Source organism: Bufo bufo, chromosome 4 (assembly GCF_905171765.1).
Source record: "Bufo bufo chromosome 4, aBufBuf1.1, whole genome shotgun sequence".
In the NCBI taxonomy this organism is placed as follows: Eukaryota; Metazoa; Chordata; class Amphibia; order Anura; family Bufonidae; genus Bufo; species Bufo bufo.
In genome coordinates, this window is record NC_053392.1 from 365,545,369 (window position 1) to 365,689,547 (window position 144,179).

Consider the following 144,179-nt stretch of genomic DNA (forward strand, 5'->3'; position numbering starts at 1 on the left):
AAGCCTGCCATCCATGGATTCTGTCAGTGTTTTGATCTGTTCACCATGAACATTGCGTGCAGCAGCAACCACAGCCTCCCAGACACTGTTCAGAGAGGTGTACTGTTTTCCCTCCTTGTAAATCTCACATTTGATGATGGACCACAGGTTCTCAATGGGGTTCAGATCAGGTGAACAAGGAGGCCATGTCATTAGATTTTCTTCTTTTATACCCTTTCTTGCCAGCCACGCTGTGGAGTACTTGGACGCGTGTGATGGAGCATTGTCCTGCATGAAAATCATGTTTTTCTTGAAGGATGCAGACTTCTTCCTGTACCACTGCTTGAAGAAGGTGTCTTCCAGAAACTGGCAGTAGGACTGGGAGTTGAGCTTGACTCCATCCTCAACCCGAAAAGGCCCCACAAGCTTATCTTTGATGATACCAGCCCAAACCAGTACTCCACCTCCACCTTGCTGGCGTCTGAGTCGGACTGGAGCTCTCTGCCCTTTACCAATCCAGCCACGGGCCCATCCATCTGGCCCATCAAGACTCACTCTCATTTCATCAGTCCATAAAACCTTAGAAAAATCAGTCTTGAGATATTTCTTGGCCCAGTCTTGACGTTTCAGCTTGTGTGTCTTGTTCAGTGGTGGTCGTCTTTCAGCCTTTCTTACCTTGGCTATGTCTCTGAGTATTGCACACCTTGTGCTTTTGGGCACTCAGTGATGTTGCAGCTCTGAAATATGGCCAAACTGGTGGCAAGTGGCATCTTGGCAGCTGCACGCTTGACTTTTCTCAGTTCATGGGCAGTTATTTTGCGCCTTGGTTTTTCCACATGCTTCTTGCGACCCTGTTGACTATTTTGAATGAAACGCTTGATTGTTCGATGATCACGCTTCAGGGTGCTGCATCCCTCTGCAAGATATCTCACTATTTTTGACTTTTCTGAGCCTGTCAAGTCCTTCTTTTGACCCATTTTGCCAAAGGAAAGGAAGTTGCCTAATAATTATGCACACCTAATATAGGGTGTTGATGTCATTAGACCACACCCCTTCTCATTACAGAGATGCACATCACCTAATATGCTTAATTGGTAGTAGGCTTTCGAGCCTATACAGCTTGGAGTAAGACAACATGCATAAAGAGGATGATGTGGTCAAAATACTCATTTGCCTAATAATTCTGCACTCCCTGTAAAAAGATAATATAGTGTAAAACATTAATAAATAAAAAAAGTTGACATATTAGGTATCGCCGCGTCTGTAAGAATCTGCTCTATAAAAATACCCCATGACCTAACCCCTCAGATTAACACGGTAAAAAAAAAAATATAAAAAACTTTGCCAAAACAGCAATTTTTGGGTTAATTTTCCATTTTAATCTGTTTTTATCCAGTAACAAATCAAGGGTTAACAGCCAACCAAAACTTCATATTTACTACCCTGATTCTGCAGTTTACAGAAACACCCCATATGTGGTCGTAAACTGCTGTATGACCAAACGGCAGGGCGCATAAGGAAAGGAACGCTGTATGGTTTCTGGAAGGCAGATTTTGATGGCCTTTTTATTTGGCACCATGTCCCATCTGAAGCCCCCCTGATGTACCCCTAGAGTAGAAAATCCATAAAAGCGACCCCATCTAAAAAACTACACCCCTCAAGGTATTCAAAACTGTTTTTACAAACTTTATTAACCCTTTAGGTGTACTCAACAGCTTATGGCAAATGGATACCAGTGGGGTACCTCAGGGATCTGTTCTGGGACCCATATTGTTTAATATCTTTATCAGCGAAATTGCAGAAGGCCTCGATGGTAAGGTGTGTCTTTTTGCTGATGACACAAAGATTTGTAACAGGGTTGATGTTCCTGGAGGAATACACCAAATGGAAAAGGACTTAGAAAAACTAGAGGAATGGTCAAAAATCTGGCAACTAAAATTTAATGTTGATAAGTGCAAGATAATGCACCTGGGACGTAAAAACCCAAGAGCAGAATATAAAATCAGTGATACAGTCCTAACCTCAGTATCTGAGGAAAGGGATTTAGGGGTCATTATTTCAGAAGACTTAAAGGTAGGCAGACAATGTCATAGAGCAGCAGGAAATGCTAGCAGAATGCTTGGGTGTATAGGGAGAGGAATTACCAGTAGAAAGAGGGAGGTGCTCATGCCGCTCTACAGAGCACTAGTGAGACCTCATTTGGAGTATTGTGCTCAGTACTGGAGACCATATCTCCAGAAGGATATTGATACTTTGGAGAGAGTTCAGAGAAGAGCTACTAAACTGGTACATGGATTGCAGGATAAAACTTACCAGGAAAGATTAAAGGACCTTAACATGTATAGCTTGGAAGAAAGACGAGACAGAGGGGATATGATAGAAACTTTTAAATACATAAAGGGAATCAACAAGGTAAAAGAGGAAAGAATATTTAAAAGAAGAAAAACTGCTACAAGAGGACATAGTTTTAAATTAGAGGGGCAAAGGTTTAAAAGTAATATCAGGAAGTATTACTTTACTGAGAGAGTAGTGGATGCATGGAATAGCCTTCCTGCAGAAGTTATCCATAGTATTCAGTATATTGGGCAGACTAGATGGGCCAAATGGTTCTTATCTGCCGACACATTCTATGTTTCTATGTTTCTATGTTTCTATATGACATTTCAGAATTTCTATTTTTGATAACCTTGCATCAGAAAAATGTAAGATAGATAAACCAAAAATTATATGTGGGGTCACTTACAATTATCAAATTTCATCTCCATTTGCCAATAACTCCTGTGCAACACCTAAAGGGTTAATCAGTTTTGAATACCTTGAGGGGTGTAGTTTCTTATATGGGGGTCACTTTTATGGAGTTTCTACTCTAGGGGTGCATCAGGGGGGCTTCAAATGGGGCATGGTGTAAATAAACCAGTCCAGCAAAATCTGCCTTCCAAAAACCACATGGCGCACCTTTCCCCCTACGCCCTTCCGTGTGCCCGTACAGTAGTTTATGGCCACATATGGGGTGTTTCTGCAAACTACAGAATCAGGGCAATAAATATAGCGTTTTGTTTGGCTGTTAACCCTTGCTTTGCAACTGGAAAAAATGGATTAAAATTGAAAATTTGGCCAAAAATCTAAATTCTGAAATTTTATCTCCATATGCCATTAACTCTTGTGGAATACCTAAAGGGTTAACGACCTTTGTTAAATCAGTTTTGAATACCTTGAGTGGTGTAGTTTCTAGAATGGGGTCATTTTTGGGTGGTGTCTATAATGTAAGCTTTACAAAATGACTTCAGACCTGAACTGGTACCTAAAAATTGGGTTTTTGCTTCTAAACTTCTAAGCCTTGTAACGTCCCCAAAACTAAAATGACATTCACAAAATGAACCAAACATGAAGTAGACATGTGGGGAATGTAAAGTAATAATCATTTTTGTATGTATTACTATGTATTATAGAAGTAGAGAAATTGAAACTTAGAAATTTGCTAATTTTTCCAAAATTTTGGTAAATTTGATATTTTTATATAAATAAAAAAGTTTTTTTTTTTTTACTTCATTTTGCCAGTGTCATGAAGTACAATATGTGACGAAAAAACAATCTCAGAATGGCCTGGATAAGTCAAAGCGTTTTAAAGAAATCACCACATAATGTGACACTGGTCAGATTTGCAAAAAATGGCCTGGTCCTTAAGGTGAAATATGGCCGTGTCCTTAAGGAGTTAATCAGGGGCCATTTTTATGCGTCTTGAAGGGAAACTCTCAAAAAAGTGCCCTGCTGGAGCCTAGAAAAATGTTATTTCCTATCGGTTTGATGTATACAAATGTATACAGGATAGGATTAAGGGTCACATACTGAACGGACCATGCTGTTAGTCTGTTCATTTACATGGTGCAGCCAGGAAGGAGGTTAGGTAAGAGCAACCTGGTGTCGGCACCTGGACCAGTGGCTGTCAGTTACAGAACAAACCTGCTCCTCGGAAGCAGGAAATGCTGGTTATCCAAACTGGAGTATATTGACAAAGTGCAGTCAGGAAGGGGTTAAAGGCCTCTGCATCCAAATATATACAGATGCATACTCCACGTTTTTGTATCCTGCAGAGTCCATAAAAAAATGCATACGTTAACGTATTTTTTTTTTCTACCATAGAACTGTATGGTGAACGGACGCCACTGTACGGCATCAGTCTGAGGCATCTGTTAACGCATATATTTTTGGTCTACACTAAATGGATGGCAAAAATAGGATGTGAACCCAGCCCTAGTGTCAGAATTTGCACCAGTACACAGCGGAGCAGAGAGGAGAGGCCGCCATGTACTGACAGATCGCTACATGGTCCTGGTGGTCAGGGATGAGGACTGTGCTTCCCAAGGATCATTTTCTACTGGGAAATACAGGGCACAGTATAATACACTAAAATCTATATAATATAAAGATAATAGCCCACTCCTGAATAATATTACAATTAGGTGATCATTTATTATATAGAAATAAGTCAATGTTAGACATATTTCTGACACAGATTGTGGCGCAAAGGTCCTTAGCACCGCAATCTGCATATTTTTCCTGCTCATGCCAGATCTAAAAAAGAATGGTGTGGGCAGGGAAAGGGATACAGTTATGGCCCTCCAGTTATTAGATACCACCGCCATACATTGACCGGATTACACCTCTGTACAGTGACCAGATAACACCGCCATACCATGACCGGATAAAAGGGTATAAGAGGGCACAGTACAGGGAATGACTAGGGGCACTGCACAGGGTGTGGTAAGAGGGCACAATGCAGGGTATAAGGGGGCACAGTACGGGGTGCGGTGCACAGTCACATGATCCTGTGACATTAGAAGGTCCTTATGGTGAATGCGGTTCATACACCACCATAATGAGAGGCAGGTGAGTGAGACAGGGGTGTGATTATGTGGCTAGAGATAAAAAAATTAACTGTTGGCCACATTAGGCGATCACAGGATAAAAATGTAACTGTCAGCCACTACAGGCCCCAAAAATTAGCCAATAGGCATTCACCTGACAGCAAAGAACTTTGGATTCTTTGGCTGGAGGTACATTAGGCGATCACAGGATAAAAATGTAACTGTCGACCAGTACAGGCCCCAAAAATTAGGGAATAGGCATTTACCTGACAGCAAAGAACTTTGGATTCTGTGGCTGGAGGTACATTAGGCGGTCACAGGATAAAGAATTGTGTCGGCCAGTACAGGCCCCAAAAATTAGCCAATAGGCATTCACCTGACAGCACAGAACTTTGGATTCTGTGGCTGGAGGTATATTAGGCGGTCACAGGATAAAAATGTAACTGTCGGCCAGTACAGGGCACAAAAATTAGGCAATAGGCATTCACCCGACAGCAAAGAACTTTGGATTCTGTGGCTGGAGGTACATTAGGCGATCACAGGATAAAAATTTAACTGTCGGCCAGTACAGCCCCCAAAAATTAGGCAATAGGCATTCACCTGACAGAAATGAACTTTGTATTCTGTGGCTGGAGGTACATTAGGCGGTCACAGGATAAATATGTAACTGTCGGTACCTCCTCCTCCCCCCAGCCACCATCCTCGTCTGACTCCTCTTCAGACTCCTGCTGACTTGTCTTAGATGGAGAAGCCCCCCTGGGAATTCATTCAGCATTGCGACTTCCTCATCTTCCAGCTCCTGCTCCTTGACGGCTTGATCAATGACACGACGCAATGCACGCTCGACTGACCAGTTGTGTACGTCTGATCTGCAACTACAGGAAACATTTGGTTGATGTTATTGCTGCCAAAGGAGGTTCAACCAGTTATTAAATCCAAGGGTTCACATACTTTTTCCACCTGCACTGTGAATGTTTACATGGTGTGTTCAATAAAAACATGGTAACATTTAATTATTTGTGTGTTATTAGTTTAAGCAGCCTGTTATTGTCTATTGTTGTGACTTAGATGAAGATCAGATCACATTTTATGACCAATTTGTGCAGAAATCCATATCATTCCAAAGGGTTCACATACTTTTTCTTGCAACTGTATCTTGGCACCGACACTGTCTGCCAGAGATATATTAACTTGCCGCTGAACGTGGCCATATAGTTCAGGGATGCCTTTCTGGGAGAAATATTTCCTTCCGGGGACCTTCCATTGCGGTGTGCCAATAACCACAAATTTTCTAAAGGCCTCCCAGTCCACCAATTTATATGGCAGTAGTTGGGGGGCTGGCAGTTCCGACAAGCCAGTGGTCATCATAGTTTTACGCTCAAACATTTGGGCCATGGAAGCCTGCCTTGTGCCAGATGAACGTGATGACGGCGCGGTGGAAGGTAGAGAGAAGGACAAATGGGAGGAGAGAAGAGAAGGAGAAGAGGCAGGACGTGGAGCGCAGGGAGTATGGCTTTGTGGGTTCTGATGGCGTTGCTCCCACTGGGCTCGGTGATGGGAGGCCAGGGGCCTTCTTAAGGCAGTCTTCCCTAGGTAAGTGTTGGGCTTAGCGCGACTTATGCGTTGACAGCACAGGCTGCAGATGGCAACACTATTGTCAGCAGCTGACACGTTAAAAAAAGCCCACACTGCGGAGCATTGTGCCGGCATCCTGGGAGTGCAAGATGTGACCGTGCATGGTGGATGGCTCGCTCCAGATACATTAGCAGTCTGCTTTTTGCCTCCTGTGCACTGCAATTTCTGCCTGCTTCTCCTCCCTATGTGCTGCTCCATCTCTCCCTCTGAAATCCCCTCCTCTTCTTCTCTTGTGTCTCCACGTGATGTCCATCGACACGTCATCATCGTCACCTTCACCACCACTGACATTAGAGATCTCAGAGTAGGCAGCAACAGCGGGGACCACCCTCCTTGGGCTGATCTGGGTACTGCTGGGTGGCAGCCATTGCTACCTCCTCTTCTTCATCCGTTGCCAAGAATAGCTGCGCATCGGTAAGATCTGGGAATGGATGGGAAAATAATTCCTCTGACTCGAGTAGAGGGGCTATGGTGGTGGTGTCTTTGGGGGTGCACACAGCAGAGAGTGAGGAGGGTGCAGATACAGAGGATGAGGAGGGTGCAGAAGAGGAAGGGTGAGTGAGCCACTCAACCAACTCTGGTGCGTCCTTTGACATAATCGCACGCACCTTCTCCAACTTCCCACTTAGGCTCCGGCCTGGTGCACCTGCCCGATCCCTACCACCCCTGCGGAACGGCATGCCTCTTCCTCTGCCTGTCATTTTCAAAATGACCCTGTGACAATGTCCCTAGAGAAGAGCAGTATTTGTGGAAGCTGATATATGGCAGGCCTCAATCAGTTGTTAGTTGAAGCTGGTATATCACCCTCAAGCAGTAATTTTGTGGACGCAGGTATATGGAAAGCCTCTATCACTATTTTGTGGTAGCTGATATATGGCAGGCCTCAATCAGTTGTTAGTTGAAGCTGGTATATCACCCTCAAGTAGTAATTTTGTGGACTCAGGTATATGGGAAACCTCTATCGCTATTTTGTGGAAGCTGATATATGGCATGTCTCAATCAGTTGTTAGTTGAAGCAGGTATATCAAAACCCGCAACCTGTATTTTGTGGACGCAGGTATATGGAAAGCGTTGATCACTGTTTTGTGGAAGCTGATATATGGCAGGCCTCAATCAGTTGCTAGTTGAAGCTGATATATCACCCTCAAGCAGTAATTTTGTAGACGCGGGTATATAGAAAACCTCTATCACTATTTTGTGGAAGCTGATATATGGCAGGCCTCAATCAGTTGCTAGTTGAAGCTGATATATCACCCTCAAGCAGTAATTTTGTAGATGCAGGTATATGGAAAACCTCTATCACTATTTTGTGGAAGCTGATATATGGAAGGCCTCAATAAGTTGCTAGTTGAAGCTGGTATATCACCCTCAAAGTATATCACACCCTTCTGTGTATCACACCTATCGATAGCACAACATTACCAGTCCTTAAAAGGACTTTTTTGGCCCTATTAAATAGTGTTTGGTGTCCCTAAGTTCCTAACAGCCTGTCCCTGCTCCAAAATGCAACCTCTCCCTATACTGGCAAAACACAACGTGCGGATATCGCCATCAATTCGCATGTTCGGTGGATCGTGAACGCGCAAAATTTGACGCAAACCGCCTGCGGGGCGAACCGTAAAGGCCTTTACCATAAGTGCCAGACTGAGCACTCAAACATTTACTCAAGTGTCTGGGATTGCCAACCATAGTTAGTTCCAGCCACACCACTACTACAGATCTTACAATTGTGGGCCCCTTGTGATATCCACAGTGTCCCCATTAGAGATAGTGAGCGACAATGCCAACCAATACCCTCATAAATGTAATCTGCTGTCTGCGTAACTTGCAGCCATGGTTCCCCAAGAATTCCCAGCAATACTGACCCCCACAGGTGTTATCCACAGTGATGCCAGGGGTGATATCCCCAGAGCCCCCATAACTGCTAGCCAATGTGCCCCTATAACTGCCAGCCACTGTACCTCCATAACTGAAAGCCACTGTGCCCCCAAACTGCCTGCCTCTGAGTCTCTATAAGTGAAATCCACACTGCCCTACCACTCTAAGCAATACTGCTAACGTAGGAGCTATCCACACTGATGTCAAAGGTGACAACCATGGTGCCCCTACAAATGCCATCCACAGTGCCCCCATAAGTGCTAGCCACTATGGCCATCTAACAGAGCAACCACAGTGCTACCATAATAGACAGCCATTGACAGTGCCATATTAGTGCCAGTCAAAGCCCCAAAACATTTCACCCACTGCTTCCATAACTGCTTGCCATAGTTTTGTAGTTCCTCCACAAGTCCCAGCCACCCCTCACTACAAATGCCAGTCACAGTTCCTGCATAACAGATGGTGTATGTCAGGGACGGGTGCCACCGGAGCCTCACTGGACCTTTCAAATGGTGCACCCTACACACCCTCCAAAATTAGTCCACCACGTTGGCAAGCTAGAAAAATTGTATAATTGTTCCCCTAAGCCTCCCTTGACTTCAGTGACAACTGACTTCGCCGGAGCACACTCACTTTGATGCCATACGGAGACGGATCCGCACACTCACTTTGATGCCGTACGGAGACGGATCCGCACACACACTTTGATGCCGTACGGAGACGGATCCGCACACTCACTTTGATGCCATACGGAGACGGATCCGTACAGCATTGAAATGATGTTTGGAGCGAAGCGACTACGAAGATCGCTTCGCTCATCCTTGTAGACCCCAAGCTGCCTCCTGCGGACTGGTAACTACCCAATAACACCCCTCACAGTTGATCATGGAATATGTAGGAGGGAAGGAGGGCTTTCAGGAACTGACTTGTTTCCATCCTAATGATCTTTTACTCTTTGCTATGATTCCAGCTATTTCCATTGTGAAGGCCAGACGCATGGATCAGCAGGCATGCCACTGTCTCCCCATGCAGACAGCTCCTCGCCCCTCCCCCTCTCTGCTCCAAGGGTCTGGGTGGAGATTGCCCGGTGGTGATGGGTTTTGCACAGCTCATCCTGTCAGCTAGGCTCAGAAGAAGGTAGGACCATGAGCCGGCCAGCTGGTGGCGCTGCTGCGTCTCTTCCCACTGCAGCTGAGCCTCGCCTGCATCCGGAGGGCAGCAGCAGCAGCAGCAGAAAACAAGAGCGAGCGTCGTCAGCAGGCAGAGCCGGGGACATCGCGGTCAGAGCAGGGGCCAGGGCTGCGGGCGGGAAGCAGGCGGGGAGAGGCGGCCGGGCAGACACGCAGCATCCCTGGCAGGGCGCGGAGCAGGGAGCTGTCCGCAGCCACGGTGGTGCTGAACGCGCAGCAGTCAGGGCGGAGGCCGCTGCAGGAGAGCCGTCACCAGGAGCCCTGGAGGCTCAGCGCAAAGACCCCTCCGACCCGTCACCTGCAGGCAGAGTGGCCACCCCCGAGCAGTCAGGGGACGGGTCCCCGAAGAACGTCAAGCTGAAGGGGAAAACCTCCCCCAAAGGAGGGGATGGCGCACAGGCTGCAGGTGCGGTGGGCAAGAGCCCCAAGAAGCAGAGCGGCGGCGGGGGCTACTGGAAGGAAGGCTGCCTGCAGTCCGAGCTCATGCAGTTCCACCTGAAGAAAGGCCTGGCTGCAGCGGCCGGGGGCTCCAAGGGCAATGGCGGCGAGGCCGAGCAGCCCCCGGAGCAGCAACTAGCGGCACGGGCGGAGGACAAGCTGCAGGGTGAAGTGGACAAGCTGAGGGAGGAGAACGAGAGCCTGAAGGTGAGGGCTGCCATTGTCTGTGCGGGCGGTGATGTCATCGCAGGCACAAGGCCTCATCAGAGCAGTGGGGCTGAGCTTGTCATGTGCTTACTGCCGTCACCCTGTTAGTAAATGATGTGCCCAAAACGGTTGCATGACAAACCCAGATCTGCTAGGTATGAACATGTATGGTCAGTTAGAATCGGCTCTTAGGGTAAGTAACTGTTCACATCCCTACCTCCTCCACACAGCCGTTTTATGGGTCCGCATCCGATCCTCAGTCTTTGCAGATCGCACGCGGACCCATTTATTTCAGAGTCCTCAAAAAATGTGGCTAACCATCCATGTGTTGTCTTAGAGAACATGTCTTATTCCTGGACCAGAACAGCCATTTCCATAAGGAAGTTTTGGTATCCACACGGAGGTGTCTGTATTTTGAGGATCGGTGGTTTGCGGACCACAAAACGGATGCGGTCGTGTATAGGAGGCCTCAGTTGTAATCATTTCTCACTCTTCCCCCATATTCTTATGACCAGAATGAAATAGAAGAGATGAGGACGGAGATGGATGAGATGAGGGATACCTTCTTCGAGGAGGATGCTTGTCAGCTGCAGGAAATGCGCCATGAGTTGGAGAGAGCCAATAAAAACTGTAGGATTCTACAATACCGCCTCCGGAAAGCGGAGCGCAAGAAGCTTCGCTATGCTCAGACGGGGGAGATAGATGGGGAGCTGCTACGCAGCCTGGAGCAAGACTTGAAGGTGAGCTCCAATGGACCATAAACTGTATTTCCTGTTGTAGACACTATTGTTCTATGGTATCAGCCATTTCATGCTGTGGAGCGGCTGGGTCTTATCCCACAAAGTACATTTGTACTGTGTATATGTATATGTGACTAAATGTATGTTTGTATATTTATATGTGTGTGTGTATATATATATATATATGAGAATGTATGTGTGTATGTTTACAGTATGTGTGTGTATATGTATGTTTGTATATATCTACAGTATATGTGTGTGTATATGTATGTAGGTGTGTATATCTATGTGTGTGTATATTTGTATGTACTGTATGTATATATCTACAATATATGTGTGTGTGTATATATCTACAGTATAGGTGTGTGTATGTGTATACTGTATATTAGGGCTGAAACGATTACTCGATTTAATCGAGTAATTCGACACAAAAAATCATTGATGCAAATTTTTTGCATCGAGGATTTGTTTGTGTCATGTGACCACGGAGCGGGAGTGAAGCGTTTGCTATAACTTACCGCTCCGTGGTCATCGCCGGCCCGCGCGCTGCACTTTCTTCCTGACACATCGTCAGGTCATAGTGCACGTAAGCGTGCACTATGACCCGACGCTGTGTGACGTCAGGACGTCAGTGCAGCACGCAGAGAAGAAGATGGAGGAGCTGTGGAGCGGCGCCCCTACAGGAAAGGTAGGTACTGTCGCTGGGGACATGGCTAGGAGGGGGAGATGGTGGCACTGGGGGGTACTTGGTGGCGCAAGCTGGTGGCACCTGGGGGCAAGATGGTGGCACTGGGGAGCAAGCTCGTGGCAGTTGGTGGCACTGTGGGGCAAGCTAGTGGCACCTGGGGGCAAGCTGGTGGCACTTGGGGGCAAGCTGGTGGCAGTTGGCACTGGGGGGCAAGCTGTTGGCACTGGGGGGCAGTTGATGGCACTGGGGGGCAAGCTGATGGCACCTGGGGCAAGCTGGTGGCATTTGGCACTGGGGGGCAAGTTGGTGGCACTGGGGGGCAAGCTAGTGGCACTGGGGGGGCAGCTGGTGGCACTGGGGGGCAGCTGATGGCACTGGGGGGCAGCTGATGGCACTGGGGTGGCAGCTGGTGGCACTGGGAAGGCAGCTGGTAGGACTGAGGGGGCAGCTGGTGGCACTGAGGGGGCAGCTGATAGCACTGGGGTGAGGAAAAGCTGAAAGCACTGGGGGACAGTGGAGCTTATGGCACTGGGGTAAACAGATGCACTTGGGCTGGTCGCACAGGGGGGAACGAAGGGTGTTGGGGGCTTATGGCAGGGGATCTAATGAGTTTTTATAAAGGAAAACAGTCTATTAATTAATTTTTTCTTATTAGAGTACTCGATTAATCATAAAAAATAATCGATAGAATACTCGATTACTGAAATAATTGTTTACTGCAGCCCTAGTATATATCTACAGTATAGGTGTGTGTGTATATGTATGTGTGTGTATATATTAGGGATCGACCGATTATCGGTTTTACCGATATTATCGGCCGATATTCAGTATTTTGACTGTTATCAGTATCGGCATCTATTTTGCCGATATACCGATAACGTATTGGGAACACAGATCGCGCTGCTGTCAGCGCTCTCTGTGTTCCCTCCGCAGCACAGGGGAGCAGGAAGCAGTGTCTCCCTCCCCCTGTGATGCTGCTGCCGCTGCCACCAATTAGAGGAGAGAGGACAAAAGAAGGGGAGGGGCTGTGGCCACCGCTCCACCAATGAAGATAAGTCTTTCATTAATTCATATACAGGAGGCGGGAGCTGGCTGCAGAATCACATAGCCGGCTCCCGAAGTCTATGAGCGGCAGCTGCGATCTGCGGTAGTTAACCCCCTTAGGTGCCGCAGATCGCAGCTACCGCTCATAGAGGTCGGGAGCCGGCTATGTGATTCTGCAGCCAGCTCCTGCCTCCTGTATATGAATTAATGAAAGACTTATCTTCATTGGTAGCGCAGTGCGCCCCCCCAAGCCCCCCAGTATTAATCATTGGTGGCGCAGTGCGCCCCCCACCCAAGCCCCCCCCCCCCCCCCCCCAGTATTAATCATTGGTGGCAGTGTCCACAGGATCCCCTCTCCCCTGCTCCTCCGATCGGAGCCCCAGCTGTGTAATCCTGGGGCTCCGATCGGTTACCATGGCAGCCAGGACGCTATTGAAGCCCTGGCTGCCATGGTAAGCTCCATGCTGCTGTGTGCACAAAGCACAGGGCAGCAGGGACAGTGTGAGATCCTATTCAGCCTGGTAGAGATCTATCAGGGTGAATAGGACAAGGGTTCTAGTCCCTAAGGGGGCTAAAAGTTAGTAAAAAAAAAAAAAAACACAAAAATATTAAAGGGTTTCTATCACTTGGGATCACATAATTTGATGTCAGACACTAGCGATTTGCTAGTGTCTGCTCTTGCCAACCATCCTAATATAACAGCTTTTGGCCCTGCGGTTTTGATAGAAAACGAACTTTTATAAATATGCTAATGAGCCTCTAGGTGCTATGTGGGCGTCATTAGCACCTAGAGGCTCCGTCTACCTTCATACACAGCCACCGCCCAGCGCGTCCCTCCAGCCCGCCCATGTCTTCCTGAATGCGATCCTCCGTGTGACGCGGCGTACGAATTCCCGCGCATGCGCCGTGCGCGGCTGTATTCGGCGCATGCGCATTGAATGTCTGACCGCTCAGAGCTCAGACATCTCAAATGCGCCGAATACAGCCGCGCACGGCGCATGCGCGAGAATTCGGCCGCTGCGTCACACGGAGGAGGACATGGGCGGGCTGGAGGGACGAGCTGGGCGGCGGCTGTGTATGAAGGTAGACGGAGCCTCTAGGTGCTAATGACGCCCACATAGCACCTAGAGGCTCATTAGCATATTTATAAAAGTTCGTTTTCTATCAAAACCGCAGGGCCAAAAGCTGTTATATTAGGATGGTTGGCAAGAGCAGACACTAGCAAATCGCTAGTGTCTGACATCAAATTATGTGATCCCAAGTGATAGAAACCCTTTAAGTATAAATGAAAAAGAAAGATTTACAAAAAAAAAAAAATACACGTTAACAATAAACATATTAATTTTCAGCAGATTTGTGTAGGAAATATTTTTTTTCCAAAAATGAAAATTCCCAGAATATCGGTATAAATTATCGGCTATCGGCCTGAAAGTTCACAAATTATCGGTATCGTCCCTAAAAAAAATCGGTCGATCCCTATATATATGTATGTGTGTGTATATATGTATGCATGTATATATCTACAGTATATGTGTGTATGTATATGTATGTGTGTATATATCTACAGTATATGTGTGTGTGTGTATGTGTGTATATTTACGTAGGTGTGTGTATGTATATGAGTGTATGTGTGTGTATATGTATGCATGTATATATCTACAGTATATGTGTGTATATTTATGTATGTGTGTATTTATATGTGTGTGTATATGTATGAATGTGCGTATATGTATGTGTGTGTGTATGTATGTATGTATGCGTGTATATATCTATAGTATATGTATGTGTGTATATATCTACAGTATATGTGTGTATATGTACAGTATAGATGTGTGTATGTATGTAGGTGTATATGTATATGTGCGTGTATGTGTGTATATGTTTGTATATGTATGTGTGTGTATGTATATATATATATATACAGTATATATGTGTGTGTATATGTACAGTATAGGTGTGTGTATATGTACAGTATAGCTATGTATGTCTGTATATGTACAGTATATATGTGTGTATATGTACAGTATAGGTGTATGTGTGTATATGTACAGTATATGTGTGTATATGTACAGTATAGGTGGTGAGTGGCTTATTACGCTTTGGCCAAAATGTACACCAATGCCTCATTCAACATCTAGTATAGAGGCAGGGCAGAGTGCTGGTTGCAGAGTGCTATTGCATTTGTGTTTTTGCGTTTGTATGTATATATATATATACAGTATAAGTGTGTGTGTGTATATGTACAGTATAGGTGTGTGTATATGTACAGTATAGCTATGTATGTCTGTATATGTACAGTATATATGTGTGTATATGTACAGTATAGGTGTATATGTGTATATGTACAGTATATGTGTGTATATGTACAGTATAGGTGTATGTGTGTATGTATGTGTATATGTACAGTATAGGTGTATGTATATATGTTGTACAGTATAGGTGTGTGTATGTATATGTGTTTACATGTACAGTATAGATGTATGTATGTGTATATGTACAGTACATGTATAGGTGTGTGTATATGTACAGTATATACGTGTGTATATGTACAGTATATGTGTATATGTACAGTATATATGTATATGTACAGTATAGGTGTATGCATGTGTGTATATGTACAGTATATGTGTGTATATGTACAGTATAGGTGTATATGTACAGTATATGTACAGTATATGTGTGTATGTATATGTGTGTATATGTACAGTACAGGTGTATGTATGTTTGTATGTATATGTGTGAGTATATGTACAGTATAGGTGTGTGTGTGTGTGTGTATATGTACAATATAGGTGTTTGTATGTGTGTATATGTACAGTATATATGTGTGTATATGTACAGTATAGGTGTTTGTATGTGTGTATATGTACAGTATATATGTGTATATGTACAGTATAGGTGTATGTATGTGTGTATATGTACAGTATAGGTGTATGTATATGTGTGTATATGTACAGTATAGGTGTGTGTATGTGTACAATATAGGTGTGTGTATATGTACAGTATATATGTGTGTATATGTACAGTATAGATGTATGTGTGTATATGTACAGTATATATATGTGTATATGTACAGTATAGGTGTATATGTACAGTAAATATGTGTATATGTATAGTGTATGTATATGTGTGAGTATATGTACAGTATAGGTATGTGTATATGTACAATATAGGTGTGTATGTGTGTATATGTACAGTATATATGTGTGTATATGTACAGTATAGGTGTGTGTATGTATGTGTGTGTATATGTACAGTATGTGTGTGTATATGTACAGTATAGGTGTATGTATGTGTGTATATGTACAGTATATATGTGTGTATATGTACAGTATAGGTGTGTGTATGTATATGTGTGTGTATATGTACAGTATGTGTGTGTGTGTGTATATGTACTGTATAGGTGTATGTATGTGTGTATATGTACAGTATATATGTGTGTATATGTACAGTATAGGTGTATGTGTGTATATGTACAGTATATATGTGTATGTAAATGTGTGTATATGTATAGTATAGGTGTATGTATGTGTACAGTATATATGTGTGTGTGTATGTACAGTATAGGTGTGTGTATGTATGTGTGTATATGTACAGTATATATGTGTGTATATGTACAGTATAGGTGTATGTATGTGTGTATATGTACAGTATATATGTGTGTATATGTACAGTATAGGTGTATACGTGTGTATATGTACAGTATATATGTGTGTATATGTACAGTATAGGTGTATACGTGTATAGTATATATGTATGTATATGTGCAGTATAGGTGTATATGTGTATATGTAGAGTATATGTGTGTGTGTATATGTACAGTATATGTGTGTGTGTATATATGTGTGTGTATATGTACAGTATATGTGTGTGTATGTATATATGTGTGTGTGTATATGTACAGTATATATGTGTGTATATGTACAGTATATGTGTGTGTATGTATATATGTGTGTGTATATGTACAGTATAGGTGTATGTGTGTATATGTACAGTATATGTGTGTATATATGTGTGTGTATATGTACAGTATATGTGTCTGTATATGTACAGTATAGGTGTATGTGTGTATATGTACAGTATATGTGTGTGTATGTACAGTATGTGTATATATGTGTGTGTGTATATGTACAGTATATGTGTGTGTATATGTACAGTATAGGTGTATGTGTGTATATGTACAGTATAGGTATGTGTGTGTATATGTACAATATAGGTGTGTGTATGTGTACAGTATATATGTATGTATATGTACAGTATAGGTGTATGTGTGTATATGTGCAGTATATGTGTGTGTATACGTACATTATAGGTGTATATGTGTAAGAACAGTACTTTTATAAGCTACTGATTGTAGAGAAATCTGTTATATGCTGCATGTTCATTTAGTGTAAATTTTTAGGGTATGGCCACATGGTGCAGAATTGCCACAGATTTTGCCCTATGCATTGCACAGGGTGAATCCGCTCTGGAAAGTTGCAGCATAAATCGATGTCCTGTGGATTTTACACCTGCATCACAGATAAGGTCGGGCATGCGCTCTGTTGCTCCATTGATATCTATGGTACTGCCGGAGATAGCTGAGTACTAGCACTCTGCTATTTCTAGCAGGTCCCATAGAGATGAATGGAGCGGCAGTGCGGATGCCTGACCTGCCACTGCGGGGTACAGGGACCCCATTCTCGTGATTAGTTGGGGTCACAACAGAAGTGCCTCCATTGATCTGATTGGTATCCCCTATCTTGTGGATAACAGAAAACTTGAAATTACCAGAATATCCCATTTAAGTGTATTCTGTTTAAAAACAACCAAACAAACATTCCTGAGAATGATAACAGCATCATTTTATTTTGGGATGTCTTATAGGTTCGGTCCTCTTCTAAGTAAGTTATTATCCAGTACTTAAAGGGGTTGTCTCATCATGGATAATGGGGGCATATCGCTAGGATATACCCCCATTGTCTTATAGGTGTGGGTCCCACCGCTGGGACCCGCACCTATATCGAGAACGGAGCCCCTCAAGTGAAGGATGACGCATGTGCAGCCGCCCTCCATTCATTTTCTATGGGGCCGGTGAAAATAGCCGAGCTCTGGCTCGGCTATTTCCATCTACCCCAAAGAAATGAATGGGAGCGGGGGCCGCGCATGCGCTGTACGCTCCCATTCACTTTTATGGGGAGCCGGCTTGGTGGTGGCTGGACCGGAGTCCTCCAGCCACCACCTTGCGGGGCTCCGTACTCGATATAGGTGCGGGTCCCAGCGCCTATAAGAGAATGGGGGCATATCCTAGCGATATGCCCTTATTGTCTATGATGAGACAACCTCTTTAAGAATATTAAAAAATGTTTATCCATCAAGTTCCATTAATGCAAGAATAAATATTATCAAGAATGTTTGTTTTATTATATTCTTCTTATTCCAGTGTATCTACAAGCAGGAGTCCGCGATAACTTCTACCCTGCAATCCCATCAGTAGAATTCATAGACTGGGAATAAGACATGAACTATGAAATTTTCTATAACGGCCTATGTAGGCAGACAGACGGACATGGAGACAGATGGAGTTGTATTCTTATCACACTGTCCTATTGTATTATTATTATTGAACTGCCAAAATGCCAGATAATTAGAAGCTGTAACCCATAAGAAAGTTCTGCACAGATATAACTACACAAATATACAGTATATAGTATATACAATGCATTTGAAAAGTCTTCAGGTCCTTTCACTTTTTTTCACATTTTGTTATGTTGCGGCCTTGTGCTAACTTAAAAATAAAAAATGCAAGTGTTCCCCCATCAATCTGCACTCAATTCCCCATAATAACAAAGTGAAAACAGAATGTTCAAAATTTTAGCAAATTTATTGAAAAGGAAAAACTAAAATCTTGCATTGACATAAGTATTAAGACCTTTTACTCAGTACTTAGGTAAAGCACCTTTGGCAGTGATTATAGCCTCCCGCCTTCTTGGGTATGATATCATAAGGTTTGCACATCTGGATTTGGGGATTGTATGCCATTCTTCTCTGTAGATCCTTTCAAGCTCTGTCAGGTTGGATGGAGACCATCAATGGATAGCCATTTTCAGGTCCCTCCAGAAATGCTTGATTGGGTTCAAGTCAGGGCTCAGGCTGGGCCACTCAAGGACACAGAGTTGTCTTGACTATGTGCTTGGTCATTGTCTTGTGTGAAGGTGAAAAAAGTTCAATCTTTGCTTTATTAGACCAGAGAATCTTGCTTCACCCAGAGTGCTAAATGCACAGGAGACCCAAAGCGGGGCAAAGCGGTCCAGCACTCTAGCTTCTTGATAAAATCCACAGACTTTATTGAAGAGATAAAAACCATGTAGCACAACACCACATGTTTAACGTACGCGTTTCAAACCCTGCGGTTCTAAATAATGGCCCTAATCTTGTTTCCCACAGTCAGGGAGTCCTTTAGGTGCTTTTTTTTTGCAAACGTTCATTTTGTCTTTTACTGAGGAGAGGCTTCTCTCTGGCCACTCTGCAGTGAAGCCCAGATTGGCGGAGTGCTGCAGAGATGGTTAACCTTCTGGAAGTTTCTCCCATGTACACACAGGATCATTGATCTCAGCCAGAGTGACTATTGGGATCTTGGTCTCACCTCTCTTATCAAGGCTCTTCTCCGCCAATTCGTTTTGTAGGGTGACCAGTTCTTGGAAGAGTCCTGGTTGTTTCAAACTTCTTCCATTTAAGAATCTACAATGTTTTCTTTCCTCCTCATGGCTTGTTTTTTGGTCTGATATGCGTTGTCTGCTGTGAGACCTTATATAGACAGCTGTGTCTTTCCAAATCATGTCCAATCAACTGAATTTACCATAGGTGAACACCATCAAGGTGTAGAAGCATCTCAGAGATGATCAAGAGAAATGGGAAGCCCCCACAGCTAAATTTCAAGTGTCATAGTAAAGGATCTGAATACTTATGTCCATGCAAAATTTAAGTTTTTCATTTTTACAAATTTTGCCACAGATTTTGCTGCATAAATTGACATATTGTACAGTCGTGGCCAAAAGTTTTGAGAATGACACAAATAATAGTTTTCACAAAGTTTGCTGCTAAACTGCTTTTAGATCTTTGTTTCAGTTGTTTCTGTGATGTAGTGAAATATAATTACACGCACTTCATATGTTTCAAAGGCTTTTATCGACAATTACATGACATTTATGCAAAGAGTCAGTATTTGCAGTGTTGGCCCTTCTTTTTCAGGACCTCTGCAATTCGACTGGGCATGCTCTCAATCAACTTCTGGGCCAATTCCTGACTGATAGCAACCCATTCTTTCATAATCACTTCTTGGAGTTTGTCAGAATTAGTGGGTTTTTGTTTGTCCACCCGCCTCTTGAGGATTGACCACAAGTTCTCAATGGGATTAAGATCTGGGGAGTTTGCAGGCCATGGACCCAAAATGTCAACGTTTGGTCCCCGAGCCACTTAGTTATCACTTTTGCCTTATGGCACGGTACTCCATCGTGCTGGAAAATGCATTGTTCTTCACCAAACTGTTGTTGGATTGTTGGAAGAAGTTGCTGTTGGAGGGTGTTTTGGTACCATTCTTTATTCATGGCTGTGTTTTTGGGCAAAATTGTGAGTGAGCCCACTCCCTTGGATGAGAAGCAACCCCACACATGAATGGTCTCAGGATGCTTTACTGTTGGCATAACACAGGACTGATGGTAGCGCTCACCTTTTCTTCTCCGGACAAGCCTTTTTCCAGATGCCCCAAACAATCGGAAAGAGGCTTCATCGGAGAATATGACTTTGCCCCAGTCCTCAACAGTCCCTGATGTTTTTTTTGGAGAGAAGTGGCTTCTTTGCTGCCCTTCTTGACACCAGGCCATCTTCCAAAAGTCTTCGCCTCACTGTGCGTGCAGATGCGCTCACACCTGCCTGCTGCCATTCCTGAGCAAGCTCTGCACTGGTGGCACTCCGATCCCGCAGCTGAATCCTCTTTAGGAGACGATCCTGGCGCTTGCTGGACTTTCTTGGACGCCCCTGAAGCCTTCTTAACAAGAATTCTCTTTCCTTGAAGTTCTTGATGATCTTATAAATTGTTGATTGAGGTGCAATCTTAGTAGCCACAATATCCTTGCCTGTGAAGCCATTTTTATGCAACGCAATGATGGCTGCACGCGTTTCTTTGCAGGTCACCATGGTTAACAATGGAAGAACAATGATTTCAAGCATCACCCTCCTTTTAACATGTCAAGTCTGCCATTTTAACCCAATCAGCCTGACATAATGATCTCCAGCCTTGTTCTCGTCAACATTCTCACCTGAGTTAACAAGACGATTACCGAAATGATCTCAGCAGGTCCTTTAATGACAGCAATGAAATGCAGTGGAAAGGTTTTTTGGGATTAAGTTAATTTTCATGGCAAAGAAACACTATGCAATTCATCTGATCACTCTTCATAACATTCTGGAGTATATGCAAATTGCTATTATAAAAACTTAAGCAGAAACTTTTCCAATTTCCAATATTTATGTAATTCTCAAAACTTTTGGCCACGACTGTAGATTTAGAGTCACCACAGGTCACTACCGTTGTGATTTCCACTAAGATTTTTTACACACTGTGCAGATGAGATTTTGTAAAACCTGCTGAATTGCGGGTGAAAAATCTGCAGTGAATCTGCCCCATGCGCCAATACAGTAACGACCACCATGCACTGCTGGACATCTGCTGTAGACTCGCCAACTGCTGGACTAATAGGTTAATCTCACATTGGACCATAAAGTGCTGAATTAAAATCTAACATAAGAGTGCTGATTCAGTCATGTTAATAATACAGAATATGTTTAATATCTTCTAGTTCAGGACTACATTGCAGTTACTTGTATTACCACTTTGAGTCACATCATCATATATGCCATCTATTTTTAATACCGTATGAATATTTAATCAGATTTGAGATCATTGACTGATAGATGCATAAAGTAACATAACATGCATAACATCCGCCATCGCTATAGCATTAGTGTACTCTCCAATTATCTTACTGTAGGTAGCCAAGGACGTATCAGTGAGACTTCATCACGAGCTGGAAAATGTGGAAGAAAAGCGGACTAAAACAGAGGAGGAGAATGAAACGCTCCGTCAGCAGCTGATTGAGGTCGACATAACCAAGCAGGCACTGCAGAATGAGCTGGATAAGCTGAAGGAGGTCAGTGGGTTGCAGTAACAGATTTTTGAATGTTGAGATGCCTGCCGCAGCACTTTCTTCACTTATAGCATCTTGTATTCTGCAAAGTTCAGCAGGAATAGTTAATGGATCATTCTGCATAGTCACTGAAAAAGGTTAGTTGTCACAGAATTCCTTCTGTTAAAGGGATTGTCCGAGTTATAATAATATAGGCCAATCAGCATTATAACATATCTACTATTACCTTTGTAAATCACTCTCTTTATCTATAATGTCTTGTTTCTTCTGTGCTGATGCGGGTCACGTGACCCGCGACGTCATTCAGCAAGCTTCCTGTGCTGACGTTTCGTGTACAGGCTTATCCCTGCCTTAAGGAGTGGCCTGGCTCTGTACACGAAACGTCAGAGCCTTGTGTGGCCGCCCCCTCCCTCTGCATCTGGCTGCCGCGGCTCCTGTAAGGGATCGCGTATGCGCGATCCTTACCAGTGCTGGCAGCCTTGTGAAAAGATTCACTGGACTGGTGTGCCCGCTCCCTCCCTGTGATCCACCGGTGTCCCCTGCCTCTGCGTCTGGCTGCCGGCCGGCTCCTGCGCGATCCTTATCAGTGCCGGCAGCCTTATTAGCATTGCCCTATTCCACTGGCCATCAGAACCAAAAGCCACCCCCAGGAACAAAACAAAGTATAGCTTAGATATACTTATATATTAGATATAGAGCTATATCTAAGCTATACCCAAGTGTGGGGATTCGCTCTGGTAGTTAGGACTAGTGGATGCAGTATAGAGGCAAAGTACACAGTTCTTGAATCAAACAGCGGTGATTATTCACACATTAGTGTATAACAAAATGCAGATAAGGTGTATCACAAAACGCAGGTAGCTTGGTGTTTGTTCACACACAAGGAAAGTCCATAAGCAATAAAAGTCACCTTTTCTCCTGGGTGTTAATTCACACCCTGTTAGCTGTTCAGCCTAATCAAGTCCATAGGCGGCCTGTTCGCCTTTAGAGGGCCCTGAGTTCTCCAGCCTGGCTCAAACCACAAATCTCAGCACAGCCCTCAGTTCACAGCACACAGACTCCTGAGCTCCACTGTCACAGGGAGGTAAATCCACCACACCTGGCAGTACTGGCTGGTTTTTATGCCTGGCAAAACCCGGCCTGGAACATGGGGAGTAGTCACCCACCCAGCACTTTGACTACTCCCAGTAAGAGCCGTCCCGGATCAGCTATGACAGCCATGCTAAATCTCACGGTGTCACTTAGCAATAGCTGCTGCTGACACATAAAATACCGGCTCTTACTTCACCGAGGCCAGGAACCTCTGTGACACATACCTTCCATCCACGATGATTCCAGGTACCTTCTTACACTAAGCTATATCTAAGCTATATCTAAGCTATACCTAAGCTATACCTAAGCTATATCTAAGCTATACCTAAGCTATACCTAAGCTATATCTAAGCTATATCTAAGCTATATCTAAGCTATACCTAAGCTATATCTAAGCTATACCTAAGCTATAGCTAGGCTATACCTAAGCTATATCTAAGCTATATCTAAGCTATACCTAAGCTATATCTAGGCTATACCTAAGCTATATCTAAGCTATATCTAGGCTATACCTAAGCTATATCTAAGCTATACCTAAGCTATATCTAAGCTATATCTAAGCTATAGCTTATGTATAGTTTAGATATAGCTTAGATTAGAGATAGATAGATCTATATATATATCATCTATATATATGTATATGGTAAAGTATATATATTTATATACTGATCTATCTCTATATACATATATATCTATATACTTCATCTATAGATGTATATATATATATATATATATATACACACACACAATCTATATATGTATATAGAGATATATATTTACTTATCTATATTTCTATATACATATATATCTATATATACTAGGGCTGCACGATATATCTAAAAAAATAATCGAATCGCGATAATTGCCAAATGCGATATGGCGATTTGGCCGACCCGAAAATGCAGCAATTATATATGAAGGGGCCCCGCGCACATAACTGGCTTTGTGTGTAAAGTATTTTACTACTGTCTGAAACAAGCTCTCTCCTATTGATAAAATGGCTCGCCTCTGTACTCACTTTCACTATGAATGCACTGCAGCGAGCTGGCCGGCCGCCGCGTGACTGACGTCACTTAGTAACGCTCCTGCTTCCTGAATTAAGTGGGAGGAGCGTTACTAAGTGACGTCAGTCACGCGCCGGCCGGCCAGTTCGCTGCAGTGCATTCATAGTGAAAGTGAAAGTGTCCTCCACAGATCCCCCATAACAGTGTCCTCCACAGATCCCCATAGCGGCATCCACAGATCCCCCATATAACAGCGTCATCCACAGATCCCCCCCATAACAGCGTCATCCACAGATCCCCCACATAACAGCGTCATCCACAGATCCACCACATAACAGCGTCATCCACAGATCCCCCACATAACAGCGTCATCCACAGATCCCCCACATAACAGCGTCATCCACAGATCCCCCACATAACAGCGTCTTCCACAGATCCTCCACATAACAGCGTCATCCACAGATCCCCCACAACAGTGCCATCCACAGATCCCCCATAACAGTGCATCATCCACAGATCCCCCATAACAGTGCCATCCACAGATCCCCCATAACCCAGCCGCGTCAGCAGCTCATATGGGAAAATCCAAGCAAATAGACCTCTAGCACAATTCCCTTAAAATATCGCATCGCATATCGTTATCGCAATTTTTAGGGCCCTAATCGCAATCGCACAAAATTCCCATATTGTGCAGCCCTAATATATACCACCTATATATAAGTACATGGAGATATATTTTTAGAGAAAGAGATGTATATACACTCACCTAAAGAATTATTAGGAACACCTGTTCTATTTCTCATTAATGCAATTATCTAGTCAACCAATCACATGGCAGTTGCTTCAATGCATTTAGGGGGGTGGTCCTGGTCAAGACAATTTCCTGAACTCCAAACTGAATGTCAGAATGGGAAAGAAAGGTGATTTAAGCAATTTTGAGCGTGGCATGGTTGTTGGTGCCAGACGGGCCGGTCTGAGTATTTCACAATCTGCTCAGTTACTGGGATTTTCACGCACAACCATTTCTAGGGTTTACAAAGAATGGTGTGAAAAGGGAAAAACATCCAGTATGCTGCAGTCCTGTGGGCAAAAATGCCTTGTGGATGCTAGAGGTCAGAGGAAAATGGGCCTACTGATTCAAGCTGATAGAAGAGCAACGTTGACTGAAATAACCCCTCGTTACAACCGAGGTATGCAGCAAAGCATTTGTGAAGCCACAACACGCACAACCTTGAGGCGGATGGGCTACAACAGCAGAAGACCCCACCGGGTACCACTCATCTCCACTACAAATAGGAAAAAGAGGCTACAATTTGCACGAGCTCACCAAAATTGGACTGTTGAAGACTGGAAAAATGTTGCCTGGTCTGATGAGTCTCGATTTCTGTTGAGACATTCAAATGGTAGAGTCCGAATTTGGCGTAAACAGAATGAGAACATGTATACATCCTTTGATGGCTACTTCCAGCAGGATAATGCACCATGTCACAAAGATCAAATCATTTCAAATTGGTTTCTTGAACATGACAATGAGTTCACTGTACTAAAATGCCCCCCACAGTCACCAGATCTCAACCCAATAGAGCATCTTTGGGATGTGGTGGAACGGGAGCTTCGTGCCCTGGATGTGCATCCCTCAAATCTCCATCAACTGCAAGATGCTATCCTATCAATATGGGCCAACATTTCTAAAGAATGCTATCAGCACCTTGTTGAATCAATGCCACGTAGAATTAAGGCAGTTCTGAAGGCAAAAGGGGGTCCAACACCGTATTAGTATGGTGTTCCTAATAATTCTTTAGATGAGTGTATGTGCATATATGTACATAGAGAGATAGATCAGTAACTATATACATAGATGATATTTACTGATCTATATCTCTATATACATATATGATATATCTACATCTCTTTCTCTCTCTCTCTCTCTCTCTCTCTCTCTATATATATATATATATATATATATGGTATATATAGATGTATATACAGATATAGATCGATCTGCAATGTGACAGGAAGATCTGCCTGTGTGAGCTAGGGGATGATCATGTGACCGTGTTTGTATGCAAGGTTAGGTTGTGCAGTACAGGGGGCGGGGAAGGTCAGATTATCCACGCCCACATATATTCACGAGGGAGAGCTTAGTCATTGTTCTTACACGCCCCCACAGCTTTGCTAAAGCTTGTAAACAAAGCATGAATAAGGCTACTTTCACACTTGCGTTCAGAGCGGATCCGTCTGCATTATATTGTAGAAAAAATTCTAAGTGTGAAAGTAGCTTCAGATGGATCCATCCAGACTTTACATTGAAAGTCAATGGGGGACGGATGCGTTTGAAAATTGAGCCATATAGTGTCAAATTCAAACGGATCCGTCCCCATTGACTTACATTGTAAGTCTGGACGGATCCGTTTGCCTCCGCACGGCCAGGCGGACACCCGAACGCTGCAAGCAGCGTTCAGGTGTCCGCTTGCTGAGCGGAGTGGAGGCTGAACGCTGCCAGACTGATGCATTCTGAGCGGATCCGCGTCCACTTAGAATGCATTAGTAGCTGGACGGATGCGTTCGGGGCCGCTTGTGAGACTCTTCAAACGGAGCTCACAAGCGGAGCCCCGACGCTAGTGTGAAAGTAGCCTAACAGAACTATGCAAAGGTGTAATATGGTTTTTCTCTTAAGAAATCAAGCTTAACTAGTGTACAGTACAGACCAAAACTTTGGACACACCTTCTCATTCAAAGAGTTTTCTTTATTTTCATGACTATGAAGGCATCAAAACTATGAATTAACACATGTGGAATTCTATACATAAACAAGTGTGAAACAACTGAAAATATGTCATATTCTAGGTTCTTCAAAGTAGCCACCTTTTGCTTTGATTACTGCTTTGCACACTCTTGGCATTCTCTTGATGAGCTTCAAGAGGTAGTCACCTGAAATGGTCTTCCAACAGTCTTGAAGGAGTTCCCAGAGATGCTTAGCACTTGTTGGCCCTTTTGCCTTCACTCTGCGGTCCAGCTCACCCCAAACCATCTCGATTGGGTTCAGGTCCGGTGACTGTGGAGGCCAGGTCATCTGGCGCAGCACCCCATCACTCTCCTTCATGGTCAAATAGCCCTTACTTTCAAAGTTTTCCGAATTTTTCGGCTGACTGACTGACCTTTATTTCTTAAAGTAATGATGGCCACTCGTTTTTCTTTACTTAGCTGCTTTTTTCTTGCCATAATGCAAATTCTAACAGTCTATTAAGTAGGACTATCAGCTGTGTATCCACCTGACTTCTCCCCAACGCAACTGATGGTCCCAACCCCATTTATAAGGCAAGAAATCCCACTTATTAAACCTGACAGGGCACACCTGTGAAGTGAAAACCATTTCAGGGGACTACCTCTTGAAGCTCATCAAGAGAATGCCAAGAGTGTGCAAAAGGTGGCTACTTTGAAGATCCTAGAATATGACATATTTTCCTTTGTTTCACACTTGTTTGTTATGTATATAATTCCACATGTGTTAATTCATAGTTTTGATGCCTTCAGTGTGAATCTACAATTTTCATAGTCATAAAAATAAAGAAAACTCTTTGAATGAGAAGGTGTGTCCAAACTTTTGGTCTGTACTGTATATGTATGTCCTGATGAGTTTTATAACTTTCTATAACTTAGAGTTCACCTTTTTTATAATTTTGCTTTGAAATGTGAAAGAAAAGAAACATGGATTTGCCTTAAAGGGCTTGTCTCACATAAGCCATAATAGGAATTATGGATGATAGAGTGCTGGTAGTCACCTTTCACAAACAGCGGGTCTCCATCTGGTGGGTCCAAGGCTTCCATTGATGACATAATTTGAATGGATGGCATGTCATTTGACGTTTCCTCTGCAGCAGCTGTAGCTGTATGATGGGCTCCTGTCATGCTTCGATGTGGGAGGGAAACACCACACCGAGCATAGGAGGGAAGGGGGGAACGGTGAATGGAAGGAAAATGGACACCTCCTAGTGAAAACCCTAACCAAAATCCTGACTGACTACCAGTAGGAACAGACCCCAAAGGTAGGTAAGTTCATACGCAGGAATACCTAGAGTCCTATCAAGCCCTATAGGACCCTGGTACTAATGGCAGGGACAAGACTACCCGTTCCTCCAAAAGGAAGGACGAACGGGAGTCTCCTACAGGCCTAATACACTGCTCCAAAAAATAAAGAGAACACAAAAATAACACATCCTAGATCTGAGTTAATTAAATATTCTTCTGAAATACTCTGTTCTTTACATAGTTGAATGTGCTGACAACAAAATCACACAAAAATGTAAAAATGTAAATCAATTTTTTTAACCCATGGAGGTCTGGATTTGGAGTCACACTCAAAATTAAAGTGGAAAAACACACTACAGGCTGATCCAACTTTGATGTAATGTCCTTAAAACAAGTCAAAATGAGGCTCAGTAGTGTGTGTGGCCTCCACGTGCCCGTATGACCTCCCTACAACGCCTGTGCATGCTCCTGATGAGGTGGCGGACGGTCTCCTGAGGGATCTCCTCCCAGACCTGGACTAAAGCATCTGCCAACTCCTGGACAGTCTGTGGTGCAACGTGACGTTGGTGGATAGAGCGAGACATGATGTCCCAGATGTGCTCAATTGGATTCAGGTCTGGGGAACGGGCGGGCCAGTCCATACCATCAATGCCTTTGTCTGGCAGGAACTGCTGACACACTCCAGCCAGATGAGGTCTAGCATTGTCTTGCATTAGGAGGAACCCAGGGCCAACCGCATCAGCATATGGTCTCACAAGGGGTCTGAGGATCTCATCTCGGTACCTAATGGCAGTCAGGCTACCTCTGGCGAGCACATGGAGAGCTGTGCGGCCCTCCAAAGAAATGCTACCCCACACCATTACTGACCCAATGCCAAACCGGTCATGCTGGAGGATGTTGCAGGCAGCAGAACGTTCTCCACGGCGTCTCCAGACTCTGTGGCGAATTTGCCAATCTTGGTGTTCTCTGGCAAATGCCAAACGTCCTGCACGGTGTTGGGCTGTAGGCACAACCCCCACCTGTGGACGTCGGGCCCTCATATCACCCTCATAGAGTCTGTTTCTGACCGTTTGAGCAGACACATGCACATTTGTGGCCTGCTGGAGGTCATTTTGCAGGGCTCTGGCAGTGCTCCTCCTGTTCCTCCTTGCACAAAAGCGGAGGTAGCGGTCCTGCTGCTGGGTTGTTGCCCTCCTACGGCCTCCTCCACGTCTCCTGATGTACTGGCCTGTCTCCTGGTAGCGCCTCCATGCTCTGGACACTACGCTGACAGACACAGCAAACCTTCTTGCCACAGCTCGCATTGATGTGCCATCCTGGATAAGCTGCACTACCTGAGCTACTTGTGTCTCATGCTACCACTAGAGTGAAAGCACCGCCAGCATTCAAAAGTGACCAAAACATCAGCCAGGAAGCATAGGAACTGAGAAGTGGTCTGTGGTCATCACCTGCAGAACCACTCCTTTATTGGGGGTGTCTTGCTAATTGCCTATAATTTCCACCTGTTGTCTATCCCATTTGCACAACAGCATGTGAAATTGATTGTCACTCAGTGTTGCTTCCTAAGTGGACAGTTTGATTTCACAGAAGTGTGATTGACTTGGAGTTACATTGTGTTGTTTAAGTGTTCCCTTTATTTTTTTGAGCAGTGTACAAACAATAAGGAAATGCAACACACAGAACCCAAACAAAATACAAAAGGGAAAGGAAAGACTTAAAGGGGTATTCCCATTTCATTAATTGCTGTTAATCAGTTTCCCCAAGTGTCCTTGAATAATCTTCTAAATAACTTCTATTTCCTAACTTGCACCGTTCTCCTGAAAAATCCCTTCATCTGCGCCTGTGTTGTCTACCTGTATCCTCTAGTTACGGCCACATACTTGCGAGGCTTGTATGTGCCGCGCCTGCGCCTGCGCACACCTTCTCCCCAGCCGGCCGCTTGAGAACGCGCACGCATGCCCAAAGACCTGCATGCTGGAGATAGTGCCGGGGAGAGAAACGGTCTGCCTGCCACGCTGCTGTCCTGCAGATGCTAGAGGAGGAAGGAGGGCCCTGGAAGACCACAGTGGCAGTTTAGGGATTGATATGCTCCCCTATTAGTCCTGGGCCGACTCCTTCTGGGCGCCGGAGCACACGGCGTCCTCGGTTGCTATGACGCCGTGCGCTCCCTCCTGCCGCCGGAATACAGTGATACACTCTTAGATCATAGCAGTGTATTACTGTTTTCCGGCAGCAGGAGGGAGTGCACGGCGTCATAGCAACCGAGGTGGATGGGCTTTACATTCTTTGCAGGCTGCCAGAAGGATGACTCATCCACATGAACAGCACAAATGACTGAGCTCTCAGGGTGAGTCATGAGGAGGCGTGGCCGGCCTTCACTCAACTGCCTGAGCCAAACCAGGAAGTTATCAGGACATTTACTGCTGGTAAGATTGAAAAGGCAAGATGGGACAACCCCTTTAACTTCAGAGAGGCTATGGAAGCACCAGGAACTCAGCCAAGATCCAACCACAATCTATCCAAAGGTCCAAACAGAAGCTATAAACCGCACAGCATTGTGGGAGAAACAACTATAAATAGAGAAGGTTAAATGACCATAATAGCCACACCTGGGGAAAGAAGGTGTGGCAAGCACCAGAGACAACACAGACTTCATTTGATTCAAACGGAAAACATGTCAGATCAAACCACATGTTGCTAGTCTCACCGATCTCCTGCCACCTATCGCGGGAACATCCGTTTCAGCTTCTAAAGCTGGTCTACAAAGGGCTGGATTCATGAGATACTCAAGCCTTAAATTTATTTGTGCACCTTTGGGTGGGGGTTGGCAACCCCGCCCCCCCCCCCCCCCCCCCCCCTTTGGCAGACCTGCGAAGGGAAGCATATTTGACTGCTTCCCAGCGTTGGCTCCTGGCTCCATCTCTTCCCGGCCTCAGCTTCTCCGCTTGGAGGTTGGCATCCTGCGAGTGGAGCAGAGAAGCTTAGGCCAGAGAAAGGAGGAAGCAGGTAAGTATGCTTCCCTTTGCAGGTCTCTCAAAGAAGTACAAAAGTGCACAAACTCTTTAATGAGCGATCTGGACTGTCTAATCCATTCTCCTTGCTCAAAAAAAGAAGCCATCAGATGGGTGGTCCACATGGTGTCTTTTGTCCACTAGCATTACAAATACTCCTCATCATGCTAATGAACACCCCATAATCTAACATGTCTAATCCATTCTCCTTCCTCAAAAAAAGAAGCCATCAGATGGGTGGTCCACATGGTGTCTTTTCTCCACTAGCATTACAAATACTCCTCATCATGCTAATGAACACCCCATAATCTAACATGTCCATGGGATAGATGATAAATGTTGGTAGTCGGAAAACTGCATGGTTTCCTTTTAGGTTGCCATGTCTGCTTTTAGGACATCTTTGTGTAAACGTCTCCTATATTCTTTGTCCTTAGCTATCATTGAAAAGAAGAGGGAGCAAGGATGCCCAGAAGTCAGAGAAAAAGCCTGTACAGACACCAACAGAGGTATGTTGAATAGTTTAGTTATTAAAAGGCTATGATCTGCATGTTTTTTTAACTGCACCTTTTCTTTAGGGCCCTATTAGACCAAACGATTTTCTGACCAATCATTGTTAACAAGCCTTCATAGGAACGCTCATTCCTGATTATTAGCCCTTATAATCGTGTCGACAATCAGCCAATAATCGAGCACTCATTTGATGGCTGATATGCATCTTTCATCATGATGAAAGATGCCTATGATCTGCAGCACATCTCCCTGTGAAATCAGTGATGTACTGCTGATATTAATAGAACTGAATGATGGAGGAACCACTGCGGGAACAATCATTCCTCCCACATTCATTTTTCATCGGCCATTGCAAACGAGTGCCAATGGACGCGTGTATTGTCCATCAGCACTCATCCTGCCAGAACATGGGGTGGTGTAATAGGGACCTTCATCTGTTGCTTTAGTTGTTTCCTTACAAAATAGAATTAGTATACAAGATAATTAATCACTGCAAATAATTACTCATCTCATTTGTCTTTTTGAGATACCGATCTTCACATTCCAGGTTTTCTGGCGGTGGTTAAACATGAAACCGCAGTTCAAAATTGGTTGTTATAGGCTGTGTACCAATTTTGGAAAATGTGATCCTACTGCAAGGACCTATTTGTAAATTTTGGAATATTGGTTGAATGAAGCTATTTATCGTCACTGATTTGTGTGTATTCTTTAGTAATCATACACTAAATTATGCAGATTGCCCAGACTGAAAGTTAAGTTACCCCCTCACGTTAACATTTACATTCAAAGGTATGTAACATTTTGGTCGGGGTATTGTGTGTGATTCCAGTTTGCAATTCTGTGATGATAAATAGCTTCACCAGATTAAAATTCCTAAATGAAGAAATTTTATTTTTCAGGTTTGGTCATATTATCTAAAACCTTTACGCAACCTACAGATTCTTTGTGGGTTATCTACGCTTCATGTTGCAGTTGTGTTTGATAAGTATTTCCTGTAATCTGGTATATGAGCCATGTGTAGTATTGGGCAGGAAATGTGGACCTACACAGCTATTGTGAGTTGTTACACCTCTCATTATATATCCCTTTATGTTACTGATGGTATGGTATATTCATCATGTAAATAGCAGTTCTCTTTTTTACACTCACTTTATTACTGGATATGCTGCAGGTGACATTAGCAGAATACTCGTGATGTATATGGTGCAGAAAGAAGTGTGACTATCACAACATTCATACAACCATCATGACAGCCATCTGATATCTCCATTTTTAGTGCTCTCGTTAGCTGAAGTCCATTTGATTTTCTGACAGTGCTCTGCTCCATTAACCAGGTTGTTCCTTCTTGTAAAAAATAATGACTTAAGTATGAGGGATATTTAGGGATTTTTTAATGAACAATTGCCTAATAAATAATTACTGCAGTGGTATAAAAGCACATTTATAAAAAAAAAAAAACTGCTGAATCGGTTGCTGGTCTATTACCCTTTATATCCAGTAATAAGTAAAACTTTGAAAACTCACTTCCCCGACTTTTTGCTGCTGGATGAATTTCATATTGAGCAAACTTATTTCTCTCAAGACTATGGAGGCTGCATTGCTTTAATGGGGTTGTTCTCATTTGGGGAGCCTTTCTGCCAGACCCTCCCATGCTGCCAGGCCTGCAGAGTGAAGCGTACCTTACCTGCTCCCCGACGCTGGGTTTCCAGCTTCTGTAGTCCCCTGCTGCCGCTTCCTTGCACTAGTCTCCACGTGTCAACATCTACACGGGCTGGCCACATCGGTGATTTGTCCCCCGTGTGTGGGGGACACGTCACTAACCCAGCGGAGGGGTTCGGGTAAGTATGCTTCCCTCCATAAGCCCAGTGACATGGTAAGATCTGGCAGAAAGGCCCCCCAAAAAGGAATATGCTGCAACATTCTGCATTAAAAAAAAAAAAGCAAAAATGCCAGTAGCCCAAAAATGCATGTGTGTTCTGCCTTCCATACATAATATAGACTTTAAGTTAACATCTGGATTTGGCTTTTTTGCAACAAAAAATGCAAGTGCAAGAAATGATAAAGAAAAAAAAAAAAACTACTAAAATGCAGTCTTTTTTTTAAATTAGAGATGGGCGAATTTCTTGAAATTAATTTCAGGTCCGATTTGCACAAATCAGTCAGATTTCTTTTAGTTCTGAATAAATTTGACCCAATTGCCCTGAAAGATCATGTATAACAGTCTGGGGTCTCCTAGGACTGTATCCAACCCCTTTCAAGCTGTTTAACACCAAGACAGCATTAGTAACATGTATGGCTACATATGGTAGCTGGTTGTAACAAATAGCCTGTTTATTAACAATCCAAAAATGTTTTTTTTTGTGGCAGATGCCTTTTTCTCGTCTTCTGACCTGTTAAATCGCGGCCGCCATTTTGAGCAATTTGTCCGAAACAAATCACACAGGTTTCAGATTCGCTAGAATCTGAATTTTTTGGGGGAATTCTAAATTAATTTGATTAATTTAGGACCGATTCACTCATCTCTGTTGATAATCTTTCTTTGTACTGTGGGAAGTTTTCCTTTAAAGGACTTTACTAAGCACCAGTTTTATCTATAACACCGCGCAACAATGATTTTGCTACTGAGAGAAAAATATGTGATTTATACTAAAATGAGTGCGCTGATTCCTAATATGAACTCGGAATTTGCCTGACACGTCTAGATTTTAAAGAGGACCTTTCATCGGTCCAAACATTGTGAACTAAGTATCATGACATATACAGCGGCGCCCAGGGATCTCACTTCACTTACTATTATCCCTGGGCGCCGCTCCGTCCTTCCGTTATGTCCTCCGCTATGTACGGGGACTTGGTTATAGTAGGCGGAGACTTAGGGGACTTGGTTATAGTAGGCGGAGTCTGCCCTTGTTCTGCTGGGCGTCTCCTTCTTCCAGGCTGTGAGCTCTGCAATGCAATTGTCCAGCGCTACAGCCTAGGAGAAGGAGACGCCCAGCAGAACAAGGGCAGTCTCCTCCTACTATAACCAAGTCCCCGGACATAACGGGAGAACGGAGCGGCGCCCAGGGATAATAGTAAGTACAGTGAGATCCCTGGGCGCCGCTGTATATGTAATGATACTTAGTTCACAATGTTTGGACCGATGAAAGGTCCTCTTTAACCCCTTAAGGACACAGCCTTATTACACCTTTTTCATTTTTTGCAAATCTGACCAGTGTCACTTTAAGTGCTGATAACTTTAAAACGCTTTGACTTATCTAGGCCGTTCTGAGATAGTTTTTTCGTGACATATTGTACTTCATGACGCTGGTAAAATGAAGTAAAAAAAAATTTTTTTTTTTTGCACGAAAAAATACCTAATTTAACAAAAATTTGGAAAAATTTGCAAATTTCAAATTTTCAGCTTCTCTACTTCTGTAATACATAGTAATACCCCTAAAAATTGTGATGACTTTACATTCCCCATATGTCTACTTCATGTTTGAATTATTTTGGGAATGATATTTTATTTTTTGGGGATGTTACAAGGCTTAGAAGTTTAGAAGCAAATCTTAAAATTTTTCAGAAATTTACAAAAACCCAATTTTTAGGGACCAGTTCAGGTCTGAAGTCATTTTGCAAGGCTTACATAATAGAAACCACCCAAAAACGACCCCATTCTATAAACTACACCCCTCAAGGTATTCAAAACTGATTTTACAAACTTCGTTAACCCTTTAGGTGTTGCACAAGTGTTATTGGCAAATGGGGATGAAATTTGAGAATTTAATTTTTTTGCCTAATTTTCCATTTTAACCCATTTTTTTCACTAACAAAGCAAGGGTTAACAGCCAAACAAGACTGTATCTTTATTGCCCTGATCTGCCGTTTACAGAAACACCCAATATGTGGCTGTAAACTACTGTACGACCACACAGCGGGGCGTAGAGGGAAAGGTGCACCATATGGTTTTTGGAAGGCAGGTTTTGCTGGACTGGTTTTTTGACACCATGTCCCATTTGAAGCCCCCCTGATGCAACCCTAGAGTAGAAACTCCATAAAAGTGAGCCCATCTAAGAAACTACACCCCTCAAGGTATTCAAAACTGATTTTACAAACTTCGTTAACCCTTCAGGTGTTGCCCAAGAGTTATTGGCAAATGGGGATGAAATTTGAGAATTTCATTTTTTTGCCTAATTTTCCATTTTAACCCATTTTTTCCACTAACAAAGCAAGGGTTAACAGCCAAACAAGACTGTATCTTGATTGCCCTGACTCTGCCGTTTACAGAAACACCCCATATGTGGTCGTAAACTACTGTACGGCCACACAGCGGGGCGTAGAGTGAAAGGTGCGCCATATGGTTTTTGGAAGGCAGGTTTTTTGACACCATGTCCCATTTGAAGCCCCCCTGATGCACCCCTAGAGTAGAAACTCCATAAAAGTGACCCCATCTGAGAAACTACACCCCTCAAGGTATTCAAAACTGTTTTTACAAAGTTTGTTAACCCTTTAGGTGTTGCACAATATTTAATTGAAAATAGAGATACAATTTAAAAATTTCACTTTTTTGGCAGATTTTCCATTTTAATATTTTTTTTCCAGTTACAAAGCAAGGGTTAACAGCCAAACAAAACTCATTATTTATGGCCCTGATTCTGTAGTTTACAGAAACACCCCATATGTGTTCGTAAACTGCTGTACGGGCACACGGCAGGGCGCAGAAGGAAAGGAATGCCATACGGTTTTTAGAAAGCAGATTTTGCTGGACTGTTTTTTTTTACACCATGTCCCATTTGAAGCCCCCCTGATGCACCCCTAGAGTAGAAACTCCATAAAAGTGACCCCAGCTAAGAAACTACACCCCTCAAGGTATTCAAAACTGATTTTACAAAGTTTGTTAACCCTTTAGGTGTTGCACAATATTTAATGGAAAATAGAGATACAATTTCAAAATTTCACTTTTTTGGCAGATTTTCCATTTTAATATTTTTTTTCCCCAGTTACAAAGCAAGGGTTAACAGCCAAACAAAACTCATTATTTATGGCCCTGATTCTGTAGTTTACAGAAACACCCCATATGTGGTCGTAAACAGCTGTACGGGCAAACGGCAGGGCGCAGAAGGAAAGGAATGCCATACGGTTTTTGGAAGGCAGATTTTGCTGGACTGTTTTTTTGACACCATGTTCCATTTGAAGCCCCCCTGATGCACCCCTAGAGTAGAAACTCCAAAAAAAAAGACCCCATTTTAGAAACTACGGGATAGGGTGGCAGTTTTGTTGGTACTAGTTTAGGGTACATAAGATTTTTGGTTGCTCTATATTACACTTTTTGTGCGGCAAGGTAACAATAAATAGCTTTTTTGGCACCGTTTTTTTTTTTTTTGTTATTTCCAAAATTCATCTGACAGGTTAGATCATGTGGTAATTTTATAGAGCAGGTTGTCACGGACGCGGCGATACCTAATATGTATACAATTTTTTTTATTTATGTAAGTTTTACACAATGAATTAATTTTTAAAACAAAAAATAGTTTTAGTGTCTCCATATTCTAAGAGCCATAGTTTTTTCAGTTTTTGGGCGATTACCTTAACCCCTTAAGGACATAGGACGTACCGGTACGCCCTATTTCCCGAGTCCTTAAGGACACAGGACGTACCGGTACGTCCTGACTTAAAATCGGCATTCCGGCGCCGCGGGGGTTAATCGGAACGGGATGCCGGCTGAAATCATTCAGCCGGCATCCCGTAACAATGCAGGGGGGGGTCATTTGACCCCCCCGTATCGACGATCGCAGAAAACCGCAGGTCAATTCAGACCTGCGGTTTTCTGCGTTTCCGGTCCATTCGGGTGTCCTGTGACCCGATGAACCGGAAAAAGACTGCGATCGGTGGCGTAATTATACACCACCTATCGCAGTCCGAGGATTTGGAGAGGCGTTGCTGGCCCTGGTGCTGAACGCCGCTGTCCAGGGTGCTGATTGGAGCAGGGGAGAGAGGCGCGAGATTCAAACTTCCTGCGCTCCTCTCTCCCCTCCTCTTCCTGTCCAGCACCCTGACCGTGCAGCACCGTTCGGCACCAGCTCCTGCGTCCCCCTAATCGCCATCCATCACCCTCCTGCACCCATCGCCACCCAGGTAGGTTAGGGTCAGTGAGGGAGAGGCACCGTTAGGCAGGGAAAGAAGGGAAAAGTTAGAAAAAAAAAAAAAGTTCTTTTATTTCAAAACTTTTTTTGATCCATCAGACCCCAGACCCCCCCACCAGCCCCGCACCCCCCCCCACCCCCACCAGCCCCCCACCCCCCACCAGCCCCCCTTCCCCCACCAGCCCCCCCACCCCCCACCAGCCCCCCCACCCCCCACCAGCCCCCCTTCCCCTCACCACCACTTTTTTTTTTTTTTTCTGCGTGCGCTGACTGGCCGGCACTTTTTAGCGTCCGTCCACTGTTAGCGCATCGCCCACCCCACCACCGCACCACCCCACCGACCGCTGATCAGCGTTGTACCGCTGATCAGCAAATTTGAACTTTTTTTTCCTAACACTTGCCCTTTCTTTTTTTGCCTTTTTTAGTACGTGAACACCCGTTGCCCCCACACACACGCACATATAATAAAGGTTTCCACACACGCACACTTACACGCACACACACCCATGGCCCGCCGGATGTTCTCGGCCGAGGAGGCATACGCCCAGATTGCCTCCGACTCTGAGAGCCCCAGTGAGGATGAGGATGACCCCACGTTCCTTTTGTCATCCGCATCCTCCTCATCATCATCGGATGATGATGAGCCACCGAGGCGGCGGAGACGCCGCCAGGCGGAGCCAGGGGCCCCACATGCTAGGGATCCTGTGGCCCACCCTAGTACGAGCCGCCCTGGGGTTCGTACTGGTTTCCCGGCCCACCAAATAAGTCCACCGGAGCCCCCTGCCGATGAACTTAGTTGGTGTCCCCCAGTGGACTTTGAGCCTGAGATTCCGGATTTTGCTGGCAATCCTGGAATCCAGATTCCCACAGTGGGGTTTACTGAAATTGACTATTTTAGTTTTTTTTTCAGTAACCCACTGGTGAATCTGATGGTGGAGCAGACGAATCTGTACGCCCAACAGTTCGTCGCTCAAAACCCAGGCTCATTTTTGGCTAGACCCGGTGGCTGGACGCCGGTCAGTGCAGCCGAGATGAGGACATTTTGGGGCCTCGTGCTGCATATGGGTCTAGTCCAAAAACCCAGTGTCAGGCAATACTGGAGTGGGGACGTCCTATACCAGACCCCACTGTACAGTATGGTCATGACACGCTCCCGGTTTGAGGCCGTCCGGAAATGTCTGCATTATTCCGATAATGCAGCATGTCCACCCCGAGGTGATCCTGCCTATGACCGGCTGTATAAGATACGGCCGGTCATCGATCACTTTTGGGCCAAATTCATGGAGGCCTACGTACCTGGAAGGGAGGTCGCGGTTGATGAGTCTCTCGTTGCGTTCAAGGGGAGACTCAGTTTCCGCCAATACATTCCCACAAAGCGGGCGAGGTATGGCGTGAAGCTATACAAAATTTGTGAGAGTACCTCAGGGTACACTTACAAATTTCGTGTGTACGAGGGGCGAGATTCCCGTATTCAACCCCCAGAATGTCCCCCCACTCTGGGTGTTACCGGGAAACTCGTGTGGGACCTTATGTACCCACTGCTGGATAACGGTTACCACTTGTACGTGGACAACTTTTATACCAGTATCCCCTTGTTCAGGTCCCTTGCCGCCAGATCCACGTTCGCTTGTGGGACCGTGCGGAAAAATCAACGCGGCCTCCCTGCCTACCCCCTCCAGGTACCTATCCCCAGGGGTGAGACCTGTGCCCTTACCAGTGGAAACCTGTTGCTGGTCAGGTATAAGGACAAGAGGGATGTCCTTATGCTGTCCACAATCCACAGTAACAGCACCACCCCAGTCCCTGTGCGAGGTACCGCGGCAACGGTCCTCAAGCCCGATTGTATCGTCGACTACAATCGGTATATGGGAGGAGTTGATCTCTCTGATCAAGTCCTCAAGCCATATAACGCCATGCGCAAAACCCGGGCATGGTACAAAAAAGTTGCGGTCTACTTGGTACAGGTTGCCATGTACAACTCTTTTGTACTATCCCGAAGCGCTGGCAGCACAGGGACATTCCTCCAATTCTATGAGGCAGTCCTCAAGGCCCTGATCTTTTCGGACCGGGAAAGAGCAGGCCGGAGTACCTCGGGAATTGGAGGCGCCCGGATCGTCCCTGGCCAACACTTTCCAGGTGTGGTCCCCCATACTGGAAAGAAGGGACGAACCCAAAAAAAGTGCAGAGTGTGTCACAAGAGGGGGATACGGAAGGACACCACCACTCAGTGTGACACGTGCCCCGATCATCCGGGCCTCTGCATTATCGATTGCTTCAGGGAGTATCACACTTCCATGGAGTACTAAATTTTTATAATCCCCAACAGTCCACTAGAGAACATAAAAAACTATGGCTCTCAGACTTTGGAGACACGGAAACATTTTTTTTTTCCCAAAAAAATATTAGTTTTAGTGCAGGCATCCTCAAACTGCGGCCCTCCAGATGTTGTAAAACTATAACTCCCAGCATGCCCAGACAACCTACAGCCATCAGCAGGGCATGGTGGGAATTGTAGTTTTACAACATCTGGAGGGCCGCAGTTTTTAGGATGCCTGCTTAGTGTCTCCAAAGTCTGAGAGCCATACATATTGGGCATCGTCGCGTGCGTAAAAGTCGTCGCTATAAAAATAACTTTTGCCCAAACGCCTCGGATGAACGGTGTTAAAAATATAAAATAAAAACGGTGCCAAAACACCCATTTTTGGGCAAAATTTCCATTTGAATCCTTTTTGCCGGTAATAAAGCTAGGGTTAACAGCCAAACAAAACTCAATATTTATGGCCCTGATTCTGTAGTTTGCAGAAACACCCCATATGTGGTCGTAAATGGCTATATAGCCGCACGGCAGGGCATAGAACGAAGGGAACTCCATATGGTTTCTGGAAGGCAGATTTTGATGGACAGTTTTTTTTTTGACACCATGTCCCATTAGAAGCCCCCCCTGATGTAGCCTAGAATAGAAACTCCAAAAAAGTGACCCCATCTAAGAAACTACACCCCTCAAGGTATTCAAAAGTTACTTTACAAACTACGTTAACCCTTTAGGTGTTCCACAAAACTAAATAGCGAATGTAGAAACAATTTTAGAATTTAATTTTTTTGTTACATTGCCTCAAAAAGAGTAATATAGAGCAACCAAAAATCTAATTTACCCCTAAAATAGTCCCAAAACAACAACCACCTTATCCCATAGTTTCCTAGATGGGGTCACTTTTATGGAGTTTCTACTCTAGGGGTGCATCAGGGGGCTTGAAAGGGTACATGGTGTCAATAAACCAGTCCAGCAAAATCTGCCTTCCAAAAACCATATGACATTCCCCTTCTTCTATGTCCTGCCGTTTAGCCAAACAGTAGTTTACGACCACATATGGGGTGTTTTTGCAAACTACAGAATCAGGGCAACCCATTTTGAGTGTTGTTTGGCAGTTAACCCTTGTTTTACTCCTGGAAAAAATGTATTATATTGGAAACTTTTCCAAAAAATAGAAATTTCAAAATTGTTTCTCCATCTGCCATTAACTCTTGTGGAACACCTAAAGGGTTAACAAAGTTTGTAAACCCAGTTTTGAATACCTTGAGGGGTGTACTTTCTTAGATGGAGTCACTTTTTTGAAATTTCTATTCTAGGGGTGCAACAGGGGGCTTCAAATGGGACATGGTATAAACAAAACCAGTCCTGCCAAATCTGCCTTCCAAAACCCATATGGCGTTCCCCTCCTTCTATGTGCTACCGTTCGGCCAAACAGTAGTTTACGACCACATATGGGGTGTTTTTGCAAACTACAGAATCAGGGCAACCCATTTTGAGTGTTGTTTGGCAGTTAACCCTTGTTTTACTCCTGGAAAAAATTTATTATATTGGAAACTTTTCCAAAAAATAGAAATTTCAAAATTGTTTCTCCATCTGCCATTAACTCTTGTGGAACACCTAAAGGGTTAACAAAGTTTGTAAACCCAGTTTTGAATACCTTGAGGGGTGTACTTTCTTAGATGGAGTCACTTTTTTGAAATTTCTATTCTAGGGGTGCAACAGGGGGCTTCAAATGGGACATGGTATAAACAAAACCAGTCCTGCCAAATCTGCCTTCCAAAACCCATATGGCGTTCCCCTCCTTCTATGTGCTACCGTTCGGCCAAACAGTAGTTTACGACCACATATGGGGTGTTTTTGCAAACTACAGAATCAGGGCAACCCATTTTGAGTGTTGTTTGGCAGTTAACCCTTGTTTTACTCCTGGAAAAAATTGATTATATTGGAAACTTTTCCAAAAAATAGAAATTTCAAAATTGTTTCTCCATCTGCCATTAACTCTTGTGGAACACCTAAAGGGTTAACAAAGTTTGTAAACCCAGTTTTGAATACCTTGAGGGGTGTACTTTCTTAGATGGAGTCACTTTTTTGAAATTTCTATTCTAGGGGTGCAACAGGGGGCTTCAAATGGGACATGGTATAAACAAAACCAGTCCTGCCAAATCTGCCTTCCAAAACCCATATGGCGTTCCCCTCCTTCTATGTGCTACCGTTCGGCCAAACAGTAGTTTACGACCACATATGGGGTGTTTTTGCAAACTACAGATTCAGGGCAACCCATTTTGAGTGTTGTTTGGCAGTTAACCCTTGTTTTACTCCTGGAAAAAATGTATTATATTGGAAACTTTTCCAAAAAATAGAAATTTCAAAATTGTTTCTCCATCTGCCATTAACTCTTGTGGAACACCTAAAGGGTTAACAAAGTTTGTAAACCCAGTTTTGAATACCTTGAGGGGTGTACTTTCTTAGATGGAGTCACTTTTTTGAAATTTCTATTCTAGGGGTGCAACAGGGGGCTTCAAATGGGACATGGTATAAACAAAACCAGTCCTGCCAAATCTGCCTTCCAAACCCCATATGGTGTTCCCCTCCTTCTATGTGCTACCGTTCGGCCAAACAGTAGTTTACGACCACATATGGGGTGTTTTTGCAAACTACAGAATCAGGGCAACCCATTTTGAGTGTTGTTTGGCAGTTAACCCTTGTTTTACTCCTGGAAAAAATTGATTATATTGGAAAATTTTCCAAAAAATAGAAATTTCAAAATTGTTTCTCCATCTGCCATTAACTCTTGTGGAAGACCTAAAGGGTTAATAAAGTTTGAAAAAACAGTTTTGAATACCTTGAGGGGTGTAGTTTCTAGAATGGGGTCATTTTTGGGAGGTTTCTATTATCTAAGCCTCACAAAGTGACTTCAAACCTGAACTGGTCCATAAAAAGTGGGATTTTGAAGATTTCTGAAAATTTCAAAATTTGCTTCTAAACTTCTAAGCCTTGTAACATCCCCAAAAAATAAAATATCATTCCCAAAACAATTCAAACATGAAGTAGACATATGGGGAATGTAAAATCATCATAATTTTTGGGGGTATTACTATGTATTACAGAAGTAGAGAAACTGAAAGTTTGAAATTTGCTAATTTTTCAAAATTTTTGGTAAAAATTGTATTTTTTTATGCAAAAAAATTAAATTTTTTGACCCAATTTTAGCAGTGACATGAAGTACAATATGTGACGAAAAAACAATCTCAGAACGGCCTGGGTAAGTCAAAGCGTTTTAAAGTTATGAGCACTTAAAGTGACACTGGTCAGATTTCCAAAAAATGGCCTGGTCCTTAAGGTGAAAATGAGCCCGGTCCTTAAGGGGTTAAGTAGGGTCTCATTTTTTGCGGGATGAGATGACGGTTTTATTGGCACTATTTTGGGGTGCATATGACTTTTTGATCGCTTGCTATTACACTTTTTGTGACGTAAGATGACAAAAAATAGCTTTTTTTACACCGTTTTTTTTTTTTTTTTACGGCGGTCACCTGAGGGGTTAGGTCATGTGATATTTTTATAGAGCCGGTCGATACGGACGTGGCGATACCTAATATGTATACTTTTTTATGTAAGTTTTACACAATGATTTCATTTTTGAAACAAAAAAAATCATGTTTTAGTGTTTCCATAGTCTAAGAGCCATAGTTTTTTCAGTTTTAGGGCAATTATCTTGGGTAGGGTATGATTTTTGCGGGATGAGATGACGGTTTGATTGTTACAATTTTGGCGTACATACGACTTTTTTGATCACTTTTATTACCTTTTTTGGGAAGTAAGGTGGGCAAAATTTCAATTTCATCATAGTTTTTTATTTTTATGGCGTTCACCGTTCGGGTAAAGTAACATGACCGTTTTATAGATCAGGTCGTTACGGACGCGGCGATACCAAACATGTGTAGGGAATTTTATTTTTTTCATTTTAATCAGTGATAAATGTGTTTTTTGATTTTTACTTTATTTTCACTTTCTTTTTGACCCAGACCCACTTGGTTCTTGAAGATCCAGTGGGTCTGATGTCTGTATAATACAGTACAGTGCAATATATATTGTACTGTACTGTATTTTACACTTTGTCTGAACAGATCTATGCCTTTTAGCACAGATCTGTTCAGCACCATGGACAGCAGGACCCCTGAGACGGCGTCCTGTTGCCATGGGAACCTTCCCCGTCTGCTCAGTACTGGTCAGAACTTCGCAGACGGGGAAGGGTAAGGACGGGGCTGTCTAGGGGCTCTCTCCCTCTCCCATCGGGGGGCTGCAAAGAGGGAGCTCCCTGCGCTGTTAACCTTTTCCATACAGCGGTCCGTACGGACCGCAGTATGGAAAGGGTTAAACGGCTGACATCGCAGCACAGATGTCAGCCGTTTATACCAGGGTGCCAGCAATATGCTGGCACCCTGGTATACCCACTAGACGCCAACGATTATTCAAGGGGAGGCGGGCGGGGGATCGCGATCCCACCTGCCGCACCGCCCGCCTCCCGCACCGCTCGCAACCCTCCCCCTTCACCTCCCACCGGGATAAAATCACTCAGGGGTGCAGGGGGGGGGGGGAGATACAGATAAACTTTAGGAACACTAAAGTTTCTGATCGACCGCGGGGATCAGAAACTGCAGAAATCGCAGCAAACCGCAGGTCTGAATTGACCTGCGGTTTGCCGCGATCGCCGACATGGGGGGGTCACGGAACCCCCCCGCGCATTTAGCTTAGGTGCCTGCTCAATGATTTGAGCAGGCACCGGGTTCCGATCACTGCCAGCCGCACGGCAGTGATCGAAAATACACAGGGCGTACATGTACGCCCTGTGTCCTTAAGTACCAGGGCACAAGGGCGTACCTGTACGCCCTATGTCCTTAAGGGGTTAAGTTATACATGCAAAGCCTATTCAGTTATAATAGTAATGCATTATATTGGAGATATTCCAATGGACATGTCCAGACCTGTCCGGATGAACTCAGGCTGATGTCAGCAGTAATATATAAGGCAAGCTGGACAGATAAAGTGATCTGTTATAGTGCTATCAGTTTTGAAACTTAAGATGGATAAAAGCAAATGTGTTAATGATCCAGACAATTTCTGTTACATATGTGGCAAATACACTACTTATGATCAGCGCAAGAATCTGACAAAGCGAGTGCGTCTTGCAGCTTGGGATGCATTTGTGCTAGTAGTGCAGAACTTCCTTGGGAACAGACGAGCTGCAAACTATGCTGAATTAGTAGACAACCTGCTTACAGCATATGAACAACTTGGCTGCCGAATGTCATTGAAAATGCATTTCTTACATTCCCATCTTGACTTTTTCCTACCCAATTTGGGACACGTAAGTGACGAACATGGAGAGCGGTTCCATAAAGATATTTCTACAATGGAGAACAGGTATCAAGGCCGCTGGAATTCCAATATGATGGGGGACTACTGCTGGTTTTTGCAACGGGAAAATAGGACCGTTCACAAACGCAAAAGCAGATGCCTGAAGTACTTCTAACAGTACTGGGCCTTGCTCAAGTAATACTTTTAACCTGAAAAACGAGACGTTTTGAAATTTTGTTATTCCATTACATTTACATACACTGTTTAGTCTACTTTTACACTGGCGTTTTGGCTTTCTGTTTGTGAGATCCGTTCAGGGCTCTCACAAGTGATCCAAAACGGATCGGTTTTGCCCTAATGCATTCTGAATGGAAAAGGATCCACTCAGAATGCATCAGTTTGCCTCTGTTCCGCCTCCATTCCGCTTTGGAGGCGGACACCAGATCACTGCCCGCAGCGTTTTGGTGTCCGTCTGAGGAAACTGAGCCATACGTATCTGTTCTGACACACAATGTAAGTCAATGGGGACGGATCCGTTTTCTATGACACAATCTGGCACAATAGAAAACGGATCCGTCCTCCATTGACTTTCAATGGTGTTCAAGACGGATCCGTCTTGGCTATGTTAAAGATAATACAAACGGATCCGTTCTGAACAGATGCAGACGTTTGTATTATCTGAACAGATCCGTCTGCAGATCCATGACGGATTTGCATCAAACGCGAGAAAGTAGCCTTTCTACGCAAACTTTGATGTAGATCAGGTAATTGTTGGAGTAAAACTTGTTCTGTTCAAAATTATTCAATGCTTTCCAAGTGCTTAATTCATTTAGGCATACTTTTGCATAGCAAAATTTCGTGACATGTTACAACAATTCTGACTTCGGATTTGTAATCCGCACACTCGATTTAGTATAGGACAAATGTTTTTTGACCAGTAGCAGACAAAAAGTTTTTTTTTGTTGCGTGGTGTTAGTGATCTGGCATCTGTCTTCCAATAGGGTTCGGTCAGTGTGGAATTATCAGTTCTTTCCCGCATTGTGCATACATCTTGGTTACTTCTATGACTATTATCAAAGAATTAAAGTAAAATATGATCTCATTACCCATGGTGGGATATGGTTATGTGCAAAAAATGTCTAGTAAATGCAGAAGAATGCAAATATTTACTGTTCAGGCAAATTCTAACATGTTTGGTGTGTCTTTTGCCCTGAGATTTACATAATAACATACCACATTTTACATAAATGTCTGTTCATTGCATGTCACAGCATACATGATAACACATACAGATTATATACAGGGTGGGCCATTTATATGGATACACCTTAATAAAATGGGAATGGTTGGTAATATTAACGTCCTGTTTGTGGCACATTTGTATATGTGAGGAGGGAAACTTTTCAAGATGGGTGGTGACCATGGCAGCCATTTTGAAGTCGGCCATTTTGAATCCAACTTTTGTTTTTTCAATAGGAAGAGGGTCATTTGATACATCAATCTTATTGGGAATTTCACAAGAAAAACAATGGTGTGCTTGGTTTTAACGTAACTTTATTCTTTCATGAGTTATTTACAAGTTTCTGACCACTTATAAAATGTGTTCAATGTGCTGCCCATTGTGTTGGATTGTCAATGCAACCCTTTTCTCCCACTCTTCACACACTGATAGCAACACCGCAGGAGAAATGCTAGCACAGGCTTCCAGTATCCGTAGTTTCAGGTGCTGCACATCTCGTATCTTCACAGCATAGACCAGGGGTCCTCAAACTTTTTAAACCGGGGGCCACTTCACTGTCTCTCAGACCATTGGAGGGCCGGACTATATTTTTTAAAGGGGTATTCCCATCTTGGACAATAGGGGAATATCGTTAGGTGCAGGTCCCACTGCTGTGACCCGCACCTATATAGAGAACGGAGCCCCGAAAGTGAATGGGAGTGTACTGCGCATGCACTGCCCATGCTCCCATTCATTTCTATGAAGCTGGCGGAAATAGCCGAGCCAGCGCTCGGCTATTTTCGGCAGCCCCATAGAAATGAATGGACGGCGGCTGCTTATGCGCAGTACGCCCTCCTTCACTTTCGGGGCTCTGTTCTCTATATCAGTGCGGGTCCCAGCGGTGGGACCTGCACCTATAGGACAATGGGGGCAGTGTGGACAGTTATCTCTTGCAGGCTTTTCTATGCAGACCAGCTTAGTCCCTGATGGGGTTCTGTTATATCTCCCTATATAACGGGCCAAATTGATACGTTCTAAATCCGAACACTGAAAAGGAAACGCTTATCAAATCTTAGTATTTCTATCAAGGAGACCCCTTTAATCAGTAATCTATTTTACACTTCAGTTGACGTTCTGGTTTGGAATGGCTATATAAGCAGGAAGATCCTTTCCATGGGACAACCATGACACTAAAATAGGATCTTCCTGCTTATATAGCCATTCCAAACCAGAACCCCCACTTACAGGCCTCTGCCCCCCCACGTGGACACTTACCTCTTGCAGTCTTTTCCATGAAGACAAGATCAGTCCCTGATGGGGTTCTCCCTATATAACGGAAGGGGTTCTCCCTATATAACGGGCCTAAAAGGAAATGCGTATATAAGTAGGATGCTATTTTATTATCATGGTTGCCCCGTGGAAAGAAAACTGGCAGTTGGCTGGATTGGCATGCTCTCAATTGTTTCCCAAAGAGACTTGGATAATGAAATATCAGGCTGCAAGTCTGCATTTCAATAGGTCAGATTCTGACCTATTGAAATGCAGACTGGCACCCTGATATTTCATTATCCAAGTGTCACTGACTGACCTGTTGGCAGACTGGCATTTTGTTATCCAAGTCTCTTTGAGTATGAAATGAGAGCATGCCAACCCAGCTAACTGCTTGTTTTTTGTTTTTTTTCCACTGTCCCAGTGGCCACCATTTTCATGTCCCCCACAGACAAGTGGCCACCATTTTCATGTCCACCACAGACAAGTGCCCGCCATTTTCATGTCCCCCGCATCGGCCCCCCCACCCCCACCCCCCCCCCATTGTAAAAAATGCCCACCACACACTGTCTCCCCATTGTTAATATTAAAATGTTAAGTGCCACACTGACGCACCCACAGTTGTCCAGGCTGTCCCTGAGCCTGAGGCTTCTTCTCTCTGCTCCGGGCGGTAATATGAGAAGCAGACAGCGGGCGGGCGGCGGCGCTAACTCACTCACTGTAGGTCACGCGCCAGCGTCACCTGCGTCGCCTGAGAGGAGCAGGCGAGTGACGTCAGTGAGCAGTCACGTACCGCCGGAGCAGAGCTGACATCGGAGGGAGGGAGCCAGGGCGCAGGAGGAGGAGAGCAGAGGTGCGCAGGCCCTGAGCATGCATGTAGTTTGAGGACCCCTGGCATAGACGATTGCCTTCAGATGATACGAGATGTGCAGCACCTGAAACTACGGATACTGGAAGCCTGTGCTAGCATTTCTCCTGCGGTGTTGCTATCAGTGTGTGAAGAGTGGGAGAAGAGGGTTGCATTGACAATCCAATACAATGGGCAGCACATTGAACACATTTTATAAGTGGTCAGAAACTTGTAAATAACTCATGAAAGAATAAAGTTACGTTAAAACCAAGCACACCATTGTTTTTCTTGTGAAATTCCCAATAAGTTTGATGTGTCACATGACCCTCTTCCTATTGAAAAAACAAAAGTTGGATTCAAAATGGCCAACTTTAAAATGGCCGCCATGGTCACCACCCATCTTGAAAAGTTTCCCCCCTCACATATACTAATGTGCCACAAACAGGAAATTAATATCACCAACCATTCCCATTTTATTAAGGTGTATCCATATAAATGGCCCACCCTGTATAATAATTTCTGTGTCAATGTGAAGATACATGTGCAAGCCATAGTTAAAGCCTACAAACAAACCTTGTGTAGTTTGATCCTGGAGTCAGTCCCTTCCATCTTTGCTAACCTGCTAATAATGTACATTGACAAGAACTAGGGGCAAGATGGAAGGAAGACAAGGGAACTTCCACCAGTCCTTTCATATAGCTGAGTAATGTTTTGTGCACCCACACATTTCCAATAAAGCAACCATAAATGGTCGAGCTAGGCTGATTTGTTCTTACTTAGCCAATTTTCTGTCTAACTCTTACATTAATAGTGGCCATTCCTAATAATTCATATGAACAGAGATGGATTGATGAGAATGATACATCATTAGTGTCTTAAAGAGGTTGTACAACCTTTACTAAGTTACTGCTTATCCTCAGTACAGGCCATCACTAGCAGATCATCATGGACCCTACACCCCTGCGATTTGCTATTTGGGTGTAGTTCTGTCAATGGAAGTCAACGTTGGAACTAAACAGCACCATCAACCTTGTAGTGGAGGGAGCTCCTTACTACAGCACTGTTCCCATAAACTACACAGCACCGTCAACCGTGTAGTGGAGGGAGCTCCTTACTACAGCATTGCTCACATAAACTACACAGCACCGTCAACCTTGTAGTGGAGGGAGCTCCTTACTACAGCACTACTCACATAAACTACACAGCACCGTCAACCTTGTAGTGGAGGGAGCTCCTTACTACAGCACTGCTCACATAAACTACACAGCACCGTCAACCTTGTAGTGGAGGGAGCTCCTTACTACAGCATTGCTCACATAAACTACACAGCACCGTCAACCTTGTAGTGGAGGGAGCTCCTTACTACAGCACTACTCACATAAACTACACAGCACCGTCAACCTTGTAGTGGAGGGAGCTCCTTACTACAGCACTGCTCACATAAACTACACAGCACCGTCAACCTTGTAGTGGAGGGAGCTCCTTACTACAGCACTGCTCCCATAAACTACACAGCACCGTCAACCTTGTAGTGGAGGGAGCTCCTTACTACAGCACTGCTCCCATAAACTACACAGCACCGTCAACCTTGTAGTGGAGGGAGCTCCTTACTACAGCACTGCTCCCATAAACTACACAGCACCGTCAACCTTGTAGTGGAGGGAGCTCCTTACTACAGCACTACTCCCATAAACTACACAACACCATCAACCTTGTAGTGGAGGGAGCTCATTACTACAGCACTGCTCCCCTAAGCTACACAGCACACTCAACCTTGTAGTGGAGGGAGCTCCTTACTACAGCACTGTTCCCATAAACTACACAGCACCGTCAACCTTGTAGTGGAGGGAGCTCCTTACTACAGCACTGCTCCCATAAACTACACAGCACCGTCAACCTTGTAGTGGAGGGAGCTCCTTACTACAGCACTACTCCCATAAACTACACAGCACCATCAACCTTGTAGTGGAGGGAGCTCCTTACTACAGCACTGATCACATAAACTACACAGCACCGTCAACCTTGTAGTGGAGGGAGCTCCTTACTACAGCATTGCTCCCATAAACTACACAGCACCGTCAACCTTGTAGTGGAGGGAGCTCCTTACTACAGCACTGCTCCCATAAGCTACACAGCACCGTCAACCTTGTAGTGGAGGGAGCTCCTTACTACAGCATTGCTCCCATAAACTACTCAGCACCGTCAACCTTGTAGTGGAGGGAGCTCCTTACTACAGCACTGCTCACATAAACTACACAGCACCGTCAACCTTGTAGTGGAGGGAGTTCCTTACTACAGCACTGCTCACATAAACTACACAGCACCGTCAACCTTGTAGTGGAGGGAGCTCCTTACTACAGCACTGCTCACATAAACTACACAGCACCGTCAACCTTGTAGTGGAGGGAGTTCCTTACTACAGCACTGCTCACATAAACTACTCAGCACCGTCAACCTTGTAGTGGAGGGAGCTCCTTACTACAGCACTGCTCCCATAAACTACACAGCACCGTCAACCTTGTAGTGGAGGGAGTTCCTTACTACAGCACTGCTCCCATAAACTACACAGCACCGTCTACCTTGTAGTGGAGGGAGCTCCTTACTACAGCACTGCTCCCATAAACTACACAGCACCGTCTACCTTGTAGTGGAGGGAGCTCCTTACTACAGCATTGCTCCCATAAACTACACAGCACCGTCAACCTTGTAGTGGAGGGAGCTCCTTACTACAGCATTGCTCCCATAAGCTACACAGCACCGTCAACCTTGTAGTGGAGGGAGCTCCTTACTACAGCACTGCTCACATAAACTACACAGCACCGTCAACCTTGTAGTGGAGGGAGCTCCTTACTACAGCACTACTCCCATAAGCTACACAGCACCGTCAACCTTGTAGTGGAGGGAGCTCCTTACTACAGCATTGCTCACATAAACTACACAGCACCGTCAACCTTGTAGTGGAGGGAGCTCCTTACTACAGCACTGCTCCCATAAACTACACAGCACCGTCAACCTTGTAGTGGAGGGAGCTCCTTACTACAGCACTGCTCCCATAAACTACACAGCACCGTCAACCTTGTAGTGGAGGGAGTTCCTTACTACAGCACTGCTCCCATAAACTACACAGCACCGTCTACCTTGTAGTGGAGGGAGCTCCTTACTACAGCACTGCTCCCATAAACTACACAGCACCGTCTACCTTGTAGTGGAGGGAGCTCCTTACTACAGCATTGCTCCCATAAACTACACAGCACCGTCAACCTTGTAGTGGAGGGAGCTCCTTACTACAGCATTGCTCCCATAAGCTACACAGCACCGTCAACCTTGTAGTGGAGGGAGCTCCTTACTACAGCACTGCTCACATAAACTACACAGCACCGTCAACCTTGTAGTGGAGGGAGCTCCTTACTACAGCACTACTCCCATAAGCTACACAGCACCGTCAACCTTGTAGTGGAGGGAGCTCCTTACTACAGCATTGCTCACATAAACTACACAGCACCGTCAACCTTGTAGTGGAGGGAGCTCCTTACTACAGCACTGCTCCCATAAACTACACAGCACCGTCAACCTTGTAGTGGAGGGAGCTCCTTACTACAGCACTGTTCCCATAAACTACACAACACCATCAACCTTGTAGTTGAGGGAGCTCCTTACTACAGCATTGCTCCCATAAACTACACAACACCATCAACCTTGTAGTGGAGGGAGCTCCTTACTACAGCACTGCTCACATAAACTACACAGCACCGTCAACCTTGTAGTGGAGGGAGCTCCTTACTACAGCACTGCTCCCATAAACTACACAGCACCGTCAACCTTGTAGTGGAGGGAGCTCCTTACTACAGCATTGCTCACATAAACTACACAGCACCGTCAACCTTGTAGTGGAGGGAGCTCCTTACTACAGCACTGCTCCCATAAACTACACAACACCGTCTACCTTGTAGTGGAGGGAGCTCCTTACTACAGCACTGCTCCCATAAACTACACAGCACCGTCAACCTTGTAGTGGAGGGAGCTCCTTACTACAGCACTGCTCCCATAAACTACACAACACCATCAACCTTGTAGTGGAGGGAGCTCCTTACTACAGCATTGCTCCCATAAACTACACAACACCATCAACCTTGTAGTGGAGGGAGCTCCTTACTACAGCACTGCTCCCATAAACTACACAACACCGTCTACCTTGTAGTGGAGGGAGCTCCTTACTACAGCACTGCTCCCATAAACTACACAACACTGTCTACCTTGTAGTGGAGGGAGCTCCTTACTACAGCACTGCTCCCATAAACTACACAACACCGTCTACCTTGTAGTGGAGGGAGCTCCTTACTACAGCACTGCTCCCATAAACTACACAACACTGTCTACCTTGTAGTGGAGGGAGCTCCTTACTACAGCACTGTTCCCATAAACTACACAGCACCGTCAACCTTGTAGTGGAGGGAGCTCCTTACTACAGCATTGCTCCCATAAACTACACAGCACCATCAACCTTGTAGTGGAGGGAGCTCCTTACTACAGCACTGCTCCCATAAACTACACAACACCATCAACCTTGTTGTGGAGGGAGGTTGTTACTACAGTGCCTCCTCCATTGACTTTAATGGTAGCAGCAGTTGACAAAGTTGTGTAGTTCCAGCGTCAACTTACAGCAGCGGAGCTGCACCCAAACTGCTGTTCGGCGGTTGTCCTTGATGTCGGATTCCTATCAATCAGCTAGTGATGTCTTATCCTAGGATATGCTATCACTTAATAAAGACTGGGCAATCCCTTTAAGTCATTTTTTCATTGGGTTTGAACCATGATGCACACTACCCAAAAAAATGACCCTGTGTGCACTTTTATCGTAGGAAACCATTCTCTCTTCTCCTGTGTTATAGAGTCTTATTAACACCCATCATTGACACACAAAGTGATAAGAGCATTTTGGGTACAACTGCTCTAAATTAGGTAAAATAAAAAAAACACTTTATAGTATCTGTGAATTATTGATAGTTCTTCTGTGCATATGTTCCCATAATAACACTTACCCGCTCGTTTCCTATAAAGTCATGGTTTCTATAGGAAGGTTGTGTGGAATAAAGTCTCCATTCAAGCAAGTACATACGTATATATATGCACATGAATGACAGTTTGTCATGGTCATGGTAATTGTGAATCTGTAAATTCAGTAACGGCATCTCTAAAATAGCATGTTAAAGGGGAGATAGTGGGTGCACCCCACACCTGCACTCACTAAATGGTAAGTGATTACTCAAAAGTTTGCCTGAGCAAGTGGAAGGAAACTTCATGTGACCACTCTCAGCCATTGAAGGTCAATGTGAGGGCTTAGGTGCCTTCATATGCCAACAACCCTCTCGATTCCCCATATATTTTGAATTTTGTAGATACGCGTAGACATATGCTATAATGTGACGTATGCGATAAAGTGTGGGTCATCATTGAGCACCATTTTACAGTTTATTAGTAAATGCAGCTGTAGACTGTCTATATAGAATATGAATTGAGCTTTGTTCACCATTGTAATTTTTTTTTGTTTCTTTTTGTGATAAGGAGGACAATGAAGATTTAAAATGTCAATTACAATTTGTGAAAGAAGAAGCAATGCTGATGAGAAAGAAAATGGCTAAGATTGACAAAGATAAAGACAGACTTGATCATGAACTTCAGAAATACAGGTCCTTCTATGGTGACCTTGATAGTCCATTACCAAAAGGAGAGGCTAGTGGTCCACCCACAACCAGAGAAGCTGAACTGAAACTCCGGCTTCGACTGGTTGAAGAAGAAGCTAACATACTTGGAAGAAAGATAGTAGAGTTGGAAGTAGAAAACCGAGGTTTGAAAGCTGAACTGGATGACTTAAGAGGTGATGATTACTCTGGAGCTTCAAACTCAGTCCCAAGAGAGCAGAGTGAATCTGTCTCAGAGTTGAGGCAACATTTGCAGTTGGTGGAAGATGAAGCTGAACTCTTACGACGAAACCTCTCTGACTTAGAAGAACAGAACAAACGTATAACAGCAGAAATGAACAAATATAAATTTAAATCAGGTACACATGATAGTTCTCGACATACTGACAATGTCAAGACTGAAGCATTGCAAGAAGAGCTGAAAACTGCACGTTTGCAGATCAATGAGTTGAGTGGGAAAGTTATGCAGCTCCAATATGAGAACAGAGTTCTTATGTCTAACATGCAACGCTATGACCTGGCCTCTCACTTAGGAATCCGAGGAAGTCCCAGAGACAGTGATGCTGAAAGCGATGCAGGAAAAAAAGAAAGCGATGATGATTCCCGGCCTCCCCATAGAAAGAGAGAAGGTCCTATTGGTGGGGAAAGTGACTCAGAAGAGGTTCGCAATATTCGCTGCCTTACACCTACTAGATCATTCTATCCTTCCACTAGTGTCTGGCAAAAGAACTTTGCTGAGAGACAACAAATGAAAGATATTCGATCTGAAGCTGAACGATTGGGTAAGACCATTGATCGTCTTATATCAGATACAAGCACGATCATCACCGAAGCAAGGATTTATGTGGCCAATGGTGATCTGTTTGGACTCATGGATGAGGAGGATGATGGAAGCAGGATAAGGGAACATGAGCTACTCAACCGTATCAATGCACAGATGAAAGCTTTTAGAAAAGAACTTCAAACCTTTATTGATCGACTTGAGGTTCCAAAGTCTTCGGAAGACAGGAACGCTGATGATCCTCTTTCAGTTAGCCAGGTATGGTTTGATGATCACATATTATAGGCACACATTGTATATTCTAATTAGGAATGAGCGAATCGACTTCGGATGAAACATCCGACGTCGATTCGCATAGAAGTTTGTTAGAGTACTGTACGGAGCGAGCGCTCTGTACATTATTAGAATGTATTGGCTCCGATGAGCCGAAGTTATTACTTCGCAAAGTCTCTCGAGACTTTGGGTAATAATTTCAAAAATTAATTTCTACTGTAAAAAACCTTCTACTGAACTTGGGTTCGGTTCCAAGGTACCACTTGGAACCAAAACCGAGTTCAGTAAAAGTTTTTTTACAGTAGAAATTCATTTTAGAAGTTATTACCCGAAGTCTCACTAGACTTCGCAAAGTAATAACTTTGGCTCATCCGAGCCAATACATTCTAATACTGTATGGAGCTCCCGCTCCGTACAGTATTCTAACTTAAGTTTTATGCAAATTGACTTTGGATGTTTCATACGAAGTCGATTCGCTCATCCCTAATTCTAATGCAGCATGTGTGTAAGACGGCAAATTTATTAAAATACAACTGTCACTGTATACTTATAAATATGCATACATTTATATAGAAAAAATTGACTCAACTTATCAACACAATGATGCAGACTTAGGTCCTAGCATTGTATTTTTCATATAGCATTGCATATTAAATGCCATGACAAATAATTATAGTTTCAGAGCTGACAAACCTATGACTAACGTTACGTTTGCATTTTTCTCACTACTATCACTAGAAAAGACTATTCTCATCCGCATTATGGACAAGAATAGGACATGTTCTATAATTTGTGGGACGGACATGTTACACAGATAACACATGGATGACATCCATTTGCTGTCCGTTTCTTTTTTTTTTTTTTTGCAGACCCGTAGCAATCAATGGGTCCGTGTGGTATCTGCATAAAATGCAGGTTGGATGTACAGTTAGTTCCATATATATTTGGACAGAGACTACATTTTTCTCATTTCTGTTCTCTACATTACCACAATGGATTTTGAACAAAACAATTAAGATGCAGTTGAAGTTCAGACTTTCAGCTTTAATTCAGTGGGTTGAACAAAATGATTGCATAAAAATGTGAGGAACTAAAGCATTTTTTAAACCCAATCCCTTCATTTCAGGGGCTCAAAAGTAATTGGACAAATTAAATAATTGTAAATAAAATGTTAATTTCTAATACTTGGTTGAAAACCCTTTGTTGGCAATGACTGCCTGAAATCTTGAACTCATGGACATCACCAAACACTGTGTTTCCTCCTTTTTAATGCTCTGACGGGCCTTTACTGTAGCGGTTTTCAGTTGCTGTTTGTTTGTGGGCCTTACTGTCTGAAGTTTAGTCTTTAACAAGTTAAATGCTCTATTGGGTTCACATCAGGAGACTGACTTGGCCATTCAAGAATATTCCACTTCTTTGCTTTAATAAACTCATGGGTTGCTTTGGCTTTATGTTTTGGGTCATTGTCCATCTGTATTATGAAACGCCGACCAATCAGTTTGGCTGGATTTGAACACACAGTATGTCTCTGAAAACCCCAGAATTCATCCGGCTGTTTCTGTTCTGTGTCACATCATCAATAAACACTAGGGACCCAGTGCCACTGGCAGCCATGCATGCCCAAGCCATCACACTGCCTCCCCCGTGTTTTACAGATGATGTGGCATGCGTTGGATCATGAGCTGTACCATGCCTTTGCCATACTTTTTTCTTTCCATCATTCTGGTAGAGGTTGATCTTGGTTTCATCTGTCCAAAGAATGTTCTTCCAAAAGTGAGCTGGTTTTTTAAGTATTTTTTAGTCCAATCTAGCCTTCTTATTCTTGAGGCCTATGAGTGGCTTGCACCGTGCAGTAAACCCTCTGTATTTACGTACTTTCATGCAGTCTTCTCTTTATGGTAGATTTGGATATTGATACGCCTATATCCTGGAGAGCGTTGTTCACTTGGTTGGCTGTAGTGAAGGGGTTTCTCTTTACCATGGTAATTATTCTGCGATCATCCACCACTGTTGTCTTCCGTGGGCGTCCAGGTCTTTTTGCATTGTTGAGGTCACCAGTGCTTTCTTGCTTTCTCAGGATGTACCAAACTGTAGATTTTGCCACTCCTAATAGTGTAGCAATTTCCCGGATGGGTTTTTTCTGTTTTCCCAGATGAAGGATGGCTTGTTTCACCTGCATGGAGAGCTCCTTTGACCACATGTTTACTTCTCAGTAAAATATTAAAAATGCAAGCACCACACCTCAAATCAACTCTAGGCCTTTTATGCGCTTAATTGAGAATGAAATAATGAAGGAATTGCCAACACCTGCCCATGAAACAGCCTTTGAGTCATTTGTCCAGTTACTTTTGGTCCCTTTAAAAACAGGGGGCCACATGTAAAGGAGCTGAAACTCCTAAACCCTTCATCCAATTTTAATGTGGATACCCTCAAATGAAAGCTAAAAGTCTGGACTTTATGCCCATGTCCGTTATATAACTATAACTTGAATATGTTTTATTAAACAGGTAATAAAAACAAAATTTGTGTCAGTGTCCAAATGTATATGGACCTAACTGTAGATGCAGAATATGGTCATGTTTATAAGCCCTTAAAGGGGTTATCCCATTTTAGACAATGGGGGCATATCGCTAGGATATGCCCCCATTGTCTGATAGGTGTGGGTCCCACCTCTGGGACCTGCACCTACAAGGAGAACGGAGCCGGGGAGAGTTGTGGCTGGAGGACCCCAGCGCTCGGCTATTTTCGGCGGCTCCATAGAAATGAATGGAGGGCGGCTGCGCATGCGCCCTCCTCAAGTTTCTCCGCTCCGTTCTCCTTGTAGGTGCGGGTCCCAGAGGTAGGACCCTCACCTATCAGACAATAGGGGCATATCCTAGCAATATGCCCCCATTGTCTAAGATGGGATAACCCCTTTAAGTACTACAATTCCCACATTCCCACCAAATCAAACATAAAGGGGGATCAAGACTGGCATATGGGAACACCAGGCTTGATAAATCTCCCCCCTTATGTTTGATGGGAATTATAGTACTTAAGGGCTTATGAACACACACTTTCTGGTGCGCTGTATTAACCCCTTCCCGACTGCCCATTGTGTATATACGCCTATCTGCACATGCCCTGTGCAGATAGCACGTATATACATGTGCAGGCAGCGCTTTAATCCCAGCGCTAATAAGCGCTGGGATTAAAGCTCCTGCTCCTGTAATTTAGCAGGAGCAGGTCGGGTCCCGGCTGACAGACACAGCAGGGACCCTGAGGAGAAGACAGAAGCGGTTTATTACTGTTTCTGCCTTCTTCTGTGCCGGCAGGAGAGCTCTGAACTAGCACATGGTGGAGGGAACAGGAAGCGGCTCTGTTAGTCCCGCCGTTCATGTGACCGCTGGGGGTGTCTGGAGCAGGGGCGGGAGCAGAGAGCAGTCTAACTAGACCCTGATCAGCTCTGCCTGTGTGTCATGCCCCCAAAGGGGGCTGTTTTCCTCTGTAACTGGGGCTCCTGTGGATGCCCCAGTTACAGTGGAAAATGAAAAAAAAAGTTAAAAAAAAAAAAAGTAAATGTCCTCCAGAGGTCTTTTAATGACCTCCTGGGGAACATATTGTGTGCCAAAAATAAATAAAAATATTAGTAAAAAATAATTACAGTAAAAAATAAAAATTAAAAAGAATTTAAAATGCAGTCGCTAACAGAAACCGTCACCAAAGTCGCCCGTTCTCTCAAACCTATACATGTTATATATGAAAATGATTGTCACAAAATAGGGAACCTATTGCAATAATTGATTTTTTAATAATAATTAGCAGTTTTCCTCCAAATTAAACCTAAAAAAAGAAAAAAAAACCTCTAAAAAAATATTCTAATAAATATTCCTAAGTGTCAAGTAAAGAAAATCTAAAAAATTATTTTGGTAGTCAAACAAATAAAAAAGCTACGGTCATTAAACCACCACGCGCCCAAAAGCACTAAAAGTTGCCTGGACATTCAGGCCTTTTTTGGGCCCAGTCATGAAAGGGTTAAGATGCGCCTCTGGCCCTCCGTGCACCAGAATCTCAAGTCTAAGGCCTCCTGCACACAACCGTTTTTTCCCCCCGTTTACTGGCCGTTTTTTGCGTTCCGTATACGGTTCGTATACGGAACCATTAATTTCAATGGTTCCGCAAAAAAAACGGAATGTACTCCATATGCAGTCCGTTTCCGTATTTCCGTTTAAAGATAGAACATGTCCTATTATTGCCCGCAAATCACGTTCCGTGGCTCCATTCAAGTCAATGGGTCTGCGAAAAAAAACTAAACACATACGGAAATGCATCCGTATGTCTTCCGTTTCCATTCCGTTTTTTGCGGAACCATCTATTGAAAATGTTATGCCCAGCCCAATTTTATCTATGTAATTACTGTATACTGTATATGCCATACGGAAAAACGGAACGGAAAAACGGAACAGAAACAAAAAACGGAACAACGGATCCGTGAAAAACGGACCGCAAAACACTGAAAAAGCCATACGGTCGTGTGCAGGAGGCCTAAGCCAACTAGTTTCTGGCGTATGTTATAGTAAATCCAGAGGGCTGTGTAAATTCCCACACTCCTCATGCTCAGTCCTGACCATTCGGGAAAACCTCAAAGAGTCACAAATGATGGTGCAAATATGGCATACGCCATAATTTGCGGCTTTTTGACGCCACAATAGTGGCGTTAATAGCTTAATAAATGTCCCCCAAGGTTAATTTGTAGTTTATGTAAAAAGATTAGCTGTAAAATTTTTAAGTGTGAGCTTCTTTATTAACTTTAGAATTCTTGTCCTTTGTCTGAAGACCACAGAGCACAATTGTACGTTCATGTCCCTTCACTTCTTAGAGATGACCTATCACCACAAAATGTAATTTAATCAGAAAGCAGCATGTTATAGAGCAAGAGAAGCTGAGCAGATTGACCCCTTCGCTACCAGCGCTGTACATGTAAGTCACTGAAGCGATCTGCAAACATGGCGCTTGCTTGCCCGTGTAGCGGGTGTCATGGCCGGCGGGTCTCCGCTGTTTCATTAAAGCCTTTGGATGCCATGATCAAGTCAGATCACGGCATCTAAAGGGTGAAAAACCTGGATGCTCCTCTGCGGCCAATGAAGATTAATTGATTTCAATACCCTAGGTCTCGCTGAAGAGACCAAGGGTCTTGAAGCTGCAATTCTTATTTTGGCCAGCAGGTGGCAGGCCAACATAACAAATGAGCAATTCTGAACAATAAATGGATGTAAAAGAGAATTTAATTTTTTTTTATTTTTTAGGCTCAAATACGAGCTTCAAAATAAACAAAAAAGTAAAAAAATATATATATATTAACAAATATATAAAAAATTTAAAAAATATAAAAGTTTAAATCACCCCCCTTTCCATAGAATAAAAAAATAAGTGCATAAATAACAAAAAATATAAACATCATGGGTATCACCGCGACCGAAAATGCTCATACTATTAAAATATAAAAATATTTTTCCAATACGGCGAATGGCGTAATGGAAAAAAGGGTCAAAATGGCCAATTTGCCATTTTTTCATTGCTTCTCTTACCCAAAAAATGTGATAAAAAAGTTACACACACTCCAAAATGGTATCATAAAAAACTACAGATTGTCCCGCAAAAAATGAACACCACACAGCTCAGTAGATAAAACTTTAAAAAAGTTATCGAGGTCAGAAAGAATATGGTAATGTAAAAAAAAAAAATTCTCAAAGTTTAAATTTATTTTTACATTATTTAGACATAAAAACCTATACATAATATGTTGTATCCTTGTAATCTTACTGACCCAGAGAATGTAGGACACAGGTCCGTTTTGCTGCAAACGGAACAATGTGGGAACAAGACCCGTAAAACGTTGGAGGAATTTCGTTTTTTTTTCCAATCCTCCCCCCATTTGGAATTTTTTTCTTACTTCCCACTACATTGTATGCCATATTAAATGGTTGCATTAGAAAGTACTTTTCCTGCAAAAAATAAGCCCTCATACAGCTATGTGAACAAGGGCTGAAACGATTACTCGATTAAATCGAGTAATTCGACACAAAAAAATCCTCTATGCAAATTTTTTGCATCGAAGATTCGTTTGTGTCATGTGACCACGGAGCGGGAGTGAAGCGCTTGCTATTACTCCCGCTCCGTGGTCTCCCGCTGAGCTTGGAATACTCACCTTTCCAGCAGGGGGCCTCCGGACACTTCACAGCACGTCCATGGTCCCGCGCTGCTCTGACCTCCTGACGTACGCACGCCGTGACCTGACGCACTGTGTGACGTCAGGCGCAGAGCAGCGCGGAACGATGGAGTCTCCGCAGCACCCCTGCTGGAAAGGTAAGTTTGTGAAACCGAGGGGGTGGGGGTGCGACTAAGGCCGGGCGCCTGGAGTGCACAGCGTCATAGTAACCAATGACACTGTGCAATCCGGGTGTCAGGAGGAGCATGGCAGCAGAGATTATGGCACAATGGGTGGAGAGCTGATGGCACAATGGGGAGAGCTGATGGCACAATGGGGGGAGAGCTGATGGCACAGTGGCGGGAGAGGTGATGGCACAAGGGGGAGAGATGATGGCACTGGGGGAGTAAAGCTGATGGCACAAGGGGGGAGAGATGGCACTGGGGGAGTAAAGCTGATAGCACAAGGGGGGACAGATGATGGCACAATGGGGGAGAGATAATGGCACTGGGGGAGTAAAGCTGATGGCACAAGGGGGGACAGATGATGGCACAAGGGGGGAGTGCTGATGGCACAAGGGGGTTAGAGATGATGGCACAAGGGGGTTAGAGATGATGGCACAAGGGGGTTAGAGATGATGGCACAAGGGGTGAGAGATGATGGCACTGGGGGAGTAAAGGTGATGGCACAAGGGAGGGGAGTGATGGCACAAGGGGCAGAGCTGATGGCACAAGGGGGGAGAGCTGATGGCACAAGGGGGAGAGCTGATGGCACTGGGGGAGTGGAGCTGATGGCACTAGGGTGGGGGAGAGCTGATGGCACTGGGGTGAAGGAGAGCTGATGGCACTGGGGTGAAGGAGAGCTGATGGCACTGGGGTGGGGACAGCTAAAGGCACTGGGTGGGGAGGGCTGATGACACTTGGTGGGAGAGAGCTGAGGACACTTGGTGGGAGAGAGCTGATGGCACTGGGGGAACTGACCTGATGGCACTGGGGGATAGTGGAGCTGAAGGGTGTTGGGGACTAATGGCAGGGAGTCTGATGAGTTTTTATAAAGGAAAACAGTCTATTAATTATTTTTTTCTTATTAGATTACTCGATTAATCGTAAAAAATAATCGATTGAATACTCGATTACTGAAATAATCGTTTACTGCAGCCCTAATGTGAACAGAAAAGTAAAAAAGTTATGGCTCAAGGAAGATAGGGAAGAAAATTGAAAACACAAAAACGCAAAAACCTCCTGTATCCTAAGGGTTAATATATAGTTTTGTTGCAAAAGATTCAGTAAACCGTATGATTCATACATTTATAGCTTAGCTTTTTTCACCTCCTGTGAACAGCTATCGGTACAGGAAGGAAGTGTTATCAGTGATTGATAGCATTGTGTGTATAAGTGAGCATACAGAGGTAGCTGTCAATCACTTATAACACCTGTCCCCTGTACCAATAGCTGTTCACAGGTCCGTAGATATAAATGTAAAAATTACAAGTTTTACTGAATCTTTTCCCATAAAAAATTATATAAAACTGCTCAGCTCCTCCTGCTGTATAACATGGCGCCTTCAGATTACAATACATTTTTGGTGACAGGTTCTCTTTAATGTCAGGTATAAATTCTCTGAGACACAGGACGTTGCTGTTTTGTGTATGAAGCTGGAGCCATGACTGCTTGTTACACACATAGTAACTTTTTTTGCATCTACAATGTTGAAGACTTAAAGGCTATGTACACTTTGGAGGAAATTTTTGTTTATGATTGCACTTTACTCATTTTTGGCTAAAAATCTTATTTTCAATTTGCCTTTATTAAAAATAATTATAAATTCTGTCACAAAGGGTTAAAGGGGTTGTCTCGCTTCAGAAAATAACATTTATTATGTAGCGGAAGTTAATACAAGGTACTTACTAATGTATTGTGATTGTCCATATTGCTTCCTTTGCTGGCTGGATTCATTTTTCCATTACATTATACACTGCGTGTTTCCATGGTTACGACCACCTTGAAATCCAGTAGTAGTGGTCGTTCTTGCACACTATAGGAAAAAGCGCTAGCATCTCTGGTGGCCAGGACCATGACACTGCACATAGGCTACTGCTTGTTACTATAGTGGGCAAGCACGACCACCACTGATGGATTGCAGGGTGGTCGTAACCATGGAAATGAACAGTTTATAATGTGCTAGAAAAATGAATCCAGCCAGCAAAAAAAACAATATAGATAATAACAATACATTAGAAAGTGGCTTGTATTAACTTCTTCTACATAATAAATGCCATTTGCCAAAGTGAGACAACCCCTTTAGCTGTTTTTCTAACTGTGTGACTGGTACTTTCACTTTCACGTTGTGCCGGTCATCTAATAAATCTTTCTCTAAACTACTAAGAGGTCATACATAAACACTTATTTAAGCCACATTCTTATCTTTAAGATAAGAACTGAGCTATAATGAGTGTTTATAATGTCAGAGATAAGGAGCCCGTCAGCTCCCTGTCTGACGGAAAAGACAGAAAATCCAGAGCCTGCTTCTAGAGCATCTCCAAATCCTGACAAAAGCCATGTATTTGCCATTTATTAGGGAATATGGGTATGAGATAGGGCACTGTAGTAAACATAAATGGATTAGGTAAATGTTATACTGAAAGAAGAAAATGTTTCTAGCTTCCTTCTTTGGCAAGTTGTCCAAGCTTGAAGTTATAGGCCTAATGCCTGCAGCTGTTCTTCCCCTAGGACCTTACGTCTTGCCTGTACTCTGGTTAGTTCTTCTTGTAAATTTAGGGACAGCAAGCAACCTGGCAAAAAAATAACATTTTCATGTTTTATGTACTTTATATAAAACCTCTGGAAGTCTTTCTTTAAATAATGATGTGACCTGTTTTATATTTCCTCTGCTCTGCTCAGGAAACTATTCAAGGAATTATCTTGCAGATTATAAAACATCCTGTGAAATGTCTGTGTGTTCTTGGTTGAGGTGCAGTCTGTTGCTTTTTCATGCTGGCAGCGCTGTGAGTGAATAACTCTTTCTGTCTTTGTATTTGCCTTCCCAGATGTTCCAGCCTATTATTTTACTTATCCTCATCCTAGTATTATTTTCTTCTCTTTCCTACACAACTATATTTAAGCTCGTCTTCCTTTTCACCCTCTTTTTTGTCCTGTAACCTTTTCCGCCATCTTCATTTTTGTTTTGTGTAGTTATTTTTTTTCAGTTTTGCTTGTTTTGTCCACTCACCAAGATAAGAAGTAAAAGAAATATTGTTTCTGCACCAAAGAAAACACTGAAGACCGCATACTTGTATATAGAAAACCATCAGACTACTGGCAGCTACTAAAAGTAAGTGCTCAGGAACTTATGCCATCAGTGATGCCTAGTTCACCTTTTGCTGCAAATATGTATAAATATACTTCATAATAAACTATATAAAAGTACTATGGGGCAGATTATTTAGCTACATTCCAAGCACACCACATTTATTACACACTTTTTCCTCCATGCTCAACAAGGTGGAGTTGCCTAGTGGGCAGTAGGTGTGACTTTGTGGGAAAGGGTCATGCATACGGCCCCCCTCCCTCCCCTGTAGTTAACTCGTTGGTGGCCAGTGCGGCCGGCCCCCCTCCCTCCCCTGTAGTTAACTCGTTGGTGTCCAGAGGCCCCCCCCCCCTCCCTCCCCTGTAGTTAACTCGTTGGTGGCCAGTGCGGCCGGCCCCCCTCCCTCCCCTGTAGTTAACTCGTTGGTGGCCAGTGGGCCCCCCCTCCCTCCCCTGTAGTTAACTCGTTGGTGGCCAGTGCGGCCGGCCCCCCTCCCTCCCCTGTAGTTAACTCGTTGGTGGCCAGTGGGCCCTCTCCCCTCCCTCCCCCTCCTAATTAAAATCTCCCCCCCTATCATTGGTGGCAGCGGAGAGTACCGATCGGAGTCCCAGTTTAATCGCTGGGGCTCCGATCGGTAACCATGGCAACCAGGATGCTACTGCAGTCCCGGTTGCCATGGTTACTTAGCAATTTGTAAAAGCATTATACTTACCTGCGAGCTGCGATGTCTGCGTCCGGCCGGGAGCTCCTCCTACTGGTAAGTGACAGGTCTGTGCCGCGCATTGCTTAATGACCTGTCACTTACCAGTAGGAGGAGCTCCCGGCCGGACGCAGACATCGCAGCTCGCAGGTAAGTATAATGCTTCTACAAATTGCTAAGTAACCATGGCAACCGGGACTGCAGTAGCATCCTGGTTGCCATGGTTACCGATCGGAGCCCCAGCGATTAAACTGGGACTCCGATCGGTACTCTCCGCTGCCACCAATGATAGGGGGGGAGATTTTAATTAGGAGGGGGAGGGAGGGGAGAGGGCCCACTGGCCACCAACGAGTTAACTATACCTCTTAAATATTTTAGCTTAGGCGGCAATACAATTTGTGTCCTGGCAGCTAGATATGGCATGGTGGTAGGAGACAGCTTGGAGCCTATTGATAGCATCCCTGCTACTCTAGGGGGACATTATATATTTTATGTTGGGTAGTCTACAGGAGCATACAGTAGCTAGAAAGATCTGGGTCCCATGCAAACTTTTAATGCGTTCCCCCCCCCCCCCCCCCTTCAATAAAATAAGACCCCTAAATCAGATACCAGAGCAGACACCTACATCAGGACACCAGATCAGACAAAAAAAAAAAGGCATTTACTTACCTCTCCTTGCTCGTAGTCTTTTTTGTCTTCAGGACTAGAGCACAGGGTCCTAATGTGACAGGGGGACTATATGGAGGAAGGAATTCATGGTAATAAGCCTGCTATGCTAAGCAAGTGAATAAGAAATCAAATCTACTCAGAGGCTTCTTTTAATAAGCTTCATAAATCTGCTATGATTGAGTGTTATTCCACACTAAACATGAACCTTCCTAGGCATTGTATGTATATATATATGGCTCTGCATGTATATAACATATGGTCGACTTAGGACTACATCTTTTCTGCTCTTCGGAGGGTGAGTCATGTGCACACTTCTGGGCCACATCTGTTAAGTTTTTGGAATCACATCACATTTACTGAGTGACACACCCTGAACTTTAGACCCAGTTATGAAACAAGCCTTAAAAGAAATTCCTCAGTAAATTAATGCAAAATGGAAATGGCAAGAAAATGTTGCTCTTTGCTGTAGTACTAGAAAGGTTTCCAGCTGCTAATGAAGTGACGGAGGCAGATAGCTATATGGAATAGCTTTATCTTCCAAATGGGAATTAATGGCTTTCTCAGGTTTTCATAACTAAGGTGTGTACTACAGCTCCATACTGTACAGAGCCATATAGAGTACCTATTGACCTCTGTAGGAGTATACTATACATGGATCATTTGGTAGTAAAATAACAGTTATTCTTCAGGAAAGGCTCAGTGCGGAGAAGAAACATGGCCCACCTATGGTGAATAAATCCACATTTCAGTTGTACCTATATACCATTAACTGCTGCTGGTTTAGGTATTCTTTAGGAGAATTCATCCTTAGGTTTCATGCACACAAATGTATTTTTTGTCCACATCCAATCCACATTTTTTTGGGTGTCGGATGCGGACCCATTCACTTGAATAGGGCCCAAAAAAAGCAGACAGCACACTGCGTGCTGTCCGCATCTATATGTTCGTACCGTAGCACTCACATTACTGACAAGGATAAGACTGTTCTATTATGGCCTGAACGTTCCGCTCCATAAAATGCGGAACGCACACAGCCAATTTGCGGACCTCAAAACAGGTAACAGTCATGTGCATGAGCCCTTACTATAGTCCTAGACAGCTACTTTATTTAGTTATGCAGCAGAATAGGACAGGTAGTATATGTCACGAGGGTGTCACTACCTATCGCTGATCCTGTTGTGCCTGGGGTCAGAAGATTGCAGCGGTGGCTACTCGCTCGATTTCAAGAGATCACTCCATAACCTAGTGGTGGGAATGGATTCCGGTCCAGGTTTTCCTGCTTAGGTTTGCGATCCTTTTTGTCCCATTTAGGAATCTGTAGCTTTTCATTTCAGCTGTTCTCTGTCAGCCACCCCCAGCTACTATATATTCTCCCTTTCTTCTTCCCTTGTTGCCAGATATACTGTAGACCTTCCTTCCAGATCTTCTATTCTGACCTCAGGTGGACAACTATTGCTGTGGAGCTGTTGGAACTGGAGCTGTTGGATCTCTGGTTCACTCCTGTCTACCTTCGGGGATTGTTTGTGGTGTTTGTGTTGTTTGTCCGTTCCCTGTTGTTACCCTAGGTGTCAGTGATGAGGACTAGTGCTCCCGCCGCCCTATTCACTACCTAGGGCTTATTTCAGGGTAAGCCAGGGACGAGGCACATGATCGGCGTACGGGTTAGCAGCCCGCCTAGGGACGTCAGGGCAGCCAGGTGCCAGTGCCAGGTGAGCTAGCGGTCACCACTCCTCCCTAGTGGAAGGGTACTCCTTTTCTCTGCCGCACGTCTGTTACCTGCCATCTCAGACGTTATAGTACATTTATACACAATTAGTTAGATTTCTCCTTCCAAGCGTGAAAGTTGTAATTTTTGCTATTTACAGTTTTTTCTTATTAAAGGAGTTTTCCAGCCCCTACTTTAAATTTAGGCCACTAGAATTACCTGTGGAGGGAAGAATATTAGAGGTATACTTACCCTCAGCAGCGCAGGGGTTCAAATGATCGTCTTCACGGTCACGTGACGGCTCCTGTAGTGTTTTGGGTCTTCCTCCCTGAGGCAGGAGACTGCTGCAGGCCTTCCCAAGTACCAACATACAACTGCGCATGCCCCGGGAACCAGCCGCCTTTTGAGTGTATAGGCTTCCATGAGAAGCCTGTACTGACTCATACACAGCGCGATGTAAGAGCTGTGTATGAGTCTCAGCATAACGACCACAGCATCCGAGCGGTGGAGATGTGAGAGTCACGCACTCCTGCGCATGTAAGAGCTTTCCCTGGATGAGATGGGAGCCACCAGCAGGCTCTGATTCCCATGACTTGAATATTCCAATACAGGCCACCAGATAGAAGTGCTGTACAGGGAGTGCAGAATTATTAGGCAAGTTGTATTTTTGAGGATTAATTTTATTATTGAACAACAACCATGTTCTCAATGAACCCAAAAAACTCATTAATATCAAAGCTGAATATTTTTGGAAGTAGTTTTTAGTTTGTTTTTAGTTTTAGCTATTTTAGGGGGATATCTGTGTGTGCAGGTGACTATTACTGTGCATAATATTAGGCAACTTAACAAAAAACAAATATATACCCATTTCAATTATTAATTTTTACCAGTGAAACCAATATAACATCTCAACATTCACAAATATACATTTCTGACATTCAAAAACAAAACAAAAACAAATCAGTGACCAATATAGCCACCTTTCTTTGCAAGGACACTCAAAAGCCTGCCATCCATGGATTCTGTCAGTGTTTTGATCTGTTCACCATCAACATTGCGTGCAGCAGCAACCACAGCCTCCCAGACACTGTTCAGAGAGGTGTACTGTTTTCCCTCCTTGTAAATCTCACATTTGATGATGGACCACAGGTTCTCAATGGGGTTCAGATCAGGTGAACAAGGAGGCCATGTCATTAGATTTTCTTCTTTTATACCCTTTCTTGCCAGCCACGCTGTGGAGTACTTGGACGCGTGTGATGGAGCATTGTCCTGCATGAAAATCATGTTTTTCTTGAAGGATGCAGACTTCTTCCTGTACCACTGCTTGAAGAAGGTGTCTTCCAGAAACTGGCAGTAGGACTGGGAGTTGAGCTTGACTCCATCCTCAACCCGAAAAGGCCCCACAAGCTCATCTTTGATGATACCAGCCCAAACCAGTACTCCACCTTGCTGTCGTCTGAGTCGGACTGGAGCTCTCTGCCTTTACCAATCCAGCCACGGGCCCATCCATCTGGCCCATCAAGACTCACTCTCATTTCATCAGTCCATAAAACCTTAGAAAAATCAGTCTTGAGATATTTCTTGGCCCAGTCTTGACGTTTCAGCTTGTGTGTCTTGTTCAGTGGTGGTCGTCTTTCAGCCTTTCTTACCTTGGCCATGATGCTTTTGGGCACTCCAGTGATGTTGCAGCTCTGAAATATGGCCAAACTGGTGGCAAGTGGCATCTTAGCAGCTGCACGCTTGACTTTTCTCAGTTCATGGGCAGTTATTTTGCGCCTTGGTTTTTCCACACGCTTCTTGCGACCCTGTTGACTATTTTGAATGAAACGCTTGATTGTTCGATGATCACGCTTCAGAAGCTTTGGAATTTTAAGAGTGCTGCATCCCTCTGCAAGATATCTCACTATTTTTGACTTTTCTGAGCCTGTCAAGTCCTTCTTTTGACCCATTTTGCCAAAGGAAAGGAAGTTGCCTAATAATTATGCACACCTAATATAGGGTGTTGATGTCATTAGACCACACCCCTTCTCATTACAGAGATGCACAAAATCAAATCCCCCCTTTCGCTAAAATCTAAATAAATAATTGAAAAAAAAACTTCATAGGCATTCCCACGTCCAAAAATGCCCATACTATTAAAATATAAAATAATTTATCCCATATTTTTTGTCACTTTACCTGCTGAAAAAAAAATACTGAAATGTGATCAAAAAGTTACACGCACTTCAAAATGGTATCACTGAAAAATACAGATTGCCCCGCAAAAAAATATTTTTTACAAACTTTTACATTTTTTCAATTAAAACGCAAGAAAAACTGTACAAGCGTAGTATTTTTGTAATCGTACTGACCTGGAAAATGAAGGTAACAGGTAAATTTTACCGAATAGGGATGGGGTGGGGGTAAACTGTAGAGGAAGGTAACAATATCAGTAAGACTTCAGCCTGTCTGCCATAAAAGGAAAGATTTTTTCCTCTGATGGTGAGGGTCAATCACATTGTATAAACAGTGGAAATGAGAATTCTATACTTGTTATGCCTCATGGCCATATCCTTGAAAAATGTATAGCTTCCTTTCATGGCTGGATGATTAACCCCTTCCTACAGCATATACAGCACAGGGCAGGTCTTTAAAGTGGGCGCCCGCTGATAAACTCAGCAGACACCATACGAAATAGTTTGTTTTTTCTGATTACACCCCATTAGGATTTTTTTTTCCAGCTGCCTCAGCCTCCTGTCTGCTTTACTTGTCAGGGTTTATGATCCTGAATATAGCTGATAAGATCTTCATCTGAATCTCTGTAGGAATGGAGTTCATGAGGAGATATGAAGTACGGAGAGGATAGACAGGACAGACTGTGGTATGGAGGCTGCATACAAGTGCTGCTGCTCATTATCCACATCCCCACCTCCTCTCTGTACTTCATGTCTCCTCATGAACTCCATTCCTACAGTGATTCAGCTGAAAATCTTATCATCTGTATTCAGGATCATAATTCCTGACAAGTAGAGCAGAGAGGAGGATGAGGCAGTTCTTTACCTCAGTGTTGTGAAGTAACTTGTCCGGCTGTGTGATTAGGACAGGTTTTTTGTGTACTAATAGGATGGCAGCCATTTTGTTTCCCCTGATGATCCCCTGAGCCATTATAACTAATGAAAGGTATTTGGGAATATATTTATAATAAAGTAATATTTAAGTATTTTCATTTTCTTAATTCCCAGAGAACCCCTTTAAGCTTCTCACAAATTTTTCAATTTATTTTTGCAAACTAGACAAATTCCAATCAGTACAAACACAGAATTTCCTCTTCACTGGAAACCCTCACCATGTGACGTTTCAACAGGACACCCTCCCTTCCTCATGCAGGATGAAGTGGGCCCACAAAGGTGTCATACCCTGAATAAATAACTATACATGTTTGTCAAACATCCAATTACTATATGAGACTGGAGGCATTACAACCAAAAGGGTTAAATGAAGCAAGCTTTTTTAATGCATTTTTTGATCACTTTATGTTTTGTATGGCTTTATTCATATTGTAATTGGATAGTTGATAAATGTTCATAGTTATTGATTCTGGGTATAACACTGTTGGGGGCTCATGGGCAAATGTCATCAAGCATGAGGAAGGGGATGTGTCCTCCCGTAGTATGACGAGGGTTTCCAGTGATGAGGAACTTCAGTATTTGGACCGATTGGAAGTTCGCAATCATAAATAGAAACATTTCAAGGAATAAGTACAGTATTGTGAGTAACTTAAAGTAGCAAACACTTCCCAACATGTGTGTATGGTCCTTCATTCCAGTGAGTATGGTTGAGAGGTGAGCTCCGGGGCAGGCACTGATGATAGCTGTGATCTTTAATAGGTGTATTTCTGGTGCAGATTGCGGCGCAAGTAACCTTTGCCTGCAGGCCCGTCTCATTCATAATTTTCTACGCCTAAAACGTCCATTCACATGTCCGCAATTCTTTTCCACATTTTGCGGAACGGAATTGCGGACCCATTCATTTCTATGGGTCCGCACGATGTGCTGCCCGGATCCAGAAATGCGGATCCGCACTTCCGGGTCCGCATTTCCGTTCCCCCAAAAAATAGAACATGTACTATTATTGTCCGCAATTGCGGACAAGATTAGGCATATTCTATTATAGTGCCGGCGATGTGCGGTCCGCAAAATGTGGAATGCACATTGCCGGTGTCTGTGTTTTGCGGATCCGTGGATCCGCAAAACACATACGGATGTGTGAATGGACCCTAAATGTGAGACCGCAAGGAAGTTTCTTACATTTAGATCGGGGTTGGATGTGCCAAAGTTATGTAGAGGCCGGTGCCACTTTATAACTTTGACGGATCCATTGTTTGATACAGGCGTTATTAAGACCGGCATCTAAAATGCTGGTCTTAAATGATCCTCCCCATAGTGTTTTACAGGGCTGATAAAGCAGAGAATGAGCTTCCACACATGTCCTACTCTCTTCTTTGCATTCTAACTCAGGCCATCCTACTGTCTTTAGGACATATTCCATGTGAAGGAATCCTGTAGCGTACCATTTTAATTTCTTTGCTGATCGCCCCCTAGACAATATGAGCTATTGTAAATTATAAAAGACATTTAAATAAGCTCCTAGCAATATGTCTGTGAAGGTTCTCATTTATCCAGGTCATGGTATATCTGTAAAGAATAAATCAAGGCAACTGGACTTACTGTAGATTTCTTGAAAACGTTTCACTCGTTCTTCCAATGAGCTTTCTCAATTCTGAGTGACTGTACAAGAATTCTCTGGGAATAAATATGTAACTGAATCACCCATGCTGGGTATAATTACCAGATGTTGATTCTGTTACATATTTGTTTCCATAGAATTCTTGTACAGTCACTCAGAAATCTACAGTAAGTCCAGTTGCCTTGATTTATTCTATACAGATAAGCTCCTAGCAAGCTCTGCATTTAATACCACCAGATGTAAGGTAGCTATCCTATAAGCCAATGTTTGACCTTCTAAACAGGCCTTGAGACATGACTTGGATAAGTTATTTCAGGAGGGCTGCAGGGAGTATGTCTGAAGGTCTGTTAAAAAAAGGGTTGAACATTGACTTATAGGAGAGCTACCTTACATCTGGTGGCATTAGAAGCAGAGCTAATTTGCATACCCTCCTCTCAAAATTCCAGAGGAACATTGTCTGGCCTATAAGAGTCATTATGGCGTTTAGGCACTTTCCATAAGGAATTATAGTATCCCCAGAATAAAGGCATTTAGGAATTAATTCATTTGTTTGTTTTTTCAATATTTTCATTTTTTTCCTAGTAAACCCCTTTAACTATGTTGAAGAAGTCTGTATTTTTGTACAGTATATATTGAGAGTGTAGTGGACTTGGAGCAGGTTGGTGAGTGAGGGGGCCACACATAGCACACAGGTAGCAGAATAAATGAAAATAGTCTTGTGCTTGATCCCTTAGTCTTAATTTGATAGCAACTAAACATTTTTGAAACTATCAAATGTTGCTGCTTTGGCCAGCTTCTGAGGTGAAGATTAACACCATTTCCGGTATATTTACCATTTAGCCATCAGGAACGTTTTTCCCTATTGATGGTTTTATATGGTCCTGTGTTCTGGAGGATTACTTGAGGTTCCTTCAAGTGCTCATTCCTGATAATCAGTCTGTGTGAAGGCGCTGCAGAACAACCGATAAAGGAGCGAAACTTTTGTTAATGCAGACACCTAAATTTGAGAGACAATACAGCTGAATGAGGATGAGCGATAGCAGTAGTGGTGGAGGTGATCGATGTATGTAAATGCAGTGCTTCACCTCCACTGAACGAGCAACCAGTTGTCAGGAAAGAATGCTGCCTTCCCGGTAATTGTCTATTGGTAAGAGCATGTAAATACAGCTTAAAAGAGTTGTACAGCAATATATATTGAGGACCTATCCTCAGGATAGGTCAGCAATATCTGATTGGTGGAGGTCCGATACCTGGGACCCCCACCGATCAGCTGTTTAAAAAGGAGGTGGTGTTCTATGCGAGCACTGCTTCCTGTTCATTATACTACTCATTGTCTCCTATGAAGCGGCAGTGTAGTGTAATTATAAGTAATTATAAGTAATTGTACATTATAAGTAATTGCTCCATCCTTAATCTGTCCCTGTTTTTATACCTCTTGACGTAATGTGTAGTGAACATTATCTGTCACTAACCCTAAGGCCTCTTTCACACGGGCGTCATAGTTTTGGGCCAGAAAAGATGCGGGTGACGGACCATGTGATGAGCGCAGTGACGTCATTAAAGGTACTTTTCCTACTGCACAGCAAAGATGAAGACAGAAGAGAAGCCGGGCTGCGCGAACAAGTGGGTTAAGGTGAGTTAAATTATTATTATTTTTTTTTAACCCCTCCAGCCCTATTGTACTATGCATTCTGTTTTAAGAATGCTATTATTTTCCCTTCTAACCATGTTATAAGGGAAAATAATAATGATCGGGTCTCAATCCCGATCGTCTCCTAGCAACCGTGCGGGAAAATCACACTGCATTCGCACTTGCTTGCGGATGCTTGCGATTTCCATGCAGCCCCATTCACTTCTATGGGGCCTGCGTTGCGTGAAAAACGCACAAAGAGGAGCATGCTGCGATTTTCACGCAATGCACAAGTGATGCGTGAAAATCACCGCTCATGTGCACAGCCCCATAGAAATGAATGGGTCCAGATTCAGTGCGGGTGCAATGCGTTCACCTCACGCATCGCACCCGCGCGGAAATCTCTCCCATGTGAAAGAGGCCTAAGGCCTCTTTCACAAGAGCGAGTTTTCCGCGCAGGTGCAATGCGTGACGTGAACGCATAGCACCTGCACTGAATCCTGACCTATTCATTTCAATGGGTACAGCATTGTACAGCATCTGTGAGCATTTTTTTTCACACACTTTTTCACTTGTGCGTTGCGTGAAAAACGCAGCATGTTCTATATTCTGCGTTTTTCACGCAGCCCTGGCCCCATAGAAGTGAATGGGGCTTCAGTGAAAACGCTTTGCATCCGGAAGCAAGTGCGGATGTAATGCGTTTTTCACTGATGGTTGCTAATCACACTTCAGTTTATCACACGCGAGAAAAACGCATGAAAACGCATTGCACCCGCACGGCAAAAACTGAACAACTGAACGCAATCGCAGACAAAACTGACCGAACTTGCTTGCAAAATGGTGCGAGTTTCACTGAACGCACCCTGACCTCACCCGGAGCCAATCCGTCACGCTCGTGTGAAAGAGGCCTAATGAGGACAATACTGGAACAAAAATGATGTGTAATGACGTACAGGATTCCAGCTTAACAGCCTACTGCTTGACGCCAGGAGACATAATAACCACATAATGCTAGGAAATATATAATAAATTCCAAGTTTTTTTTAAAAAAAGGTCCTGCCAACTCTTTTGTTTTATCCATTCAATTTAGTGGCATGAGTCATGGTATACTGCCTCTCTGCTAAATGTCACAGAAAAATATACTAGAGTTCATAATAGTGAAAAAATGATAGTAAAGGGCTTTAGTGAGTGTTTTATACTGATGATAGGTCATCATTGTGTGATCGGTAGGGGTCTGAACCCCACCCATCAGCTGCTTGAGGAGGCACCAGCACTCCTTTATTTCACCGGACGCCTAATTTGCATATTATGAAAGAGCATCACAACTCAGGAACACAGTCTCTGATCAACTAAAGAAAATCAGCGCCTTAATCAGGTGAACTACAGCTATGTGTCTGCAAACAGTTAGATGTGGAGGTCACTGGTGACAGATTCTGCGCACACACTGCTTTGTTATCCCCAGTTTGTCGTATTGAGTGTGCTTTCTGCATCACATGTTAGTAACTATTCTAATAAAGGGTTGGTAATTTTTGTGTATTTTTGGGGTTATCAGTTTTGTTTGCTAAGAGATTTAAAGAGGACCTGTGACCTCTTCTGTTTTAACAGCTTCTGTAACATCTATTCTTATGGCTCTATTGTACCATTCGTTTATTATTCCTGCTACAAGTTATGAATTAATAGCTATCAGTTTGCAATGGAATTCCAGCTGATTTTTCCCAGTTGGGGTGGTGTGCCCTTGCACAGTCTGACACTGCCAGCAATTATTGGATAGTATCAGACTGTGCAGGGACACTCCCCCAGCTGGTAACAATAAGGAATGGCACATCATAGTCATAAGAAGAGATGCTCCACAATAATTATTACATGGGGAATGCAAGTAGTTACTAAAACAAGCAGGAGAGGTGACGGGTCCTACATTAGCCCAAATATAGGTGGTCTATCCTTATAAGCAAACAGCATTAAACTTGTTTCATTTTCCAGACAGGTGCTTTGGCACAGTTGGAGTTTCTCTTTCTCCCTCCTTGTTTCTACTTCTGTTTTCTTGTTGCTCCTATTAAACAGTAAACCGCCATTTAGAGGGACTCCACCAGTGTACTCTATTCCCTCTTGCCTATTAGCTTTCAGGGCCTGGGTACTAAAACACAGTGCAACCTTTCCTTGCCACTCTTACCTCTTTCTATCACCCTGGCACATACTTACTGTAGTACATATCTCCCAGGCACATACTTACTGTAGTACATATCTCCCGAGCACATACTTACTGTAGCACATATCACTCTGGCACATACCGTACCTACTGTAGCACAAATCACCCTGGCACATTCTTACTGAGGCACATATAACCCTGGCACATACTTACTGTAGTACATATCTCTCAGGCACATACTTACTGTAGTACATATCTCCCGGGCACATACTTACTGTAGTACATATCTCCCGGGCACATACTTACTGTAGTACATATCTCCCGAGCACATACTTACTGTAGCACATATTACCCTGGCACATTCTTACTGAGGCACATATAACCCTGGCACATACTTACTGTAGTACATATCTCTCAGGCATATACTTACTGTAGTACATATCTCCCGGGCACATACTTACTGTAGTACATATCTCCCGAGCACATACTTACTGTAGTACATATCTCCCGAGCACAAACTTACTATAGTACATATCTCCCGGGCACATACTTACTGTAGTACATATCTCCCGGGCACATACTTACTGTAGTACATATCTCCCGAGCACATACTTACTGTAGCACATATCACCCTGGCACATTCTTACTGAGGCACATATAACCCTGGCACATACTTACTGTAGTACATATCTCTCAGGCATATACTTACTGTAGTACATATCTCCCGGGCACATACTTACTGTAGTACATATCTCCCGGGCACATACTTACTGTAGTACATATCTCCCGGGCACATACTTACTGTAGTACATATCTCCCGAGCACATACTTACTGTAGCACATATTACCCTGGCACATTCTTACTGAGGCACATATAACCCTGGCACATACTTACTGTAGTACATATCTCTCAGGCATATACTTACTGTAGTACATATCTCCCGGGCACATACTTACTGTAGTACATATCTCCCGAGCACATACTTACTGTAGTACATATCTCCCGAGCACAAACTTACTATAGTACATATCTCCCAGGCACATACTTACTGTAGTACATATCTCCCGAGCACATACTTACTGTAGCACATATCACTCTGGCACATACCGTACCTACTGTAGCACAAATCACCCTGGCACATTCTTACTGAGGCACATATAACCCTGGCACATACTTACTGTAGTACATATCTCTCAGGCACATACTTACTGTAGTACATATCTCCCGGGCACATACTTACTGTAGTACATATCTCCCGGGCACATACTTACTGTAGTACATATCTCCCGAGCACATACTTACTGTAGCACATATTACCCTGGCACATTCTTACTGAGGCACATATAACCCTGGCACATACTTACTGTAGTACATATCTCTCAGGCATATACTTACTGTAGTACATATCTCCCGGGCACATACTTACTGTAGTACATATCTCCCGAGCACATACTTACTGTAGTACATATCTCCCGAGCACAAACTTACTATAGTACATATCTCCCGGGCACATACTTACTGTAGTACATATCTCCCGGGCACATACTTACTGTAGTACATATCTCCCGAGCACATACTTACTGTAGCACATATCACCCTGGCACATTCTTACTGAGGCACATATAACCCTGGCACATACTTACTGTAGTACATATCTTTCAGGCATATACTTACTGTAGTACATATCTCCCGGGCACATACTTACTGTAGTACATATCTCCCGAGCACATACTTACTGTAGTACATATCTCCCGGGCACATACTTACTGTAGTACATATCACCCTGGCACATTCTTACTGAGGCACATATAACCCTGGCACATACTTACTGTAGTACATATCTCTCAGGCATATACTTACTGTAGTACATATCTCCCGGGCACATACTTACTGTAGTACATATCTCCCGAGCACATACTTACTGTAGTACATATCTCCCGAGCACATACTTACTGTAGTACATATCTCCCGGGCACATACTTACTGTAGTACATATCTCCCGAGCACATACTTACTGTAGCACATATCACCCTGGCACATTCTTACTGAGGCACATATAACCCTGGCACATACTTACTGTAGTACATATCTCCCGGGCACATACTTACTGAGGCACATATAACCCTGTACATACAGTAGGGAAAAAAAGTATTTAGTCAGCCACCAATTGTGCAAGTTCTCCCACTTAAAAAGATAAAGAGAGGCCTGTAATTTTCATCATAGGTACACTTCAACTATGAGAGACAGAATGGGGGGAAAGAATACAGGAAATCACATTGTAGGATTTCTAATTAATTGGTAAATTCCTCGGTAAAATAAGTATTTGGTCACCTACAAACAAGCAAGATTTCTGGCTCTCACAGAGCTGTAACTTCTTCTTTAAGAGGCTCCTCTGTCCTCCACTCGTTACCTGTATTAATGGCACCTGTTTGAACTTGTTATCAGTATACCTCAAACAGTCACCTCAAACAGTCACCCTCCAAACTCCACTATGGCCAAGACCAAAGAGCTGTCGTAGGACACCAGAAACAACAGTGTAGACCTGCAGCAGGCTGGGAAGACTGAATCTTCAACAGGCAAGCAGCTTGGTGTGAAGAAATCCACTGTGGGAGCAATTATTAGAAAATGGAAGACATACAAGAACACTGATAATCTCCCTCGATCTGGGGCTCCACGCAAGATCTCACCCCGTGGGGTCAAAATGATCACAAGAACAGTGAGCAAAAATCCCAGAACCACACAGGGGGACCTAGTGAATGACCTGCAGAGAGCTGGGATCAAAGTAACAAAGGCTACCATCAGTAACACACTACGCCGCCAGGGACTGAAATCCTGCAGTGCCAGATGTGTCCCCCTGCTGAAGCCAGTACATGTCTGGGCCCGTCTGAAGTTTAAAAGAGAGCCTTTGGATGATCCAGAAGAGGATTGGGAGAATGTCATATGGTCAGATGAAACCAAAGTAGAACTTTTTGTTAAAAACTCAACTTATCTTGTTTGGAGGAGAAATAATGCTGAGTTGCATCCAAAGAACACCATACCTACTGTGAAGCATGGGGGTGGAAACATCATGCTTTGGGGCTGCTTTTCTGCAAAGGGACCAGGACGACTAATCCATGTAAATATAAGAATGATTGGGGCCATGTATCATGAGTATTTGAGTGAAAACCACCTTCCATCAGCAAGGGCATTGAAGTTGAAACGTGGCTGGGTGTTTCAGCATGACAATGATCCCAAACACACCGCCCAGGCAACAAAGGAGTGGCTTCATAAGAAGCATTTCAAGGTCCTGGAGTGGCCTAGCCAGTCTCCAGATCTCAACCCCATAGAAAACCTTTCGAGGGAGTTGACAGTCCATGTTGCCCAGCGACAGCCCCAAAACATCACTGCTCTAGAGGAGATCTGCATGGAGGAATGGGCCAAAATACTAGCAACAGTGTGTGAAAACCTTGTGAAGACTTAGGCTGCGTTCACACGAGCGTGTCCGGATTAGTTCCGGATGCGTCCCGGTGTGTTGCGGCAAACCCGCGCGAGTAGGAATGCAATTGCAGTCAGTTTTGACTGCGATTGCGTTCCGTTGTTCAGTTTTTATCGTGCGTGTGCAATGTGTTTTGCACGCGCGTGATAAAAAACCGACTGTGGTACCCAGACCCGAACTTCTTCACAGAAGTTCAGGTTTGGGTTCGGTGTTGTGTAGATGTTATTATTTTCTCTTATAACATGGTTATAAGGGAAAATAATAGCATTCTGAAAACAGAATGCATAGTAGGTGATCAGTTGAGGGTTAAAAAAAATAAAAAAAATTAACTCACCTTCTCCGTTTGTTCGCGTAAGTCCCGGTCTCTTCTTTACTTCTCAAAAGATGAACTATGGGCTAAAGGACCTTTGATGACGTAAGATCACATGCTCCAATCACATGGTCCATCACCGCATGGTCCATCACCAAGAGGACAAGGTGAGTTAATTTTTTTTATTTTTTAACCCTCAATTGACCTTCTACTAAGCATTCTGTATTCAGAATGCTACTATTTTCCCTTATAACCATGTTATAAGGGAAAATAATACAGTGTATAGACAGTCACCTAGCAACCGTGCGTGAAAATCGCACCGCATCCGCACTTGCTTGCGGATGCATGCGATTTTCACGCAACCCCATTCACTTCTATGGGGCCTGCGTTGCGTGAAAAACGCAGAATATAGAGCATGCTGCGATTTTCACGCAACGCATAAGTGATGCGTGAAAATCATCGCTCATCTGAACAGCCCCATTGAAATGAATGGGTCCAGATTCAGTGCGGGTGCAATGCGTTCACCTACCGCATTGCACCCGCGTGGAAATCTCGCCCGTGTGAACGCAGCCTTACAGAGAACGTTTGACCTCTGCCATTGCCAACAAAGGGTATATAACAAAGTATTGAGATGAACTTTTGTTATTGACCAAATACTTATTTTCCACCATAATTTGCAAATACATTCTTTAAAAATCAGACAGACAATGTGATTTTCTGGATTTTTTTTTCTCATTATGTCTTTTATAGTTGAGGACCGGTATACCTATGATGAAAATTACAGGCCTCTCTCATCTTTTAAAGTGGGAGAACTTGCACAATTGGTGGCTGACTAAATACTTTTTTGCCCCACTGTATCTCCCAGGCACATACTTGTTGTAGCACATATCACCCTGGCACATACTGTAGCATATATCACCCTGGCACATACTTACTGAGGCACATATCACTCTGGCACATACTTATTGTAGCACATATCACCCTGGCACATACTTATTGAGGCACATGTCACCCTGGCACATACTTACTGAGGCACATATCACCCTGGCACTTACTGTAGCATATATCACCCTGGCACATATTTACTGTAGCACATATCACCCTGGCACATACTTACTGAGGCACATATCACCCTGGCACATACTTATCGAGGCACATATCACCCTGGCACATACTTACTGAGGCACATATCACCCTGGCACATACTTACTGTAGCACATATCACCCTGGCACATACTTACTGAGGCACATATCACCCTGGCACTTACTGTAGCATATATCACCCTGGCACATACCTACTGAGGCACATACTTACTGTAGCACGTATAACCCTGGCACATACTTACTGAGGCACATATCACCCTGGCACATACTGAGGCACATATCACCCTGGCACTTACTGTAGCATATATCACCCTGGCACATACCTACTGAGGCACATACTTACTGTAGCACGTATAACCCTGGCACATACTTACTGAGGCACATATCACCCTGGCACATACTGAGGCACATATCACCCTGGCACTTACTGTAGCATATATCACCCTGGCACATACTTACTGTAGCATATATCACCTTGGCACATACTTACTGTAGCACATATCACCCTGGCACATACTTACTGAGGCACATATCACCCTGGCACATACATACTGTAGCACATATCACCTTGGCACATACTTACTGAGGCACATATCACCCTGGCACTTACTTACTGTAGCACATATTACCCTGGCACATACTTACTGTAGCACATATCACCCTGGCACATACTTACTGAGGCACATATCACCCTGGCACTTACTTACTTACTGAGGCACATATCACCCTGGCACTTACTTACTGTAGCATATATCACCCTGGCACTTACTTACCGAGGCACATGTCACCCTGGCACTTACTTACTGTAGCACATGCCACCCTGGCACATACTTACTGAGGCACATATCACCCTGGCACTTACTGTAGCATATATCACCCTGGCACATACCTACTGAGGCACATATCACCCTGGCACATACTTACTGTAGCACGTATAACCCTGGCACATAGTTACTGAGGCACATATCACCCTGGCACATACTTACTGAGGCACATATCACCCTGGCACTTACTTACTGTAGCATATATCACCCTGGCACATACTTACTGTAGCATATATCACCTTGGCACATACTTACTGTAGCACATATCACCCTGGCACATACTTACTGAGGCACATATCACCCTGGCACATACATACTGTAGCATATATCACCCTGGCACATACTTACTGTAGCACATATCACCCTGGCACATACTTACTAAGGCACATATCACCCTGGCACTTACTTACTGTAGCATATATCACCCTGGCACATACTGTAGCATATATCACCTTGGCACATACTTACTGTAGCACATATCACCCTGGCACATACTGTAGCATATATCACCTTGGCACATACTTACTGTAGCACATATCACCCTGGCACATACTTACTGAGGCACATATCACCCTGGCACATACATACTGTAGCATATATCACCCTGGCACATACTTACTGTAGCACATATCACCCTGGCACATACTTACTGAGGCACATATCACCCTGGCACTTACTTACTGTAGCACATATTACCCTGGCACATACTTACTGTAGCATATATCACCCTGGCACATACTTACTGTAGCACATATCACCCTGGCACATACTTACTGAGGCACATATCACCCTGGCACTTACTTACTGTAGCACATATTACCCTGGCACATACTTACTGTAGCACATATCACACATGCACATACTTAAAATGGAAACTTCTCAATCTCCTCCCTCAAAGGCCTACTCTACTCAGTGAGGTAAGGGACTTCTGTATGATAAAGTGGGTGTGATTTTCAGATTGGTAGTTAGTGGCCACGTGATTTTGCTGGTTGCACTGCGGTTTTACCTGCGATCATGTTAATAGCCACATGGTTTTGCAGTGATAGTATTAGTAGTATCGATTGACACTTGAATGGATAACTCTGTGAGAGTGAGTGTAAACCCACAGTATGACTGCAGTGTGTGAGTAGACCTTTAAAGTGGTTTTCGAGGATTAAGGCCCTTTTTTAACTAGCGCCTGGAAAGTGTGGCCCCTAATAAAAAAAATGTTTTAATCATACTCACCGCTCCATTCTAGAGCCCTGGCTCTGTACTCTGGGTCTTATGCTGCTTGGGGACAAGTTACCAATCATTGGTTGCAACGTTGCAGACAGCAGGAGGAAGTTTTGTATAATTTTTTGTATTAGGTACGTACCACACGCTGTGAGTGGTAGTTAAAAAAGGCCATAATCCTAGAAAGCTCCTATAAGACTTGCCGGTATTTACATGAGTTGTTTTCATTGCTATTTTATTGTGATACTTGCGTCAAAACTGTAATGGTTTTGTAAAAATTCAGCATGGTTTTCCTAGGTATTTAAAAAATGTATTAACCCTTGTAAAGATAACTATATATCCTTTGGGGATATTGACAATCAGCAGTAGTAATGCAAATTGCATTGTAGTTCAGAATAAACTGTGGCGATTTCTACCTGCGCACGTTGCGGATTACGCACAATTTTTACGTTTCGAAAAACCCAGCAAAGTGTCTAAGATTTGACAAATGTCATGTACACTTTGCTTTTTTAATTAGGTGCGGAAATTGTCCTGCCGTGCCGAATTTGGAATCTGCAGCATGTCAATTCTTGTGTTATTTTTTATTTTTTTGTGTGTGTGGATTTCACCCTTTGCAATTGGAGGGTGAGATCTGTGGCAAAACAGCATGTGCAAATACCCTAAGGCCTCATGCACACGAATGTATTTTCTTTCCGTTCATTTCAATGGGTCCACAAAAAACGGAAGTTACTCTGTGTGCATTACTTATTCCCATTCTGCAAAAAAATAGAACATGTCCTATTATTGTCCGCATTACGGACAAGGATAGGACTGTTCTAATAGGGGCCAGCTGTTCTGTTCCGCAAAATACGGAATGCACACGGATGTCATCCGTATTTTTTGTGGATACGTTTTTGCAGACCGCAAAATACATACGGTCGAGTGCATGAGGCCTTATACAGTACCAGCAAAAGTCTATGAGATTAGACAAATCTCATGTACACTTTGCTTTTTTTTTTTAGGTTCGGAAATTGGCCTTCTTTGCGAATTTCAATTGTTGCTTTTTTTTGTGTGCAGATTTTAACCCTTTTTAATGGAAGGGTGAGATCTGCAGCAAAGCTGCATAAAATCCGCACCAAAAACCACTTAAAAAACACAAAAAAGCCGTGATAAATATTGTAGATTTATGTGCGTTGTTTGTGTGGTTTTGGTGCAGATTTCTTGCAGATTTTCTGCACACAAATCTGCAGTGTTCAGGCACCCTAAGGGTATGTTCACACTGCGTCTTTTGCTGTGAAACCTTGGCGCAGACACCCACGTGGTTTCTGGCTCCCACTCATTTCAGTGGGAGGCAGCACTGAGAATCACGGAGCAGCGGCTAAAAGCCACGGCCGTGCCAAGAATAGACATACCTATTCTTGCCGCAGATTAAAGCCGCCACTCCACGATCCTCAGCGCTTCTTTTCATTCAAATGTATTGGAGGCAAAAAGGACATGGCTGTGTGAACAGCCCCTAAGAGTACCTGCACACAATGCGGATTGCATGTGTTTTTCCAACCGGATTTTCGTGCAGAAAAACCACAACGTAATACAGTACCAGCATAGTAAATGAGCTTTGACAAATCTCATGTACACTTCCCTTTTTTCTTAGGTGCTGAAATTAACCTCCTGTCCGGATTGTAAGGTTTACATCGTGTCACTTCTGAAGAGTGGTTGCACAAAAATCCAAACCAAAAATCTGCAACTGCGTTTTGCGGTCCACAAATTAGGGATCCGCAAAAAAAAAAAACGGATGACGTCCGTATGGCATCCGTTTTTTTTGCGGATCAATTGTAATAATGCCTATCTTTGTCTGCAAAATGGAAAAGAATAGGTCATGTTCTATTTTTTTTGGGGGGGGGGCTGCCTCATCCTCCTCTCTGCTCTGCTTGTCAGGGATTATGATACTGAATACAGATGATTTCTACAGCTGAATCTCTGTAGGAATGGAGTTTATGAGGAGACATGAAGTACAGAGAAGAGGTGGAAATGTAGATAATGAGCAGCAGCACTTGTATGCAGTCTCCATTACCACAGAAACACGTTACCATAATCTGTCCTGTCCGTCCTCTTTGTACTTCATGTCTCCTCATGAGCTCCATTACTGCAGAGCTTCAGCTGAAGATCTTATCAGCTGTATTCAGGATCATAATCCCTGACAAGTAGGAGAGGAGGATGAGGCCGCTTTTTACCTCAGTGCTGTGAAGTAACGTGTCCTCCTGTGTGATTAGGACAGGATTTGTGTGTACTAATAGGATGGTGGCCATTTTATTTCTCCTAATAATTGCTCCCCAGAAAAAACGAGCCATTATAACTAATGAAAGGTATTTGTGAATAGATTCATAATAAAGTAATATTTAGGTATTTTCATTTTCTTAATTCCTGGAGAACCCCTTTAAGGTAAATTATCGCAGGGTCCCGAAAGTGTTAAGGCTGTATTAGACTGGCCAATGGTTCACAGGAATGCTCATTAGTGATGATCTGGCAGTGTAAAACTGCCGCAATTAATTAATTAATTTGTTGGAATCTTTCAACAGGTTTAAAAGTCATCGTTTGCCGGCAGCAGATGGTGTTGTCTAATCACGATCTGCTGCCGGTAAACAATGACATTAGCTATCACTTCTCCCCATATTGAGGAGGAGATCGCTGCATATAATCGCAGCAATCTCCTCTGTTAGTAAGCAGATGATTGCCGGGAAGGAACGCTTCCCTCCCGACAATCGCCTGCAGGATCGTTTAATCTAATACAGCTTTACAGTTTACTAGATTACATTACAGCTGTCCTTTGTAAGCAGAGCATGTTAAATAAAAATCCTTGATTTATAGGGTTAATTGTCCTAATGCTTACGTTCATATTCTTTACAGTTTTACTCCATTTAACCATAAAAAGAATGTGTGTCCTTTATAATTTGGGACTAAACTGGCAGCTAGCATAATTTTCATGTGAATCCACGTTGGTTCGATTTTGGTCTCATGAATTTCTGAGCTACACTATAAAGTCTAAAAATGTCTTGGACTTGAAGTTGTTTACACAGAATACCAGCAGATCTAAAGTTACAGAATGGGGGCTGGATGTGAAGGCTTCAAAATTGTCCACTCCCAGGTTTACGTCACTGGGGACTCATCTGCCTGGGTCATTTTTAATCTTTGCATTCAAATGTTGCTTTTTTTCTGTTTTAAACGGATTTCTCTGCACGTTACAGCTGGAGTGACTGCCTTGATTCCTCTCGTTGTAGTTGGAAGAACTTCATAGAGAATCCATACTGCTTCACAGTAAGCCTCCATCCAGCTGCCTGTGGTACCGCATTCAGCTACGTTCTGCAGATAATCACTACTCAGCAGAAGGTAAGTTCTTACAGATGTTATCCAAACTTCTGTCTGAACCTCAGTAACCATCAGAGTGCTGGAGTGGTTTGCTGAAATGTGCCTTGGAAGACAGGATCTTCAGACACCTCAGCTGTTCATCCGCTCTTCAGGCCAGTGATTTATTAGCAAGACAATATTGACAGGTTGTACTGTAAGTCATATGTCACTAGGAGGAACCATAGCATTCCTTCTATGTCCGTTTTCTCTACCAGTTGTTGACTGAAATGACAGCATTGATGTTCTTTATTTAGAGAGCGAATCAGACGTTTTCACCTGTAGTATTTTTTATGATCCTCCATGTTTATACCGTACAAATAACTTTACACAGAATGCCATACCACAAAGACAACCTGTTAAAAATAACAGCCTTGCTTTACGTCAGAAGAAACTGTACTCGGCTCATATGGTCTACCCCTCTTTTTCCAGCTTGTAGGCATTAGCTATAGCATAGGACCTCAGGCAAAAGTAAACCTTGGCTGTGTGACAGGGATAGCGACTGAAGTGAGGATGTTTATTAGTAGAAGTATGAATGCAGTGTCCTGGTGACCTTGGAAGAGACGTCAAGAAGATGCCAAACCCGTGATCCAGAAGGAAATTATGACTACTGTTGTGGATATTTACACCTAAAGAGAAACCACGCGACAACAAGGGGGAGGGAAGAGCTCGATTTCCCATCTGTTGTGACTGATCAAGCTATGTGGAATGAAAATGAGAACACTCCAGAGTTATGTAACTGCCAGAGATACCAGGGCAGGTATGGGACTTGTCATTTGTCTGGCAGCAGCAGTAAGGTAAAAGATTAAGACAGAAGTCGCAGAACTTTCAAGAACAGTGTCCCCAAGTCAGTTCTCCTGAATAGTGGTTGCCAAGACAAAGCATTGGGGCTTCCAGAACAGAATCTGCAGTAAAAGAAGACGTGATGGTCTCAAGAGGGAGCGGAAAGTGTGGATGAGGGAGAAGAAAGGACTTTTCAAGGAGGTTACAGAGTTAAAATTAAATTCTGGGTTTTAATTTTGAATAATTGAAGCTGTATATATTTTTTTTTTTACAGAGAAATTATTATTTTATGCCACAGGTGGCAATCTGCAATTGTGTGGTAGGGGCATCAGTCATGGAAATGCAGCTCTAAAATAATCACATTACTATTTTAATAGGTTAATTAGAATAGTTCCAGTCATTTTAGACATTTCCATTCTGGTTGGCGATAGTTTTATGTCAGTATTTATTACAAAGTGCTGAAGTTTTATAGATATGTTTAAAAAAACTTGCAGCTTAGCTGTAAGTTGTCTTGATGCATCAGGATCCCACAGCCTCAACTGTATGGACGGTGCAGCTGTATAGGTATACAGTGGCATATATTTGGTCATACTTTTGGCAAAACCAATTCAAACATAGAGTGCTGTGTGAACTTAGCCAATATCAATTGCAAATAGGTCCCTCACAGAGAAAGTGAACTTTTTCTGTAGTGCCTGCACTAGCGAGATGCTTCTTTTTCTCTGAAAGAGATCTGTTTGCATACTTTTTCCCATGGAGCATTGCCAGTAAGTCTCCATACACAGCTTGTCTCCTTAAGGAAAGCCAGTACCTCCTCGGAGCCCCAATGTAGGTTCATATTCCAGTCAGCTGCTGCGGAGAAAAGCTAAGGCAAGGGATTTCATTTTTTTTCTATTCTTCTTTTCTAGAAATGCTACCTGACCACTTATGTAGTCGCCAATATAGCCCCACAGTGGTTGTCACCCAGCTTTTCTCAAATCTAAAATGATAAATCTGCTTAGTAATGCACAGACAAGAGGGGGTGTGGGCTTAACTAAACAGGTTTTTGTATATTAGAAAGCCTGGAGCGAGTAGATTGTATCTATTTTGCTCTGAAAAGAATAATTTGTAGAGTGCAGCATAATGAATTTATTTGGCGCAGGAAGCGTATTTCAGCTTTCAAAGCCCAGCAGATGAATCACTGACAGATGTTGGTTCTGAACGCAGATCAAGCCTTTTAGAAGGCTCAGTGTATGTGTCATTAACTTACTCAGAAGGGCTGGGCATACAGTCAAGAGAGGGAAGAGTGACCTGCATTTTACCATTGCTGACATTGTTACTGTGTTTTACGTGTACTTGTTTACAAGGGGCCCTTTAAGTAAAGAAACCCACATAAATGTTGGGCTGAGTTCACACAGAGGTTTTCGACGTGGATTCAGTGCCTAAAATCCACACGAAAAATGCTTGCACTATGACTCCATTTCCTTTTTACGGTACATTGGTAGAAACCATGCCGGGATAAAAAGAAGTGACATGTCCATTCTTTAAGGGGATTCTGCATGGAATCCGTTTTCAGAGTTTGGTTAAAAACTGTCAAAATCCAAAAGAAATCGGATTTTGACTCTGTAACAGACCATACTTTGGACCTGGGTCTCATTGAGGCGTGCACCGTTCTTTTCTGGACCCAGCAAGGGGTGCTGTATTATAATTCTTTTTTTACAGACTAAAAACCCGGCCAAAAATAGCGTTAAGACCACAGCGTCAGAAACTTTGAATGAAATCTGCAGAAGTTTGAAGCTGATTTCGCCTAAAATTTTTTAGCAAATAAAAACCCTTCCCCAAAATGGAGTCAGGACCTAGAGGAATACTGAGTAGAAAGAGGAACAGCTCTGAAATTGTACAAAAAGCATTGGTAATATTCAGGGCGGCAGTGACCATCATGTGATAACATACCAGCGCTGCATAGGGCTCCCATACAATTTGTCACACTGCTTGCCTTGTGCTTTTCTTTCTCTTGGAGGCTGGGGACTTGGCTTGTCCAAAAGTAGTAACAGATTTATTTCATCTTAGGAATGCTGTGTTCTTTGTGCGTATGGTGATATTCCATCACATAACTATCTTGCACGTTGCAGGCAGGTGAAAACAGGGGGATTTTGCTTGAGCTGAAGGCTGTTTTGGAAGCGATTCAGAGAGAACAGAGGAGAGGGGAAGAAATGGACTGCTCTTCTCCTGCAGTCTCTAAATGATCAATGTGGGTGGGAGATTGGACGGACACAGCCCAAGCAGGACATCTCCAAGGTATTGTAAAAGTAATGGATTCTTATTGAATAATGCCTGCAATCCTTTTCTGTTCCCCTTCTCATCCATTCCCATAGAGACATCATTTTCCTATCTGGAGGTTAGCCAGTACAATTACGAACCTATGGTAAGGTAGTGACTTTACCCTCCAAACATGCAGAACTTAGTTGGGCCCCCATCAAAGGAAAATCCTTTCTGTTTTCTTTAGGAAGTTTTCATAATCCTATAAAAACAGATGTAAACCTTAGAATAAGGGGCATGCATAGAGGAGAGGGAACACCGTAGCAAAACTTAGAGGACCCGTCACCTCTCCTGAAATGTTTTAGTAACTACTTGCATTCACCATGTAATACCGACTGTGGATCACCTATTTTTATGACTGCGTTGTACCATTCCTTTATTATTCCTTATGAATGAATTACTAGCAGTTTGCAATGAAGGTCCAGCTGGGTGATACCAGTTGAGGGTTTTTCCGTGCACTGATTAGATAGTGTCAGACTGTGCAGGGACATCCCCCCCCCCCCATCTGGACCTTTACTGCAAACTGCTAGTAATTCATTCAACTTCTAGCAGGAATAATAAAGGAATAGCACAACGTAGAGTCATAAGAACAGATGCTCCACAACTGTTATTCCATGGAGAATATAAGTAGTTATGAAAAAAGACGTGTCAGAACAGGTGACAGGTCCTCTTTATAATGTCCCTTCTCCTGTCTTGTTAACCCCTTGCACATGCTGGGACATTAGAATCCCTCCCTGCATTTTCATTATAGGAGCAAAGGTCTATGGAATTGTGTTGGGTCTCCCACCTTTGTTTGCTAACATTGCACTGCTCGTCCTGATGGAAAGGTCTCATGTTCATGTTGTCTTGAAGAATTGAGATGGAGCCAACCTAAGCTTCCTCCTGTCCATAGATCCCATAACTTCTGCCCCATCCAAGTACTGTAAATAAACTAAGGAGACCGCTAAATGGTTATTACACCTACACAAAATACCATGAGATCCTTTAATTCCCATAATAATATTCAAGCTTTATTCAATGCAAGTTGAAACCGCACATTTACCATGGCTCCACATACTATATTGTTACATATGCAATGTGTGCTTTGTATCACAAGGAGATATTATACCTCCTGACAAACCAAATCGTGTCTAGGTGCTGGCGCATCTGAACCACTGTGTAGGGAGGAGTTATTAAGTACTTTTGGTTCTGTAACTGATTCTTGTATGTAGCTGCAGTGATACGTAGCAATATAGGACAGTATTATTAGGTTCATGCACTATGCATTTGGCAGTTTAGGCCTCATGCACACAACGCAGTCCGCAAACCAAACCCCCTAAACACAGATGTGGTCCGTGTTGCATCCGCAGTTTTTGCAGACCCATGTTCTGCCTTTTTGTGGAATGGATATATGGATGCAGAAAACACATGGATTATCCGTGTGCTTTCCACATCCTTAGGCCTCATGCACACGACCGTTGTGCCGTTTTCCGTTTCTTTTCGCAGACCCATTGACTTTCAATGGGTCCGTGGAAAAATCGGAAAATGCACCGTTTTGCAGCCGCATCCGTGATCCGTGTTTCCTGGCCGTGAAAAAAATAGGACCTGTCCTATTTTTTTCACGGCCAACGGTTCACGGACCCATTCAAGTCAATGGGTCCGTGAAAGAACACGGATGCACACAAGATTGGCATCCGTGTCCGTGATCCGTGGCCGTAGGTTCGTTTTTATACAGACGGATCCGAAGATCCGTCTGCATAAAAGCTTTTTCAAAGCTGAGTTTTCACTTCGTGAAAACTCAGATCCGACAGTATATTCTAACACAGAGGCGTTCCCATGGTGATGGGGACGCTTCAGGTTAGAATATACTAACAGAACTGTGTACATGACTGCCCCCTGCTGCCTGGAAGGTGCTGCCAGGCAGCAGGGGGCAGCCCCCTTCCCCCTGTAGTTAACACATTGGTGGCCAGTGTGGCCGGCCCCGCCCTCCCTCCCCTGTAGTTAACTCATTGGTGGCCAGTGCGGCCGGACCCCCCCCTCCCCTGTAGTTAACTCATTGGTGGCCAGTGGGCCCCCCCTCCCCTGTAGTTAACTCATTGGTGGCCAGTGGGCCCCCCCCCCCCCCTCCCCTGTAGTAAACTCATTGGTGGCCAGTGCGGCCGGCCCCCTCCCTCCCCTGTAGTTAACTCGTTGGTGGCTAGTGGGCCCCCCCTCCCTCCCCTGTAGTTAACTCGTTGGTGGCCAGTGGGCCTTCTCCCCTCCCTCCCCCTCCTAATTAAAATCTCCCCCCTATCATTGGTGGCAGCGGAGTGTACCGATCGGAGTCCCAGGTTAATCGCTGGGGCTCCGATCGGTAACCATGGCAACCAGGACGCTACTGCAGTCCCGGTTGCCATGGTTACTTAGCAATTTGTAGAACCATTATACTTACCTGCGAGCTGCGATGGTCTGCGTCCGGTCGGGAGCTCCTCCTACTGGTAAGTGACAGGTCCGGCCGGGAGCTCCTCCTACTGGTAAGTGACAGGTCATGTGCAAAAAAATACGGTCATGTGCATGAGGCCTTATGTCCATTCCGCAAAAAGATAGACTGTGGGGGGTCATTTATAAAAATGGTGCAAAGTAGAACTGGCTTAGTTGCCCATAGCAACCAATCAGATTCCACCTTTCATTTTTGACGGCTCCTTTGGAAAATGAAAGGAGTCTGATTGGTTGCTATGGGCAACTAAGCCAGTTCAAATTTACACCTTCCACCGTTCTGGCCACCAGAGAGTCTGTTGCTTTTTTCTATAGTGTGCAAGCATGACCATCACTGCTGGATTGTAGGATGGTCATTACCCTCAGAATAGAGCAGTGTATATTGGGATGGGAAAATGAATTCAACCAGCAAAGGAGACAATATGGACAATCACAATACATTAGTAAGTGACTTGTATTAACTTTCGCTACATGATAAATGCCGTTTGCTGAAGTGAGACAACCCCTTTAAGTGTGAGCAGCTAAATGTCGCCAGCAGAAGTGATCTGTACACATTGGTTTGGTAGACACACTGGTAAAAATTGCAATTCTATTTTGTGGTGAGTTGATACTACAGTATATTGCCCCACTATGGTGTGCCAGACACTACGGGGGACATTTATGAAGACCGGCGATTTAGACGCCAATCTTCATCCCTCCTGTGCTGGCGGTTCACCTGCTTAAGTTATGTAGAGGCGCCGGCTCTTAGGCGGACCTTACAGTTGTCTAAATCTACACCAGCTCCCTTACTGCCATAGATTTAGACCATTTTGTATGCCCAAAAATGATAAATAAGACCGGCGGACCGCCCTTTTCCCCTTGCCCCATTATTTAAACTTAGCATGAGCGGCGGAAAAGGGAAAAAATTGTTTATATATGAATATAAATATTCCATCAGTTTATAGTGTTTTTTAAATCAAATTCCCTTGCTCAACTTTCATTAGCTGGAATCTATCACTACCACAACATGTGCCAATCCGAGTTATCCTAACAACCAGAAGGACACAAAGACAGAGAAATCAGAGCAGAAACAGTGGCTGGAAGACAACCCTGCTGAAGCCATGGAGCTCAGGACACCGTTAGAGAATAATGAATGGAATTGGAATGTGGAAAAGATGGAGATGTTAGAAAGATTTGACAGTGAGAGGAAAGAATGGGAATGTCAGTGGAAAATGATGCAAAAAAAGATAGAAGAGGTATGTATAATAAAATTAGTGCTCAGGGTCCTAGGAGTGTAGACTGAAATTTCACACATATGGGTGAATAAAGTGTCCGTCTGTTTAGGATTGCAGATCCTGCTGTGACTGAGATATAATTAAGCAGTGGTAGATGACTGCTGGGGAAATGTCTGTGTGAGGGTGCATCTGCTCTGACTACTGGTCAAGTGGTGGGGACGTCTACTGTGATCTTCAAACTACGAATGTTGTTTGTTTCCGTGTCCGTTCCGTTTTTTTTTTTTTACGGATAGGATGCGGACCCATTCATTTGAATGGGTCCGCAAAAAATGCGGACAGCACATCATGTGCTGTCCGCATCAGTATGTCTGTTCTGTAGCCCTGCAAAAAAAATAGAACATGTCCTATTCTTGTCCGTTTTAGGCATTGTTAGAATAGATCCACAAAAAAAAAAAAACGGATGGCAAAACACATACGGTTGTGTTTATGTAGACTAAGTAGCATAGATTACACTGATGTGATGTGCTGATTCATAATAGCCTAATGTACCATTTCTTTATTAATTCATGTTTATTGAAGGGTCATGGCGACATCTCAAAGGTTTTGAACTGTGGGTTTGTGAGTGCTGAGACTTCCACCCATCACTACACAAGGAGAGAGAAGCGTTCTCATAGTGCTATGTGAGTGCCTCCCTCTCCTAGTTCTGGTGATCGGTGGAGGTCTCAGCACTTACATCCCCACCGATCAAAACCTTTGACAAGTTTTGCGAACACTCTGTGACCCTATAAGGCTACTTTCACACAAGCATTGTTTGAATCCGGCGTTCAATTCCGACACCGGAAGTGCCCGCCGGATCCGGAAAAACGTGTGAAAATGGATTACATTTGAATCCTGATCAGGATTTTGATCACAATGAAAAAATGTTTCACATTTTTCGGGTTTAACATGCAAAAGCCGGATCCGGTTTGACGGAACACACGGCGCCGGATCCGGCGTTAATGCAAGTCAATGGGAAAAAGTGTTCAGGATTTTTGTCAGGAGGTAAAAAATACAACATGCTACGGTTTTCTGAAAAGCCTGATTAGTCAAAAAGACTGAACTGAAGACATCCTGATGCATCCTGAACGGATTACTCTCCATTCAGAATGCATTAGGATAAAACTGATCATTTTTTTTCCGGTATTGAGCCCCTATGACGGAACTCAGCGCCGGAAAAGAAAAACGCTAGTGTGAAAGTACCCTAACAGTATATCAGAGGCAAGCATATTATGGTAGCTTTAAGTAACTTGAGGTCATTTAGTAACTTTATTTTTTTCCAGCTGTATCAGGAAGTCAGATTAAGAAGGGAGAAGAACTTGAATGGGGCTGAAGACAAACTGGAAGAAAAAATGCTGCAGTTCTCCATGCCGTTTTCACAGGATGAACCTTTTAGAACAACAAATTTGGCAACACAAAATCATGTGGGCAGCATCAAACCTGACAAAGGTGACAAAATATGGCTTAATGACTATTCTCATACCAAGACAGAGCTCAAAAAACCCAACCACAATCAACATGTCTGCAGTGTTGAATCTGAAAAGAGCATTGCCCAAAAAATGTCCAAGATGGAAAATGACACCCTCAATGATGTAAGTGCATGAAATACTGTAGGCTTGATCGGGTTGGATATGATTGTAAATTTCAATAGTCAATCCCTGCAATATGAATGATGTATTTAATCTACAGGCATTGAAAGAGATTGCCAGAGTAAGTGAAGAACTGTGTAAATACCAGGATGAAATCCGGACAAGAACTGTCTGCAAAAAGTATGTACTCTACTGAGATCTGTCAATCACATATAAAGGTTCATAGTTCCAAGTTATTAGTACAGGATGCAAAATTGTGACTGGTCCAGTCAAACTGACATGCAGTATAGGATCCTAAAAAAAAACTATGGCTGTATTTGAAAAATAAACTCTTCTTTCATGCCAGATTTTTGTGCTTCCTCCTGCCTATGGTTAGCGTCAGCAAGCAGCCCTGGGCCGATGCTGGGAACATTGCTTCCCACATTCCAAGGTTTAGGCGGGATAGTGAAGGGGCCCTGGCTGAAATTAGAGAGATCAACTACACCTGTCTGCTACATCACCTGTTGTCAAGATACACATGCTCATCTTGTGATCTTAGGAGCTTGTAATACTTGGATTCCTTGGTGTCCATGTTTTAAAGAAAGCTCGAGAGAAGGGAAGGCATAAGGGTATTGTTTTGAGCATAGGCGTTTCTATTATAGGAAATAAACTGCTTTTCATAGTTTATAACTCCACGAGAAGCTATACTGCCATGAATTACAGTGGGGCAGAGTTACTAATCCTGTAGACAGTGTAAACCTAGATGGGCAGTCTAAAGATCGACCAAATATGATGCATTTGTTGCAAGACTAGAAACTTTTTGTCTAACTTTATACCACCTCTGATAGGCTTACTTCGCAACAGAGTTTTGTGCCAAAATTGTGGTGCAATTTAGGAATAGTATACTACACCTCCTTCCAAATATGCGACACACGTTTCCCCAGTAAGTCACACCTCCTTGGTGAGCTAGGTGAAGATGATTTTTCTCATGTAAGATAGGTCAAAACGGCACCATATTTCACCAAATTTTCACACATTTTACAACAAGTTCTAGTCGCAATCACATTAGTAAATGTGGGCCAGTATATGCTTGTGCATGTCTAATGGAATATATGGAAGAGGGTTGTTCAGATGAGTCCACCCTGTAAATCTAGGAAAGAAGGACAGTGCACTGTACTAACAAAATGCCTTTATTGTAATATATTACAAAAAGGAATTTCAAAGTACATTCCCCCAAAACAGATGCACTGAAGTGTCAGCATTGTATGCCATATTCAACCACCTCCCTGCAGAGACAGACTGGGGTTCCTTGGGCCCACCAGAGGGAATTATTCTTGGGGCTCAACTCCATATCATCAATGAGGTCTAATAGGTTTTGATTTAAAGAAATGGACCCTAGTTACAAGTTATTTGCTCCAAAGAAAGCTCAAAATGATTTTTCTCGCCCAGTTTCCTTGGGGGACACAGAAGACCTTGGGTATAGCTCATCTCCCTAGGAGGCGTGACACTAAGTGAAGACTGTTAAGCCCCTCCTCCACAGCTATACCCTCAGCCTGGAGAGAGAGACTGCCAGTTTTTGCTTAGTGTCCAAGGAGGCAAGACACTCCCTGCTCTGCAGGGCTGGTTTCTCCTTGTTTAAATTTTAGATTTTTACTTTTTTCTTTTCTTTTTGTTCCAGATCATCAGGGACAACAGAGACGCACTAGACCTCTCTGTTTCTCCCGGGGTTGAGCTGCGCCAGTGCCGGTCACCCGCACGGCTGCCTCCCCCACAGAAGGCAAGGTGGATCAGGGCAGCCCAGCTCCCCTACATCCCGCCAGCGCAAGGGTCGCCCGCACGCCAAGTCCCCCTTCCAGCGTCCTGCCACTACGGTGCCAGTAGCTGAAGGGGCGACCCTGCTGGAACGGACCGAGGGTGAAGACGTCTATGGTGAGAGATTGGCTGCTCCAGCCCAACGTCCCCGTCCCCCCCGGTCTCCTGCGTGCCTGACCCTATACTGGGCCTATGGACCCTTCTGTCCCTGCTAGACCTAGGCTGGCCCCTGGGCTGCCGCAGGGCGACATTCTGCTCCCTCTCTCCTGGCCTCCATAGGTCATTGGCACCCTTCTCCCTACAAGAAGAATGCCTGGGGAGCTGCAGTGGTCCGCAACTAGCTGCCCCTGACGGAGGGGTTATGCAGGCGTCCCACCCTCACAGGCACCCGGTCTCAGGGTCCCCCTCCCTCTTACCGGCTACTGCTTCAGGGCCAGAGCCTTGCTGCTCCTGACCCTCCTCTGCCTCACGGGCACCGGCCCAAGGGCAAGGTGGTTGTGGCTGTTGGCCACATGGTGCGCTGTTATAAGCCAGGGCCTGCCCCATGGGTAAAATGGCTGCCGAGCGCAGGGTCCTCGCTTCTGGGCAGCGGGGTGGGCACCCGCTGCCTGCAATATGAGCGCTATGCTTCAACAGCCCCAGGCCGACCGTCGGAACATTCCGGTCGGCCGGGCACCGCAGGCTTTACGGCCGCGATCCAGGCGCTCTATCCGGGTCCCCGGCTCTTCCGGCCCGCGGCCGGCATGTGCATGCGCCGCTTCGTTCCCCGGCCGGTACTTGAATACTGTGCGGCCCCGGTCAGCCGGGCGCCGCTAATAATTTAGGCCCCGGCTTCACGGCCTACAATTACTAGGCCGCAAAATTCCGGCCTCTGTTGGAGGGGGCTGGAACTTCTCCAGGCGGGAATTCTTCCCGCCGGGAGGTTCCCCCGCCCCCAGGGGATCGCAGCGCCGCCCTCCAGGCCGGATCCCTGTTAACCCTTTGGGTACAGGCCGGCTTCAGATGGCCTGTATGGGTGCCCCCAGGGGATCGCAGCGCCGCGGTACAGGCCGGCTTCAGATGGGCCTGTATGGCTGCCCCCAGGAGATCGCAGCGCCGCCCTCCTGGCCGGATCCCTGTTTAACCCTTTGGGTACAGGCCGGCTTCAGATGGGCCTGTATGGAACCCCCCAGTGCTCCTGTAGGTGGCTCCCCTTTCTGTTATATATATATATATATATATAACAAAAAAAAAAAAAAATTTTTATATATATAACTTGTGGGCTGCGCAGGACGCTGCAGCCTCATGTCAGTACATGCCCCCCTTCCCTAGGCGGCATGTCGCACTCCCCGGCTGCGGCGCTGCCAGGGTCATTTTACCCTCCTAGCCCTCTCTCACGATACGGCGCTGGTCAAGTGCATGCGGCCCTTTCTGTAGGCAGCATTCGTCACCCTCTTCAGTTATGATACTGCCATGTGCGGGACCCCCCTTCTGGGCGGGATACTGTACTCTCCCTGGCTACGGTTTGGCCTTGTGCATGATCCCCCTTTCATTGGCGGACTACTGCAGTTTCACCGGATACGGTGCTGGCCATGTGCACGACCTCCTTCCATAGGCGGAACGCTACACTCTCACTAGATTCGTTGCGATCTGTGCATGACCCCTTTTTTTCTTAGGCGGAATACTGCACTCTCACCAGATACGGTGCTGGCCATGTGCACGATCCCTTTCCATTGGTGGAACGCTGCACTCTCACTGGATTCGTTGCCGATCATGTGCGTGACCCCCTTCCATAGGCGGAATGCTGCACTCTCTGATTTCGCTGACGCCCATAGGCATGACTCCCTTCCGTGGACGGCATTTGGCACTCTCACTGGATTCACTGCCAGCCATGTGCATGACCACTTTCCATAGGTGGTATGATGCACTCTCATTGGATTTTCCCTGTGGCGGCATACATACACTCCCTCGGTCGGTGATGTTCTCTCGCCGGTACGTTGTTGGCCATGTGCATGAACCCCATACATGGCGGGGTGCTTGCACTCTCACTGGATCCGCTGCCGGCCATATGCATGACCCCTCTTCCGTGGGCGGTGTACGCACTCTCACTGGATTCGCTGCCGGCCATGGGCACGCCTCCTTCAGGTGACATGCACACATTCTCACCGACTGATCGCACTCTCCCTGGATGCGATGCTGACCGTGTGCATGACCCCCCCCCCCTCTTTTCTGGGCGGCATACTACACTCTCACCGGATACGTTGCTGGCCTTGAGCATGGCCCTCTAACATGGGTGGAACGCTTGCGCTCCCATTGGATACCGTGCTGGCCTTGTGCGTGACCACCCCTCATTCCATGGGCGGAATTTTGCACGCTCACGAGATCCAAGGCTGTCCTTGTATGTGCCGTATTGGACTTGCACATGTTCCCCTTCATTGGGAGTAGTTACACTCTCACGAAGTTTCGGTGTTGGGTGAGTTGTTGCACACTCACTTAATGCTAGGATAGCCCTGTGCATGTCCCCCTTTCACTAGGTGGACCTCCTGCATTCTTGCTGGATACTGTGTGGCTATGTGCATGGCGCCCTTCGGGGCGAAGTATGGTATGCCCTACTTCTCTGACGTAGGTACGGCCTTGGGCATTCCCCCCTTTTTTTGGGGCGGGCTTTTGCACCCTTGCCGACTGCAATTTGCCAGGTACATTTCCCCCCTTTCGGGGCGGTCAGTTTTGCGTTCCATCGCATACCATACTAGTCTTGTGCATAACTCCTTTTCAGTTTGCACTTTGCACTTCCGTAGATACTGTGGCACTCTGGCTGGCCTTCGCTGAGTGATATTTTGGCAGTGAGTGGACGTTTTTGTGCGTTGTTTGGGCCGTGTATACCTTCTCGTCCCGTAGATGGGTTGGCCTTCTCACTGCTTACGGGGCTACTCGTACGTATCCCTCCTTTCCTCCTGCGACATATTTTTTTCTCTTGGGAGACGGTGTTTGCAGCAAGCCTTGCACTATTCTCTAAAGAGATCATTCTGTCCACCTGTGTAAGCCTAAGGTGTTGTCCAACAAACAATAAATGAATGCCTTATATATAAGTAGACGGCCTCTACCTGCTCGCTACTGCTCAGAGCTGGGCGGTGCTCATTCATTTCGTTGGCCCTTCCGCCGGGGAGTGTTCGTGGTTCCTAGACACGTACCCATTCGTCTTCCCGCAGCATTGTTTCCCTGCGCTAGTGGTCACATGGTCGAGAGTGCTGTCTGCAGCGCCCTTCGCATTCTATGTTGGCTCTGGCGGGACTACGGTCCCCTCGCCTACTACTATTTCCTTCTACCAGGTTCGGGCCGCTCTTCTTGGGAAAGGTCACCCAACTTCTCTTGGGTGCTCGCTTACCCAGGTCCGGAGGACATCCACCTTGAGTTCTTCAGGATATTCGCCTTCTGCGAAGCGGTGAACCGGGCGTCTCAGTGTAGCGGGGTTCTGCTTTTGAGCTGTCCTATGGCTTCTCTATGCCCACTCCTCCTTTCTTTTGGAGGGTGTTATCCCGGCCTCTGTCTCGACTGCCTTTTCTCGCCGGTTCTGTTTGGCTCCCACTCGGTACGGATCTCTCCGATGTGGCTTCTGTTCCGGCCACGCTTCAGAGGATGTTCCTTCTCTGCCCTCCCCTCTGGGAAGAGCATGGTTGTTCAGGTGGATGGTTCTGGTGTCTTGTCCACACTGACTGTACTAGCTGTGTACCTATCTAACGGGTCTACCGCGTTCTGTCCTCCCGCTGGGTGCAGATTGCGTTTTTTCCATTCTAGGCAATGTTTCTGCTATGGATTTACCTTCTCGGTAACTTGGGAGGACTACCATTTAGTCCGTCTTCCTGTGTCTGGCTACATCGGCTTGGGCTTTAGCCTGTCTTGTCCTGGCATCGGGCGGTTGCTGGGCGGACCCTTCGGTTCCTGTCCGTCTGCTCCCCCACTCCGGGTGGATACGGGACAACATTGTTCGGGGCCGACGGGACCAGTTCTACCGACCGTTCTGCCCGTGTTACTGATCATTGGGTTTTCGCCCGCTTGCCCAGGCGACTCTAGTGAGCTCGCTAGTGTTCGCTTCTAGCCGAGTTTTCGTCCAGGATCTGTGGTAGGACTTAGGACTTTACCTGGGGTTCTGTGGGAAGCTGGGCGTTCCCCCACTCTGCCTTTCTCTCTCCATGGTTCTGTCTTTCTCCAGCCCGGCCTGGACCTGGGGCTGGGACTCCGTTGCTTGAGGTATCAAGTGTCGTTCCTGTCCTTCCTCTTTCAGCGTTCCCCGACCCTCTGGGCCTGTCAGGAACTTCTTCCATGGAGCGGCTCTTGGGTTCCTTTGTACTGCCCTCCGTTACCGTCCTGGGAACCACATACTGGGCTCTTGGCGCTCCAATTTTTCCTTGGAGCCGTTACAGAAGTCCTCTCTACTCCTTCTGTCCTGTACGGTTGGGTTTCTGTAGCCATCGTGTCTCTGACTGGTGCCTGAGTGGCGGCCCTTCTTGTTCCGAGCCTTCTGTCTTCCCCCAGGACAGGGCTGTTCTCCATTCCGTCTCTTCCTTCCTTCTGAAGGTGGTGTTTGTCCTTCATTTCATTGAGGCAGTCGTCCTCCCCTTCCCACCCCCGGGAACGGACACTTCACCGATTTGGACGTTGTTTGGGCCTTGCAGTTTTTTTTTACTTGGAGATCTCCGACTCTTGTCGACGTTCGGTCTCTTGTGTTCCCAGGAGGTCCGCGCAGGGGTTGAGGGCCTCCAGGGTGGCTTTCCTCCGCTTTCTCAGTGTGGCTCTTGCTGTGGTTGTCGCACCAAGGGCAGGGTTCTGCTTTTGGTGTCACCATTCATTTTGCCAGAGCTGTCGGTTTTTCCTGGGCCGGAGGCATTAGGCTTCGGCCATGCATTTGTAAGGTGGTCACTGGTCTTCCTTGCACACCTTACCGAGTTCTACAGGGTGCATACTCGGCCTTCGGCGTATGCTGCCTTGGGCCGCCTGGTCTGCAGGCGGCGGTTTTTTGTTGCCTTCGGGTGCTTCGCCTTGGTGCTGTGGTCCCTCCCCCTTTGGACTGCTTTTGAACGTCCCAAGGTCTTCTGTGTCCCCCAAGGAAACTGGGCGAGAAAACGAGATTTTTGTATAACTTACCAGTAAAATCTCTTTCTCGCTCTTTCCTTGGGGGACACAGCGATCCTCTGGTGGGCCAGTCCAACACAGCCTCCCTGTATTTAAATTAAGGTGTTAGAAGATGTTTAACGTACCTCACCTTTTTTTACCAAATATTTCATTTTAAAGTATGATCTGGAGCTAAAAATTATACAGATAAGCAATATGCGTTACACAAATCATTGCTGCTACTGAAACAATGGTTTGTCTCCAAAAGGTTCAAGAAATGCTCTCAAGAATTATGATTTTGGACTCATATCAGGATTCACATTTCTCATGAGGCTCTAATAATGTTGGCAAATACATTTTTATCCCTGAGTTTTACTTGATGGCAGAAACTGGCGTAGATTCAATGTAGTTTAAGAAAGAGGCCTTTATATCTAAAAATTGATTTCATCCTCATGACAGTAATGTCTTCTTCACCTAAGAAGGGGCTTTACTGTATTTCCTCCGACTTGGAAGTAGATGAGACACAGTAATGGGGTTTTGGTATCTGTTGTAGCAGGTCAGCTTAACTGAATAAACTTGTTTTTGGTAGGACTATAAATTTAAGACAACTTTTTACTGACAAATCTCAGTGAGGTGGGAGAGACAATAGGTTCCTTCTTCAAAAATGATAAGCATTGGCTAGAGGAATAGACTGCAGTTTTGCAGCTCAGCAGCCTGCAGATTGTATATTGCTTGAGAAACACATGCCTAGTTTTTAGATGACTCCTTATAGACATATTACTATTCCATAGAACTGAACTGTATACCCAGTTACAGCTGACTTTGTTATGTGTATATTCTTGATAAAGAGTAGGTCAATTATTGACTGGCTTTTGTTGCAAAAATATTCAAATTGCCAATGCAGATACCTATACATTAGTAAATTAGTGGTTGCAAAGAGCTCCCACTGTGGAGTTACTAGAACCAGAATTTAAAGGGGTTGTCCGGGTTCAGAGATGAACCCGGACATACCCAGAATTTCACCTAGGCAGCCCCCCTGACAAGAGCATCAGAGCATTTGGTGCTCCGATGCTCTCCTTTGCCCAATGCTGAATCGCACAGGCAAAGGCATTTTGTGGAGTTCCAGTGACGTATTGGCACTGCTGGGCAAGCTTTAGTGCTGCCCTTGCCTGTAAAATGGCTAGGGCAGCGCTAAAGCCTTCCCATCTTAGTCTGTGACATCACCGAACACACTGCTGGGAGGAAGCCTCCGCCCGGCAGTGTGTTATTGTAAATAAAAGAGCCCTTGCCCCGCGCGATCCTGCAAAGGAGAGCATCGGAGCATGAACTTCTCCGATGCTCAAGTCAGGGGGTCTGCCTGGGTGAAATTATGGGTATGTCCAGGTTCAGCTCTGAACCCGGACAACCGCTTTAAGTGGCTTTATACTTAGGCTAGTTTTACACTTGCATGTAATGGATCTGGCAGGCTATTCCAGCAGCTATTCCGGAATTCATTGGATCTTGCTAGCCTGATACTGCCGTTCACTGCAGGTGCATGCATAGTTTTTTGTCAGGCCAAAAGCCCTCCTGAGTGTCGGAAACTGTCCGGATCCCATTATAGTCAATGGGGTCCGCACGGGAACAGCAGTATCCGGTAAGTTAAGATCCGGTGAACTCCGGCAAGCTGTTCTCTGCTGGGACAGCCTGCTGGATCTGTCAAATGCAGGTGTGAAACTAGCCTTAGCCTAGTATCCCCAGGGCCCCTAGTATCCCCTAGGGCCCCCCAAATGCCCATTAGGCTATTGTTGGCCAAACAGTGTAATGTGTATTGAGGTCCTGGAATCTCCCCCAACACTTGATATCGGCATTGGGTGCCAATCCTTTTGTTCTCTCTGGAGTTTAGCCACCACCAGAAGTGTCTGGTAACAACCTTCTCCTCTAAGTATAACTTTATAGATGTTATATACGATTAGTCAAAAGAACAGTTTGGGTTGATAGAATTTCAATCACTGCTGCAGCTAGAGGTGCATTGCTACAGCAGTAATGGCGGCCTGAGGGAACACATGACAAAGGGGTACTTAAAATGTCTTATTTTTTGTTGTTGAACACTTTTCCATTCTTTCATAACCTATTAAAATGTGAATTGCCACATGTTCTATAGATTTTGTATTATGTACTTACTTTAGGCCAATAGATGGTTAGTATAAATGTGCGATTATTCTTGCACAGAGCTGTATCCGATTCAGTTGTTGGAGAATCCGAGAGAAATCTTCACATGAAAAGAGACAGAAATCACACATCTTGCCCTAAAGTGTCTACAAACAAACAAAAGGACTGTGTAAGAAGCAGCAAAACCTCACAAGTCTCCTTTTCATCTACTGAACCATCACAACAGCAAGAAAAAGTTGACCGGTCTCAAGGCATTGCATTTTCTTCCTTCAATTTTTCATGGCCTTTATCAGACTCTCTGTTTCAGGATAAGATTCCAGTCATAAATGAAAATGTAGTTCCCATCACAAGCAAGAAAGTCACTAATGACATTGAACTAAACAGCAATGATGGGGAGCATTGCCATCTGGAATGGTTATGTGGTATCGGAGGGCTTGAAGATGGGAATTTTACAGAGTCTTTGTTTAATAGTTTTACAGATATTAACAGTTTTACTCCAGAAATGAACAAACAAAATGTTTCGGTGTCGCAAAATCACATTTTCAACTCGGATAGTGTATATCCGGATGTGATAATGTTAGGACATTCCACTGTAGGCTCTGCATATAGATATGGAAATACAATAAAGAATGGAAAATTAGCAGCAAAGATTGATGAGTTCAACAGAGTAGTATTTAAAACTGGCAAAGGAAACGCAGTAAGCCATGATGAAATGTCAATGGATGTGGCACTGGATACAGATGAAGAACATTTAAGTCCCCCAGTGTCCCACCATTCAACTACTGGAAAAGGTACAAAGCCACTTATTGTAACTGAGATACGAGAACCACTTTGTACTGTTAACCCATCTAATAATGGTACCACAGTGGAGAAACCTACAGCTCAAGTATGTCAACAGACAAATGTACCTCATACTGCGAGTAGTTATAAGAGCACACTACAAAAACACAACTGGAAATATATCAATTTGTCCGGACGTCCACGGTCAGCAGACTCTAGATCCAACTATGGGGTTGTGGAAAAGCTTCTGAAAAGCTATGAGACCAAAGTTGCTGCTCCTACTTTTAATTGTCAGCCATCAGTAAGCAAATGGACCCAGTCAGACTTCTTGCTGCCCGATAACAGCTCTGAAACATTGACTCAATGTTTAGAGGGGCTTCAGCTTGAACAAACAGCAAAAGTTATACCGAATGACATTCACTGGTTATCACATCAAGACTCCTTAAGCCTAAAGCTGCCTGAGGTAAGAATACAAGTTGTTACTAAAGTCTATCATGCCACTTAAGATACCTAACCTGACATAAAGTCAGCATTGCAGACTTTACAACTTATATCATTCCACTTAATACAAGAACTATTCTTTACTTAAAGAGGACCTTTCACCGGTCCTGAAATTACAATATGAGTACCTGGCAGTGTAGAGCATATTGAGTAGATGTGATATTAATATATTTTTTTTTTCCCAATGGGCTGCTCCATTCCCTACTGTGCCCCCCGTTCTGGTTTCCTGCCCTGTATGCTAATCTATACCATGGGTACAGGGAGGAGGAGGCGGACGAGTTCCTCAGTGGGCGTCTCCTTCGCCCTGGCTGTGAGCTGGCGAATCACAGCGGAGAATGTCACAGCCAGAGAGGAAGAAAAGCTCACCTTCTCCCTGTCTGTGACGCGTTCCACTGCGATTGGCCGCCTCACAGCCAGGGAGAAGGAGACGCCCCCTGAAAAACATGTCCGTCTCCTCCTCCCTGTACCAATGGTATGTATTAGCAACAGGGCGGGAAATCAGAACGGGGGGCACAGCGGGGAAAACGGAGCAGCCCATCGGAAAAAATAAGCGATATCACATCTCAATAATCCCTAAATTGTCAGGTTCTCATATTGTAATGTCAGTACCGGTGAAAAGGTCCTCTTTAAAGTGAGGCTTCAGTTCCAGAAAAAAAAAAAATCACATTAACTAGGGACTAAACAGATAGTGACCTCCTTTTCATATTCTTTAGCTGTAGATCCGCTAATTTCCAGACTCCTCTTCTGCCACACTGCTTCTCAGACTACCGGATGCACTTTGGTAGCCCAAGACACTTCCTACTTGCCCAGCCCTGCTCACGGATTGGCCAGTGCTTTTCACATGAGCAGTATTGGGCAATCCAAGGACAGCAGGACATATCTTGGGCTACCAAATGCACCGTATGCATCAGATCAGTCTGAGAAACAGGGTATCTATCTTGAATGACAAAAGAGGAGCTTGGGAATTGGCACATCTGCAGCTAAAAACATGAAAAGGAGGTGATCGTGTAAGTGTTCTCTTAGTATCACAGTTAATGTGATTTTCTTCCTTGAACTGGAGGGTTGCTTTAAATCATACATCCAGTGTAATAAAACTTCTGCTATATCATGAACTATAATAAACTTTTCCTGCATTGACGGTCAAGGAACTGAAACATCTTCGTCCACCATCTTCAGCTCTTCTACTCAGACAAGTGCTTTAGCATGCCTCTATGACAGGGGTAGGCAGCCTGCGGCACTCCAGCTGTTGTGAAACTACAACTCCCAGCATGCATACTTCCTCTGCTCTTCTCAGAACGCTCATAGAAATGAATGGCACATCCTGGGAATTGTAGTTTCACAACAGCTGGAGTGCCGAAGGTTGCTGACCTCTGCTCTAGGACATAGTCAGGATGTTTTCAGGCCCTAAACGTAAAGAAGAATGTGTAAAAGTCTTCTGCTTCTAGTATGAACAGGCAAATAGAATCTATTTTGGCAGTACTATACCATTGAAAATTAAATACTAAATCTTATCCTCCTGTAGCAGTCAGCACGGAGAGACAAAACTCTTATATAGATAGGTAATGCATTGTTAGCTTACTGCTGCTGTAAGGTAAAGATGTTATCTGTTAATAGATTACTAGAATTTGGATAACAGTAGAACAGTTCTATTGTTCTCTTGATAGGCCTAAATAAGATTTCAGCTATTTTCACTCTTGACCCGATTTCTCAAGTCTATATCTTCTGATGTATAGCAGCTAATGCTGTGATCCTGGTCTTGTTTAGATTTGTTTAGATTGTCAGCTTTCAAACAAGACCAGGATCAAATCTCTATTTGCTAGAAAGGGTTTAAGCAGCCCTCATCCCTTCAGTTGTCTATATTCTCAGCCAGCCTGGAGGATTAGAGGGGGGGGGGGGGGGGCAGTAGAGGGAGCTGACAGGTTACATGGAGGAGAGAAAAAACATCCTCACTTCCTGTTCACAATCCTGGGTGGGTTAACATGTACTTCTGTGCATGTTACATATACTCTTCTCCTCCATCAATCAGAGACCATACTTGCTCTCTCAAAATATATATAAAATAAAATAAAAGTCTCCAGATACATTGCTTTAACAAACTATCGCTGCAGGTCCCAAATGTGAAGTGGTCTCGATTCACAATCAGTGAGATGCGTTTTCTGGGACCACGTGACAATGGTAACAGAGGTAACCTCTTTAAATCAGGGTCATCCACTCTTGTATATATGGAAGAGCATCGGGTTTCACCAATATCCTCCTGCATATGGAAGGTCCTATGAAATATCAAAGGTCGCACCAATAGTGAAGTACTTTTGTCACCATTCACATGCACATGTATTGCTATACTCAAAAGCGCAAGTGAAAAATGCAAGCACATCAGACAGATCCAGCCTCCTCGTATTTCATCAGGCTTTCTCTTTTTCACAGACTATTATAGGAGACATCAAAAAAAATCGCTCCCATAGTGAAACACCGTCGCCAATAACCATATAAAAGTATTTCATTATACTTACAAACACAGATAAAATGTCAGCATAGAAAAATTAGCCTAGTGCTCCTGCCCGACCCGGGTTTCGCTCCAAGCTTCATCAGGGGCGTGTACATCACTCCTTAAAGGAAGTCTTTAAATATACCTCTATCTCCCCCTCCCCCTCTTTCACCCCTCACCTGCAACAGCCATTAGTAGATATAACCAGCTCCATTCAAGAACAAACATAAATACTTAAAATTACATAAAAATCACATATCCATCCATGGTAATTCCCAAGAGACCGATCCAAACTTATTCCTGACCTACAATCCCTAAAATCTCTATTAGTCTTCTCTTTTTATTACTCCCTACATATCCCCATTCATGAATTCCCTCTGATACGTCACCAGTCCCAGGGAATAATCATGTGGTTGAAGTCAGCCAATCTCTCATCAATCTGAGCTTCATCACTTACCCAGCAAAGTGACAGCGATACATCAAACAGCGAAGTTACAAGGTTTCAAATCGAGCTCCACATTAAGTCTCTGCGGCTGGATCGTATCCAATTCGTACATCCATTTTACTTCTCGGTGATCGATCCTTGCTAACACATCTCCCCCTCACCAACTACCCTTCACCACCTCTACTCCAGCAAAGGTAAGTCCTCTCAGATTTTTTTGATGCGCGATTTTAAAGTGTGTGGAGACTCCATGTGTCTCTAGACCTTTTTTAATGTTTCTAATATGTTCCTGTATTCGCGTTTTCAGCTTTCTTGTTGTCCGGCCCACATATTGGAGGCCACACGGGCACTCCAATACGTATACCACTCCTGAACTCTCACAGCTAATTTCATTAGGAAAAAATGCCATAAGGAAAAATTCCTGAAAGAAATAAAGAGTTAAAATTAATGGGGAAATTAGCTGTGAGAGTTCAGGAGTGGTATACGTATTGGAGTGGCCGTGTGGCCTCCAATATGTGGGCCGGACAACAAGAAAGCTGAAAACGCGAATACAGGAACATGATTAGAAACATTAAAAAAGGTCTAGAGACATGGAGTCTCCGCACACTTTAAAAAAATCTGAGAGGACTTACCTTTGCTGGAGTAGAGGTGGTGAAGGGTAGTTGGTGAGGGGGAGATGTGTTAGCAAGGATCGATCACCGAGAAGTAAAATGGATGTACGAATTGGATACGATCCAGCCGCAGAGACTTAATGTGGAGCTCGATTTGAAACCTTGTAACTTCGCTGTTTGATGTATCGCTGTCACTTTGCTGGGTAAGTGATGAAGCTCAGATTGATGAGAGATTGGCTGACTTCAACCACATGATTATTCCCTGGGACTGGTGACGTATCAGAGGGAATTCATGAATGGGGATATGTGGGGAGTAATAAAAAGAGAAGACTAATAGAGATTTTAGGGATTGTGGGTCAGGAATAAGTTTGGATCGGTCTCTTGGGAATTACCATGGATGGATATGTGATTTTTATGTAATTTTAAGTATTTATGTTTGTTCTTGAATGGAGCTGGTTATATCTACTAATGGCTGTTGCAGGTGAGGGGTGAAAGAGGGGGAGGGGGAGATAGAGGTATATTTAAAGACTTCCTTTAAGGAGTGATGTACACGCCCCTGATGAAGCTTGGAGCGAAACCCGGGTCGGGCAGGAGCACTAGGCTAATTTTTCTATGCTGACATTTTATCTGTGTTTGTAAGTATAATGAAATACTTTTATATGGTTATTGGCGACGGTGTTTCACTATGGGAGCGATTTTTTTTGATGTCTCCTATAATAGTCTGTGAAAAAGAGAAAGCCTGATGAAATACGAGGAGGCTGGATCTGTCTGATGTGCTTGCATTTTTCACTTGCGCTTGTGAGTATAGTAATGCATACTTGCTCTCTGATTGCCACATATGGGGGTCTTTTTTTCCAGGAAAGGAATGAGAAGATGAGCGCTTGCCCATATAATCACCCCCCTGTGTCAAATTATGCCATTTATTGATGCCATGACCCATCCCACACCCAGAAACAATAACGTGTTTTTTTTTACGCTGTCCCTCATGTCCATATCCTATCTTTACCACACAATATTCAGACTGCTTCTCTAGCGATACCTATTAAATGCTAAATTAATATCGAGAACATTTATGACCAGAGAGGAATTTTATATATTAGCCCTCACATCGTCTGAAAAATAAATATGTTCTGGGTCCTGGAATGCATAAACACAAAAACAGATTATTTTGCAAAAACAAGTGTTTTTATCATGCAAGTTTTATAACATAATAAAAAGTATATAAATTTGCCATCATCATAATCGTACTGGCCCACTAAATAAAGTTATATTACCTATGCCACACAGTGAACGCCATAAAAATAAATCCCATAAAATAATGTTAAGGCCTCATGCATACGACCATATCCGTTTTGCAGTCTGCAAATCGCAGATGCACAAAATCAGTTTGTCGTCTATGTTCCGTCTTTATTTTTTGTGGACCTATTGACCTCAATGTGTCCGTGGTACGCATTTTGCGGACATATTCTATTTTTTTGTGGAACAGACATACGGATGAAGAAAGCACACATGATGATCCGTGTGCTTTCTTCATCTGTATGTCTGTTCTGCAAAAAGAACATGTTCTATACTTGGCTGCGAAATGCGGCCCATGGACTTATTGAAGTCAGTAGGTCCACAATTGGCAGACTGCATAATACATATGATTGTGTGCATTATCCTCCCCCCTAAAAATAATAAAAGTTACTTAATACACTATATGTAAATGGTTCCTAAAAAACACTCTTCCTTCAAAATTCAAGGTCTCATATAGCTAGTTGAAGAAAAAGAAAAAAGTTATGACCAATGGAACACAAAAGGGGAAAAAATACAACTGCTCCTTAAGGCTAAAATTAGTTTTGTCACTAAGTGGTTAAAATGCATTTAAGTCACCTGAGGTGTGTGCTAACTATATTAATTTCATTCATAATATCAAAATCTACAATAAAGAAATTACATTTTTGGGAGGTTTTTTTTCAGTTTTAATATGACCGTTGGGGGATTAAATGGGTTGGCCACGTAGCTAAAGTACAGTAGTGCCATACACTACCATGTGATGGCACAAGAAGTTACTAATTGGCCACTGGGCTTAATTAAGCCTGCATGGAGTTGACCCCCTTGGTTTCCAGGCTAGTGGTGTAAACATTTGCCCCCTTCCGTTTTCAAGATGGTGCTTTTTTTCTGTACTCGGCTTGTGCAGGCACAGATACAGAACATCAGGGGAAGCATTGGACATCCCGTATATATGCACCTATGCTGACTGCTTTCAGTGCATGCGCAGCACAGGAAGAAAGTGCCATATTCAAAGAGGATATGAACGGAGGTGACATTTTAAACTGTTACCCTGGACCTGAAGGGGGGAGGGACATGCCATGCATTGACAATCTATTCCTGATAGCATGATGTTCCTTCACTAGTATATACAGTCCATGAATTGTCTATGTGTAAGTTTGCATGACTAATAAGCATGATTTACAGGTCATAGTAATTGCTGCTGATGTGTTATAATCTTTATGATTCATTTTGGTTTTCCAGTGTGTCTGAAAATGTTGTCTGTGTGGGATTTTTCGATAAGTTCTGAAAAAAAAAGCCTCTGCAAGAGCACCATAACCAGAATACGGGCTGCCATAAATAGCAGCGCTATCCTGCTTAAGGTGCTTGTAAGGAAGCCTTGTTGAATTAGACTGCTTATAATACCGTTCCCTGCTATAATGTGTAAAGTGACTGCCTATCATGGCCATTGTCCATCCCAGTTACTTTTCTTCTTCTGTTTCCTGACATTTGGCTATGCTCTCCTTAAGGCGCTCTGGGAGACTAATGTTTCTTCTTGTGGAGACCAACAAGGGATTCATAGAAGGCAGACAGTGCTCTCTGGGAAAAAAGATATATAAAGTAGCCCTCCTCTAAGAAGAAGTCTTTCTAGTTCCACTTCTTGGGGATAGCTCCCAGTCAATGTCCAAACATTTAACAGGCCTTACAATATCTTAGTCGTGATGCAGAAGGTCAGACATTGACTTATAGAGTAGCTACCCCCAATATGTGTTACTAGAGAAACAGTATGCCACTCTGCATACCCTTGTCCAGAAGCACAGATACTTGACCACTGCCCTATAGACAGCTGCTGTACAATAAAACATATTTTCTCATCTAGGTATCAAGAGAAACTTCAAGTGAGAAAGGATTTTCACGTCCTGCGCGGCCATCAAATCAACGTCCACCTTCTAGATGGGCTTCAGCAAAATCTCCCTCAATGCCTGCAGTGGCTTGGAGAGCCACTGACTAGTATCTACCGTATGCTGTTGACAGACCACATTATAAATTATGCTGTGGCTTCCATTGTATACAGCTGATTCCAACGTGGGACTTTTGAAACAAAGAGGCTTACGTGGCACTTTTCATGGTGGATTATATATAGTATGATATGCCGAAACGGCGCTGATGGAAGGCAGCTGTGTCGTAGACAAATAGGACACTGGAAATAATACCACACTTTTAATATTACATTTGCAGCATACTTGTTAAAGGAGCCATCATACATGAATGTCATGGAATTAACCCAAAAGGGAATATGTGATGTCATCATGTGCTCTTTTAACAATTGTGCTGGCGTAAAGCTATGATAGTATGCGTAGTATTTCATACTGCCATGTCCTCAGTATCTGACTTCAGTGTTTATGACTAGCAGAAACATATTTCTGTACTTTTTATATGTCTTTGTTTTTTAGATATTTTATGTTGACTTTTATTATGAAATCTTTAGTAGACTTTTGTACAGTTCCATTTTGTTGAATGCGTTCACCATCAGTTGTTATCCTATGCATGTAACATGTTCATAATGCATGTTTCTAAATTCAGGGTGTACTGTGTTTAGACATTGTTGACGTAATATACACATACAAACCACGTATACACATCAGAGCATACACTCATTAGTTCATCTACTTCATCTTTCATGTGTAAAAATATCCAATACTGTATGTATTCTAGATTCTAGATTCATTTTCTACTCACCTAAAGGTATGCTTTCTATTGTATAAAGCATCATTGCGTATGATAAGTCTGGTTATAAATGGCATGTATCTCTGTTGATATACTTGCTGTATGATCTTCAGTTCCTCTGATGGAAGGTCCACTATGGATATAGAGGAACTCCTGTATAGATCCTAAAAGGCTTTTCAGTAGCTAATATCTATATTTCAGCCTGGATCCTTTACAAATCCTTTAGGAGATGTTTTGATAGGCTGGATGATCAATTCTGGTGTCGGATTCTTTAAAAAATCTGGAAAATGCACACCGGTTTATCCTTGTGCTGCACAAGAAGAGCTAATTCTGTTAAATGGCTTGTTTTTATAATGATGGCTTTTTATGTGCAGAGCCATTCCAAAAATGTATTTATCTCATGACAGGACCATTATGTTTTAATTGCCATACGGTAGTCTCTTAGTAGTCCTAGTTCTGTTGTGTGGATCCATGGTTTTCCAGTGAAAGTAAAGATATGAGGATTTCCTGATAATTATGGGATGCTTGATATGGAGTTTCTTTTAATGTGTTTGTGTGTACAGTAAAGAGGAGGAAGGACTAGAACTTATGTTACTAGCATCAATACACGGTTAGCATGTTTCTCAATATCTTTCAGCCAATGCCAACCTGTGTTGACTGATATATTAGACGTACAGTTATAAACTTATCCTGGATTTTGGCATCAGCTTGCTTACAAACATATTGCATCAGTAGCTCCAAGGAATATGATACTTTGGTGCCAAGGATCCTACTATGCACCTCCAAAAGTTTTTTTTTTTTTTTATCATCTCCAGTTACATTTCCTGTTAAAGTGAAGCAGCATCTTACTTATGCTCTGATGCTGTAATATGTACTAATATTTCCTTTCAGGTACATATGATTTAATTTGTAACATCTAGCACCAGAGATTGTACTGAGAACCTGCCACCTCAATATGCAGTGCAGGGACATGCTATAGCTGAGCAGATTTATATATAGTTTTGAGGGAAAAGATTCTGTCAAATGTGTAATTTATACATTTATATCTCTACTCTTTCTGACTTTAGTTGTACACGGGGAGGAGTTATCAGTGATTGACAGCATTCCCTGTAAGTGTGCATACACAGATAGCTGTCAGTCACTGATGGCTGTACAAGGTTAGGTATAATCAGTGATTTTTTGCGTTACCTGTGGAAGTCTGTATACAGAGATAGCTGTCAGTCACTGATAGTTGTACAAGGTTAGGTAAAATCAGTGATTGATAGCATTGCCTGTGTGTATACAGAGATGGCTGTTAGTCCCTGATAGTTGTACACAGGGACAGACTTAAGTGTAGAGATTAAAATATGAAATTACAAGTTTTGCTGAATCTTTTCCCACAAAGCTATATATCAATCTGTTCTGCATCTCCTGCTCTATAACATGTTGTCTACAGATATCTTTGCATTTTGTATTAAGAAACTTTACATATACAAGATTTTAAGCCTTTAAAGGGGATCTTCAGGATTTTCATATTGACAGCCTATCCTTTGGATAATTCCTAGGATAGGTCATCAATATAAGATTGGTGAGGTCAATATTCAGGCACTCCCACCGAAGTGTAAGGGATCAGTGCTGCAGTAACCAGCGCCATCCAATACACAGTGTTATAGGTTGATATTTCTTGGCGAATACAAGTATTTACTAAACTACACGTCAGAAGAAAAATAAATGATATTTTGAATGATATACATAACATGTAAAAGGCATTATAATTGGAAATGAGATGAAAAGAAAATCATGAGAATTAAATATTATACACATTTTAAATTTATACTGTTGTTGGGCACTTCACAGTTGATCCTATATATTCTGCTTTTTAAAACCTGAGTAGCATTTTGTGTTTAGGTCTCATATTGGTATGGTCAAATTAAAATGTAGAGGGGGAAAAATGAAAGAGAAAAAAGCCAAGTTGTACTTTACCAATTGAAATGAACCAAGGACAAAGAATATTCTACAAATAGTACTAGTGTAGCTATTTCCTGGAGCCCTTACTATTCCCCATCACAAATCCATCAACAACATAGAGATGACCATTTATATACACTTTCCCTTCATCAAGTTTATGTGATATCTACAGCTCTTAAAAAAACATGTCCCTGAAGTTTTCATTCGAGGTTTTGGAGGTCGGCGTGCCTAAAGAATGTTTTCCAGAAAGATTGAACATCTCCCCTTATAAGTTTTATTCCAGAGTATTAGATGTTGCTACTGCACTAGATTATTCACTGAATATATTTATTACTTTCTATGTAAAATATGGGTGGTTGAATCGTTAAATCCCAAAGCTTTGGTGCCTTTAATTCTATGTGATCTGCATTAAGTTTTATATGGCTGTATGAATAAAGTGTTCTCTAAAACAATACATCAGTGTCTGCAGATAATGGGGAATGATCCTTTTCTTCAAGCACTTTTTCAAATCTTATTGGCTATTTGTAGAATTGATTTAGAGTGTGGTAATAAATATGATTCAATAATTTGCATTGTCATTGTTTTAATTACAGTAAAATCCTGTGACTGACAGTTGACATCTTTTATGATTGTAGTCATTTACTTTATTAGATTTTTCCAACTAAAATGAAGATGTCTAATAATAATAATCTTTATTTATATAGCGTCAACATATTCCACAGCGCTTTACAATCAGAGGGTTCATGTACAAATAAAAACATACATAGCAAAAAAATCAATTAAGGAATAAGGGCCCTGTTTGCAAGAGCTTACAATCTATGAGGATGTAGGGTGACGCTTAAGGTAAAAAGGTGCTTGTTTTCTACAATTTTTACAATTACTAGAACCAATAGGACCTCTCAGCACATGTAAGACGTATACATACGCAATCTCTATTTAGCAGTTGGTCTTTTGTCCATATCTTGTCTTTTTTTCATGTACTGCTAATTAAAACTCCACTTTTATTTCATCTTTTTAAAATCTACCTTTTCAAACTTACTATTTTCTAGGATACTGTGACTCTATTAAAACTCCCAGTGTTTCAAGCAGGAAGGTAGATTGAATTGTAGCTAGTGTGAGTAATATGTTTCTGCTGTTATTGTTTTTCACAGCAGCACTTAGTCATTTGAAAGATTGTAGCTACACAGCCTTCCGTTCAGATTCTAATTCATTTCTTCCTTTTAGTTCTATTTTCTGCTTGCCACTGAACTTAAAGGGAACCTGTCACCTGGATTTTGTGTATAGAGCTGAGGACATGGGTTGCTAGATGGCCGCTAGCACATCCGCAATACCCAGTCCCCATAGCTCTCTGCGCTTTTATTGTGTAAAAAAACCGATTTGATACATATGCAAATTAACCTGAGATGTGTCCTGTCCCCGACTCATCTCAGGGACAGGACTCATCTCAGGGACAGGACTCATCTCAAGTTAATTTGCATATGTATCAAATCGTGTTTTTTTTTACACAATAAAAGCACACAGAGCTATGGGGACTGGGTATTGCGGATATACTAGTGGCCATCTAGCAACCCATGTCCTCAGCTCTATACACAAAATCCCGGTGACAGGTTCCCTTTAAAAGCACACACATGTACACCCTGCCTCCCGACATGTTTCGCTGGAAAGCCCGCGTCTTCAGGGGATCGTGCAGGTATGTGTGTTGGGGGCAGGGACCAGCTTTTAGAAGTTAGGTATATGATGTCATAATGTTGCAGCGTATCATGCTGCCTCTTGCTCCCTCTGTGCTCCTGAATCTTATAAACATTCTTCGCTATTGGTCACTCTTACTTGTAACTAAGGCTACTTTCACACCTGCGTTCGGGTGTCCGCTTGTGAGCTCCGTTTGAAGGGGCTCACAAGCGGCCCCGAACGCATCCGTACTGCCCTACTGCATTCTGAGTGGACGCGGATCCGCTCAGAATGCATCAGTCTGGCAGCGTTCAGCCTCCGCTCCGCTCAGCAAGCGGACACCTGAACGCTGCTTGCAGCGTTCGGGTGTCCGCCTGGCCGTGCGGAGGCAAACGGATCCGTCCAGACTTACAATGTAAGTCAATGGGGACGGATCCGTTTGAATTTGACACTATATGGCTCAATTTTCAAACGGATCCGTCCCCCATTGACTTTCAATGTAAAGTCTGGACGGATCCGTTCAGACTACTTTCACACTTAGAATTTTTTTTAAACTATAATGCAGACAGATCCGTTCTGAACGGATCCAAACGTCTGCATTATAGGAGCGGATCCGTCTGTGCAGACATCAGACGGACCTGCTCTGAACGCAAGTGTGAAAGTAGCCTAAGCTGGTAATAAATGGAAGAAACATCTAAATTATTCAATTAATAAAATATTTATGAAGGCTGAGGGCCTAAATAAATGACAGCCTAGCCTTAGCTAGTTGTTTATAATAATAAAAAACTAAAAAAAATTTTTTGGACATGATTAGATGTAAAGACACTATGATCATGTGTAGTCATACATGATTATATGGAGAGACATTAACTAATTTAAATACATCATATATGTTTAAAATGATGGTCTATAGTCAATTTCGATTGACATAGAAAGAAACACAATGGTTATATAAATCCATATTATTTACAACTAACTGCATGTGAGTAAATATCAATAAGAGATAATAGTAGAGTGAAGGACAATTAAGGGTGAAGGAGAACCAGCATGATAAATACAAGTTTCTCATAAACAATAGTAATAGAATAGTGATAAGGATGATCATTATTCCTAGAGAAGAAAAAGATGCTCTCAGGCTAATTCTCTTCACATGCGCACTGCGGATCAGAGGAGGGAAACTCTCTTAAGTTCGCGTGCATGCACGAACTCCCCATACGAGCAAGACAGCCGGGGTAAGTATAGTGACACGCAACTAGCAGGCGGCGCATACTAGTAAGAGGGACCAATAGCGGAGAATGTTTATAAGATTCAGGGAGCACAGATGGAGCAAGAGGCAGCATGATACGCTTATAAAAGCTGGTCCCCGCCCCCAACACACATACCTGCACGATCCCCTGAAGACGCGGGCTTTCCAGCGAAACATGTCAGGAGGCAGGGTGTCTGTGTGTGCTTTTAAGTTCAGTGGCGAGCAGGAAATAGAACTAGAAAGAAGAAATTAATTAGAATCTGAACGGAACAAAATGTAGACAGCCAGAGCGCTTTAAGGCTGTGTAGCTACAATCTTTCAAATGACTAAGTGCTGCTGTGAAAAACAATAACAGCAGAAACATATTACTCACACTAGCTACAATTCAATCTACCTTCCTGCTTGAAACACTGGCTTGAAACACTGTTAAATTTTTAAGTTCTCAGCATAAATTTGTGAAATAGGAAATCTGGTGTATGATTTTTGTCTCCATAGGCATTTAGCACTCCTGGATAGAGTTGAGCGGACACCTGGAAGTTCGGATTCGACAGGTTCGGCCGAACTTCGCAAAAAAGTTTGAGTTCGGGACCTGAACTTGACCTCGAACCCCATTAAAGTCAATAGGGCCCCGAACTTTGGAGTACTAAAATGGCTCTAAAAATGTCATGGATAGGGCTAGAGGGCTGCAAAATGTGGTTAAGAGCATGGCAAGTGCTCTGCAAACAAATGTGGATAGGGAAATGACTTCAAATAACATCAAATACATAAAAATAAAAAATAAAAATCTTGATCTAGGAGGAGGAGGTCCATATGGAGTAGGAGTTTGAGGAGGCGGTGGATGTGGCTGTGTAGGTGGAAGCGGCGGTGGAGGAGGACGAGGTAGCCAACACTGGTTTTGTTTTTTATTTTATTATATTTTTTTTTTTGTTTAAATTTGGGTAGACCCCAAAACATTGGGAAATAGAAAAAAATTTAACAATGAGAAAGTGCGCTGGAGTATAACAATGGCTGGGTGAGGCTGGTATACATGTCTATTCTGCACAAGGTATTGACCAGTCCTGTGGGATCCATGCCTGGTTCATTTTAATGAATGTGAGCTTGTCCACATTGGCTGTGGACAGGCGGCTGCGATTGTCTGTGATAACGCCCCCCTGCCGTGCTAAACACACATTCAGAAAAATACACTGGCTGCAGGGCAGGCCAGCACCTCCAAGGCGTAAAGGGCAAGCTCAGGCCATGTGCCTAATTTGGAGACCCAGAAGTTGAAGGGGGCAGACCCATCAGTCAGGGCGTGATGTATCAGCTGGTTGTTTTGGCGTGCTGACAAAGCTTTTCCACATTTCGGGCCATGCTAACACTGCCTTCTGAGCAGCTGGCGGTGCGTTGGCGACTTCTTCCTCCTCCTCTGCCTTCGCCTTGTGCTTCCACTGTGCCCCCGCTGTTAGGTGGGAATACCATCAGCAGCGCATCTACCAGCGTGCGCTTGTACTTGTACATCTTCCGATCACGCTCCAGTGACGGAATTAAGGACGGTACATTGTCCTTGTAACGGGGATCCAGGGGCGTGGCCACCCAATAATCATCACAAGTTATAAAGTGGCCAAATCGGAGGTCGTTGCGGAGACACTGCAGCATGTAATCGCTCATGTGTGCCAGGCTGCCGATAAGCTGTCCTCTCTGGGAGGTGTATCGTCTGTGTCCTCTGTATCCCCCCAGCCACGCACCAGTGATGCCCATGAGCTGGTTTGGGTACCACCCTGCTGTGAACACGGTTCCTCCATCTCCTCATCCTCCACCTCGTCATCCTCCAGAACTGTGCCCTGGCTGGACAATTGTGTACCTGGCGTATGTTGGTGCAGGAACCCACCCTCGGAGCCATTTGTGAATGACTGGCCTGAAACCGTTGTAAATGATCCCTCTTCCTCCTCCTCCTGCGCCACATCCTCTTCCATCATCGCCCGAAGCGTTTTTTCAAGGAGACATAGAAGTGGGATAGTAACGCTGAGAACGGCGTCATCGGCACTGGCCAGGTGTGCCTCCACTCATTGGTGATGAAGTGGTGCTGTTCCGCAGAGTGATTCACCTGTTCGTGCTGCAGCTGAAACTCCACTATCGCCTGCTGCTGCTCGCACAGTCTGGCCTGCATGTGCAAGGTGGAGTTCCACGTTGTATATGAGGCGGTGAGCGGGAAGGCCGAAGTTACGCTGCAGCACAGACAGGTGAGCAGCAGAAGGGTGAGAACGCCGAAAGCGAGCACAGACGGCCCACACTTTCTGCAGCAGCTCTGACATATTGGGGTAATTCTTCAGGAATTTCTGCACCACCAAATTCAGCACATGGGATGTGGCAAGGGATGTGCGTCAAACCGGCTAGGCCCAGAGCTGCTACGAGATTTCGCCCATTATCGCACACTACCAGGCCGGGCTTGAGGCTCACTGGCACCAACCACTCATTGGTTTGTTCTTTCATGCCCGTCCACAGCTCCTGCATGGTGTGGGGTTTGTCCCCCAAACAGATAAGTTTTAAAACTGCCTGCTGTAGTTTACCCCTGGCTGTGCTGAAATTGGTGGTGAAGGTGTTACGCTGACCAGATGAGGAGGCGGTAGAGGATGAGGAAGCGGAGTAGGAGGAGGAAGCAACAGGAGGGAAAGAGAAATGCCCTGCAATCCTCGGTGGTGGAATGACATGCGCCAAACTGCTATCCGCCTCAGGCACAGCCGCCACTGCATTTACCCAGTGTGCTGTTATGGAGATATAACGTCCCTGACCGTGCTTACTGGTCCACGTATTTTCCACCAGCTCAGGGGAGTCGCAATGGGCAGTCCTTGCGCCCCAACTTTTGCGAATCTCTTCCTGGGCTGGTGGGAAAGAGAACTGGTTTTCTCAGATGACATGGAGCAATTTACTGGCGCTGTCCCCCTATGGATTAGATACATCGATGATGTGCTGATCCTGTGGGGGGCCAGCGCCAGTTTTTTCCATGAGTTTGTGGCTGTGTTGAACACCAATGAGTTGGGTTTATTTTTCACCTCGGAGATCAATGATAGGCAGAATAAACTAGAATAAACTTCAAAAGTTCCATAATGAATGCATTATGTCCCAAAAGATGTTCGCCCCTCTGTTGTAAAAATGAGAGGACCGCTCTACATCCAAGATGGTGAGGAATGGAACTGTAGAGGGCCTCAACATCTAAACTGGCTAACTGTGTACCTTCGTCACAGTGGATGCCATTTAACCTAGCCAGCACATCCATCGTATCTCTCACATAGGAAGGCAGGCTGGTAACAAAAGGTCTCAAAATGGCATCCACATATGTACTGATGTTTGCAGTTAGACTACCGGTACCAGACACAATTGGCCTACCTTTCAAGGGATCATAGCCCTTGTGTATTTTTGGTAAGCTGTAGAAAGTTGCAAGGACTGGATGGTCAGGAAGCATAAAGGCAAATTTGGCTTTGTCAATAAGTTTGTTATCCAAGGCCCTCATTAAGATATCACGTAGTTCAAGTCTAAAAACCACTGTAGGGTCTGAAGGGAGTTTTCTATATGTGGAGGCATCATTAAGGATATTCAAACACATATCATGATATTTCTCGTGTCCTAACACCACAATATTCCCCCCCAGCTATAGTATTTCTCTAACTACCAGAAATGCAGCACAGGGCAAAAGGTACTTTATTGCTCCCAAAAAAAGTTTTTTTTTTTAACCCTAAATGAAACAGATGTATTTAACTGAGATTATATTTAACTCTCACAAATTAAGCACAGGGTTTTTTTTACATAAAAAATGGTGGATATGTCACCCCTACAACGGAACAGATGGATTTGCTGAATTTATGTGCCTACCTGTCACATCTGCAGGCCTTAGAGGTACTTTACACCCAAAAATGAGAATTTGAATCCCAAAAATGTAACTGCGGTATTTATTGGTTTTATTTGACTGACAGTAATGCAGTGTAGGCCGCAAATATACTTTATAGCAACAAAAATTTTCATTTTTCAGCAAAAAATGTAACTGCAGTATTTGGCGGTTTTATTGGACTGTCAGAAATGCAGCACAGGGCAAAAAGGTACTTTATTGCCCCCAAAAAAGGGTTTCTTTAACCATAAATAAAACAAATTGATTTAACTGAGATTATAAATTCAATCTCACAAATTAAGCAGAGGGGTTTTTAACATAAAAAATGGTGGATATGTCACTCTTACAATGGAACAGATGGATTTTCTGAATTTATTTGCCTGCCTGTCACATATGCAGTGCAGACCTCAGAGGTACTTTACAACAAAAAAAAGTTAATATATCACCCCACAATGCAACAGATGGATTTAACTGATTATATTTCACTCTCAGAAATGCAGCACAGGGGTTCTTTACAGAATAAATGGGGATATGTCACCCCCTGGGTCCCTGAACTCACAGACTGTATTTTTTCCCTTCCCCTGGCACATATGCAGTGCAGGTGCACTTTAAAAATGGGTATATGTCGGCCACTGAACTACAAGAATAGGATTAAATGATTGTCCCTGGCACATATGCAGTGCTGGTGCACTGCTGTTGCATAAAATGGCTGCCGACGCCCACCTAACTAACAGACGGATTAAAACTTTTTTTTCAGTCTCACTGGGCTCAGGGCAGGGTACAAAAATGTTGCATTGCACCCCCAAAACAAAAAATGCTGTAGATCGCTGACTTCACACCAAGTGCAGATATCAGAGTCTTTCCTAATCTCTCCCTCACAGCAGCAGCATCCTATCCCTACAACTAGTAAGAGCAGAGTGACGTGCGGCGCTACATGACTCCAGCTTATATAGAGGCTGGGTCACATGCTGCACTTGGACAATCACATACATGCCATTAGTAGGCATGACTGTGATGGCTTCTAAGGGCACACGAGTTAAATGCTTGTTGATTGGCTGCCCTGCAGCTTTTCAACAAGCGCCATTAAATCACCGAACCCGAACTTTTACGAAAATGTTCGGGTTCGGGTCCGGGTACAAAAAACCCTAAAGTTCGGGTTCGCTCAACCTTACTGGAGCATGGCCGGAGAAAGCAATTTTGGGGTGTGTGCCAGAGTTGCTTTCGTCTGTGTGGAGGTGCTGAGTGTAGGGGGCAATACTTTATCCAGGATGCTTCTGAGGGTATTGTAGTAGTGTTTTACACCTAGATCCAAACAGGAGAGGAAAGAGATTGGGGATGATGATGATTCCCAGCCATGAGGGTGTTTACTGCCCCATTACCTCACTTTTACACCACCACTTACCTTCTAGGACAGCCACATATCGCTCCCATGGCAGTTACATTGTTCTTTATGTGTATACTTCTAGAGAGGGAAAAAGAAGAAGCACTTCATAGGGTAAGAAGTCTGAAGTATGGCACAAATTGGGTTCAAGTATTATAGCTGAGTTGCTAATTTTTTTCTCTACAATATCTTTGTATGTCTCAAGATATATAATAGCTCTTGTCGTGCTACCCTCCGGTTATGAGGATCATCTGTCATAGTGAGAATGGTTGAATGTTAATGATAAAATGTGTAGGTGAATGGTGTTGCTTTCCAATAAATAGTGAAATGTAAAACATAGGTATAATTGAAAATTTGTGCAGAGTAAGGGTGCTTTCACATGACCGTAAGTGTTTTGCGGTCCGCAAATTGTGGATCCGCAAAACACGGATACCGGGGCTATACGGATGGCCAGCGCTATATAGAGAATGCCTTTGCGGACAAGAATAGGACATGCTCTATCTTTTTGCGGGGCCACGGAACGGAACAACGGATGCGGACAGCAACGGTGTGCTGTCCACATATTTTGCGGCCCCATTAAAATGAATGGGTCCGCACCCGTTCCGCAAATTTGCGGAATGGATCCATTTATACGGTCGTGTGAATGCACCCTAATAGTTGTACAGGAATTAATGCATTTGGGGACCGGACTGGTCCCTGTCTGGGAAGCTCCGGAAAAACTGGAAGACCTTCTGAATTTCAGGAGAATGAGTGCATTCCCCACGTTCTGCATCCTCTCTAAATACCTCTCTTTGTGAGATGTCTGTACTCCTAGGTGTCTCTGCAGATTGTTTCCCAGTGGCGGTCCTGTTTGCTGAAGCTCCTAGGAGTGAAGAGGATTGAGAAGAGTCTGGTCTGTGGCCTGTTATACTTTAGGATGTTTGAGGTCTGTATTAATTTAGGAGTTTTGGTCTGGCATATGTATTTATTAAGTGGGTTTGCATTTGTGTAGGGGGTCTGGTCTTGGATTTGTGTTACAGATCAGTTAGTGTGAACCCACTGTGCCAACTTACCGGTTTGGCTTTGGACTAAATCCTAAGGGTGTTATTCTGGCGGTCCCCTGGTATTCACCTTTCAATCCTTATATAGTGACAAACAGATCACTATCTCTTGGAATACTCCTGGTGTGGTTGGCAGCTGACCCACTGGGCCCAGGGACTTTAGTGCAAGCCTTAGAAGCTTAGGGTACAGCACCAAAAAAGGAGGAAAACTGCAGGTATATGCTGTACAGTCAACAAGTCTAGAATGCTGTTTTTTAGACATTCAGGAAGCGTACAGTTTAATGCAGACACAACAAAAACTTGCAGGCGGAGTAGTGAGGAGGCAAACATGAGGAAAGCAGACAGAGTACAGACAGAGTAGACGGACTAACGTAAACATGAACTGAGCTTGGACTTGAAAGTGCAGGGACACACAGGCATGAAGGCACACATTTGAAACAGCAGGCATACAGGGAGGAGATAACAAAGGATAAATGAAGGTAAATCGCAATAGCACTAGACTAACACCTTTGCTGGTCACTAGGGAACCTAAAGCTCAAGCACCCTCCTGCTGGAGAGGATGCCTTAAATACCCAGGAACCTCAGACACTGGCTGGGAAGGTATTTGGGAATGTATGGACTGGCCCTTTAAGAGGCTGACTATGAGCGCGCACTTTCTAGGGAGCAGGAGCATGGAAAGGACGTTGGTGAATAGGTCACCAGATGATATGGTAAAATGCGTGGTGTCCGAGTCCACAGGGAACAGTAGGAGGGCAGCGGTCAATGACCACAGACCAATGAACAGAACAATTTGTTTAGGTGGTCTGGTATGTAGTCTGTATTATCTATGCTGTGCTTTAGTTTAGGGTTGTGATGGCTAACCTCCAGCACTCCAGCTGTGGTAAAACTACAACTCCCAAGATGTACACTTGGTTTGCTTTTCTCAGAACTCCATAGAAATGAATAGAGCATGCTGGGAGTCGTAGTTTCACCCCAGCTGGAGTGTCAGAGGTTAGCCGTTTAGAGGATCTATATTTATTTAGGGGATCTGATTCAGTGGACTGTATTTCTTCAGGGTTCTGGTCTGGTGTCTATGGGGCACATTTATTAAGACCGCCGGTCTTAATAAAGCCCCATCGCTGGCGGTGGATCGCCCGATGTTATGAAGAGGCGCCGGCCGTATTTCAGCTTGATAAATGACCCCCTATATTTTTTCACAGAGTCTGGGGTCTATTTTTAGACCGGGGTCTGTATTCATTTTTGCAAGCAGTGAGGGGATCAATTACATCACTTGTGATTCATAAGCCTAAGGCTAGGTTCACACCTGAGCGTTTTACAGCACGTTCCTACGCGCTGTAAAACGCTCAACAGGTAAAAACCAATGTTTCCCTATGGGCATGGTTCTCACCTGAGCGTTTTACAGCGCGTACGAACGCGCTGTAAAACGCCCCAAGAAGTACAGGAGCTTCTTTGGGGCGTATTGTCGCGCGTATTGTGGCAGTTTTTCATTGGATGCCTCTGTGGTTAATCACACAAACGCGCGTTTCCAAATTACAAAAACGCCCCAAAATACGCCTCAAAAACGCCCGATAAAAACTCCTGTAAAAAGCGCTTATCGAATACGCTCAGGTGTGAACCCAGCTTTAGGTTGGGTGTATATTTGTATAGTTATGTCTATAATAATAGTTATGTGTATTAAATAATAGTTTGTTTCTCAGAATCTCCTTAATTTCACTTCTGAAAAATTGTCAGATATTACTTGCATCTTTCTTGTCAATGGAAGTGTTTGATGTAAAGAAGCAAAGATCAAGTGGAAGCTCTGCTGCCATGAACCACATGGCTTCATTTGATACTCCTTGAATCCTCATTTAAAGGGCTTGTCTGATTTCTGATATTGATGAGCTACCCTCATCAGCTCCTGTGAGCGCTGCTTTCTCCACTGTTGCACACTTTTTTTGTTGTAGTGATTCATCTTTTTAAGTTTGTATGTATTGTGTCTCAATAAAGTATTACGCTTCATTCATGTTTGTGAGCTTCAGTGACTCCCTTTTTATGTAAGTTCCCTTTGTGACAGAACAGCTCAATATTTGTAATAAAGACCAATTGAAAAAAAGATTTTTATCTCAAAATGAGTAAAAAATTGTCCCCAAAGGTGTAAATAGCCTTTAATTCAGCAAATGACTGTATTTTTTGCCCTATAAGACTCACCTGCTCATAAGGCGCACCTAGATTTTAGAGGAGGAAAATAAAAATATATATTTCATCAGACCTCAGCTTAGAGCCCCAGTGTTAATCAGACCACAGCTTAGAGCCCTAATCAGATCCTCAGTGTTAGGCTACATGCACACGACCATATGTGTTTTGCGGTCCGCCAATTGCGGATACGCAAAAAAAACTGATGACGTCCTGTATGGCATCATTTTTTTTTTTGCGGATCCATTGTAATAATGCCTATCCTTGTCTGCAAACTAGAAATAAATAGGACATGCACTATTTTTTAACGGGGCAACGGAACCGACATACTGATGCGGACAGCACACAGTGTGCTGTCCGCGTTTTTTGCGGACCCATTGAAATGAATGGGTCCGCATCCTACCCGCAATAAAAAAAATGGAACAGACACGGAAACAAACAACGTTCATGTGCATGTAGCCTTAATGAGACCTCACCTTAGAGCCACAAGCAGACCTCTAATGTTAATCAGACCTCAGCTCAGACCCCCAATGTTCATAAGACCCCCAATCAGACGTCAGATCACAGCGCCAATGTGAATATGAACCCCCATTCAGACACCCAATGTGAATGGCCCCCAACTACACTTCAGATCATAGCCCCAATGTGAATGACCCCCAAACAGACCTCATATCAGACCCCCAATGTGAATGACCCCCCAAATAGACCTCATATCAGACCCCCAATGTGAATACCCCCCAAGTAGATGTCAGATAAGAGCCCCAATGTGAATGACACCCCCAAGCAGACCTTAAATCAGAGCCTGAAGTGAATGACCCCCACCCAAGCAGACCTCATATCAGAGCCTGATGTGAATGACCCCCAGCAGACCTCTGATCAGACCCCCAGGCTCAGAGACAATTAAAAATTAACTTACCTCTCCTTCCTCGGACGCAGCAGCTGCCGCTTCTCACGTTCACACTCTTCTAGTACAGCCTGCCAATGTCCTCACGCTGCACAGTCACAGCACAGCGAGCGGCCAAGGAAGACCAGGAAGCGGTAAATACAGAGCCTGGGGAGTACAGAGTCCTCCTGTACTAATGAGCGCTTCCATAGTATTCACCCCATAAGACGCACTGACATTTTCCGTCCACTTTGAGGCAAAGGTACGTCTTATAGGGCGAAAAATACGGTAGATAATGGGAACATGATAGTGAACTGCCCTTCACAGTCTTAGGGTAGGCATTAAGTGGGCTCAAATACTATGTTAAAAATCACAGAAATATTAATAGCATGGACTTGACATTTGTTTTGACTGGAAGGATGGGTTCGGCCCTTGTACAGTAAACCCTATAAAGGAATTATAAAGACTGATGAGTCACCTGTATATTCCTCTATGAACCAAACATAATTGAACATCCTGTATGCCTTAAAGGGGTTGTCCAGCTTTTTATCGCTTTTTTGTTCATCAACCTCGTGCTGGACCTGTGGAGACAAGCATACATACCTGCTCAACACCACTCTATGCTGGCTCCTTCAGTCTACAGCGGCCTCTGCACTCCATTCTTCACTTGTAACCTTCTGGACTGGCCAGATGTGATGCATGTGACCCAGTGACATGATGCTTGGAGGACACATCACTGCTGTGACCAGTCATTGACAGGTAAGTATGCTTTCTTCCACAGGTCGAATGGAGGTGGGCTAAACAAAAAAGCGCAAACAAACTGTACAATCCCTTTTAGGGTCCATTCACACGTCCGTAGAATGTGTCCGCACCCGTTCCGCAATTATCCAGAACGGGTGCGGACCCATTCATTCTCTATGGGGCTATTCTCCGCAGCTCCGAAAAAAATAGAACATGTCCTATTCTTGTCCGCAATTGCGGACAAGAATAGACAGTTCTATGGGGGTGCCGACCGGGTGTATTGCAAATGCGCAATTTGCAGATCCGCAATACATTACGGACGTGTGAATGGACCCTAATGGTACAGGGTGGCCCGCAAAAAAGTAGCCCGCCTCCAATATCTCCAAATCAAACTGCTTAATAATAAATCTGTCTTAATTGTACATAGCAACCAATCAGAGCTCAGCTTCCATTTTTGCAGAGCCCTGTAGGAACTGAAAGCTGAGCTCTGATTGGTTGCTATGGGCAACTAAGACTGATTGATTATTCAGTTTGATAAAAGTGGCCTATTGTGTCAGAAAGATGGTGTTCTCCCTGGAACAGCGAATAGTGATTGTGGAAGGCTATGTGTGAAGCAGATCGATTAAGAAAACGCAAGAGACCTTTGCCAACAAGTATCCAGGAAGAAAACCACCAGCTAAACGTTGTATTCAGAGTCTGAATAGTATTATAATAATGTATTCACTTGCTCGTTCATCTTGTCATACTATCGCTGGAGGTGGGCTACTTTTTTTATGTGCCACCCTGTATAATCACATTGGGGCTCAGTTACTATAGTGTTTGCACCTATTTTTAGGTGTAAAAATGCTGTTTTAGACAGTGATTTTTTTAGTTACATTTACTACTGAAAATGCACCTTTTTCTGAGGCATTTGTGCCTTGTTTGCCTATTTTGTTTTTTTGCGCCTATTTTTTTACCTATTTATGTAGGTGCACCTTATTTTGTGCCTGTTTTAGTCTCAATTTTTACTCCTCTACATGGCTGGTGTACTTTTCCTTGTCTGTTTTGAGTGGTGATTTGAGCAACATTTTGCCTAAAAAGTCTCACTTTCATGGCCTATTTTCAGCTCACTTGTGCAACAGTTTCATGTGCATACTAATTAGACCAGTCTTAGTGAACATAGACCTGTCATACTGACAAAGAACCACTAGAGGTCAGATTAATGTTAATACCCCTATTCTAATTTATGAGGTGATTCTAGACTGTTTATTCTAGTCGGCAAAAGATAGGTGAACCAAATACGCCTGTCTAATTGTACACCTAAAAACAGGCGAGCTTGATAAATGTACCCCATTGTGCACAGATTTGTTAGCAACTATCCCATTCATCTGAATGGGGTTTTCAGAAATCCAAGCACTCGCTGCAGAAACAACGTCATTGACATGTATGGTATGGAATTTCATACAACTTTTTGCCACAAATCTGCTCTATGTGGGTTTATACTTATAGTAAATTCACATGTGCAGACTTTATTGAAAACAGTTCTACAACTATCACATTCCTCTTTATCAATCTTGCAGAAATTCATTTGCTTGCCACCTAACAATGTCATTCAGATAAATAGAACAGATTTTGTGTCGCACTAATTTCTGAAACAAATTTGCCATGTGTGAACAACCCCTTACACTTCACTAGTTGTCTTTTAATTAGGAACTTGTGTAATACTTTTACTCAGCGAAGTATTAGGGTCTGTTCACATTGTATTTGCTGTATTTGATGTAAGTGCTGGCTCACATATATCTCTGACATATGGAGCTGTATGCTATACATTAATATATTATCTAAAGATTCCCATTGTGCAGTTTCTGGCTGTATAGGAAAGCATAGCAGGCTGATCTTATCTATGCAGCAAAGCAAAATGTATAGCAGCATATAGAAGAACTATATTTTGCTATTTGTCAGGCCCAAAGGATTGTATGGACACATTCATTGTATGTACTGTGGTAATAGGAACAGTGCTGGAAAGCGTGTATGTCCCACTCAAGTACCTCAGCTGGGTGAGACAACAAAAATCCAGAGAGCGGCAGTAGTCTCAGCAAAGCATAGTTTGCTGAGACAGTTTTGTTTATTAATTCTGGGCTGGATTTTATTTGGATTGGCAGATAGGACTGGAAGTGGGATCTGCCAATCCACACCCTTCCAGGATGGGTATTCCCTTCTACCTGAGGTGATCGCAGGTGAGGCCTGCTGTAAGCAGGCTGGCATAAAGTACCTCCCAGTATGTCAGTCTGTGGGAGAGTGTGATCCTGAAACAGAGGCCTACAGAGGCTCTGTGTGGTCTCAGCTAGCAGGGCTGAGGGGCCAGGAGGCTGTGTAGCTGAATCTCTTCCCGGGGTGGAACTGTGCATGGTGTAGTTACCGCCTGGAGGCTGCGGGACTGTTAGGCTGAGAAAGCCGCATGTGATTACCATGTGTGAACGGTGCTTTAGATGAGTCAGGGATATGATTCTGTTTAGGTAGAGCCCAGAAGGACAAGGTGTTTGTTTGAATTATTTCGTTTATGCTAATGTGCCACAATAAAGCACAAGTTTGGACCTTACTCGAGGGGCGGAGCCTAACTGCCGACCGAGTCAGGCGCATGAAGGAGAGCTCTCCTCCGTGCAACCCTGCAAACTGGCTAAAACAGCAGTCTAACTTGGGACAGAATGGGCAAAATCGGCAGATACACGCCTAAAGACAAGCCTGACCCTATTAGACCGGATCGCTGTGTCTCTGACATGGAAACATTCTTTAACAAGAAGTCCTCCACCATCACGCCTACCGCTTCCAAGATGGCGCCGCCTGAACATGAGAACGGGACACAAGACTCGGAGGAAGTGGAAGGCTCCGCTCCACCGCAGACCCTGTAGGCGAGCTTTCGCAGCCAAGTCCTGCACCGATCTGCAGGCAGTTCCTGCAGCAAGCATTATCAGCAGCACTGTCTCCGGTCCTCCATGACCTCAAAGAAATTAAGGCAGATGTCAAACACATTGGGCACCGCGTGGAAACGCTAGAAAATACCCAAGCGGCCATCCTCAACTACGTTCAAGTCGCTAGAGCAAATACCGTTGCCTATGTGAACTCTCTTGACAACTCTTACGCGCTAATAGAGGATCAGGAGAATCGCAGCAGGCGAAAAAACCTCAGCATATGGGGCCTTCCTGAGAGCGTGTCCCACGAGGCCTTACCGAAGGCTGCCGGAGCCATTTTCACCACTCTCCTGGGCACCACCAACGCAGCGGCGATACACATTGAACGCATCCATAGGGCATTGAGGCCTAAACCGAAAGACACAGACTATCCCTGGGATGTTGTTTGTGGTCTGCTAAAGTATGTGGATACAGCGGCGCTGATGCAGGCCGCAAGAAACCGGCGGGAGATTGTTTTTGAAAGAGCCAAAATCTCCATATACCAGGACCTGGCTCCCTCCACGCTGAACAAGCGGAAGGTCCTGCGGCCTCTCACGGATTATCTACGCCACATCAAAACCCCCTATAAATGGCTCTTCCCATTTAGCCTAACTTTTGCAGTTGGGGGACAAAGATGCGTCATCCGCCTGCCATCGGACCTTCAAGCGGCGTGGGAGCTTTTCCAAACCACCCCACTGGACATCCCCTTATGGCTATCGTAGAAGGCGTTTGGCTGCTAGGCGGGGATCCAAATGTCACACTGAACCCACATGTAGACACATCGGACGGCACCTCACAGCTAACACAATCAGCAATAGGATGTATAAATAACTACCTCTCTGAAGTAAACCTACTTGACACCTGGCGTCTATCACACCCGGACGGACGTGACTATACTTTCTTCTCCGCTCCCCACAACACATACAAGAGACTAGACTACATATTCATCTCCAACAACTCCATAGATATGGTAGAAAGGTCCAGCATAGATCCTATCACGGTCTCGGACCATGCCCCGACTTCAACAGTTATACACTTTTCAAGCTTACCCACACAATATAAACAATGGCGGCTAAATGAAACGCTACTAGACAGACCCGCGGATGTCAAATCTCTAGAGCAAAAGCTAGCATGGTTCTTCTCTGAGAACAATACACCTGGGATGCCACACACAACATTGTGGGAGATACACAAAACAGTAATGGGGGGAGAACTTATTGCACTTGGCTGCAAAGTTAAAAGGGAACGGCAAAATACATTGCACTCTCTCCTTAAACAAATTGCAGAAAAGGAGTCCATCCATAAACGCTCCAAAGCACTAAGTGCCCAGACAGAATTAAGCAAACTTAACTCAACTTAAGGACCACCTTAATATTTGCCTACCAATACTCCCAGTTCAGATTTTACTCACATGGAGATAAAGGTACGAAGCTTATGTCCTCTATCATTAAGCAGCGGAAAGACTCCATGTACATCCACAGAATAAAATCAGAACAAGGGGTCACATTATATAAGACGGCGGATGGACTGGCGGATCTATGGACTGGCGGATCATAACGCCCCCATAAACCCCCTGTCAGACACAGCAATAGACCAGTTCCTGGAACATCTCAATCTCCCCCAAATTACATCACAAGAAGGTGAGACCCTTCTGGCCCCAGTCACAGAAAATGAAATAAAAAAAAATACTGACTTCAATGCCATTGGGCAAAAGTCCTGGCCCAGATGGCTTCCCAGTCAGATACTATAAAAAATGTGCCACTTCCCTGGTCAACCACCTAACATCCTGGTGCAATGCACTTCTTACTGGCTCATGATTACACAAACAGTCGCTAGAGGCCACTGTAACCATTCTCCCCAAGCCTGGGAAAGACCCCACACTCTGCGGTAGTTACAGGCCAATATCACTGTTAAACGTGGACATAAAAATCTGGGCAAAACTCCTAGCCACACGCTTAAGCCTCCTGCTACCAAAAATCATCCACCCAGACCAAGCGGGCTTTGTGCCTGGTAGAGAGGGGAACCACAACTCCTGCAGGATAATTACTGCTATGCAATGGTCTATAAAACACCACCTTCCCCTTACTATCCTCAGTGTTGATGCGGAAAAGGCCTTCGACTGGGTGAACTGGGACTTCATGACAAAAACTCTGCACAGGTTTGACATCCCAGAGCGGTTTCAGGATGCAGTCATGATGCTGTATAGTAACCCGAGCGCGAGAATAAGAGTTAATGGCACGTTGTCGCCATCGTTCCCCATACGCAACGGGACATGTCAGGGCTGCCCCCTATCTCCAGCTCTCTACATCCTGGTGATGGAGACTCTTCTCCAGTCTATCAGAGATCACCCCGCTATACGGGGAGTTAGAGCCAACAATGACTCCATTGAATACACCAATGTAGCATATGCAGACGATTTACTGATAATGGTGTGCAAGCCTGTCGAGGCCTTCCCGCATCTCTTGTCCCTATTCGAGCGATATGGCAAAGTGTCAAACTACAAGATGAACTACTCGAAGTCGGAAGCAATGAACATAACAGCTCCCCAACAAACTATAGCGGCCCTTAAAGATTCTACTCCCTTCCACTGGCAATCTGAGTCCATCACTTACCTAGGAATCAAAATCCCCCCCCGACCCAAACATGTTGTTCCAACTTAACTACACGCCATTACTTACGGAGATTCAGCAACAACTTCAATCCCTGCGCGTCCCTTACACCACATGGATGGGAAGGAAAAACCTGCTGAAAGCGTTCGCGCTCCCTAAAATCCTCTATGTTATGCAAATGTTACCCATTTTTCTCCCCAACTCGTACCTTTCTCGCCTCAGGAGACTCTTCTCCACATACCTTTGGGGAGGAAAAGGCGCTAGACTGGCTCACAATAGGTTAATACTGAGACACACCCAAGGGGGCTTCGCCCTACCTGATATTCACACATACTACCATGCCATCCACCTGAAGAGATGGCTACAACTGCACGTCCCCTGTCACCGCACCATGGGCAACGAACTAGAAATATTACAACTTTTCCAGGGTCAAAGGGCGGCTTTGTGGGACCTGACCTCCACATCACTACACACATAATTGCTGCTTAAGGGCACTAGCTCAGTCATTAAACACCTTAATAAGGAACATGATTTATTTCCTACTCCATCAGCTAGGATGCCTGAAGACTTACAGTAGCCCCATTCGCAGCTAGACCCAAAGTAGAATGAACACCTCAGATCTGGAGCCGGTTCAGGGAATAAATGATTGCAGATTTTCTTAATGGTTCTAGAGGTGAGCTTCCAGACCAACACCCTCTTAGACAGGTTTGGGACAAATCCAATTTTCTAGACCTTATAGAACTAAGATCTGTGGGCAAGACACTTCTCTCTAAATGTAACCCTGGCACAGCACCAACATGGTTTGAGAGGTTACTAACACCTACTACGCCCCAACGCAAACTGATCTCTCTACTGTACCTAACTCTGAACACCCCTCAATCTGGAGCAACCCCACAATATATACAGACATGGCTAGTGGATATGAACACTACATTTTCTGAAACAGACATACTACGCATTCATTCCCACTCACATGGGTTCTCCCGCTGCGTGAAAGTTCAGGAGCATTCATATAAAGTTCTCACACAGTGGTATCGCACACCAAAGAACTTATTTTTCAGTGGTCTTAGTGACAATGACAAATGTTGGAGGTGCAAGGAAGGTATAGGGACCCCTGCTGCACATATTTTGGACCTGCCCCAAAATACGGCCATACTGGGACCAAATCTTAAGGGCCATAGACTTGACTTTGGGTACTAGTATACCATTATCACCAGAGTTGGTGCTTCTATGGCTGCCCACAAAGTCCCTATCACCCTCAAAAGGCAACCTTGCAGCACACCTAATACAAGCAGCTCGGCTGCTCATCCCTCAACGATGGCTTAGTACAGAGCCTCCAACATTCTTTCACTGGGTAACCAAGGTCGATTGTTTACATAGGTTAGAAGAACTAGCTAGTTGGGGCACTAGGACTCATGAGAAACACAGGACATTCTGGAACCCTTGGTTGACTTCCAGGCAATCATTTGAGGCCAATACTCTCCAGGCCCAAACATAGGGACCCCTGATACACCAACACCTATACACCTGACTGGGTGTCGGATAAGTACAATAATAGGAATTACAGAATTGGGTTCACCGGGGCGTTAGTCGGACACCTCGGACTTTCCCATCGACCACACTGCCCATTTAGAAGGGCAGGTTCCCCCTTTTCTCCCAGTTACCGTTCACATATAAATTGTGTTATGTCACTTACTGCAACTGCTCAAGTATACTGTATGACCTTTCATACTGCTTACAGGTTTCCTATATATATTATTCTAACATGCCACACGACATTATATAAACATGTATACTAGGCACTATGTATTATGTTACATGCTTTATTTGGTCATACCATTAGAGGAAATTTGACGAGGAACATAGCTGCTAGGTCCTTGGCGTGTGGCGCATCATCCACAAGGGTGGGGCGTGCGATATATAATAGAGTCGTTATATGCAGTATAACATGGTTTTCTACCTTTGTATGATATGCTAACATAAATACCACTCTATGCAATGTACTATGCTGAGATTTTATTTACATGCATCTATGTAGATGATTACATGCAATGTGAAACAATTTGATACCTGTGAATACAATGCCAATTGCCTTAGTATGTTTTTCAGTATACTGCTTAATAAAAAGAAAATTGACAACGTTTGGACCTTACTCCTGGTGTCCGTGAAGAAGTATGTGGTTGCGACCCCCTGAAAGAAAAGTGATCCCTTACAGTACTGAGAACATTTCATGATGCAGACGTTAATTTTCTGGGAGATTTATCAAAGGAAAGGAAAAGGTGTAAAATAAAACTGACTTAGTTGCCCATAGCATCCAATCAGATTCCACATTTTATTTTTCGGAGCTCCTTCGGAAAATAAAAGCCGGAATCTGACTGGTTGCTATTTCCCTTACACCAGTTTTGAAACCCCCCCAGTATCAATAGAGAGTTGTCTCAGGAGATTAGAAAGAAAATTATAGACAAACATGTTAAAGGTAAAGGTTATAACACCATCTTCAAACAGCTTGGTGTTCCTGTTACTACAGTTGCACATATTATTCAGATGTTTAAGGTTTACGGGACTGCAGCCCACCTCGCTGGAAGTGGGCGTAAGAGGAAAATTGATGACAAATTGAAGAAACCCATAATAGGAATGGTAACCAAAGAGCCCAGAACAACTTCCAAAGAGATTAGAGGTGAACTCCAAGGTCAAGGTACATCAGTGTAAGATTGCCCCTTCTGTAGTTGTCTTAGCCAAAGTGGACTTAATGGAAGATGACCGAGAAAATCATAAAAAGCAAATCATAAAAAAACAAGACTGGAATTTGCCAAAATGCATATTGACAAGCCACAAAGCTTCTGGGAGGATGTCACATCAGCTCTATGTTCATAGATAGAAAAATGAAGCCAACTGTGCAACATGGAGGAGGCTCGGTTATGTTTTGGGGCTGCTTTGCTGCATCTTGCACAGGGTGTCTTAAATCTGTGCAGGGTACAATGAAATCATAAGACTATCAAGGCATTCTGGAGCGAAATGTGCTGCCCAGTGTCAGAAAGCTTGGTCTCAGTCATGGGTCCTCCAACAGAATAATGACCCAAAACACACAACTAAAAGCATCCAAGAATGGCTAAGGGCAAAGCACCCGACTATTATGAAGTGGCCTTCTATGAGCCCTGATCTAAATCATATTGAACATCTGTAGAAGGAGCTGAAACATTGAGTCTGGAGAAGCAGCCTTCAAATCTGAGACAGCTTTAGCAGTTTCCTCATGTGGTGTGGGCCAATATACCTGTGGACAGGTGCAGAAGTCTCATTGAAAGTTACAGAAATTGCTTGATTGCAGTGATTGCCTCAAAAGGCAAATATTAAGTTAAGGGTACCATAATTTTTGTCTAGGCCAGTTTTATTAGTATGTTTTATAAAGAATACAAAAGCAATGTTTGATTTTCATTAGCTGATTTTCAGTAAATTTTGATTTATTATTACTTTTGTCAGTTTCAAGTTATTTCAGTGACCATTGTGGAGTTTTCTTTCTTTAAACGAAGGGTGCCAACAATTTTGTCCACGTGTGTATGTGCGAAACAGGCAAGAGGAAAACACGTGAGCATGCTGTCACTGCTGCATTATTGTTTGCTACACATGGAGCTATAATTATTGCTGTCTTTGGCCGCCAGTTGCTCTGTGTGAACTGTGTTTGATTTCAGTATTGATCTTTTAAAGTGAACGGCGCTCAATAGCGGTATCGATGTAGGTTGTTGCCTTTTCCATAATTCGGCACCTGCATGATAAAACATCAGTAGCAGAGGAGCCTGTTGGTGCAGTAAAGAGGTCATCTGCAACTTCTAAGGCTGATTTTCCACTTAAAAATATTGTTGGAGATCAGTCTAAGATGAGTAAATATTTACACCCTCCTTTGGCTGGGTATTGAAGGCAAGGGACACTGCAGCTGGAGGCTAGACAATCCTCCTTGGATGAAGATGGTGAGGTAGCAGAGTTTCTGCTATTGTCTTCATCATGTGCTGGTGAAAGTCTACCCTCATTTGTTGAGATTAAAGATGCGCAAGCACCAAGTAATTCAATTCTGAATGAGATTCTAGCAGCAGCAATTAAATCTAATGTGGCTCTTGGCACACTGTCCTCCCAGATCTCAGAAGTTAAGGTTGATATATCATTACTTAGAGCTAATATGACTTAATTTAGGGAGAGGCTGGACGCCACAGAGATTAGAGTAAGTAATGCATAGTATGAACTTGCTCCAGTGATGATAAGATGTCAAAAGTATTGCGTCCTCTAGATACAAAATGTGTAGTTAGGGCACGTGTACATGGTCAGGAACTGGAATGGTGGCAAGGGGCAGCTGGAAACCTCTGGATGTTACACACAACACGCAGAACTGAAGACTGAAGACAGACTCTTCTTAGCAATGCTCAGTTAGATCTTTGCTAAGAAGACTCTTTAAACCCTAAGGCCCCTTTCACACGGGCGAGATTTCCACGCGGGTGCAATGCGTGAGGTGAACGCATTGCACCCGCACTGAATCCGGACCCATTCATTTTAATGGGGCTGTGCACATGAGCGGTGATTTTCACGCATCACTTGTGCGTTGCGTGAAAATCGCAGCATGCTCTATTTTGTACGTTTTTCACGCAACGCAGGCCCCATAGAAGTGAATGGGGCTGCGTGAAAATCGCAAGCATCAGCAAGCAAGTGCGGATGCGGTGCGATTTTCACGCACGGTTGTGAGGAGACGATCGGGATGGGGACCCGATCATTATTATTTTCCATTATAACATGGTTATAAGGGAAATTAATAGCATTCTTAATACAGAATGCATAGTACAATAGGACTGGAGGGGTTAAAAAAAATATAGAACTTACCTTAATCCACTTGTTTCCGCAGCCCGGCTTCTCTTCTGTCTTCATCTTTGCTGTGCACAGGAAAAGGACCCGTGGTGACGTCACTGCGCTCATCACATGGTCCGTCACATGATCCGTCACCATGGTGATGAATCATGTGATGGACCATGTGATGAGCGCAGTGACATCATCAAAGGTCCTATTTCTACTGCACAGCAAAGACGAAGACAGAAGAGAAGCCGGGCTGCGCGAACAAGTGGACTAAGGTGAGTTAAATTATTTTACTTTTTTTTTTAAACAATGTTTTGCACTCGCACGGAAAAATCACGCATTTTCCCGCAACGCACCCACATCTTATCCAGCCCAAAAATATGATGCCCGTGTGAAAGAGGCCTAAGAAGAAGAATCTTTCCCTAATACAGTGTATTACAAAAAAAATTAACATTGCAGTCCCTACACTATAATAAACATAAACTGAAATGACATAATGTTTCATGAAAAATAGCCAACTGATGATTCACAACACTCTGTGTGGGCCTAATATTAATTTCAAGTGAATTATGACATCTTTCATTGCAAATGCACATTAAAAGTGCTGATGTAGCTGTCCCATTATTCCTTCATAGCCTCTACTGAAAAACAACAAGAGTAAATGCAAAGGAGGTGTTCTTGAAGAGTAGATGTCTATAGTGCTCAGGGTCATAGTAAACATATGGAAACACTTAATGAAATAAGGATAAACCGCCCAATGCTTCTCTCTGGAATTTAATCATAATTTACCTTAATTACGTCACTCTCCTTCAATTTCCACATTAATAACTGTCTTTGCTTTTGGGAAATACATAGGGGTCCATTTTTGTAATTAAATGACACAATTATACGACTATATTGCTAATGTTATTGAATGAACCACGGATAAAAGCTAATATAAACAGTGAAGAAAATGGTTACCTGAAAAAAGACACTACAGAAACTAGAGTATTGGAAGTAAAGTAAATATCCATCCATGAAGTGCAATATTCTGTACTGATTTTTGTCTTATCCTTATTGCAGTCAGAGCTCCCTTATTTTCCTGATATAGAGATGAATAAATGTAAAGCTAAATGATCAAATTTTGGCCTTGCACACTTTGCTATGGTGTAAGAATAAGCCCAGGATCAACCAATGGAAGGCCACAGAGGAGGGGGGGGGGGGGAGCATTGGATTATTTCATAGAAGATTTGGGATAAGTTCACACTGGTTGTATACATTTCAGATTTCCCCAACTGAACTGTAGGCTGAAAATCTGCAGCATGTTTCAGTGGCACCAGTAGATGAGATTTAAAGGGGTTTTGCCACTTCAGCAAATAGCATTCATTATGCAGAGAAAGTTTCCATGGTTATGACCACCCTGCAGTCCAGCAGCGGTGGCTGTGCTTGTACACTATAGATAAAAGTACCAGCTTACGTGAGCTCCCACAGTCCCGGCCACCAGAGAGGCTGGCATTTTTTCTTATAGTGTGCAAGCACGACCACCACTGATGGATTTCAAGGTGGTCGTAACCATGGAAATGAGCATTGTATAATGTGATAGAAAAATTAACCAAGCCAGCAGAGGAGACAATATGGACAATCACAATACATTAGTAAGTGCCTTGTATTAACTTTCTCTACATGATAAATGCCACTTGCTGAAGTGAGACAAACCCTTTAAGACCACCCCCGGTCAACTATCAGTGACTGAGAGCTATGTACATAAGTATACACACTTAGACCTCATGCACACAAACGTATTTTCGGTTTGCATTTTTTACGGATGAAATGTGGACCCATTAATTTCTATACGCCACAAAAAAATGGCACTTACTGATGTATTGTGATCGTCCATATTGTCTCTTTACTGGCTTGGCTTATTTTTCCATAACATTATACACTGCTCGTTTCCATGGTTACAACCACCCTGTAATCCAGCAGTGGTGCTTGCACACTATAAGAAAAAAATGCCAGCCTCTCTGGTGGCCGGGACCGTGGGAGCTCACGTAGGCTGTTGTTTTTTTCTATAGTGTACAAGCACAGCCATGCTGCTGGACTGCAGGGTGGTCAAAACTGTCGCTGCATAATAAATGCTATTTGCTGAAGTGGCAAAACCCCTTTAATCGGTAAAGGACCCTCGCTGTACATTTACGGCACTGGTGGACGTGACTTAAGGACCAGCGCCGTACATGTACGGAGGGCTGATTGGGCGGGTGCAGGAGCTGTGCCCGCGCGATCAGCGGCACAGTCACTGACAGCCGGGCCCCTGCAGCATCGGGTACAAGTGCCCTCCGCATCTCCATCGGGACCCCGTGCTGCAGTGACGGGGACCCAATGGCAGAGAAGGCAGCCTGATGTCTTCCATAGGCACGGGGCTTGCCTTCTACCGAAGCCTGTGAAATTCAGCCCCTTAGCCTGGATCTCACAGGCAGTCTGTCAGCATAAAAGTTGAGTGTCGAGCAGTTTTGTTGTCCACCATCCATACACAGGTGGTCCCTTCATTATACCCCTCTGTCTCCTTCAGATGCTTAAATTTGGTGTCACTGTACTGATTATCTATCTTGCTATTGACAGCTAGCCGTCGCCTTTGTTTGCAGTGGTGTCGTGAACAAGAAACGTGGACTCCTACAGACTGGAACCATATCAGCCTTAGCAACGAATCCAGGTTCTGTGTAGAATTTGACAGCTGTGGAGCGACACACTGCCCCAACTGTTGAGGTGATGATCTGGGGAGCCATCGCATAAGACAGTCAGTCATCCCTAGTAGTGATAAGAGGGACACTAACAGCTCAGTGATATGTGCAGGACATCCTGTGACCACATGTGTTGCCTCTCATGCTGGGCTTCCAACTAGCATTATTCAGCAGGATAATGCTCACGCACACACAGAAAGGGTTTCCCAGGAAAGTCTCCGCCATATTACAACACTCCCTTGGCCTTCCCGGTCACCAGATTTATCGCCAGTGGAGCATTTGTAGGACCAGCTTGGATGCCAGCTTTGGCAGCCTATGAGTGTGCAGGATCTACAGACCCAGCTGCAACATCTGTGGGCAACTTTTCTCCAGGACACCATATAGAACCTGTATGTCTCCATGCCCAACTGTATCTCATCCTGTATCAGGCTAAAGGCGGCCATACAGGGTACAATTGTACAGCATTCCCCAAATAATATTATAATCACTTACATGTATCATCATTAAATTCACATGTAAAGTTTCATTCGATTCCAACAATTCCTTCTTGGTGCGGTATATTTTTTTTTGTGTCGTAGAGTGTATTACATTTTGGACTGTCTTTGGAGCCACAGTGACTGTGTGTTTCTTTATGTTTGCTAAGTGTTCGGTGATTTATGTCTTGACATATTTTTTTGAAGCTGCTGAATGGAGAAGCCGCAACAATATTTGTCACCTCCTAAAACTATAATTAAAGCCAATTAGCAGACAAAGCTAAATGTTAGGCATGGTGCATCTGTCTTCACACATTCTTGCTGAGTAGAGAAGTATACAAAACGTATTTGGGATCACCCGAACTATCCCCCTGACTTTTCTTTACCATAAACCTAAACTCTATTGGGCAAAATTCAGGAGAACCATTAATGATAAAAATGTTAATTAGTATTGAGTATTAATATTGAGGATAGGCGATGGTTGTGTGCCCTGCTTCCATCACTAGAATGGGACCCCAAACCCTCCATTCCTCCTCACTGCTATGGTATATACAGTATGCCCAGCCAGTTCATTCAATGACTATGGAGCTTAGAAAGATATCACAGTACAGTGCTCTGCAGTTTTCATCAGCCCCATAGACTTTGAATGGAGCAGCATCACACATGTTTTACCATTGCTTCATTTGAAATCCCACGGTGAAGAGGAATGGGGACTCGGGACCCCATTCTAGTGATCATTGGAGCCACCAGCCATGGGGCTCCCAGCAATCATACATTTATCAAGTATCCTGTGGATAGGTGATGAATTTATTTTGTGTATCATCATGGTAATGAGAAGCTGCCACTATAGGGGAAGCTAGCTTACATCTTTGGCTTCACATGTAACGCAATGTACCCGTTACACCCTATCATAAAAATAGACCCAAAGTTGTCACGAGCGGCAGCAGTTTCTGTAATGCACTAAACTGACTCTTTTACTAGCTGATCTTACTATGTTTAGGACCTGTGTGACTGTCACCAAGTTCATTCCTAGCCTATTAGAAAATGCTTCTTCTTGGAAGCTTCTGTATAACTTTAGTGCATGTCTTTTGTCTAGACTGTCAAGTTTACACATGATACACACCACGCCAACCTCTTGAGAATGTGTCTGATGAAACTGATACCGACTCTTCTCAAATGAACAAGGAGGACAGAATAGCCCTGTGATTGCTCCCTGGTCATGATCACACAAGCTGGTCTGTATGGATGAACTGTAGTATTATAGCGGGTCTAAACTTTTCATAAGACAAAAGATGTAACTTTGTGATATGGACCTTATGTTTAGTGTGCACTTCTAATATCAGCAATGAATATATTGTGTATACCATGGTTAGACTCAAGGACCTGTATTTAAACTGAAGGTTTAAATTACAGATCAGTCTACAAATCTAAAATGTATAAAATGCAGTAGCACCAAGAGGTGTACAGTACACTGTCAACTGCCTTGCTGGAGGCGATAAATTCAATATACATTTATTGTCTAGTATGCAGTGGTATGAATGATGGGGCAAGGGAGGCTTACTGTGGGCACAATGGTTGACACAGGCATTCACAGTAGTAATGCCCTCTGTGTCCCCTTTATAGTAATAATGCCCTCTGTGCCCCTTTCACAGTAGTAATGCCCTGTGCCCCCTTCACAGTAGTAATTCCCTCTGTGCCCCCTTCATAGTAGTCATTCTCCGGGTGCCCCCTTTACAGTAGTAATGCCCATTGTGCCCCCTTCATAGAAGAAATGCCCTCTGTGCCCCCTTAACAGTACTAAACCCCTCTGTGCCACTTCACAATAGTAAAGCCCTCTGTTCCCCCTTCATAGTAGGAATTCCTTTTGTGCCACCTTCATAGTAATAATGCCCTCTGTGCCCCTTTCATAGTAGTAAAGCCCTTTGTTCCCCCTTCACAGTAGTAAAGCCCTTTGTTCCCCCTTCACAGTAGTAATGCCCTCTGTGCCCTCTTCATACCGGTAGTAGTAATTCCCTCTGTGCCCCCTTCATAGTAGTCATGCTCCGGGTGCCCCCTTTACAGTAGTAATGCCCATTGTGCCCCCTTCATAGAAGCAATGCCCTCTGTGCCCCTTCATAGTAATACTACCCTCTGTGCCCCCTTCACAGTACTAAAGCCCTCTGTGCCCCTTCATAGTAGGAATGCCCTCTGTGCCCCCTTCATAGTAGGAATGCCTTCTGTGTCCCCTTCACAGTAGTAATGCCCTCTGTGCCCCTTCATAGTAGTAATGCCCATTGTGCCCCCTTCATAGAAGCAATGCCCTCTGTTCCCCCTTCATATTTGTACTGCCCTCTGTGCCCCCTTCATAATAGTAATGCCCATTGTGCTCCCTTCATAGTAGTAATGCCCTCTGTTCCCTCTTCATTGTAATAATGCCCATTCATAGAAGTAATTCCATCTGCACACCCTTCATAGTAATAATGCCCATGGTGCCCCCTTCATAGTAGTAATGCCAATTGTGCCCCCTTCATAGTAGTAGTGCCCTCTGTGCCCCCTCTGTGTTAATAAAAAAGAAACAGTAACTACTCACCTTGTCTTGTTCCTGATCCAGATCCAGCTCTCCTTTGCAGACACAGATCACTCTGCTGCGCTGTGTGGGAGGAGCTTAGGCAGATTCCTGGGCTGTAGGCTCCTCCCACACAGACCCACAGCGCAATCTGTGCCTGCAGGCTGAATGGTTGAGCAGGGAGAAGTCTCCCTGCTTCATCA

General features: G+C 43.9%; 2 protein-coding genes across 2 annotated transcripts; both read left to right on the forward strand.

Moving 5' to 3' along the window:
* The first annotated feature begins 9,502 nt into the window (after nucleotides 1–9,502).
* On the forward strand, nucleotides 9,503–89,774 carry SOGA3 (SOGA family member 3). The gene is made up of 8 exons (XM_040429114.1): nucleotides 9,503–10,192; nucleotides 10,708–10,932; nucleotides 21,694–21,852; nucleotides 31,420–31,491; nucleotides 54,184–55,359; nucleotides 64,608–64,891; nucleotides 86,590–86,731; nucleotides 89,638–89,774. The coding sequence occupies exons 1-6, from the start codon at nucleotides 9,503–9,505 to the stop codon at nucleotides 64,716–64,718; spliced, it is 2,433 nt and encodes an 810-aa protein (XP_040285048.1). The 3' UTR covers nucleotides 64,719–64,891; nucleotides 86,590–86,731; nucleotides 89,638–89,774.
* On the forward strand, nucleotides 88,196–115,064 carry KIAA0408 (KIAA0408 ortholog). The gene is made up of 6 exons (XM_040429116.1): nucleotides 88,196–89,803; nucleotides 93,262–93,513; nucleotides 94,812–95,120; nucleotides 95,218–95,297; nucleotides 104,205–105,387; nucleotides 112,094–115,064. Exons 2-6 carry the CDS (start codon nucleotides 93,379–93,381, stop codon nucleotides 112,223–112,225), a joined length of 1,839 nt encoding a protein of 612 aa, XP_040285050.1. The 5' UTR covers nucleotides 88,196–89,803; nucleotides 93,262–93,378; the 3' UTR covers nucleotides 112,226–115,064.
* The last annotated feature ends 29,115 nt before the right edge of the window (nucleotides 115,065–144,179 follow it).

What these genes read in the sequence shown, in the direction of transcription:
- KIAA0408 (XM_040429116.1), top strand. Translation starts at nt 93,379, where the DNA reads ATGGAGCTCAGGACACCGTTAGAGAATAATGAATGGAATTGGAATGTG. An exon ending in AAAATGACACCCTCAATGAT is followed by an intron (nt 95,121 to 95,217) that starts GTAAGTGCATGA and finishes TTTAATCTACAG; the next exon opens with GCATTGAAAGAGATTGCCAG. An exon ending in ACAAGAACTGTCTGCAAAAA is followed by an intron (nt 95,298 to 104,204) that starts GTATGTACTCTA and finishes ATTCTTGCACAG; the next exon opens with AGCTGTATCCGATTCAGTTG.
- SOGA3 (XM_040429114.1), top strand. Translation starts at nt 9,503, where the DNA reads ATGAGCCGGCCAGCTGGTGGCGCTGCTGCGTCTCTTCCCACTGCAGCT. An exon ending in CTGTACAGACACCAACAGAG is followed by an intron (nt 31,492 to 54,183) that starts GTATGTTGAATA and finishes TTTTGTGATAAG; the next exon opens with GAGGACAATGAAGATTTAAA. An exon ending in ATCCTCTTTCAGTTAGCCAG is followed by an intron (nt 55,360 to 64,607) that starts GTATGGTTTGAT and finishes TTGCCTTCCCAG; the next exon opens with ATGTTCCAGCCTATTATTTT.